The following is a 144179-nucleotide window of genomic DNA, read 5'->3' as shown; positions in this document are numbered from 1 at the left end:
TTCCCTACTGCATCATTTGAGGAAGGGGCTGGGGGTTCAGGCTTGGAGTTGGTCTTCTCCTTTGCTGTGGTATAATCCATCAAAGGTTAAATACCAGATGAGACCAGAGGAGATCAATAGTCATTAAGGACTGTAAGGGAAGGGAAGGGAGTTTGAAGAAATAGGTAAGGTCTGTGTAAAGCATTGGATTGTCACATCAAGAACAATAGCCAACAAACATCAAAGGGAATTTGAAAAGAACTTTGAAGACAGCCACAGAAGAGGCAGAACCACCTAAATTTATCAAGAAAGTCTTGGAACAGCAGTATCACTGTTGAATAAAATCACAAACAGTAGATGCAAAGTAATGAAGCAGGAAGAATGGCATCAAGGGGCTAAAGCAGGACGAAAAATGGTAACAAAAGCCAAAGGCACCAAAAGAGGGGGCAAGGTGGTACCAAGAGAGATATAAAGCACCTAAGGGTCCATGAGTGGTGCAAAAAATGTGCAAATCATTGGATTTCCATGGTAAGACGAAGAACCAGTAAATACTATAAGGGAATTTGAAAAGAGCATTAAAGATAGGCATAACAGAGGCAGAACCACCTAAAGGAGTCAAGAGAGACTGAAGCAAAGCATCAGCAGTGTAAAATCACAAACGGTAGGTGCAAAGCAATGTGGCAAGAAAAGTAGCATTGAGGATCCAAGATATACAGTGAGGGCTGAGGCAGGAAGAAGAATGACATCAAAAGCCCAAGACGCCAAAAGAAGCACAGTGGTACCAAGAGTGGAGCGAACACAGCCCAGGGGTTCATGAGTGGTGCTGCAAGTATGTAAAGCATTGGATTGCCATGGCAAGAGTCGGTAAGTACTATAAAGGAAGGGAATTTGGAGCAGAGGAAGAACCACCAAAGGTACCAGGAGTGGGTTGGAGGAGCAGCAGCAGTGAAGGTGGCAGTGATGCTGGCAATCAAAATCACAAATGGTAGGTACAGAGCAACACAGCAAAAAGAGTGGCACTACTTAGCAAGCAAAGTTAGAATTCTTCAGTTTGCTGAAAAAGCTTGGGAAACCTCATAACATTTTTTATGTCTCCCTTTAAAAACAGCCGTTATACTGCCTTCTGCCGCGTTAATTACTTAACACTGCCTTTTGTTATGTGTGTTGGCTTTATTTTTAAGTGTATATTACAGCCCATAAATTGGCGGGGAGCTGTACAATTTTTAATCATTGGTTTCCAAGCTATAACATTGAAACTGAAGCAAAGATGTTGAATTTTTAAGTTTTTTTTAACCATTTTTTTTAAAACATTTTTTACTTGATTAAGACACTAGCACTTATCATTTGAGAAGAAACCAGCACTTCAAAACCGCTCAACCCGACACGGCTTGTGTTTTGTACACTTCTTCAGGGGTAGCTTTTAAACTGTGCTGTTTCTAGTGTCATATATCCTCTCTCATCTGATGCTGAACTTCAGCTTTACTGGTAAAGCTGATATATATATTTATTTATTTATTTATTTATTTCGGATTTTTATATACCGACATTCTCAATACAAGTATCGAATCAGTGCAGAGAAGGGCAACCAAAATGATGTGGGGCATGGAACGGCTGCCCTATGAAGAAAGGACTTGAACAAGTTAATGTAAATCAGTTATTTACTCTCAGATAATAGAAGGACCAGGGGGCACACCATGAAGTTTGCAATTAGCTCATTTAAAACAAATCAAAAACAGCATAGAGATATGAAAATCCTCACAGCTTAGAGTGTGGAAAATTAAAAACCGCATGGAAACTCCCAAAGACATAAAGGTTGGAGTATCTAAAACAGCACAGAAACATCAAAATCCCCAAGGTGTAGAATATGAATAATCACAAACAGCACAAAAGCATCAAAACTCCTAAGGCATAGCATGCAATGTATGGCAAACAAGACAGAGGCATAGAGTACAGACAATTGCAAGCAGGACAGAGGCATCACAATTTCCAAGGCATCTTGTGTGGGGAATATCAAACAGCATGAAGGCATCAAACTCCCAAGGCATACAGTGAAGATTATCACAATCAGCACAGAGGCATCAAAACTCACAAGGTATAGAGAGTGGGGTATCACAAAAGATGTGAGGCATCAAAACCCCAAAGCATAGCATGTATTGTATGGCAAACAGCCTAGGCATCAAAACCCCTAAAAAGTAATGTATTAAGCATCATAAACAGCACAGATACATGAAAACTACCATGACATCACCAGAGGGTCAAAGAGACTCTCCATATTTTACCAGAAGACTCCAGAATTCCAAAGAAATTGCCTGGTCTCCAGGTTAATGTAGGAAAATTCTGGGTGCACAACTAAGATAGCCCATGTGGGCCCTGGAAGAGGATGTCACCACCAGGGCCTGTGTGGATAGGCAGAAAGAGCAGTATCAGCATGTGTCTAAAAGGAGAGGAGGATATCCATGATATTGGTGACAAATGGTAGCAGTGGAGGTCTGCAGAAGGTACAGGGAGAAGTGTTCAGGAACAGTGGAAACATCTGCCCATGTGCCAGCAGAAAGAGAAGTTCAGTCAACACGTGGTAAGTTTAGGGCTGGGAGAGAGTGAGAGAGAGCATGAGTTAGCAAGCAGAGTTAGTAAGTGTGTGTGAGTGACAGTCAGCATATGAGTGACAGTGGGAAAATGAGAGGCTCGAAAGTATTTATAAGCATGTATGATGGCAGAGTGAACATGAGAGTATGTGTTTATGAGTAAGGAGAAAATTAGTGTTATTGTGCACCTCTATATACAACCCTCCCCTCATCCCCTGCTAATCCACAACATTCTCACTGGAAATCAAAAGTTCCCAGGTATGTCAAAGGGAACCACCAATACTTGTATGGACAGCCTAAGGCATTCAAAGAGTAGCAAACGCAGCACCAATAGTGGAATGAAAAGTACCCCAAAGTACTGCAAAGCAGAAAAATGAAGAAAATATTCTCTAAGTTATTATGGGACAGCCAGGAGCAGGTCAGTCAATTACAATGGCAGATTTAGACAGCAAGACATAGAGCCAGAAAGAGATGAGGTAAGAGAAGAAACTTGGAATTAACACCCCAAAAGAAATAATACCTCCAAAAAACACAAGAGAGAAGCAGGGTGGGAGAAATGGGCTGGATCCTAGAAGGATACAACAAACAGCAAGGTGGAGAATCAGGAAAAAGGTGGAGTGGGAGGAGAAATTTGTACATTATTTTTCTTTCTTTATACTGGGTTATTTTGTCTCCAAAATAAAATATAATCAAGAAAGAAGCAGGATGAGAGAACTAGGCTAGGATCCAAGTGGCAAACAACACAGAAGCATCAAAACCCCTCAAGGTGTAGCATTAGGTGCGTGGCAATGAGACAAGTGTGTGAGCAAGATCCCCAAGGCATAGTATCTGGAGCAGTACAGCAAGACAGAGAAGCAGCAAGACTCCTAAGGTGAATAGTTAGTTGTATGGCTGAAAGATCAACACGTCAGTGTGTCAGGATTAGGGCACAAAGGGCAGAGTATCAGCAGTACCATCAAAATGTAGTGTCAGGGGCTTGGCAGCAAGGCAGAATGGCAACAGCACCCCCAAGTTGTAGCCTCAAGATCAGAGCAGAAAGGCAGAGTTGCTGCAAGACCCCCAAGATGCTTTCAGTCATCCTGCCACTCCCATAAAAATTCTGGAAAACCCAGCAAAGGCAGATTGATTTTGGAGAAGCTCAGCTTCTCCATCAACTTGGGCCTTTTTTGAATACTGTAGATAACTTTTTATATATTAGTTGTATTTTAAATAGTTTGATTTTAATGTTACCATTTATTAAGAATTGCACTAATTTTATTTAATGTTGCATGCATCTATTGTATGTTCTATTTTATTTTATTTTCTAGATTTGTAATTTTATGTTCTTTTTAACTTTATATTTATTGATTATATCAAAATAATACAAAGCAAAAACACTTTGCTAGATACATGAATGAGAATTACACTCATATCAAAACTTCAAGAAACAAAACTAAGAACTTATCTCATTATGTTTACCCACAAAAATAGGAGAAGAGAAATATAATAGAAATGTGGCAGACCCTCCTGGTCTGGCTACTAGATAGCACTATCCCTGTCAATAATACTTTTTACATAGGTGTCACCCATACCCCTTAGTCCCTCCTACCAGGAGGTTCTGGAATGGATGTCTCAGTGCTATTTAACCCAGCCATTTTATCACTCGTGGGATCCAGTCAGAGAGAGGTCAGAGAGAAGGATGCATTTTTTCTATACTCTGGTGAGGCCTCACAATGTCACCCAAAGGAGTTGCTTCTAGAAGTGACACCTCCCAGTGCACTCCCTGCCTGAGGGTCCTTCTCCTGTTTTGCAGAGAGATAGATTTTAAGCCTGATATCTCTTTGGGGTGAAGGGACTCTCTACGGGGGGGTCAAAGACCTGTGAGCTTACTCTCAACCAAAGCTGGGAAAGCAGCAGTGACAGATCCTGCTGTGAAAGACTGTCAAGGCCTGAAGAATCCTATTTTGGAAGGGACTAAGTTTCACCCTGCTTCTTTGGGGAAAGTCATCCTTGCTGACTGTATTCAGAGGACAGGGGCTGAAGACCAGTGAACCCTTTCACACCCTGACTATGGCAAGTACCTGTGACAGCATGAATACTAGTCTACGAAGATATGTCCAGTTTAGGCTTTAAAAGTATTTTTTGGACTTTGAGTTAAGTGGGGAGGTGTTGGATCCCCCCTCCTTACTGGGATATCAGAGCAGAGAGCTTGCCTGATCCCACTGCCTTTTCTCCCAAAACAAAATCCCCCAGGAAAAAGAATAATCAAGGATGAAAGGAAAAACTAAAGTAAAGGAAGACCCAGATCAGGAGATCCCATCCGGATTTCCACCCACGGGACTAGGACAGGCTGAGTGTCCAAGGAAGGAAGATAACTAAAGGTAGGAGTTTTGCAGTTCAGTGGGGACCCTCTCAATAGGATTCCTGAACAGTCACTGGGAGAGTTATGAGCAGGTAATATCACCATGGGCACTATCCAGAAGTCTGATTTAAGGGCACCTACCTAGGGAGAACAAACATTAATGTACCCTCAGTCAGAGGGTACTCATACTTCTGGAAAATGGACTTTATTAATACCAATCAGTAAGCTTTAATTTAACACCTAGACATGGTCCTGTCTGCTCTTTTCAGTATCTTGCCTCATGGAAAGCACTAACAGAGTCAGCATGGGATGGAAAGCACTAACAGAGTCAGCATGGGATGGAATGATTAGCCGGAACAACCCTGAAGATATAAATGAGTTAGGGACCCTAAGGAAGCACAAGCCTCCAAAAAAAGGGGTTACAGGAGTAAAATAAGAAACTAATACAAAACAAGAACAAGAACACAGCAACAGTATGGAGAGGCCTGTATCTACCCAAAGTAGTTTATTCCAGGCTCAAATTATGGAGTGGTGATGACATAATTAACTTAGAATCTATAAAAATTCTCAGTGGTTCCGGAAGAAAAAATATATAACGATCTGCATGAAATTTAACAATGTATTTGCAAGGATATCTCAACAAGGAGGCGGCTCCTATAGCTGGAACCTCCTGGCAGAGAGCCAGGAAGTCCTTCCTATCTTGAGAAGCTTTTGCCAAATCTGGGAAAATTCTAAACACCTGAACCAAGGATTTAACATTCATATTTTCAAAGTAATGTCTCATAACAAAACTTAAATCTTATTCAGTGATAAAAAAAAAACTAAAAAGTTAGCTCTTTCAGATATCTAAAGAGTGGAAGATTCCAAGAAAGCTCTTAAATTCACAAAGTCTGTTGGGGATTGTGAAGCTCCTTTCTGTTGTGCGTCCTGGCTGCATGGGTGCCACAACCGGGCCTGCTCACCTGGCATTACCCTCCACTAGCACTAGCTTACCCGCTGCCGCTAACCCCCAGCATCCCTGTCGCTCACTGCGGCCTCCCTCAGCGTCTCCATCGCTACAGGTCTCACAGCAGAGCTCCTCGGCCGGCTCGGCCCCACACCTAGGCATGCGTGCGGCCGACCTCACCATTCTTAAAGGGCCCAGCGTGAGAAACCTTTGGGAGGCACGCCCCGATGACGTCATCAGCCTTCCATATATAAGGCAGGGCTCAAACCCCTAATCCCTGCCTTGGCAATCGGGTCGACACGTTTGTATAGTGAGTTTGCCTTCGTGTTCCAAGTGTCTCATGTTCCACTGTCTCCTGTTCCAGCATCTCCTGTTCCAGTGTCTTCTGTTTCCGTGTCCTTCTCAGGTAGTACCTATCCGGACTGACTTCTCGGTACTGACCTCTGCCTGCCTGACCATTCTTCTGTCTGCCACCTGGAACTGAACACTGCCTGCCTGACCATTCTTCTGCCTGCCACCTGGAACTGACCCTCGCTTGCCACAACTACGAACAGAATGACTCTGGTATTGACCCTCACTTTGGCTAACCTCTCTTGGACTGATATTCTGGCATTGACCCTTGCGCTTCACTCGGACACCCTCTTCTGGCCCCCGGTGACCTTTGGGCCTACGCACTTGGATAACAACCGCAGCTTCCATGTGGCTGGACCTGCAGGTGCTGCCTGCCTCATCTGGAGGACCTCTCTGAACTGTTGCCTTCCCGAGGTCTCCGGAGCTTCCGGTTCTGGTCTAGTCCCCTCGCTCTGCATCAGCCGCGCATCCTTGCTCATGGTGGGCACACCTCTCCAATACCTCTCCAGGAGACCACCGGAGGCCCACCTAAGTCCAGGTGGTCCAGGTACCCAAGGGCTCAACCTGCGGAAACCCCGGACTGTTATTGGCGAAGCTCCAGCTAGCCTCTGTCTCTTTGTGTGCTCCGCCTCCTGATGGCAGGCACTCTCTGGGTCCAACCAGAGGGCCGTACCAATCCTGCACCAGGCCAAGGGTCCACCTCCAGCGCAACATTTCTATGTCATTTTCAAGCATTGTCCTGATGGAAAATAAACCTTATTAAACGGAGGGATATCATCTATGGAAATATGCAATATTTTTTCAAAGTCACATGAGGCAATTGCCCAATAACTCTAGAAAAATTAAGGAAATGCAGATTTAAATGTCTCATTTGATTTTCAATAAACCCAATCTGAGGCATTCACAGATTGAATAGTTTTAACTTCATTTTCCAATGCCAAAATCCTTCCAGATAATTCCTGCTGCTGTGTTCCATGATCCTGAACTAAAGTTTCCAGTCTAGTAGAAATCAAATTAATTTTAGAAGAGCTTTCTGAGTAAGAAATACCAAATTTAGCTATCAAGTCCCAAAAAGAGTCCAGAGTTACCACAGCCAGCTTAGACAGGGAGGAGAATTTCTCAACAATGTCAGGATTAATTGGGGATTGCAATGACTCCAAAGATGATGCACCAGTAGCCTCCTAAATTCCCTCACTTCCAAGCCCCAAACCCCCAATTCTGCTGAAGCTGATCCACAATCGATATTTTAAGGCTCTCACATTCTGATGGTAGGACAGTCGCACCAGTTGCTCCAACCTCTAGAGCTCCCTCCGATGTGACTCCACTGATGATCTTATTGGTCTGAAACTGCTGCTGCTCTAGGAGGGATGAAACTATGCTCAGCCAGCAGCAACTGACAATCCATGGGACTGAGTCATGCCTCCTCCCCAGACGAAACCAGCACTCCTCCACCAACTACTGCAACACAGCCCTTGATGTATCAACCATTATGTCTATGACTAGGATGGCAAAATTTAAGGGCAGCAGGCTGATTAAGGTTTGCTGCCTTCCAGTTCTGGTAAATCTCATTCCTCTTAGGAGATATAATTATAATCAAAGAAAATTACAATATGGCACAGCAGATTCTGTGGCTACGTCATGATGCCATTTTATTTATAAAATGTATAAACCACTTATCAACATTTCTAGGTGGTTTACAACATAAAATATAAACAGCATTACAAAGTAATTACAAAACAAAATTAAAAGAAAAAATATAAAACAGTAAAACATCAAAGCATAAAACAGGTCCTTATTTTTGACTCCTCCCTTTGTAACTTTATGTTCACAGTTGGTATCTGCTTCGATATTTTTGATAACGTGGTAAACAAATCTAAGGTAATAAATAATGAGGTCTCACCAATAAATGATACAATGGTCAAGCTTAAACCAGGCAGATTGCAATTTGGTTCAAGTTCCTAGGAGAAATCTGATTTACCTCACTCCATGGGAGTATTCTGGACAGCATCAGCCAGTTATAGAAACATAGAAACGACGGCAGAAGAAGACCAAACGGCCCATCCAGCCCGCCCAGCAAGCTTTCACACTTATTTTTTTTTTCTCATACTTATCTGTTACTCTTGGCCCTTATTAGTACATTTTTGGTTCTAGTTACCTTCCACCCCCGTCATTGATGTAGAGAGCAGTTAGTCCGTGAGATAACTCACCCAAGTGCAGACATCATGCCAGGACATATACTCTATAGCCAAAGGACATTGCAAATCCAAACTGAAACAATCCACAAAGCCTAAGCTTCCATCCTTGGAAAGGGCACATCATGATTCAGAAAAGTCACTGCAAATTTCCTCCAACTTTATGGAACCATCTATTATGTGTAGAAGCCCCAACACCAATTCCAAATTCAGATTGCTATGCGCAATATTGTAGTACCATATAAAGGTGAATTTTTGAAAGGTGTTCCACACATAAACATAGCATATATAAATACAAAAGCAGCATGTACACAAATATATGCTATTTTGTAAACATCTAGAGTATGCACATATTTTTTATTTCACGCATATATTTTATCAATGAAAAAAAGAGATGGCCTAAGGGTGTTTTGGGGCAGGGATCTGAAGAAAATATGGTAGTTCCTATTTTGTAAGAGATATATGCGCATATATTACTGAACTTATTTATAAGCTTTTACCCCTGCTAATTGACTTGCTCAAGTGAAATTGTATTTGTCTGTTGTCTGCAGTTTTGGATGAGAGGACTGAGTGACTTGGTGGGGGTTCAGGGTGAAGTGCTAGAGGGACTTAGGGGTACTAAGGAAGGACTGGGTGAACTGGTGGAGGTATCGGCAAACTGCTGATTCCAAGTACCCGCACAAGTATTTTCAAAACAGTATACATACATAAGCCCTGATTTTCAAAGGCTAGTTTGCGTAAAAACTGGGGTTTACTCCCGTAACCGGGCCTTGCGCACACCTCACACATTTTAAAATGGGCCCGGCCACATGCCAGGCCTCTCCAAAGGGGCGGGCCAGAGGGAGCGGGGAGGGCTGGGACAGCGCCATTAGCTGCTGTCCTGGGGAAATGCATGCCAGTAGCCGGCCAGCGTGCACCGATTACTGCTGCACGTATTTAGCAAAAACTCACACCCCCCCCCCCCCCCCCGCGCGCACCACCCACACATGCGTGAGTGGATTTTAAATTGACCCCAAAGTTTCTAAAATATCTGCCTCCATATATTAGGCATATATGATTTTTTTATGTGGCTAAATTATTTGTGCATATGTTTATTATAATAGATAGAGAAAGTATACGTTTTTTGCATTGGAACTATTTGTCCATACTGAAACTTACATGCATACTTTCAGAGGTTAAATATGGGGTATTTTATAAGCTTGCAGCTCTAGCCGCATAGTTTATAAAATACAAATGCTTTCCATAGATAGCTTTGAAAGCTGGGTTGTTGGTAAGCTGGAGGAATCTTCTGTCAACTACCACTCCAGAGGAGCCCAGTGCAGAACACCACACCCCACCAATGTCCATGCCTAAAGGTGTAGAGACGCCTCTAGTTGAATCCCGTATTTCCAGTCTCTTGGCTTCTCACTCTTACCAGCTTTTGCTATAGTAATAGATACATATACAATATGTTCACATAGCATAAGGAAATGAATGGAATAAAGCAGAGAAGTGAAATATTGTGTTGATGTAGCAAGAGCTGGTATATATACAGTACATATATATGTTTTTTAACTTTTTTAATTTTTATGTTGAATATCTTTCTCAGCAAAAACAAGGATTTTGAATTGGCAGCAGTCTTTAACTGGAAACAAATGCAAGTTAATGAGGAGAAGCGTAGCTGGAGAATAGCTGACAGAGGAGATGAACTACAGAATCTGAAGAACCTGGAGCAGGGCAGGCAGGAAAGCCAGCACCAGTCAGCTGTTACAGTAATCAAGCTTAGAGTTGCAGGAGTCATCACCAGACACTGAAAGCTAGGCAAATTTGAATTTTACATACCTATGTCACATAATCGGTAGGGATGTGCTTTTGTGTGTCCATTCATTTGGACGCCTATCGCATACCTAACAAATGAACAAATGTATGCACAACAAATTGTGTGCTCCTAATGGTCCTGCTTTAGACCAGAGGTCCCCAAACCTGTCCTGGAGGGCCACCAGCCAGTCGGGTTTTTGGGATATCCTCAATGAATATGCATGAGAGAAAATTTGCATGCACTGCCTCCATAACATGCAAATTTTCTCTCATGCATATTCATTGTGGATATCCCAAAAACCCGACTGGCTGGTGGCCCTCCAGGACAGGTTTGGGGACCCACTGCTTTAGACAGACAAGAGCATACCGTTCGTTTTGTGCACACATTCATCCATTTGTTATGTACGCACTGACACGCAAAACAAATGGATATCCAAAAACTAATGAATGCACGTCCCCTATTGGTAGCTAAGGGCCCTATTTCCCTCAGACACAATAGGTGAAAACTTTTAGAAAATAAGCCTCCAGCGAGGAACATAATGTGAAAGCATGATCAGAAAGGACTCAGCTGTGTTTGAAACCACAGGAAAGACTGCCCCATGCCATTCAAGTTCACAGAGCCATATTTCTTTCTCTCTATTCTCCTTTTGCTTCTTATGACAGGCAGGTGCAAAGGAGGCTGTGGCCTAGCTGAGGACCCCCAAAAGCCGGGCTGCCAGAAGGACTCCTGCCTTCCCTAACAAATATTAGGAGGCAGCTTCCTCCTGCTCCTATGGACCTTCCAGCTCAATGAGAATCTCCCACTACTTGGGCTACAGTGCATTGAGCTTTTGTAGGCAGCTGCCTGGGGGTTTCTCCCTTGTTTTTCATTTCCTTCTCCCAGCGGCAGTGCTGGGCCAGGGGCCTCAAACCACAGCTCTCTCCAGAACTCAGCTTATGTGGGTCCTTAAGTCTGGTCAGCAGGTGTTACCCTGAAGGAATAGCCGAGACTCCTCCCCCTCCCCCAGGAGCTATGAACTCAGCATTTCTACCCTTAGTCAGTTCGGGAAGAAGACGCTCATCCATCGAACCCAGGTCTTCTGCATGGTGATGCACAGAAAATAAAATATGCACATTAACCTATTATAGACTAATAGTATAACCTTAATCTATTTAGTATACATTTCCCACTTATATTAATGCTTTGTAGTTGGTGCTGGGCTACTGATTGATATGTTGGCCTGAACTTACAAACCACTGAACCTTCACGGGACAACCTAACACTTTCGAAAGATGTCATCCAACCCCCACCAGGAACTCACCATCAGCAGCAGCTATAAGTCAGAAACAGAAAAGGGAAAATGACAAACTCTTCCTATATATATTGTGCCTGAGATCCCATCTTTGCAATCAGCCTCAAAACAGAGTGAGCATTTAGAAAAACAGCATAAGCATTTGCTGATACAGGCTGCTTTAAAAGGAAGGGAGAAGGTGGGAGCTCAGATGTTAAAAATAAACCACAGGGAAAGGGGGGCATGGCAGAAAATGTATGGATCTGTAGGGGTGGCGGGTGTGTGTATGTAGGCATGTGAAAATGTATGGCTGTACTGTAAGACCGGAGAGAGGGGGGAGGATGCTTGAATCCTTGCTCTTTAAATGCATCCTGCTCTGCTTCTTCCCCTCCTCCTTTTGCCGTTTTCCTTGTATTTTTCTGACACAGCACAGGGCTGAGCGATAGCCTTGGAGGGGGGCTGGCAGGCTGCAAGAAGGGTCCGTGCGCCGGGCTGGGCTGGGAAGCCAGTGTCATCTGCAGCAGCGTAAAGGCGAGAAATCAAGGGAACCCTCCTCACTGCTTCAGGGGGGACGACGAGGGGGAGAGAGAGAGAGAGCGGGGGGCCAGGAAGAAGCAGAGGGAGCCACAGATTTATCCAACTGCAAGAGGAGAAGAAAAAAACGACCGGGAGGAGGAAGCAGCTTCCAGTGTTTGCCCATTTGCTGGAGCAGCTTGCATAGGGGGGACCTGGAGCTGGGAGTCTCTGGCAGAGCTGGGGAGCGAGGTCCCTGGGAGCCTTGGGATCAGGGCCACCTGCAGGTTTGGTGGCAGCCTGATGTGCCCATGGCAACTCGGTGCTTGGACTCCCAGCAGTACCCGGCGGGCACTTACTGGATTTATTAGCCGCCTCAGCTTCTTCTGAAGGCTCAGCGACTCCAGCATCCGAGGAGGGAAGCAAATCCTCCAGCACATCCGCAGACTGGAAACAGAGGAAAAGCTGGTGCTTCCCAGCAAAATGCCTGGTCCTTGGTTTTAATTTTGCAACCATGGCTGCTGAGGACTTAGCAGCACAGCGCCAGGCGTTGCATTTCCTGGGCTCACTTGGTCCCTTCTCCACCTCAGCATCCTCCTCCGCTCTGTCTTAGCAATATCTTCCCTGGATGAAAGCAAAAGCTTCCACATTTCACCCTTAAACCTTGTGGAATTTGTGTTTTGTTCTTTACTGGATCTGATTTAAAATTCAACAGGAAAAGAGAAGGATGCTGCTTTTTTAATCCCATTATTATTATTATTATGTGGCATCAACCCAGGCAGGAAAGAGGCAAAATAAAATCCTAGCCAGCCACAAGGCTGGCCTCTCGAGAGATGGAGAGAGCCCTGTGGGGTGTTCTTCCTGGGCTGTGAAAGGGTTAATGATTCCTGTTCCTCCCTGGCACCAGTCTTCTGTTGGCTTCTTCCTGCTAAGGGATGCCTGGCAATACCGCTCGGCTTGTGTTGGGAAAATACTGTTCATAAAGAGGAAAAAGATGAGCTGAAGTGACAGCCTGTGACGGGATGACACCTGTGATGCACACGTAGCCGAAATACCACCAGGGCACCTGGCACCTACAGCACTCTTAGCAAAGAGGTCTGTAGCCAAAGAGTTTCCCTCACTCTCCCAGTAAGTCATTGCATTTTTGTCTCTCTCTCTCTCTCTCTCCCTCCTCCCCCCCTTTTTATATATAAATGATAATAATTGAAATATTTGGCAGGGAAATCCCTCTGGGTCCACCCTGGCATCCATCTCTTTCTGGTCAGACAGAACAAAATGAATGGCAAAGAGCATATGGTTTAACGCAGGCAAAGATCAAGTTTTGAGCCGAGTGTTTGAATAGAATATTAGGCAGATGTGGTGAGCAGGAGAGCAGAAAGAGATCTTAGGGTTTCCCCATAAATATTTCCCTTTGATCTGTCCTTATATAATGAATATCAAAGTGCGGTGTCTTCCTAGCTGGCTATCCTGTTGCATACGATATATATAGTATATTCTCTCTCTATAGCCATGGTCTATATGTGTGTTATCTGTTCTGTTTAACACGCCTGTGTGTCGCCGCGCGCACATGGATGCATCGAAAGCATAGCTTCTTGAACATGTGAGTGAGAATGGGGTCCAGTTAATATACTCCATTGCATTCGCGGTACTACAGCCTTCGTTGTCAGAAATAACTGGAACAATGCAGAGATTCTGAGAAGGGGACAGGGCTCTACAAACAGGGAAGACGGCCATTAGACCAAGTGAGGGTGCAGGGCTGCTACAAAGAGGAAACATTAATTATACTAGGAGAGTGTGCGGGGTTTGTTTGTTTTTTTGTTTGTTTTTTTATAAAGAGGGAACTATTATAAGACTAGGTGAGCATACAGGGGGTGTACATGGGGGGGGGGGCAGTCATTCAACTAGGAAAGAACTTAGGAAATGTTATAAGGAGGGAAAAGTCATCAGAAGTCATATAAAGGAGTGGCCATTAGTTAAGATAAGAGTTTAGGAGGTGCTATAGAGAGGAACCAGTCATCGTACTGAATAGGACTGCAGGGGTTGTTGTAAAGAGGGAACAGTCACTAGAGCAGGTAATAAAGTTGATGCATTACAAAATGGGCCATTAGTCCAGATGAGCGTGAGGAGACATGATACAAAAGAAAGAGATATGAGGAGCGTGTGGTCAGTGTTGTTCAGAGGAAAGAGGCATTAGGTCGGATGAGTGTTATAAAGAGGAACTAGTCTTTGGTCTCAGTACACCTGCCCTACTCTACCTGCCTTTTAGCAGCTGCAGGTGGAGTAGGGCAGATCAGATCAGAGCATGCAATAATAAAGGTTTCGAGCCATGGGGCATTGGATAGGGGATATCACAGAGAACAGCTCTATAGCAGCCGTTGGTCCAGATCAGCATGCTTGAGTTGATGATGTGGTCTTGGTATATCGGGGGGGGGGTGTCTTGAAATCAGTTCACCTGATGATATAAAGGAAGAAAACTGCAGTGTCAGAATCAGGATGTCAAAAAAAAAATAAAGAATCTATTCTCTCTTTTATCAATGAAATCTATGATTCATCATTTATAGTCTTACATTTAAAAGCAATTCAACTAAAACAAGAAGAAAATATGTCGATTTTTCAAAGTCAGCATTCAAAAATTTACTGGGTATGGGAAGAAAATGATTTATTGTTGAATTTATCATTTTCCATCTCTGTGCAATTTTGACCAGTGCCTATGAATAAAATACCTAAACTTGCCCGTAATATAGTGCTGATCTCGCAGGGAGGCTGGGCACTCCATCTTCTCATTCCCAGAGTTTACTGTTACATTTCTGGTGCTATTGGCAGTACTGTTGCACGAAAGGAAAGACTGTAATATGCATACGTGTGTGCCATACAAATTCACAGTCAGAGCACCTTTCACCAAAACAAGATGTCAAGCCACTTAATCAGATACTTCAAAAGCATTCAATGTGTGTGACACAAGCACCTTTCTGGTGGATGGCTTGCAAATTTTTGGTACTCAGATGGCTTGGAAGATTTCAAAGGAAAATTATTATGATTAAGGCTGTTGGATGTGTACGGTATACATTTTTTATGAGCTTCCTTTATTTTTTTTATTTAATAGTTCTCCTCTAATGAATTTAATATATATGAAAGGTTTCCTTTGGATAGCACTGACAACTGAACCGCTCTTTTCATCCACAGAGCAGGTAACAACATGGGTCATGGGTTGTGCATGCTGCCCTCACATATTGCCCCATCCGAGAAAAGGGGCAGAACAGGCAGCAGCAGTGAATGTTTCCCACCCACATTGCCTTGTCAATGTGCCTCAACCTTGCACCTCTGAGAGTGAGAGGGTAATTCACTCTCTCTGTCTGTGCAATCTGGGACCTCTCTGATGAGATTGCCAGTAGTAATGTTAATTAGTGACAACTTGCAGGACTAGAACTAGGGTTGGGTGAGATGGGCAGCCACCTAGATCACAAAGCCTGTTGGGGGGTGCAGACATGTCCGAAATTCAAGCATGGGCTGGCGATGTTGGAAAAGCCAGGAAGAGTATGACTTTCCTCCAACAATGTGGGTTGGGAGAGAAAGAGGCAAGGGATATGGATGGAGAGGGAAAGGAGTGGGAGGGCAGGTGGGGATAAGGGGCACAAATAAACCCACCTGCCCTCGGTGCTAACATTTCTAGCTTGAGCTCTGCCAGTTTGTAATGGTAGTTTTATAGATGTAGACACATGTCTACTGGGGAAACTGGACTGAGAGCGCCACCAACCCATTTCACATACACTGCCAAAGAGTTTTCAGATAGCAATGACTTTTGTTACAAGCACGAGGATCCCTGAAAGCAAGGAAGGGACTATAAAACCGAACAGGAAATGTGGATTGCAAGCTAGATGGCCGGACAATCTTTATCTGCTATCCTGGTCTATGTTTGTTTCTGTTACTACCCCATGTTGGATTTGAATGGGTAACCCAGAGTTGAAAAGCTCTATAACCTTGTGTCAATTCTTTTCAACCATCCATCCAATCGTTGTTGCTCTTCTTCCCTCCCCTCATATTTATTGTTTTTCCTTCGGTAGTTTTCTGCATTCATTTTTTTATGAAAAGCTCCCTATTTTCCCATATTTTATTTGGGCTCGTAAGCCATGCACATTTGTACATGGGAACCTTCATAATAATATCAGAAATCAAAGAGCAAGGCACTATTAAATATCTCTTTCCTTCGTTTCTTTTAATGGTATTTCATTTTTCACAGCTCGCCATCACTCACTGCCCTCTGCCTTCATCTCCTTCTGTCACTGATTCTAAGGTAAATCCTTCCTTTTAGCTCTGGCTGGGATGAAGAACATGACATGCTCCTAGCCACCTAGTGAGGTTTCAAATGGCCTTTCCTTTATTCTTATATAAAAAACGATTTTCTCAGGCAGAGCTTTTTCGCTCTCTTCCTCTCTATTTCCTTTAGCTACACTCACCTGCTCTTTTTTTCTGCCTATTCCTGGATTAATAAAAAATTAATGCAGATAAAATTGAAACATCGGTTTCATTGGTAATTAACCATTTGCATAAAAATGGAAAGCCAGGAGCCATAATTAAGACTGCCTGAAAGAAAACTGTGAGCTACAGGTCAATGAAGGGCTTGGTCAAGGTCATGCAGAGGCTGACGCGGCAGAGCAAGTGTTTGATTCCAGGTCCCACAAGTCCTCAGTATTTTCTGGTGACGGCTCGGTGAGCAGGATCGTTACCTCATCCAGGTTAACCTCCAACAAGCTGATCCAGTCCTGGATTTTCCTCATTCCATGCATGGAGATATCATCTTACTTTTTATTTTAGGGCGATCAGAACTCAATGCATGCAAAACCAGGGCCGAATCAGTTTGTTTGGGGTGACCTGGGAAAGGCTACAACCCTATCCATGTATTAATAACTAGATGCAAATCCATCTCTGTGCATTTTAGACGCTACAGCTTTTAACATAGTTAGCATTTTCCCCATTGCCTCCTATCTGTTAGTTGTTGCTGTTGTTTTGGTTCCGGTATACAAATCTTTTCAAATGCTTTTTAAATTTTGGTTGCCTGCACAAAATCTGTTGAACAGTGCAGCTAATTCATACCACATAGCAGCTGTTAGGAAGAAAGAAATTGTTTCCTGTTATCCTCATGCAGCATCAGATAAAAGACTAATAGCTTTCCATGCCTTGCTGATAAACCCAAATCTTTTTTTTCAGGTTTGCTCTGCTCATGTGACCCTTCATAATACAACTAAAACAAATGCCTCTGTGAATTCTAGCACATAGTCTTCTCTGTAGATATACAGAAGGCCATATTTTAAACATGCTCTGCATTTAGCAGTGCAGTTCAATTTCAGATGTACAAGGTACAGAAAAGAGGACATATAAGGAGAAACTACTGCAGCAGTGGTTGCCAGATTTTTCCTCTCAGTCCCAGGTTGGCCTAATGTCTTGCATTTGAAGACACAGGCTACAATCCACAGCCTAAAATCCAACTTTGCATATGCCCTGCTGAAAACGGGCCCCCTATAGAAATGCATCCCCTGTTCAAAGTGTGACAGTGTGCATCGAAACCCTTCAGTGCCTGCCTAAACTGTGATAACCCAATGAGATGGCAGCTTAGGCTATGACTCATGACATCACCGACATCTACCGGGAGAGCTGAGCATGCAATCAAAAACTATGAGGGAACTGCTGTCATCCTGTGGACAGTTCATGGCAAACCCACTGCCTACAACTCCATTCAAGTCGATGGCATCGATCATAGGGTTGCCAAGGAAATCTACAAGATGCCACAAGTTGCTGCTGGTATTTTTAAGCTGCTAGCCTTGTGCAGTACAAAATGGCTTGATTGTTCCTAGTTCTTAATTTTATATGTGTAACTTGTTTGCTGGTGGTGGGTTGTCCTTTGCCTTTTATAGTCCAAATATACACTATGGGCTGTGTAATAAGGATATGATTCAGCCAAATCCTTTTTGGTTTCTGGAAGGCACAAAGTGGAAAAAAAAATCACAAAGCAATTGTTGGAAAGTCACTCATTCAGGAGATATTCAGCAAAAATAAATCTTTATGTGCTGAAAAGGCTCTTTGGAGCATGTAGAAGGAGGAGGAGCAATTACATCTGCTTCACTGACGTCCTCTACTCTGCCCACTGACCTGACCTCAAATGCCCATTCACCCAAATACATACAGTACACACTTTTTATTGATCTCCAGGATCCCTCACACCCAAAGCAACACAACAAATAGTGAAGGCTTAGACATTGCATTATATTTGGGGTGACCAGAAAACTTGTCTTTGAAAAATTACAGGGTAATTTTCAAAGGAAAATGTAAATTTACATGTAACCTACTATTGTAGCCATTTTCAAAAGCCCATTTACCCATGTTAAGTGCATTTAATGTGCATAAAACCGAATGACAATTGAATAGCATATGTTGTAGCAATTTTCAAAAGCTTTTGAAAATGGCTACAATATATGCTATTCAATTGTCAATCGTTTTTATGCACATTAAATGCACTTAACATGGGTAAATGGGCTTTTGAAAATGGCTACGATAGTAGGTTACATTTAGATGCATACTTTCTTTGAAAACTCACCTGTTAAAGTCTATGGGAAGACATGGCAGGATTGCACAATATGGTCTTTTACAGTACTTCTATCATAGGTAAACTGTGATGAGTACCTCTACGGTCAATGACACTGCTGTGGAAGTCCACAGCAAAAACCATTAGACCATCCTGGATTACTGGAGCACTGTGGAGCCTGGCACTGCAGAACATTGAGACCCTTAAAAGACTCACATGAAAATCACTTAAGCGTACAACTGACAAGACTAAGCAAGATGGAGCACACAGGCTGAGAGGGATCAAGGAGAAATTCACTTTAAACTCTACTCCAGAATTGTCTGCAGTAATGATCATAACTGCCATGAAACATAGAACATGATGGCAGAAAAAAAGACCATACAGCGCCATCTGCCCATCCACACCTCCTGTTCAGCTTCATATTCCCTTGCTCTCTCAAAGATCCTCTGGCTTGCTCCGTGTTTTCTTGAATTCTGATATGGCCCTCGTCTCCATCACCATTATGAGGTTTACCTGAGGCAATATCATGATTAAATGAAAAAAGATCTGCCCTATTCCGAGATGCTAATAATCTTTGGTAGATGAAGGGATGTCTGAAGAGCACAATCAACAATGCGTGCCCAATCCATAGCACTTGGGAGAAAGCTTACGATGATGGCCAAATGGTCAGGGTGCACTAGAAGTAACACCAAAAGAATAATAAATTCTATGCAATTAATCCAAACTTTTTGCATAACCAGTAAGTGGCTTCACCTCTCAGGCTTATTCATCAAAATAGGCTGAATTGACCCCTCTCAGATTGTCCAGTTTGGACTTTTCTAATTAATGAATCTATAATATGTGGGCAGATAAAAGCTGTGTAAATATTTTGAAATTCTTTGTTACTTTGATTTTTTATTAAAGCTTGCGTTGTTTAAAGGGGACACTGTGTACTAGCACGTCCCTTATTTACAGCTCTCCACTTATCTGTGGATGTCAGTGGTAGGCAGAACCAGTTCCTGGGGTTTTAATGAGATGAGTGCAGTTCAGGGCTGGCAGCCTGAAAAAAAAAGCAGATGGTGGTAGAGATAAAAGCCTGTCATTTTCCATTTTTACCAATTATCACCAAAATATTCTCTCAATTTCAAATTATTATTGTTCAGGTTTGACTCAATTTCTCTTATATTCAAAGAGCATCGGCGACAGGTAGCTTCTAACATTAGCTTCTGAGTAATAACTGTGAACAGATGAAGAGCACATATCGAGAAAATATTGAAGTGTTCTTGTTTGCTGATTTATGTATATGTAACCCTTGGGTGGGATAGAAACCTTAGATTGGACTTAGGGGCACACAGAAATAGAAATGGACCCTATTGCAACTAATTCTTCATGATTAGCTTCTTTTTCTGAGGCCCAGGACTCCTGTGGGGGGAAGTGTAGCTTCAAAGCCCTTTTGCATTAACCACCGTGCAGGCTATTTTTGCCAGTCTCTGTAAACAACACTGACAATTAGGGATGTGCAAAGTCTGAACCCTTTTGGTTCGGGCTTCGTTTTTGGCCCGCCGCAGGAAATATTGTATTTCCCGCGGTTCGGGCCTTTGTAATTCGGGGGGGGGTCCTGCATTTTGGGTTAGCACGCACTAACGGGAGTTAGTGCGTGCTAACCAGAAATAACATTTTTCCCAAAATTTCGGGGAAAATTCATTCTGGTTTCTGGGTCCCCGAACCAGGACAAATTAGGCAATTTCATTGAAATTGCCTAATTCGTCCTTAACAATAGCACATCCCTACTGACAATCTCCATAGTCTATAGCACCAACGATCACACCAAGAAGCAATGTGGTTTCCAACTTCTTTTACTGATAGTTGATAAACTGAATGAAGAATATTTAAATTTAGCACTTCGATTTGAAATAAGGTTGGATGAGCAATAATGAAGAAGAAAAATTAATACATTTGTGACCTCACTCTTCTAGCAAAGCCTTTGAATTTATGGAAGATCATTTCTTAACAATCTATCTCCTTCTCTTTCCAGTTACTCATTCTGAAGAAAGCTTAATCTTTCTTCCAGCTCCCATATTTATCACAAATTAGAGATGTGATTCAGCCAAACGTTTTGGTTTGGCCTTTGTTATCAGCCCGCCACGAGAAATTTCGTTTTCCTGCAGTTCGGGCCAATTTTTTTCGGCCACCCCGAATTTCGGGGTTAGTGCGCACTAACGGGAAATTGCTTAATTCATTCTGGATGAATGCACATCCCTATCACAAATCTTCTCCCCACTGTAGAATGGTTAGAATAAAGTCCCAAGAACTTATCAGAACAAGGAAAATCCCAGTTCTCATATCTTTCCTGAAGTCTTCATAAATATCTTAGATCTACTTCTGAAAGTACCAGTGGGTACTCTCTTCTCAAGTGCAGCACAGTACTTAAACGATACCTTCAGATCCTTCCCTCTGGCAATGGACAGGAATCCATTTCTCCTCAGGCTCTTCCTAGGTGAAAGATGCCTCTTTTCTCATTAGATTAAAAACTGATTCCCTGGTACCAAGGGCACTCAGTTCCAGGTGGAGCAAAAATAGATTGACTCAAAACAGGGGAAAAATAAACAAGAAATAGGAAGGGTGGTAAAATCTTCCTTGCCTCAAAAATAAGGAGACAGACACAAAAAAAAAAGACAACTCAAGATTGAAACTCTTCTGCATCAGGTCACCGAGGTCTATCCCTTTGAGGAGTGATAGAACACCTCGGAATCTTCCCTACCCCCTAATCTAACCTTACACAGGGATGCCCCAATCCTCTGTGAAAGGCTCTCACAGGGAAAAATCTCAAAAATGGATCGAGAAGAATAAACACAGGCCAAATAAGGTCAAACTAACAGGCTGGTTTCAAAAGGCAAAAGAACAAAAACCTTCTCCAATAATTTAGCAAAATGAATGGACAAAAGACAGAGAGTTCCTGCCTTCAGGAAATCTAACTAAAAGTCTGCATTCTAAAGTGGAGCCTGGTACACAGCATCTGCAGCCTCCACATGGGTGAGCCTGACCCAAACCTCTGCTTCGCTAAACCTATCTGAACCTCCCACTAATTAGTACCTTCCTTCTGGTAAGGAAACCAGTGCTTCCTTACCTATATGTATGTGTGCATGCTCTGGACATTGGCTTGAAAAGGATGAAATCTGAGAATCAGGCAAGAAGCCCACACTACACTGCGTTTCATGCAGCTTTCCCCCCCCCCCCGGATGATATTTTTTTCCCTTGGGCAAAAAGCTCCATGATTTCAAAATTATACAAGCTGACTTGCAAGCTTTTTCTACATTGTTCGTCCTATTATTAAATCTGGCCCTCGGTATTCTATTGACAGGGACATTACCATGATAAATAAATAGGATAATGGAGGGGTAGCCATGACGAAAGGGCTTTAGCTCCATCCAAAGCAGGGGGAAGCAGCTTCTAATATTTGTGTCCCTAAATCCATTTGTTCTACTAGCAAATGGGTGAATTTGTAAAGGAGCTGCGGTAGAAACTGATGTCTTCCAACTTCCAAACATCCACTTTATGGGCTCCACTTTTTAGTGAAACCAAACAAATATATATGTATTCAAGAGGCCACGTTTCACATTTATCCCAATCCTTCGCCTGCGAGCTGTCTGAAAAATGTGCACTCTCTCCTAAATTCAACTAGATGTCAACACTAAGAAAATTACAAACTAATCAAAAAATTAAAAAAAGAGAGAGAGAGAGAGAGAGAGAGAAATGCCAACATGACTGAGATAAATGCAAAACACAGTCAATAGTTTGAGCACTTGCTTTGTCCCTGTTTGAAACAAGAGCTTTTCCTGTCTCGTGCTTGCTCTAGGGGTTTGCACACTGATTTTTTTTTTGGTTCATTTTGTTTCATTTTATATTGTATGCATGGGGAAGCTGTCTGTTTCACGTGCTATTTGCAAATAACATGTGCTAAAATAGAAAATAAAATGAAATAGGTTAATAATTTTAATGATTTTTTTTGTCCATTTAGTTTTGAAATGAAATGAAACAGCCTGTTTCATTCGTGATTTTCATGCCTTCAAAACCAGTGCACATCTCTGGCTTGTATTAATGTGCCCTTCTTGATGGCACCCGAAGAAGGGACATAACAGAGAAAGGTGACAGCAAAGAACGACCGTATGGTCTATGTAGTCTGCCCATCTCCACCAACCAATTCAATTTACAATCCCTATCATTTCCCTCAGAGATCCCCTGTGTTTATCCCATGCTTTCTTGAAATCAGATAGTAGTCTTTGCCTCCACGAGGAGGCTGTTCCATGCATCTACTACCCTCTCTATAAGGAAATATTTTTTGATTACTCCTGAGTCTCTCTGTTTTCACCCTCATCCCTTGTTCTAGAGCCTCCTTTTCATTGAAAGAGAAAAATTAGGCTTTTCATGCACTCCTGTGCATGAAAACCTTGTAAATGTCTCTATTATATCTTCCATACCCCACTTTTCCTCTTGGGTATACATGATTAGATCTTTACAACAAAGACCACTGGCCATTTTAGTAGCCACTCTCTATACCAACTCCAATGAGTCTATATCCTTTTGAAAGTGTGGTCTTCAGCACTGCACACAGTATTCCAAGTGATATTTTATTTATTTATTTGAGGTTCTTTATATACCGACATTCGTTTAGTAACATCATGTCGGTGTACATTCAACAAAACTTTAGCAGCAGCGCTGGAACAGATAGAAAATAGCGGCAGTGCTTTACAATTAATATTCAACTTAGAAAGGACATTAGGAGATTATAACAAGGAAAAATTGGATCAGGGAATGCAAACAGGGAAGGGGAGGGAGAGGGAAAATAAAAGGAAGAATTAAGAAGAATATATTAACGTTAATAAATATGATAAATACATTAAATAAATTAGTTATAATAGATTACTAGGCATCAACTTTATAGAGATATTAGAGAGGAGTACTTTATGTAACTCGAAGGATAATGCATAATTACAAATTTACATAAGTTTGGTCTCAGGGAGAAGCAAGGGGGGAGTAGCTGGAAGTGAAGGTGGTTGCTTTATGTGAAGGCTTTTAAGAATAACCATGTTTTAAGTTTCTGCTTGAATTTTTTTGGGCATAGTTCCTGACGAAGGTCAGGTGGCAAACTGTTCCAGCAGGAGGGGCCAGCTAAGGCAAAGGCACGTTTTCTGGTTGTGTCGAGTCTGGTAGTTTTGTGAGGGGGTAATTGGAGTGTAGCTGCGTGTTGCGGTCTGGGGGTTCTGGAGTGTTTGCGGAACTGTATGACGTTATTGAGCCAGTTCATGTTCTCAGTGTATAGGGTCTTATGTATTAGAGATAGGACTTTGAAGGTGATTCTTTGAACAACTGGTAGCCAATGCAATTCTTTAAGTATGGGAGTGATATGATCTGACCTTCTTGTATTGGTGAGGATACGGGCCGCAGCATTTTGTAACATTTGCAGCGGTAGGATGGTGGAATTGGGGAGGCCTAACAGGAGGGCGTTACAGTAGTCGAGTTTAGCAAATAGTAGGGATTGCAGCACTGTGCGGAAATCACATTGGTATAGGAGGGGTTTAAGTTTCTTAAGGGTATGCGGTTTGAAGTATCCATCTTTTATAGTATTATTGATGTGTTTTTTAAAATTAAGATGGCTGTCAATAGTGACGCCTAGGTTTTTGACATGTTCAGTAGAGATGGCTAAAGGGAGAGGTGAGAGTGTGGAGGATTCATTGTTGTTGCCTTTGTTGGGGGAGATTATCATGAGTTCGGTTTTGTCAGGATTGATGGCTAAGCTGATGCTGGTGAGGAGTGCGCTTATATCTGATAGGGCAGTTTCCCATTTTTTGAGGGCATTGGTCAGGGAGTCAGTAATTGGGATGACAATTTGTACATCATCAGCATAGATGAAGTACAAGAGCCCAAGTTCAGAAAGGAGGTGACAGAGGGGGAGGATGTATATATTAAAAAGGGTAGAAGATAGGGCAGAACCCTGGGGTACTCCATGGTTTATGTTGTATAGTTGAGATTCTTTGTCCCCGAAGAAGACTTTGTATTGTCTATCTTGAAGGTAGGATTCAAACCAGCGCAGTGGGGTGTTAGCTATACCTATTTCACTGAGACGGGAAATGAGGATATTGTGGTTTATGGTGTCAAATGCTGCCGATATATCAAGCATGGCTATGAGGTAGGAGTGCCCTTTGTCAAGCCCAGTGAGGATGGCGTTGGTGAGTGAGATAAGAAGGGTTTCGGTGCTAAGATGCTTACGAAAGCCAAATTGAGTGGGAGCGAGAAAATTATGCTTTTCCAGGTAATCTGTGAGTTGTGTGTTTACAATTTTTTCAAGGATTTTTGCTAGGAAAGGTAGATTGGAAATGGGCCGGTAATTAGAGAGGTCAGAGGGCTCAGCTTTGGGTTTCTTTAGTATAGGTTTAATGATGGCTTGTTTCATTGGTGTAGGAACTTCTCCATGGGTAAGGGAGCAATTGATAATATTAGCAATGTGTGGAGCAATTATTTCAGGGATAGATATGAGGAGCTTTGTAGGAATAGTGTCACTAGGATGTGTGGCTGGCTTCATTTTTTTAATGGTGTTTTCAATTTCTAAGGAGCCGGTGAGATCAAAGGAATTGAAAGTGGCATGCCGTATATTGGAGATGGGTTTGGCAGGAAGATTGTTGTTAGGAAATCGGGTCATGATTTTTGCGATTTTCTCATGAAAGAATTTGGCAAGTTCTTCACTTCTCTTTTCAGCATCTTTGTCCATGTGGGGTGTAGTATTGGGTTTTGTCAATTGGGCTACATATGTAAATAGCGCATTTGCGTTAAATTGCAAATCATGAATTCTTTTGGCATAGTATTCCTTTTTTGCATTGTGAGTTTGTTCACGGTATTTGTTTAAGATTGTTTTGTAAGCATTACGTCGTGAGAGAGAGGGGTCATTACGCCAATCTCTTTCTAGTTTCCTAAGGGTGCATTTGAGAATTTTTACTTCGGGAGTGTACCAATCTCTTTCTAGTGTACGCCAATCTCTTTCTAGTTTCCTAAGGGTGCATTTGAGAATTTTTACTTCGGGAGTGTACCAAGGTTTTTTTGTTGTATTGGGGGGTTTGATTTTCTTAGTGCGTAGAGGGCAAATTTTGGTTGCAACAGTGTTAGTTAGAGAGTGCCATGTTGCGAGTGCAGTGTTAGCATCAGTTAGGTCAAGGTTGTGTAGTTCCTTGTTGAGAGCATTGGTAAGCTCATCTTTTGCACATAGCTTGCGCACCTGAATAGTTTTACCTTCTGTTGTTTTTTGAGATACATTGCGTTGGAACGTTAGGGTGGTGTGAATGAGGTGGTGGTCTGACCAAGGTATAGGGGTGCAGATGGGTGAGGTGGCATTAATGGAGTCGTTAGTGAATATCAGGTCTAGAGTATGGCCTGCTTGATGGGTAGGGCCTGACAGGATTTGAGTAAATCCCATAGCCTTTAAGGCTGCAATAAACGTTTCAGAGGCAGGTGAGAGAGGTAGGGCATCAACGTGTATGTTGAAGTCACCCAGAATAATAGCTGGTGTGTCAAACTTGATATTTTGAGCAATACATTCGATGAGGGAAGAGGGGTTTTTTTCAAGTATGCCTGGAGGTATATAAACAAGACAGATCTGAAGGTTGGGTGATTTAAACAGGCCAATTTCAAATTTCGTGTTGATTTGCACAGGATAAGAGATTAACTTTAGTTCTTTTTTGGCAGTAAGTAGAAGTCCGCCTCCCTTTTTTTTGGGTCTAGGGATGGAGAAGATGTCATATGTATTGATGGGCAGTTGGTTAAGTAGGACAGAATCGGTGTCTTTCAGCCACGATTCAGTTATGGCACATATGTCTGGTTTGTCGTCCAGTAGTAAGTCATGTAGTAGGGAGGTTTTTTTTGTGATGGATTGTGCGTTAAATAGTAGAATGGATAGGGTCGTGAGGCCTAGGAATTGAGTGAATGGTGTGAGCATGATTGGGATCAGGTGCCTGTTAAGGTGTTGCAGTTTATGGTGTGTCTGTGTGAAAGGTTGGTATTTGTGTTTGAGTATGTGGATAGGATTGCCAATCATCTTGGAATGAGATATGAATGCTTTGATAGTGTTAAATTCCTCGGACAGGATAGTGTATGGGTGCAAAGAGAAGAGAGAACTGAGGGAAGGGAAGGGGTAAGAAGAGCGAGGAGAGATTAACAGAATGCGGGGAACGCAGCAGGGCCACGCTGGTAAGAGGGTTAACAGGGCCATTGCCATGCTTAACAGGGCCATTGCCCTGTTAAGCCTCTTACCAGAGGCTTAACAGGGCAATATTACCTCCATTTTTCTGCTGACCATTCCTTTCCCTACGCCAAGCATCTTTCTGGATTTTACCAGTCACATTTATCCACCTGTTTGGCCATCTAAAGATCATCAGAAATGATGACCCCCAGATCACACTCTTTTTTCATATGTACAAGAATTTCACACCCTAAAATGTGACTCTCCCTTGCGTTTTTGCAGTCTAAATGCATAACTCTGCAAGTTTTACAATTAAATCTTATCTGTCAAATCCTAGACTATGCCTTGAGCTTTGATAGATCCCCCTTCATATTTTCCATACCATCTTGGCTGTCTACCCTGTTGCAGATTTTAGTATCATCAGCAAAGAGGAAAACTTTCCAGACAATCCTTCAGCAATGTCACCCATGAAAATGTTGAAAGAAACCGGTCCAAGGACTGATCCTGAGACACTCTGATGGTAATGACTCCTCCTTGAAGTGGACTCCATTTACTACTATCTGCCACCTCCCACTCAGCCAGGTTTTAACTCAGTCACTTTAGAGCAGTGGTTCCCAACCCTGTCCTGGGGACCCCCCCCCCCCCAGCCAATCAAGTTTTCAGGATATCCACAATGAATATGCATGAGAGAAAATTTGCATGCACTGCCTCCATAACATGCAGATTTTCTCTCATGCATATTCATTGTGGATATCCTGAAAACTTGACTGGCTGGGGGGTCCCCAGGACAGGGTTGGGAATCACTGCTTTAGAGTCTATACCATAGGCGTTCAGTCTCCTATGCAGGTCGTGTCAAAAGCCTTACTGAAATCTAAGGGGTAGATTTTAAAAGGAGTGCGCGGGCGGCCATGTGGTTCCTGGCACATGGTCGCACCAATTTTATAACAAGCGCATGCTGGCACACCCATGTTATAAAATCCATTGGCCATGCACACATACGTGCCAGATTTTAAAATATGCGAACACATGTGTGGGCGGTGCGCGCAGGGGGGGTGAATTTTAGTAAATTATGCACGGCGATGCCAATGGACCTTCCCCAGTTCCCTCCCCCCCCCACCTAACCTTCCTTCCCTTTCCCCTCTCCACTCCAACCCCTAACCCCTACCTAGCTACCTGAAAATGTTTTATTTTTCTATTTACTGCTCCTTCCGAGTAGAAGTTGTTTGTGTGCACTGGCCAGCTGCTGGCGTGCGCTTCCCTGGGACAGCGGCCTCTGTCCCAAACCGCCCCTCTCTGCCCAGACCACATTCCTTGACCCGCCCCTTTTTCAAGGCCTGGCACTTAAGAACATAAGAACAAGCCATACTGGATCAGACCAAGCTCAGCATCCTGTTTCCAACAGTGGCCAATTCAGGCTATAAATACCTGGCAAGTACCCAAAAACTAAGTCTATCCCATGCTACTGATGCCAGTAATAGCAGTGGCTATTTTCTAAGTCAACTTAATGGACTTATCCACCAAGAACTTATCCAAACCTTTTTTAAACCCATCGACACTAACTGCACTAACCACATCCCTTGGCAACAAATTCCAGAGTTTAATTGTGCGTTGAGTGAAAAAGAACTTTCTCCAATTAGTTTTAAATGTGCCACATGCTAACTTCATGGAGTGCCCCCTAGTCCTTCTATTATCCAAAAGAGTAAATAACCAATTCACATTTACCTGTTTTAGACCTCTCATGATTTTAAACTCCTCTATCATAGCCCCCCTCAGCCGTTTCTTCTCCAAGCTCAGCATGCCCTGATGTAACTGTTATGCCTGTCGGTCACAGACGGCTGCGACCGCGATTACTCACTGCTTGTTCTTCGATCCTGCCCTCCCCGGGTCTGCTTGCTGCGCAGGCCTGCCTACACCGCCAGTTTCCTCGGGCCTCCTCGCACATGGATGCCACTACTTCCTACTCTGATGTTGGGTCTTCTTAGGCTCATGCGAAACACAGGCCCCGCCTTTGAAGCCGCTTCGGCAGGAACCTCGGGGGGGCATCCTTGTTGATGATGTCATCGGACTCATGTATTTAAGCTTCACCTTCGCCCCCAGCAAGCTGACTTGGCAACAAGTTCCTTACGAGTCCTGCCTGCCTCTTGGACCCTGTCTGGCACCCGCTCCTCGGGGGTCAGTGTGCGCTCTACGGGGACTTGCTCCCCTGGCCTACCCTGCTCCTTGGGCTGGCTCTGCGCCTCTTGGGTCCTATCTAGCTACCAGCTCTACCACTCGAATCTTCCTTGGAACTACTACGGCAACTACTGAGTCTCTCGACTGGCCTTTGTTGCTCCTCGGGGTTGCGCCTGTGCTCATCAAGGCTGTCTGCATTCTCCCGCTCCTCAGGCCACACTCACCATTTTGGAGACTACCTTGAGCTCCCCTGCTCCACGGGTCTGCTTTGGGGTGTACTACCACTGCCAGCTGTGCCGCTCCTCAGGCCTGCTTCTCTACTTTTCAGCCAGCTGTCCTCCGATCTCCGGGTACCTGTCTATGTGGGCTGCTGAGTTCGGGCTCGAGCTTCCCTGCCTTGTGGGTTGGCCTGCGCTCTCCTCTCTACGCCCACTTCGCTGCAGCTCCGCCCCTTGGGGATGTCCCACTGGAGAATCTCCTGCATGGCTATTCCTGTGCCCATGGCTCCACGTTCTGCCTGGCACCTCTCTCTCTTCAGGCTCTCACTCCAAGTACTGTCCACAGTCTGGTACCCTACAGGGGTCACCTCCTGGTCTCTGGGGATCCCTCCATTACTGTTCCCAGAGCTTCGCACTATCTCCTATATCTCGCCTCCCGAAGGTACGGACCTGTGGGGCTCCTCCACACGGGCTGTATCAACTCGCACCTTGGGCCAAGGGTCCACATACACACCAAGCATAACAGTTACATTTACCCAGTCAGTACTGGATAATTGAAATCTCCCATTATTACTGCACTATCAATTTGGATAGCTTCCCTAATTTCTCATAGCATTTCACCGCCCGTGTCACGATCTTGGCCAGGCAGACGGTAGTATACTCCTATCACTATACTCTTGCCCACCACACAAGGGATTTCTACCCATAAAGATTCAATTGTGCATTTAGTCTCATGCAGGATCTTTATCCTGTTGAACTCTTTGCCATCCCGGACATAAAGCAGGACTTTCGCATGTGGCCGAGCCATTTTGAAAATGCATGTGGTGCGTGCAGGGCCCGGTCATGTGCGTAAATCCCAATTTTTATTTGCACAGCCCTTAAAAAATTTGCCCTTTAGTAGACTACATCTAGTGCTCTCCTGTGATCCAACTCTCTGGTCTACCAATCAAAGAAATTTATCAGATTTGTCTGAGAGATTTGTATTTGCGTGGCCCTTTAAAAAATCGTCCTTTAGTAGACTACATCTAGTGCTCTCCTCTGATCCAACTCTCTGGTCTACCAATCAAAGAAATTTTATCAGATTTGTCTGAGAAACCTCTCTCTGATAAAGCAATGTTGCCTCGTAACTTGCAATTCATGGGATTCCAGAAACTGTACTATCCTCTGTTTTAGCGGCGATTCCAATAATTTGCTCACCACAGCGGTCAGACTAACTGTTCTGTAGGTCCCAACCTTTTCCTTAATTTCCCTTTTTTTTGAATAGGAATCACATTTGCCCATCTCTAGTCCTCTGGAACCACTCCTGAATCTAAAGAAGCATTGAAAAGCTCAGCCAGCAGGAAAAGTGTTACTATATCTTTCAGGCTATCGTCATTGCCGACTGAGTGTGGGGAAGCAGCCATGAGAAACAATAAAGAAGGGGGCAAGATAAGGGCAGAAGGAGTCAGCCATCTCCTCAAAGGTAGAAGAGGGAAGCAGTAGAAGGGCAATTAGACAGATTCCTCTGCTATCTGAATATAAATTGTGGTTCAATTTCTTATAATCTTCTGAATAGTACTGCATACTTATAATTCAGGGGTTACAATCATATCAAAGTCGAGCAGGAGATGCAGTTGATTCATAATAGAGAGAGAGAGAGAGAAGCTAGAGTTATTGGTATCAGCTTTACAATTGAGTTTTCAATCTGTTATTACTATGAGTTGTGTACCAGTTATGAATGTAATCTACATAGATAACATGTTAAGTGTTTCTCTCCCTAAAGGAGCAACTATCTTGCTGCATTAGTAGTGCAATCTCTCTCTCTTTCTCTCTCTCTCTTTGCTGGTGCCAAGGTGCTGTCTCTCCCAGCAGCCCTTTTCAAAATGTCATTCATGCCATTCATGTATCTTTTTGAATTTAGCATGACATACAGCACAAATGGCCTTTGTAGCATCATAAGATTAAGTAACCCAAGAAGTGATGGCAGCCCCTATGGGCCATGGTAGCCATAGTACCATAGTAAATACTTCTGCAAGTATGAGAGAAAAGGTTGACATTAGATCCTTCATATAAGAGCATTCATGGGACTAGTTAAAGGCTCTTACATGCTGCATGTTCTTATAACAGGAACTTCAGTAGTGATACACTAACTGACAAATTTAACATGATGTGCGCACAGTTTTCTGTGACACAGCATATCAAACTGAGTTAACTGGAAATCATTGTTCTCATAGGAAGCAATTACTTCTGGCGTATTAAATCACGTTTATACCACGGCAGCTCTGTCCTTTTACAAAATATTTTGACACGTTTGCCATTAGCACATGTCACTGCAGCATTTTCACAGGTGAGAACCTGATGTGACTTTAAAAGGATGCTCTCTCCAGCACAGGATCATGTCCACAGAGACCGACATGCCAGGATGCTGTAAAGGTGTTCTTATGTGTCACATTTTCTTGGATGAGTTCATGGCATGGGCTTCACTCTTCATTATTTTCCTTTGGTGCACTTTCTTGTGAGTCTGCTCGTGAATGAGCCCAGCTAATAGCAGGAGAAATTAAGACCCCCAGTTTATAAACACAGCATAGGCATAAGACAGGCAATGGCAGCGCAGGCATCCCCTCACCGACCTGCCACTGCCCCCTAACCTTGCTCTGGGGAGATCATCGGTGAGGGGATCATTCAGTCTCCCGCCGTTGCATGCCTTGGTCCGTACGCTGGGCCTGCAAAACAAGCTTCCCAGTTAGCATCTCGGAAAGATGAAATCTCAAGGTTTTTCAGCAACTATTAGAATGACCTTTGTTTTGTTTTGGCAGGAAGTGACCGGCCTTTTGCACCAAGGCTGCGAAGGAAAAAATAAAGGAAGCAACACGCCTTGGGGTTAAACGTCTCCTTCCCAGAGAGAAGGAAGCAACTGAGGCCTCGTTTCTGAAGTGCAATAATCAAATGGGTTGGGAACTTCCAGTACTTCACAAGTGACTGGGCTACTGCAGTCTTGCAATCCTGAAAGAATCCAGTGGACACCAAATTTTCATTGGAGAAAAAAGCGACAACCCACCTTTTCAGTACAAACATCTGTGTTTTGTTTTGTTTTTGTTGGAGGAGAGAGTGGAAAACTATTCATTTCTGGAAAAGGCACATCATAGTCAACCACGTTATTAGGATACCTCCTCTCAATTTCAAGGTGCTGTCTTTCCCGTGCAAACATCAAGCACAGCATGGATTGAAAAAGCCTAGCGTTTATTTTCTCATTGGCTAACATTTTGTTTCTCAGATCTGAAGAGCTGGTACTTTTTTTGAAAGAAGTAACGTGTTTTCAACGCTTTTATCCATAGAGAATTTTCCTTTCCATCCCTCCCTTCCTTTCAGCGAATCAAATGTTTGCTAACTTCCTACTTCAAGTACTAAGACGTTGTTGCCCTCCCAATGCTCCTCCAGTGCTCATTTTTGAACCAGTTTTTATTTTATTGAAATATTTTTTTACTATTCCCGCAATCATTTTGAATATTCCTTTCCCACTTCTTTCAGCCATCCTAACCTCGTGAGAAGTTGGGGAGTTAGAGGGACAGCCCAGGGGAAGAGGTGGGGGGGGGGGGGGAGCGAAACGTTAAGATGAGGAGCTCTCCCCGGGCGAGAGGGGCTCTATGGCGGCACAGCAAGCCTGAGGGGGGGCGGTATGGCCAGCGCAGCTCTGCCCAGGTTTCCAGGCTTGTGAAGCATGACCACCCGGGGCTCACGGGACAGGGAGCCGACTGACATCCCCAGCAGCAGCAGCAACGAGAGAGAGCGCATCAGGAACCAGATGAAAATGGTGATCGGACAGCTGGAAGGCATTCTGCAGGAGCTGAAGAACGTAGCCAAGGAGCTTAGAGAGGTGAGAAAAACAAAACAAAAAAACACAAGAGTCTTTCTCTGCTGCCCTTCAGCACTTACACCATTCCTATAGCCTGTGCTGGTACAGTAAATTGTGACTCCCTTTTGAAAATCTTTTCCCTGTTCAATTTTATGTACCCTCTGCCTTTGCATAAATTGGTGTGACCCTCATCTCAATAAGGTGTTATTGCATATAAAATGGCTAAACTATAGTACATTCCTTAGAGAATGGGCCAAATAGTATCTAATTTCTCTCATTAAAATTCCACTGTAGTGACCTTAATTGTACTTTAGATACTTGGAACAGTTTATTTGATTTATTTCATTTTCCAAAACATCAGAACCCAGAACCTGGTTATGGTTTCATGGATTTTATTGATAAGTTCCCTCATAAAGTAACCCTTCAAGCTATGGAAGACATCTCTCGACAGCAGGTTCACTGCATTCCTTGGTAATGAGATCACTGGAGCCCTTAGTAATATATTATGTTAAAATCCCGATGCACTGCATATTTTTCTTACTAAGGGGGTCATTTATCAAAGGCTTATCGCATGCGAAAAGGGCTTTTTCGTATGCGATATCATGCAAATTAGGGGGAAGGGAGGAGTCGGACAGGGAGGGGGCGGTGTTTTCGCTGCTGGTGATAATGTAACTAACATTATCGTCGGTGGTAGCACGCCGAATAGCACCACCTTTCGCAGTGGCACTATTTGGTGCGAAAGCCGGCAGCCAGCACTCCGCCATGATGCGAAGGCTGCAGGCTTTCGCAGGGCTGCCCCCCTTTACCCCACCCCCCACCCGCCCCCCATTTTCGCAGGATTCATCATTCTGCAATGATGAATCCCGGCCTAAGTCAGTTGTCTTTCTGAACAATGTCCTAATCTGGCGTATACTTAGGGACCTTCATTTTCAGTTTTTATTTTAATTTTCCTAGAAATGTATGTGTCCTTTACAAGAAGAACAAAAATGATAGAAATTAGTGGAAGAAAATGACCTGTTATTTTTCCAGGTAAACATCATTATTGTTCTTGTTGTAATATGTGGGGATATCATTCCCTGTTTTCATTTCTCCACTAACAAAATCATGAGAGGTGGAGAAGAGGAATAAGACCTGAAAGTCATCATAAATAGTACAAACATCAGTGTTTCACAAATTCATAGAAGGTACATTTTTGAAGAACAATCCAGACATAACCCGCTTACTCTGAAGAAGATGAATTAGAATGGAGTGTGTATGATAGACGTGACTTCGGATTGATGGTTTGATGAAACTGGACAGACTTTTGAAGGTTTGGTTTAAGATTGGAGGTGCAGTGGACAGAAGTGGTTGAGGTGGTGGAAAGGACATGGAGGGTGCTATGAACTGAGTTGGAAATGTTTTGGGGATAGCATGGTATAATTAATGCACGCACCGAGCTTTTAAAATTCACATCTAAGAGGCTTAGAATCCGGCTCCTCACATCTCTCAATAATCCACCTTCGCCAACCCCTTTACTCATGTGAGAGCAGGGGATTTTGTACCACTATTACAATGGGAAGGGTTGCGCCTCCTTACCATACCTACCACACTTATCCCTAAAGGGCAAGGTCTGGTAAGACCTCTGTACTCTAAGGGCAACTCAGACCAGCTGAATCCACATATTGTTTCATATATATAGGGCAGGGATACTTTCCTAAGGCTAAAAGGGGCAACCCTTTATATCTCTTTTCTTTGAATATTGATAATTGTACCTTCCTGTACTTTCTTAAAGCCTGCTAAATATTTAAATGTTTCTATCATATTCCAATTTTTCCAAGGATGGTAACTTTTAAATAGGCGTGCGGGCATACATGTGCACGCATTCGTAGACTGCGCCCAGAGACGTGTCCGTTTTACGTCATACCCCATTGTGCACCCCTAGTGTTAGCTTTCCTTATTGCTTTACTACGTTTAGCTAGGTTTCTATCTTCAGCTGCCAATTTCTATTCTCCTAGTTGTTAAGAGTGTAATTTTCAAAGGAACTTCTATGGGTAATGTTTTACCCACAGAAATGGCCCTTTAGAAAATTATGCAACCAAATACATGTGTAAAATTACACACTGCACGTGCAAACCTTTACACGCATGGGGAGAGGCCGTCCAGAGAATAAAGCCTGGATAGGATTGGGACTTCTACGCATACTTTTGATTTTAAAAAGTATGCATATAATTCCTCTCGTAGTTGTGTACATGTGTAGTTTTGCTGGAATAATTAAATTAACTTATTCGCGTAGGTTCACTCTGAAAATTAGTATAACTTGGGTGAATAACAGCCCACAGATTTATGCAGCTTGTTATAAAATCACCCTGATATGGCTAATGGATTTTAGCACCTCAAATCGAGATTTTACTTTTATATTTTTGCAGTAAAGTACAGCCTCCAAATCTTTGACCATGCTTCCAATATTCTTCAAGTCCCTCTTCATTTTTTTACATCTCTTCCAATGTATTTGCTTCATTACAGATTTTTGTATCCTCTGAAATCAAGCAGATTTTCCAAGTCCTAGCCCAGAGCTCTGATGTATCTTACTGGCCTTTATATCTTCATCAAAATGAAGTCCATTGACCACTGCTCTCTGAATTCTGCTGCCCTACCAGTTCCTCACTCAGCTACCAGCTTTCCATCCTAGTCCCATACAGGCTAGTTAATTTACTAGTCTTCTATTTATTCAAAATTATTTTTATCCCAAAATGGGGTGCTCCCACAGCCGGACAAACAATTCTTTGTAAATTTCATGTACCGGCACTGCCCCCACCTCCTTAGGTGCATCCACAAATTGGAGGACCTCCAGCATCTTGTGTCTGGAGTTCTCCTCAGTCAGAAGCTGGAACGGCGCAGAATCCAGCATAACCCGCACAAAGCTTGCGAATGACAAGTCCTCCAGTGGGGATCTATGCCTTTCCTTTGGAGGAGAAGGCTCAGATGGCAAATCCTCAGAGTCCTGGGGAGGGAGGGTAAGTAGATGGGTAGAAAAGTTCCCTCCCAGTCCACTCCTTATTTGGAGTGGACTGGGAGGGAATTGGGAGAGACCTGATCTTGTCGCCATGTGTAATCTGAGCAAATCTCCCCCCCCCTTCCGTGTGCGCCAGCCCGGATTTTATAACATGCATGCACCGGCGCGCGCATGTTATAAAAGCGTGCATCCATGTGCGCGCGCCGGGTAGCGTCAACACATGGAGGCGCGTGCGTATTTTTTAAAAATCTACCCTAATGTGTTGAGGCCACCTGATCTCTCTATATTTCCTACAACTGTAATCTCACAGACCCTGTTTGATCTCAGACTTAGCACTTGCTTTCCCATTGCCAAGAATCAACGTCATGCCCCAAGTCATTTTGAATTCTGATAGCATTCCCATTGCCTCTGTGATTTTTGCCTGTAATAGCCTACAAGCCTGGATCTTATCAATGGTAAAACCTTTTTACTGTATTCAGAATTCCATTGAGGTAAATGCCTGCTCCTATTTTAATTACATTGTGCCTGAGCCATCAGATTTTTCACAGTATTTGTAATAAAGAATTAGAAAAACTCATTACACATTCTGATACAGATGAGTAATAAATGGTGCAAATGTAATTTAGATGGCAAACCAGCTTTTCAGCTGACTCTAAGGTAGTATCACTGTATTATTAATGGTTTTCTTGTTTTGCCTTATAGTTTAAGAATGTACTGTGAAACTGACAGCAGCACTGTAAGAAAAAATGTCTTGCCCATCAATATTGTTAGTTCATTTGAGCTGTTTCCATCAAGTTGTTTGAAAAGACTAAATATATAATACAAATGGCTTACTGTGAATAAAAGTGCTCTAATTCCATTTTGGGGTTCTTGTGACATCACAGGATTGCTGGGAATTACATATTTCATTAGTCTTATAAAGGAGTCAATACTGCTAAAGTACTTGGTTAGTTATCTTTTAACCATTTGGATCATGTGTTGAAATTTAAAATAGTGCAACCTGCTAAAAAGCTACAGGTCTGAAGCAACCTGATGGCTCAGTGGCGATGCTGAATGCTGCCATCCAGGCGATCCGGGCTTTTATTTCCCCAAGGCCAGCTTCCACTCCTTGGACTGGTCAGGTCTAGAAATGATGCGGGAAGAGGTGAGGGAGTCCCAGCCATCACTGAATAGGGACACCTACTGCATGCATGCCAGGTCCTGGAAGGAACCATGATCAATGGACCCTGGCTGGCTAGCAGTGCGATAGTTGGGAAAGAAGTGAGAAGATCACAGTGCTTGTAAAAACCTTGGGCAGTTGAGAATGAATGTTCATGGCGTAGCCAAAAGGAGCAGAAGGAAACTGCAAACTCAAGAAAACACTGCAGATTTCTGGAACTTGCAAGCAATGTGGCAGAGGCCTCATGTAAAATAATGGGGATGCCAAAAGGCATCCTGGAATCGCTTCAAAAAAAAAGTCAGCAGCTCTTTTGTGTCTTGCACTGTACTTTGCTAAAGAGTAGTACTGTAATCTATTATTGTCCTGTTCATTAGGCTTCAAATGATCACCAGTTTGCAGTAAATCTACAATGCAGTTCATTGTGCACTGGCTGCTTTGCATGAGATTGTGACAGTGCATTAACAACTCGTGATCAGTTCATTGACAGCTTACACATTTGCAGATTTATGTCCCAGCAAACCAACTGAAAATGAGTTGACCTTTTCCAATTTACTATCAGTTGCAAACACTTAAGGAACCTTAGATGCAGATGGGATAGTACTGCATTTGCAAACACTAATGACATATCTTGGGAAATCCATAGATACCAGCTATCCCTTTGTCCATGGGACCATTCTGCTATTTATCAAGACAGTCACCAATCTTTTCACTTCATCCCTTTCAAATTGTCTTCTTCTTTAGGGATATGCATGGAAAAAATTTGCAGTGCAGTTCATTCAATCAGTTCGTCTTAGTAATTCATTTTGTTTAGTTGGGGCTCAAAAACGTATTCATTTTTTTGTGTCATTCACTTATTTGTGTCCCATGAAAGTCAATGGGAGAAAGAATGCATAGTATTTGTGTTAAAAAAAAAATTGGGGTTTTCTATCCAAGTTTAGTGAAACTTGCAGCTAGGCATCAGCAGCAAAGGGAAGAGCATGTCAAGACACCAAAAGTTGATAAAAGTGGCACCAAGAGTGGTACCAAGAGTGGCATAAACAGCTCAAGGCATCAAAAGAGGAACAAAGCAGCACCAACACTGGCATGAAAACCCTAAGACATGCCATGAAGGTGAGGGGACAAAAACCCAAGGCACTGTGAGAGAGGCAAAGCATCATGAACAGTGGAACTCTGGAGGAGGTATATACATGAGATATATTTGCATGGACGGCCTCCATTGTATGCAAATCTCTCTCATGTATGTTCTTTGTGGATATCTTGAAAACTTGGCCTGTTTGTGGCTCTCGATGACCAGAGTTGGCCATCCCTGATTTATGGCATCAATGAAGGAAGGGGTTGATGTTGGGAGTGGCTTTCCTGCTGCTACTGCTTTGAGTGGTAGAAAGGGTCCCCTAGCTAGTTCTGGCAGCCTCTCCTGAAACCAATGCTAATGGGTTTTCTTTTTTTAAATAATGCTGCATGCCACTATTTGTAAAATAGCTCAGTATCTTTCCTTTACTGATAGCCTTACAACAATGAATGCATTCTCCAAAACCCTGGTCCTCCCTAAAACCAAAGTGCCTCCAAACATCTGATGTCTTGCAGGATCTTCTCTCCCTCTCTGGATCCTTGGGTGCTGCTGAGATGAGGGTAAACCAGGAGGGAAAAGACCAGGGGCATCTTTCCAAGTTGGCACTCTTTGCCCTAGAAGTATCACTTTCTGCTTCCTGTGGCTGCTCAGTAGAAGATAGCATGATAATAACTAGACTCCCCAAACTCTCCTGAACTAACAGAAGTTCAGTGTCCACTAGGGATGTGCAATCGTTTTTCCTGAATTAGGCAATGTCAATGAAATTTCCTAATTCGGAATGGTTCAGGAGAACCGAAAAACGATTTAATTTTTTCTGAAATTTCGGAAAAAATTCATTTTTTAGTTAGCATGCACTAACCCTAAAATCAAGGCTCCCCCCAAAAAAACCCTGAACAGCAGGAAAAACAAAATTCCCATGGGGGTGGGGCCCAAAATGAAGCCCGACACAAAATGTTTACCCGAACCACATCTCTAGTATCCACAGAGTCTGGGAATCCCTGACATGATTCATCTGAAGCAATATTTTCTCCAAGTATTTGCTGCAGACACTGCTCAGGAAGAATTGAGGGAACTGCTGCACTGCCTTTGGGTGCACCATACCTAGTGCCCTTGCCCCTTCTCTGCTGATGCCACCCTCCACTGATTCTGTCTTCTTGTGGATCAGAGATGAGAAAGGGAACAGGCAGCAGATGCTCTTCCAGCTTGAGTTTCTTCTTACCTGATTCTACTTGTAGTTTTCCCCTGCTAAAAAAAATCTCTCTTTGTTTGGGTGGAGAACTCCTGGTCTCCTCACTACTGTCATCAATAGTGCTAATTGTGCTTAGCCTAGGCCCCTTTGGAGGAAAAGCCTTGCCTCTTCCTCTGCCATTGTTGATGCTACTATGCCACTTCTACTTTATACGGGTAGATTTTGTAAGGTGCGAATGCGTGTCCATATGCGCACGCTTCCTGGCGCACGCAGATGGACGTGTTAATTTTATAACATGCAGGCGCTAGCACCTGCATATTATAAAATCAGTGGGCCATGCACTCCCTTTCCCACCCCCCCTCCCCCGGATCACCCCTTTAATCGGGCCCGGCACTTTGGCTCATAACAGGGGTTACGCGCGTGGCCAGGCCCCTTTGAAGATGCACATGTAACCCCCATTTTTTGCGCGTGGGGGGGAGGGTTTAAAATCAGACCTATAGTATACTATAGTACTGTGTATACCAGTACTAGTGTGGAGGCACACTGACAGACTGCAGAACAGAATCACCCAGTCCATTTTGTTCCAAAATACGGCACACACTCTATGCATGCTACTATGACTAGACATCCAATAGAAAATGGCACAGGTTGTGGAATAAGAGTCATATGCACACTGTAGTCAGTGTATACTACTCGTTTTTCCACACACAGAAAGACAGAAATAACAAAGTAAAGAAAGGCTGGTGTTTTACCTTGAACGTGGTCCAAGATGCTGCAGCTGTTAAAATAAAAACAAATATTTTGTAAACTTTTTCTTTGGCTCAAAAAAGAGCTTCAGAAGCACAATCTCTCTGACAGCATAAAGTCACATTTTGCTTTCAGGTTCAGGTTAAAAAAATGAGGAACTCATTGTCAAGCCATGCAGGTGCCAGGTAGGATAGGCTGGTTAAAAAAAAAAAAGCTTGACCTTGAATGATTCTGCTCCTACCTTGTCCCTTCCTGACTCCATTACCTCTAGCTTCAGTGTCTTGCCTTGAGTAGAAAAAAAACCCACCACTTTTGTTTGCACCATAGACTTGAAAGGGATCCAAAAACAAATGAAAATGAAAATTGTCTTTGTTTTCAGGGGCACTGTCCATTCATTTTGTTTTATATGAAGAAAACAAATGACCACTTTTGTTTCGGATTACCCATATGTTTTAAACAAATGCACATCCCTGTTCTCCCTTGTGTTTTACAGAAGGGTTATTAGGCAGGTCCTCCTGCCCTGTCCTCCCTCCTGCTCCTCCCATACTACCATATGCAGAATTGCTTTAACTCGGCCTGTGACGCGTACTGTAGAAATCTGTTGAGATAAAATATAGACAAACTGCTAAGAAACTGAAGGTTCTCAGTGGCAATCTATGGGCAATCAGTGGGTATCCATGCCCATTGCATCACAAGGAGCTGCCTTTGTTTCCACAAATATCTGCAGTTTGTTTTTAGCAGACCTCAGTGTATAGATTGTCATGCTGACAGATCTAATCACATCGATCCTCCATATTCATATATTTGACTAACAGGTGACCTTAATCCTTTTAAAGAATGTGATCAATCAATACAAGCTGAGCTGGGAGATTTTAGTAATGAACTTGTGACCAAAAACTTCAGGAGCAAGGAACAGTGATGATGCTGACTGGTGGGAGGAAAGCAAGGGAAAGGCCCATAAGCACCGTCCTTTAACTCCCCTTTCTATGGTTTTACATATACTGTATATTTACCTTATACACGGGAATATGTTGAATCAAAATGGATCAATCGTAGTGAGCTTCTGTTTTCCAAGAAAAGCATTTACTAGGTATAAAAGTGGTTTCACTTGCTGTGTTTCTGTTTTTGTTAGAGCTCAGATTCTTATCTTTCTCTGGCAGTGCTTGGCTCCTCAAGTCTCCCTGAAGGCATTTGAACCCACCTTACCCCTTCTGACTCTCCGTTATGTCTCTTCCAGCATTTCTTTCCAATTCAAGTGCCTTCCCTCCTCCATAGAGATGTGAAGGCCTGGTTAAAATATATATTTTTTCCTTCCCCCCCCCCCTCCCCCAAGGTTAGAAGTGTAAAAATTAGAGATTTTCCAAATTTTTCCAGTATTTTTTCTGGCCTTCACATGTCTCTACCCCTCCCCTGTTTCTTGGACCAATCAACAGTTTCAAGCTACTCAGGGAACCCACATGGAAGAGTGCTTACCAACAGGAACAGTATCTCTGATGTTGTAGTGCATGATCATCTGGGATCCAGTGATCACCGTATTAAGGCACAAGAAATGAAGGTTCATTTAAAGGTGAGGGACTTACGCTTGTTAACTGGATGGAAAAATCTCTAGGGAAGTAGAAGAGCAGTGGGCAAAACCAAAACCAGATATTATAAAGACAACAAACCTTTTTGTTAGGAAAGAAAATAAAGGAGAGAGGAAAAAGAGGCAACTATGATTTCGAAGATTAGCATTTATAAACTACAAGAGATCACAGAAAGAGGAAGACAGGCAGCAATATCTGGAAAAATTAAGAGAAACCGGGAAAGTAGTCAGGAATGCAAACATTCTAATTCATGGAAAAACTGCAAATACAGTAAAATGGGAGGCCAAGACCTTTTTTTTTTAAAGATAAGTTAGTGATAGAAGGAATTGTAAAAGTGGCATTGTGAAACTCAGAGATGAAGGGGAGGAATATGTAGAGGCTGATGATGAAAAAACAAAATTGTTTAACAAATATTTCTATTCAGTGTTCACTGTGAAAGTGCCTGAAGCAGGACCACATGAAACGAACAGATATAAGATTGGAAGTGAAGAAACCCTCAATTGATTTTCGGAAGAGTGTGTTTGTGAAGAGCTAACTAAACTTAAAGTAGCTAAGGCAATGGGGCCAGTAAGGATACATTTGAGGGTTCTAAGGGATATCCCGGCAGCTCCGCTGGCCAACCTTTTTCAATGCTTCTGTAGAGCTGGAAGTAGTTCCTGAGGATGGGAGATGGGAAATGTGGTCCCTATTCAAAAAAGTGAAAGTAGGGAGGAGCCTGGGAACTACAGACTGGTAAGTCCGACCTCTGTGGTGAGAAAATTAATGGAATCATTGCTAAAACAGAGGCTAATGCAGTTTTTAAAATCCAATGGATTGCAAGATACATACAAGGCAGCATGGTTTTACCAGAGGTAAATCTCGTCAGACAAATCTGGTTAATTTCTTAGAATGGGTGACCGGAGTGTCAAATCAAGGGAGAGAGCTACATATTGGGGCTGATTTTAATTCCTACACATGTGCACCTTGCGCACGCCGAGCCCAAGGGGAGCCCCGATGGGAGAGGAATAGTCAGTAGAAAAAGGGAGGTGATATTGCCCCTGAATAGGTCCCTGGTGAGATCTCACTTAGAATACTGTGTGTACAATTCTGGAGACTGCACCTTTAAAAGGTTATAAACAGAATGTAGTCAGTCCAGATGGTGATTATGTAGTCAGTCCAGATGGTGATTACTTAAATGGTCAGGTCCGTGGTCTTCATTCTAAAGCACATGGGGATAGACTTAAAGATCTAAACATGTACACCTTGGAGGAAAGGTGAGATAGGGGAGATATGATAGAGACATTCAAATATCTCAAAAGTTTCCATGCACAGGCTGTGATCCTCTTTCAATGGAAAAGAGGCTCTAGAATAAGGGGTCATGGAATGAAATTGAAAGGGGGTAGATTCAGGAGTAATCTTAGGAAATATATATTTACGGAAAGAATAGTGGATGCGTGGAACAGCCTCCCAGAGTTGGTGGTGGAGACAAAAGCAGTATCTGAATTCAAGAAAGTAAGGGATAAATGTAGGTGAGCTCTAAGGGAGTGATGGGAATTATAATTGGGAGGACGAGCAGACTAGATGGGCCATACAGTCTTTTTTCTGCTGACATCTCTCTATGTTTCTATGTTACTACTGTCAAACCATATCCATTAAAGGTTTAAACTGATTAAATCAGGCCCATTGTTCCATTTTCCAGATTATATTATAAAATACATTGGAAATTACCAGAAATTTGGCTGGATTTTTATGGAATGCACTATTACATGATAACTCTCAGTTCCTAATCACTCACTCTGAAGAACGAAGTGTTTGATGATATTGATCAGTAATGGAGGGGCTGCTCAAACTGGTTCCGACTCAGGGACGCATTGTCATTATAGGAGGAAGTTATTGTAGCAAAGATGCAAGAGCAGAGAGGTTAACGTGGGAAATAAAAAAGCTAGATCAGCCCATCAGCTTTGCCTAGCCCAGCGGATAATGCACCAAGCACAGCAGATTTTACAGCTGTGCCTTGTATACAGCATCCCCCCTAGAGAGGGAGAGATCTTCAAAGTGTCTCTTATACCTGCAAAAGTCACTTTGTAATAAAGGAGACCTCTAAAGTGACAACTTGTACTTGTTCTAGGACACAAATGCATAATGCCAGTCCTTAAGGGTTGTAAACAAGGTGGCCAAGATATGCGAATTATTCTGGTTCTTAAGATTATAGATATAGATCTCATGAATGTTAATTGTATATACATATATATTGTATATACATTGCAGACCCTGAATCGTGTATCTGTAACCTGTAATCCATTGCACCTCTATTTGCTTAGGGGCAGATTTTAAAACCTGCGCGCGGGCGCAGATTTGTTCGCGCAACCCGGCGCAAACAAATCTACGCCGGATTTTATAACATGCGCGTGCTGCCGCACGCATGTTATAAAATCCAGGGTCGGCGCGCGCAGGCTGCCTCCGTTCCCTCCGAGGCCGCTCCGAAATCGAAGCGGCCTCGGAAGGAACTTTTCTACCGCTCTCCCCCCACCTTCCCCTCCCTTCCCCTATCTAACCCACCCCCCAGCCCTAACTAGATCCCCCCCACACACACTTTTATTTCAGAAGTTACGCCTGCCTAAGGCCTAAGACAGGCGTAACTTGCGCGCGCTGGTGCGTCATCCCCCGGCACAGGCCACTGTGCCGGAGGACTCGGGACCGCCCCCGGACTGCCACCACGTCCCTGGACCCACCCCCAGACCGCCCCCGGACTGCCGTCACGTCCCCTTCCCGCCCCTTTTTTGAAGCCCTGGGACATGCGCGCTGCCGAGCCTATGCAAGATAGGCTCGGCGTGCGCAGGGGCAGCTTTTCGGGGGTTACGAGCGTAACCCTTTGAAAATCTGCCCCTTAGTGTTCATTGTAGATATCCAGAAAAATAGAGCCATTGTAGCCCTGGGAGAATTGACTTCTAAATCCCTGTTCAAGGACTTGCAAGTCACATCAACTAGTCAACAAAATTCATTAAAATTACTTTTTTTTTTTTTTTTTTACATATTTGTGTTCTGCATAGTAAAACTGGCTTCTTAAGCTCAGACTGTATCCTCATTCTTCATGGCATCATCAGGTTATGACCAAGAGTTTGCCTGATGATGTCAAGAGAATGCTAAGCATCCATTTCAGCTGAGCAGTAACTAGCAAAATTGTTTTTTTCTGTAACAAGCTAAGCAGGTATGAACTGGATACTATAGAGCAGGCACAGATACTAGCATACAAAGCCTTATTTCATAAAGGACAAGAAGTAACAGTTAAAGCGTTTGCAAAAATGCATTCTTATTCCAACTCTGTTCAAGGGGATGCATGTATTTTCAGAATGTCTTTCCCCTCATTTCTTGTTGTTGAATAGTTTTACATCAACCAGTCACTTCCTCCTTTGCAGCAGCAATTTTATAAAAGCAACTCAGTCTGAAGAGGAGTAACAAACTATACCTCTCTGTAAAGCAGGGAGAAAATTACTCATAGACCGCATTCTGCTCTCAGCCTCCTAAATCTTCCAAATTATATATCTTTTTTCTTTCTCTGTGTTCTGGAGGAGAATAGTAAAAGCATGACCAACCCACTCTCTCACACACACACTCTCTCTCTCTCTCGCCCTCCTTGAAAATGTTGGCATCCTTGGCATAGTGAGCCTTATTTTCCTGTCTGGCTTTCCTTGTGCTTTCACAAGTCTGACACTTCAGCAGTGAACTATAATTTACAGCTGCTGGACTGCAACATCACAAGAGGAAAGAAGCAAGCAAAGAAGAGAACATGTTAATTGACAAGAAGGCCAATGTACTAAGCTTTAATTATCTTGCGTTAGCAGCCCAAGTTACTGCCAAACAAATGAGAAAGATTTCTCATGTCCAAGTTAACATGTTGTCATTGACCTTAATACAAAAAGCCTTAATTGCACCTCTCCAAGGCTTCAGTTTTTCTGGTATTAATGGGTAAGCGTTAATGTTTGCAAGTCTAACGCATGTAATTTATCTATGCGTTCATAGGAAATGAGCTGATTTGCATAATTATTCAGCTCATTACCTATTTTGCACTGATGTTTGCAATAGCTAAATAATGCATGTTATAGTACATTGGCCTCAATGTTTCCTGTCCCACAAACATCACACATTTGCACAGAGAGCCTTACAAGCTGTATCTATACATAATTTTTTCTTTGAAGCCTATCTCACAGTTTGCTTTTTATCTATATGATCAGCTTTGGGAAAGGAGCAAGGAATATTCTTGGATCCTTTAAATAATTCCACTTTAACTAATTGAAATACAAGTGTAGACCATGCCTGCCATCCCTCCACGTTGAATAATTTCACCCACCAGGCAGCTGCCTCAGAAGACCCTCTGCAGCCAGTGGATCCTGGCTTGGCCACAGGGGGGTCTTCCCAAGAATCTGTCTAGGCCATGCTGCCAGCGAAGGGCACTCTCTTGGAATTGCTCATTAAAAAAAAATATTTTTGCTTGGCTCATTTTTTTCCCCACTATATATTTTAGAACTTCTTAAACAAAAAAAAAAATCATCAGATATCTGAACTAGCAGCCATTTTGCCCCCTCTTCAGGAAGGATTTTTAAAATAAGAAATGGTATGCTGATTAAATATTACCTGAATGCAGATGGCTCATATACAACTTGAATGAGTCATGGCTGTAGGAATTCTAGACTAAGTACTCGTATGGGTCTCTGAGATGCACTTAGAGTTTAGAGTGCACTTAAATAACAAAAGTGCAGGTTGAGTCTTTGCGTGAAGATTGTCAATATCTGAAAATGTCATTGAATGAAAAGAACCAACTTGCTCTAATCTCATTGTGCAGTAACTGCATGAGTAAACAGTGATTTTATTTCCAGCTGGAAACGAAGCCAAGATTACCTGAAAATCTTAACAGACACATAGACATCCTGAAGGTTTCATTTTCTGTGCCTTACTTTGCCACTTACAGCTCTCTGTCATGGCAGTCAATTAGAAGGGCTGCCAAAAGGAGAAGCTCTATACCACGTGTGTAGGACCCATAGCGCTCCCTGATAGAAATACAAATGTTCGTGCATCATTGCAGCATGCACATCTTTTGCAAATAATGCATGAGGCATGCATGCTGCAAATACCTTTGCAGAAGAGATATATCGTTCACCTATTTACTCTGTGAAGTGGATACAGCACACAATTCCTGCTAATACTGGCCAGGGAGGGATTCTACAAAAATCAACAGCAGCCATCTTGCTTTTTACAGAGCCTGGGTTCAAAATGAGTGTCACTGCTTGTTGGTCAGGGTAATATTTAAAATGAAAAAGAATTTGGGTCTGCGCTGTGGGGCAAGAGATAAAGATTCAGATTTCCTCTCTGTTGGGGCTAATAGCACTGGAGATTATTTCAGAGATGACGCACTGGAGCCCCAGTGTCAGGGAAGGTGAAGTCTAGAAAGAGAGTGCTAAGGGGTTTAGTCTCAGAGAGAAACATTTCTTTCAGCCTGGATGCTGGAAGGGGGGAAGATAAGAAGGGGAAAACTGGAGAATAAAAAAGAAAGATAATTTTTGCAGAAAAATGAAAGTAAAGTAATGGGATTTTCATACAGGTGGAGCCAGTTCCAGCTGGGAAGGAAATCCAAAAAGGCACAGGAAGAATCTGCCAGGAAATTAGTAAGCAAACTTACACAGCCTGGTTAACTCTGAAGCTAACTTGTGTTTGGAAATGACTTACCAGCAGTGACCAGGGTAATGTTATTTGCTGTTTTAGCCGTACATGAGCCAGTAGCATTCTAATAGCTTAGACAATGACTGATGACATTCTAAAGTAGCTGGAGACCTGCTACAGCGTTTGGTATTCCCCTGCCATTTGTACTGAAATGTAGCCCCTACCCCAACTATTTTTTTGGTGACAGGAGCTCATGTGGGAGACCATGAGCCATTGCAGCTCCCATGCTCCTGGATCCTTCCCACATGCGGGGGGGACAAGGCTTGTAATGCCCTTATGGATTTTCCTGGAGGTGCTCTACGACACTCCAGTAGGAAACACACACCCCACCACTGTAAGCGCTGTTCAAAATAAAATCCTTTACTGATAAAATCTGATTGCAGATGAATAATCACAGTAGGTACACTTGTGTTTAGTGCACAATCAATACAGAAAAATGAAGTTCCAAAAAATTCACAGTCTCAGTCAATAGTAACATCCTGGTAGTAGGTTCTTTTGGCAAGGAAGCCACTCCCTGGGCACTTCCACGAGTAGTGCCTAAAACTCCAATGCAGCTTTTTGGAATCTAGGATGGCTTCTTCCCAAGTCTGGCAATCAGTTAGGAAATTCCACTCCATGCACAGCTTGAAAAAATCTCCCCGAAAAGCTAAGAAGTAGACAAATACCTCTCTCTTCTTTGAGACCACGTCTGGTTCTTCAGTAAGACTCAGTCCTCCTCTTGGACCACAAAACAGCAAAAGGCTCCCAAGTCCTGAAGGTCTGGGCACCTGAACCTTGAACCTCAGCCAGGCAGGGGTTAGAACAGAAGACAGGCAACCTTCTCCCTCGGAGAGAGCACCCCAAGAAGAACCTCCCCTCTAGAAAGAGAGGTCTGAAGAACCCTGACCCACAAGGGCACAGGGGTTTTGTTAAACTACTGACACCTACTCTCTCTGAATTTCTCACTCAGGGTCTCTTGAGATTCTGAGGCCTACAACTAAGGGACAGTTCTGTGACCCCCCTTCTAGAAAGGAGAACAAACCCCATAATGCAATGCAAATGATGAGGTCATGCAGGTCAAACCTTGCTGATCTTAGGGACTTAGAAGCACTGCTCACATTGCCTTGCAACAGGTATAATGGCATGCAGAATCACATAACTTGTTTTTTGTTTTGGGGGGGTGGGGGGTAGATTTAGTTCATGCCTTTTCACTGGTAGCTCAAGGCAAATTAAATAGGTATTTTTCCCCGTTCCAAGAGGGCTTCAATCTAAAAGCCTCATTTACTAAGCTTTCCTCCTCCCTCCCTCCCATAAACAGGGAATGGGAGCAAACTCATAGTCAATCTGGCCTTGAGTTTGTACCTGATGCAACTTGACTACAATCAGGAGGAGCATCAATGGGATTTGAACCCTGGCTTCCCTGCCTGCTGCTACTAACCACTAGACTATGCCTCCGCTATTGTACTGCCTGACCCAGATATGGTCAGCTCTTTAGCTCAGCGCCAGAGGCTGATGAGAAGCTTGACTCAGCACTTCAGTGACACATCAAGACAACCTTAGGGAGGTCGATGCATAATTCAGCAAGTGTGTTATTGAATATATGCCTTCATATTTCTTCATCTCTCATTTATAAGCAAACAGATTTGTATTAACAGGACATGTTAGTAGAAGTAGTAAAATTGACCTTGCCCTATCTGCAATCAGTTACTGATCTTGGGGGTACTTTGTTCAGCAGGTCCTATTTGCTTATTTGATGGCCATCACATTCTCAGTCTGGGAATGACTTGTATGAACAGATGTCTGTAGGTGATGTTTTGTGTTTGCTGTTTAAAGCAAGCTTGCGTTCGGGGGCCCTGAGAGAGAACTGAAGGGAGTGAAGGAAAGCCGTCCTGGTAAGGATCGCAGAGACTGCCAAAAACACCTGCAGGTTTTCTCTCCGTGAGCGGGGAGAGAACGGAGCTGGGCTTAATTGGAGCCAGCTGATCCTGTGCTCCTGACGTCATCATCCAGGGACCGGGCCTACAAAACCCGAGGAGCGTCGGAGATCAGAGGGGGCCCTGAGAGAGAACTGAAGGGAGTGAAGGAGAGCCGTCCTGGTAAGGATCGCAGAGACTGCCAAAAACACCTGCAGGTTTTCTCTCCGTGAGCGGGGAGAGAACGGAGCTGGGCTTAATTGGAGCCAGCTGATCCTGTGCTCCTGACGTCATCATCCAGGGACCGGGCCTACAAAACCCGAGGAGCGTCGGAGATCAGAGGGGGCCCTGAGAGAGAACTGAAGGGAGTGAAGGAGAGCCGTCCTGGTAAGGATCGCAGAGACTGCCAAAAACACCTGCAGGTTTTCTCTCCGTGAGCGGGGAGAGAACGGAGCTGGGCTTAATTGGAGCCAGCTGATCCTGTGCTCCTGACGTCATCATCCAGGGACCGGGCCTACAAAACCCGAGGAATGTCGGCGCGCGGTGCCGGTCGGCGCGCGGCTTAGACCGGCTTTGACCGCGAGGACCGCGGCCGGCTGGATAACCCTTGGAACTTTGCACCCAGTGGTACTAACTTATGGGTCGAAAAAGGAAGGCGCGTTTTGCAACATCATCACCAACAGCTGTGAGAATTGGTCCCATGGACGCACATATTAATCGGCAGAGAACGCCATATATGGACTCTACACGAGGCAATTTTGAAGCCTCTTTAAGTCCAGGCAATCAACCAACCCCTCCTCAACCCCCAGGAATCACAGGAAAAGATCAGCAAGCCGAGAAGACTTCAGGAAATGTGAGTGCACAAGAAATGCAATCTCCATTGACTGTAGTCGACTCGATTGCCTGCCCTGTATCACAATCTACGGAGGCAGATGAAGGTAATATAGTAATTACCTTAGACCGGGCACAGATTGATTCTGTGGATCCGGCTAATGTGACTATGGGGGATTTGTGGAGGGTTTTGACAAAGTTGGACTCTAACCTAGTCCAAGTTAATAATTCATTATCTTCATTAGTAAATGTTAACAGGTTGTCTATTGTGGAACAAGGAAAAAGATTAAATCAAGTAGAGTCAACTTTGAAAATGGTAGAAGGGAAAATACAGAATGTTCAAGAGAGAGAATGTTTGAATATCACTGATTGCAATTCCTTACATGCTGAAATAGAAAATGTGGAGAACCTAATGAGAATTAAAAACCTAAGGTTTGTTAATTTCCCATTCACTAGATTATTATCACCTATAGAAATGTTTTTGAAATATTTAAAAGAAAATCTAGCGTTCGAAGATAAGGATATACCGGTGATATCAAAAATGTATTATTTCCCAGTGCGTCCTAGTGATAATAATGGTCAGTTAGAGGATAAAAGTATAGGAGTATCTACTTTTTTAGAAGAGTCTACTGATATTATAAATAAAAGGGCAACATTATTTGTTTCTTTTTCATTGGAGAAAGATAAAGATATAGTATTGGGGAAATTCTTTAAGAATAAGGATTTGTCATTCTGTGGCCAAAAAATTTTTGTTTTTCCGGATGTGTCTAGACCTACGCAATTGCGTAGAAGACATTTCCTTATGTTAAAGAGTAAAACCCTGGAAATTGGTGCTACTTTTTATTTGAAATTTCCATCGAAATGTTTTGTCAATTACCAGGGTAAGAAATTTTCCTTTAATGAGCCATCCCACTTGGAGAATTTTTTAAGGGATAAAACTAGTCTAGGAATGAGTGCCAATCAGTCAGAAATATCGGTTGTTCAAACATAAATAGAAATCACTCCCTTATAGTTTGATTAATGTAAAATTTATGGTTAGTCAGGACCCCCCACATTATAGTTCACATGAGAGATATATTGAGATGTTTGTCTTAGTTGGTTTTGTTTGAGATTTATGAATGTCTCATAATGTGATTACCTTTATTATATGAAAATACAATGTTGTATTATGTTTTAATTTGAAAAATTTGAATAAAGAGATAATAATAAAGCAAGCTTGCGTTCAGTATGATTTTATTTCTTGAAAATATAACGCTGCATTTTAAGAAATTTTTGTTGATTTTTATTTAAAACCTGTTAGTTTTTTTGGTTTTTTTACTTTTGGTCTGATATCTGACTGTAACTATTCATGATGTTATTGTGTGCCCTGCATTATGGATAAAATATAACATCTGAAACAAATTGACCTGGTTCTGAAAATGTTACATCCCAGTACATATGTGCTGCTGGGTAAAAGGTATAGGAGGGTGTCATAACTTACCCCCAGCTGCTTGGACTGCCATAGCAGAGCTGAGCAAGAATCTGAGTTTTCTCTGTGCTCTCATCATTAGCCGGGCCAGGACTAGCTTTTCTGACACTCTAGTCAAATCACATTTTTGCTCCCATCTCCCAGGTTTCTATACTGACCTCACACCTCTACTTGCCCACCTGCCCAGTAACTCGTTCTTTGCTGGTAGATCTGAACCCAGCAGTTAGTGGAAGGGGGACCACAGCACTCAATCTCTGAGCACAGGAACTGCAAACCAGAGTATGTGTTCACACGCTCTCCAAGTCTCCATGATGGCTCCTTCCATTCCTCCTGCAGTTTTCCGGTGGGCCAGTGTTTTTTAAAGCTCCCAGGCTGAGATTAACATCGGGCGAGGTAGGATTCTATCACGATAGATGGGGGTCAAGTGGGCCAGTGGTCTCAGGGTTTCTGTCAGTATCCTCACAGCCCCCACAGAATACGAGGCAGGGTAATCCTGGGTTTATCCCACAGCCTGATTTCCTACTGATTACCCTAAGAAAAACAGGTGCAGGATCAGCGCGCATGTTATAAAATCCAGGGTCGGCGCGCGGAAGGGGGTGCACAATTGTGCAACTTGTGCGCGCCGAGCCGCACAGCCTGCCTCCATTCCCTCCGCCCCCCACCCCGCGCCTTCCCCTACCTAACCCGCCCCCCAGCCCTACCTAGAACCCCCCCTTACCTTTGTTGAAGAAGTTACACCTGCCTCCCGGTTAGTGCAGTTAGTGTAGCTGGGTTTAAAAAAGGATTGGGCAAGTTCTTGGAGGAGAAGTCCATTACCTGCTATTAATTAAGTTGACTTAGATAATAACCACCGCTATTACTAGCAATGGTGACATGGAATAGACTTAGTTTTTGGGTACTTGCCAGGTTCTTATGGCCTGGATTGGCCACTGTTGGAGACAGGATGCTGAGCTTGATGGACCCTTGGTCTGACCCAGTATGGCATGTTCTTATGTTCTTAAGATACGGCAGTCAATATAGTGTGTAGGAAATTCAGCACTCAGAGCAGCATGTGGTACATATATTCAAATGGTTTTGTCCAATTAAGTTCAGGATTTAGCTGGGTCAGACCTGGAAACTGAATATTTCACCCCACTGACTGGATAAGTTTTATCTGAGTTAATCAAAATTTAGCCGGATAAAAAAGAGACAGTGTGCGGCATTCCGTGGAGAGGATTAAACATAGCCAAGTAGCACTACATGTCAGTGCTATCTGACTAATTATAGCTGGGTAGGTCTGGTTGTGGCTGAGTTTAGATCTAAAGTTATCCCACTACATTTACCAGAATAACTGTAAACCTAACCAGTTCTATTCATAATCAATATAGAATTAATTGAAAAAAAAAATAAAAAAAGATACAGAGTTCTCAAGGTAACTGGCTCAACCAAACTCCCCTATAGCACTGCAAAAAATGTTGCAGTGCAGCACCTGATTCCCCCCCCCCTGAAAATTTAAAACAAGTCACAAGCCGTAGCCCGAGGCCCCCTCCTTAACAGTTATTAAAATAAAAGGGCTGGCAGTGGACCCCCCTCCTGACTACCACCCTATCCAGAATCCTTCTCCCCTCCAACCCCAAGGCCGAGCTACCAGTGCTGCTGTCCTAGCAATGCTGGATGTGCTGGGAGCACGGGAAAACTCTATTGCCTCCCAGCTAGGCCTTGGCAGTTTGAGGGAAGGTAGGGTTTCCAGGGGAGTCAGGAGGGTGGCAGCAGGCGTGAGAGCCACTTTTTCAAAATGATTGATGGTGCTGAACTCAATGCACGTTATCATTTCCTAATCACGGTGACGGAGTTTTTTTTTTTCAATATTGGAGATGCTCAAGCACCCACTGCACCCACAGAACTGGCTCCTATGGTGGTAGGGATTCCGAGTGGGTTGGGAGGGTATGAGATGGCTTGGAGCCAGCACTTTTATTGTAATATCTTATCTGGGGGGAGGACCTCTAGCCTCATTGGCTTGCGACCTATTTTATATACTTGGAGGTTGAAGGGCACGGGGAATTGGGCGCTGTGTCCCAACATTTTTTTAAGTATTTTGAGAGATGGAGAATCAAGCTGTTGCCTGTGAGCAATGTTCCCTCCAAGGAATGATTAGGTTGTGAGCAACAATGCTTTTAAACCAACAATTTTTGAGCCCCAGTATTAGCGTTGTATTTCTATATGTAGTACAAAGAAAATTCTATGTAAAACCTGTAAGTGATGCTCTGAAATATATGAGCAATCACTCATGCACTCAGCTTAGAGGGAACTATGCTGAGGTGATTTTTTTTTTTTTATTTTAACTTAACCAACTATATGTTGAATATAACAGGTTAGGTTTACTGTTATCTAGGTAAACTTATCCAGATATCTTTAATAGAATATATCCAGTAGGAGACGTATCCCACAAAATATTTGCTTAAAGTTCTCCAGATAACTTTGACACTGGCCGGCCTACCATATATGGGCCTTGTGACGCTCGGTGCAGTAAGTGTTAAGTTTATTAAAATTTGATACTCCGCAATTCATAATTTATCAAAGATAAAAACACATCAGCAGCATATAAAACCAGTCAGACAAATGAAACCAAACAGTGCATGGAAGGACGTTTGCTGCTCCGGGCAAGGCAAGCGTGTGCAGGACATTACATGGGTTGCACGCAGGATTTAAAGATCCTCAGGGCAACAGGGAGGACGCGCTCTGCTCAGGGCAAGGCGCAGAGGGTGCAACACGTACGTGGTGCACGCAGAACCCATCACAGACGCGCCGTTCAGCATGAGAAGGAGCTCGTTACATGGCAGCGGATGCGGTGCTCGGATTTCCCCCCCCCCCCCTCGGCAGCGTTGGCGGAACTGGGGGTTTTATGGTGCCCTGCACAGAGCGAGGAGAGGGGTTTTTTTTGTCTCTTTTCACACAAGCTGCACAAACTTATCTTTCCCTATAATAACCTCATCAGGGACATCTCATTCCATAGCTTTAGTCCATCGATTCTGCTTTTATTTGTGAAATGAGTTTCTTGTCAGAAGCCCCCAGCCCCCCCTCCATCCCCCGCGCTCCTTAATGGAGCAGAAATAAGAAAAGCCCTGAGACCTCTAAATCACAGACAAGCCCTGAGGCCGCCAGGCAACATAAAATGAAAAGAGCTCTGGGACACTGAAGAAGTAACCTTGGCTTATACATAGCACAATGTTCCTCTGATATATTTTATTTTTGGTGCCCTTGGCTGTCAATTAACTTCTAGTCAGCAGGGATATTTTGAGCTCCTCCTTCACATATATATATATACAAGCCGTAAAGCCCGTTAAAACGGGCTACATCCCTCTGTCTCTCACCTCCCCCTCATTCTCTCTCCCCTCACTCTTCACCACCCCCCTCCCCCACCCACTCCTCTCCACCCTCCCTCTCCTCACTCAGTCCCCCCTCTCCCTCACTCCCTCCTCTCCCTCACTCCCTCCCACTCAGTCCCCCCTCTCCCTCCCACTCACTCAGTCCCCCTCTCCCTCCCTCCCACTCAGTCCCTCCCTTCACCCACCTCCATTTCCTCCCGGCGCCGTAAGCGCGACTTCCCGCAACCCTCACCCGGCTCCATTGACTCCTCCCGCTCCTGCCGGCAGATCTCGGGGGGGGTGTCACTCCCGCCGCGCGGCAGTGACCCCCGCGAGATCTGCCGGCAGATCTGGGGAGGAGAAGTAGCGGCACCGCGCGCGCGCGGTGCCGCTACTTCTCCTCCCGCTCCTGCCGGCAGATCTCGGGGGGGGGGGGGCGCGGGAGTGACACCCCCCCCCCGAGATCTGCCGGCAGATCTGGGGAGGAGAAGTAGCGGCACCGCGCGCGCGCGGCGCCGCTGCTTCTCCTCCCGCTCCTGCCGGCAGATCTCGGGGGGCGCGGGAGTGACACCCTCCCCCCCCCCCCCGAGATCTGCCGGCAGATCTGGGGAGGAGAAGCAGCGGCACCGCGCGCGCGCGGTGCCGCTGCTTCTCCTCCCGCTCCTGCGACCCCACCGCCATTTTTTTTTTCCTGATCGACGTCCTTGCCCGCACATGCGCAGTAGAGCTGCGCTCTACTGCGCATTTGCGGGCCGTCGGTCACAGGCCATTTATAAGGTAGATAGAGAGAAAAGAGATAGATATATAGATATATGATTTTATTTTCTTTTCATAAAAGTTTGTAATGAATTTAGAGTGTCTGAAAATTGTTGGATTGACCGCAGGAGATTTCAGACGTTCGGTAGGGATGCACTGCCATGTTGAAGCAACAGGGAAACCACAAGGAGAAGAATTGCTTTCTTTTGTCTTGTTTCCAATCTGAAACAATACGAAAAAAAACCCCAAAACAAAAAAAAAAAACAAAAAACAGTGGCATTTTGGGTTTTTGTTTTGTTGTTTAAGCACGTGCTAAAACCATTTAGTGCACAGTAAATAAAACAAAACACAAAATTATATCACATAATGGTTATAATGCCAAAATGGCACTGACCTTGGCACCATTTTGAAGTATGGCACCGGCAGGGCGAGGCAGGAGCACCCGGGGATCACTCCTACCCACTTTCAATCGGTTAAGCAATGGGGGGGGGGGGGTGGCGGGGGAAGTGTTCAGTGTGGGATGAGATGAGAGGCAACCCCCAGCAGGAGAGGAGGCTTTTGTAAACGTCAGTGGGGTAGGCATTCTTTTGTCCTTTTTTTACTTGCATCAAAATGAAATAAAACCAAATTTCATTTTGTTGTAGAAATGAGATATTGTGGATATTCTGAAACTTTCCTAGGTCCCATTTCAGGTCAGAGTTTTAATGTTGAACCGTACAGTTCAGTATACACTAGACCCTACATCTTCCCTTACCATGAGGTCAGCGACTCTGTCTCCATTTGTGAGCACCAGATCCAGCTCTTCCTCTAGATGCCTGGGGAATGCCCTTTCTTAGGACTTCTCCATTTCTATCCTACAAGCAGGACCTCTCCCTTTGCACATCACCCACCCTCTTATGTCTGAATCCATTTTCTTCCACTGTGCTGCTGGTTGGCATAATAACCCCATGTACACAGAAGTTTTCTTAGTTTTTTCCAGGGCAACCTATAAAATTCAGCTCTTTATTTTATGTTCCTAAAATAAAGAGCGACTACTCCCCCATCCTCTTTTGTCTCTTCTGAAGAGAGTAGAGCCTGGGGTGATCACATTCCAATCCCAGTGGCCCATTACGCCATGACTCAATGATCGCAACCATATCCAGGTCTGCCTGCTGCCATGATGGCTTCTGGGTCTGTGTTTTTGTTAACAAGACTTTGAGCATTTGCATATATTTCCAAGATGATGCACCTTCTCCCTCTATCTTATTGCCCTTGCGTTCCCTTCTTATTTCCCCATTAACTATGTTGGCGGCACTTTCTCCTCCACTTTCACTCGCTGTCTCCTGTATGTTGCTGTCTGATTATCTGTTTTTGTTTGCGGTTTGTGCCTCCCTCCTTTGTTTAGTTTAAGTGCTAGTCTAAAGGTCTGATTTACTAAGTTTTTTTTCTCATAGGTACAGAATAGGGAAAAAGTCTTAGTAAATCAGGCCCAAAGGAGGACTTGAAAAGATGACCAAGGACCATAGTGTTCTTCTTGGATAAATGTAAACTATCCCATTTGTAAAGATCCTTACACTTTCAGCTACATCTCCAATCACCAATCTACCAAATCTTCATCCTTAAAGGTGAATCTTAAAAGCCCGGCACATGTCCAAACCAGGAGATACGTGCACAAGTTGGGCCCATGCACACCAAGTGGATTTTAAAAGCCGCCCGTGTAAGCGTGTATCTCCCACTATGTGCACAAATGAAAAGTTCAGAAAAAAGGGGTAGGGCATGGGCATGATCTGGGCAGGTCATGTACATTCCTGGATTTCACCTTGAAATTTGAGCATAAATACTTATGCGCACATGTGCATGCCGGGGTCCCCAACCGCATAACTTTACTTCTGCAATGGATAGCGTGTAAGTTATAAAACGAAAAAAAAAATGAAACACATCAACAGGGTTTTAAGGGTCAGGGCTAACAGGAGAGAAGAAAGGCTACTAAACTAGAGGGGTTATGGAAGCGGCATATGCGTGCAAGGGCACACACTCACTGAAATTTGCGTGCACATGTGCATGCGTTCAGACTATTTTATAGCATGCGTGCATATACACGTATATGTTATAAGATGGCCACGTCCCTAGGTGCGGGCCGATAAACATGTGCACGCGTTCAGACTATTTTATAGCATGCATGCATATACACGTATATGTTATAAGATGGCCACGTCCCTAGGTGCGGGCCGATAAACATGTGCACGCGTTCAGACTATTTTATAGCATGTGTGCATATACATGCATATGTCATAAAATGGCCGCGGGCCGATGAATGCGTGCACATGTGCACCTGCACACCTGTTTAAAAATTTCCCTTCTTACTGTTTTCTTTTCTGGCAAAACACATTTTGCTTGATAAGTAGGATACCATACGATAATGCGGTAAAAATATCATGCAATAGCTTTTCAACTCATTACTTTAGTGCAGAGCACAATATTGGATGATTTTTATCGCATTCTAATTACGGTAAATTGCCCATGGGAACCTGTCAAAATGATTGTGCTTTAGTATATTGCCCTCTAAATATCATGGATATAAATTAACTCATTCCACACCAAGACTCAAAAGTGCTCAGCTTTCATGCCTTCAAAAAAAACATCCTAAATAAATAAGAACTCAGCTAGATAAGTTTCACCGTACTGTAAACAATAATCTATTATTGTCAACCTAACTCCAAATTATCCTAAGCAGTTAGCCCTGTCCTGGATCTCTTAACCTCCATCCCAGAGCAGGCTGGTGCTCACCATGTTGCAGGATGCCTTAGGGCAGGAGTTGGAAAAGGAGAACTGGATCGTGGCAATTTCAGGATGACACAGAGTTTGTGTAGGTAAAACTGATACCCTGTTTTCTCCTAACAAAAGTACATGATTGGCTATTTATAGTGCCCAGAGATAGAGGTGTCAGCAGTAAGCAATCAATGCTGTTCGGCTTGTATTAGAAGTGTTTTATGTTAGTGATAAGTCACTCCATGGGGGTTTGTACTGTTGTTAATTTTACAGTTTATTTCCATTCTCGGTGATGCTTGGTACTGGTTGCAAAGCTCTCTTCACCCATATTTTCTCTGTAAGCTCCGTCCAGCTATGGACTCCCCTCTGTGCATAACAAAGACAAGGAGGGGCAACAAGCCAGCTGCTGCACTAGTTTCCATGGAAATTGCAAGCTTTCTTTTTAAGATCAAAGGGGATTTCAGGGTCTTAGTCTAATCACACATTTGCAAAATAAAATATATTGAGCTAACTGATAAAAGTGAACATAAAGCATGAGGGAATTACATAAATTTGTATCTGTGCCACATCACCTGTTTGTTGAACACATCGGCAAACTCAACTTGTTGTGATAGAAGACCTAGAAGTTCAGAGGTAACTGTCTGGACAACGGGAACCAAAGGCAATACTTTGGTGAGACATTGTTCATGACAGGTAGCGCCCAACTAGTCAAGCTATAATGTGGCTAATCAATTTGGAGCTGATAAAGCATAAACTCAACAGGCCCATGATAATGGTGCTCATTGCTTTAGGCAAGACATACAGGCTGATATGTTCTTAATGCAGGATTATAGTCTGCATTGTAAGGGGTACAGTGGCTCGAGTAATGCATCCAGGCAATGGTTCTCCAGATACAGAGGAGATGGAGTGTCCAGTGACGCTGGGAAAATGGTAGTGCTGCACTAAAGTCTTATGGATGAAGTTGCCCCCCTGCAACGGTGTCCCAGAAGGCCAGAGAGTCCACGAGGATGCGCCCAAGAGAGAGGCATACAAGTTCTAGCAACTGTCGAGAGGTGCAGGGATGACCTAGGGTGGCTTCTCCCACTAGGCCTAGGTCCTTGAGTTTCCTGGCTTATTGGGACAGCAGCCAGTGAAGTGTCCTGATGTAACACAGTGAAAACACAGATTAAGACTGTGATGTCATTGCTTTTCTTCTGCAGATAAGTAAAAGATAGTTGACCTGCTAGTTCCTGTCCTGGTTCAAGAGATGTGTAGGCATTCTCTGGACATGGACATGGAAAACTTGGTGCAAGGCAGACTGGGCAGCAAGCAAAACCCTTTTCTCTGGTTGTTTCCTGGAATCTCAAGACTAGCCGTATTGCTAGACTAATTAGGCCCTACAAGGCCTAATTCATTGACAGAGATGTGGTTAAGGCAGCCAGTGTAGCTTGGTTTAAAAGCAGTTTGGATAAGTTCCTGGAGGAGAAGCCCACAAACTACTATTATTAATCAATTGGGAATAGTCACTGCTTGTTACCATCATTAGTAGAATGGGATCAGTTTAATGTCTGGGTACTTGCCAGGTACTTGTGACTTGGATTGGCCACTGTTGGAAACAGCATAGTGGGCTTGATGGACCCTTGGTCTGATCCAGTATGGCATATCTCATGTTCTTATAACTCACTTCGTGGCTTTGACTTGAATCAAAACCAATTTTGTCCTCTACCTGAGGTCCCAAAGCTGACCTGAGTTATACAGATTCAAATCTTCTGTTGCGTGACAATAACACCATTTTCTTCAGCACAGAACTGAGGGACATTGACAAACATTGTGTTGGAAATGGCAGTCTGTGGGCTGCTCCAAAGACCGCCACTCTTACCCCTGGGCCCAGGCCAAGTTGCAGCAGGAAGCCATCAATGGTTCTGGGCCAAGCCTGACCACTGCTCTTCTTTGCGATGAAACATCAACGACGACTCCCTTGTGGTGCATCCTCCCTAGGCTCGCACATGTGTGTCTGCCCCACATTTAAAGGGACTGCAGTGGGAAAATCCCCATGGCCCTATTGACGTTGTCAGCACATAAGCCCTACAAAAGGGCAGCGTGCTAGTCCTTTCTTGCCTCGGCAACAAGTCTGTCTGCTTTGTTAGCAGTATGAATTTCCAGCATCCTGATTTCCAGCTCGTCTGTTCTTCTGTTCTTCTGTTCCAGCTTGTCTTTATTCTTCAGTTTAAGTTGCTGTCTTCAGTTCCTGGTCTTCTTTGTCTTCAGTATTAGTGGTCTTCATTGTCTCCTGTCTTCTGTCTCGGGTCAGTTCTTCAGTTCCTCTGGTTTTCTCTGTTTCCATGCTTGCCTGCCTGTGCTATTCCTCACCTCCCTGCCTGCCTACCTGTCCCACCTTCTCTCTGACTTCTTCTTGCTCTTGGACTTCTCTTGAACTCTGCCTGCCACTGACCACTGCCTGCTACTCAACCACTCTTGAGCTCTGCCCACCACTGACCACTGCCTGTTACTTGATCATTCTAGAACTCTCCCTGCCTTGGACCCTGGCCTCCTACTGGATCTTCAGCAGAGGTTCCCACCTAAGACCTGCTGGTCCTGGCATCCAAAGTCTAAATCTAAGGGGAAGGTGAGCTGAGGCAGAGACCCAAATAGAGGCAAACCTCTATTTGGGCCTCTGCCTCACCCGAAGGTGGGGACCTGCAAGGCTCCACTCTGCTGGTTGGGCCAACTCCACCTTGGTCCAAGGGTCCACACCCATAAAACTATGTGGGGAATTGGAACAAAATTGCCTTAGCAGTGGGAGCGGCAGGTCTGCACTGAGGTGTATTGCCAAAGTTGTTTGTGTATGTGGTAGGTAGGGATGTGCATTCATTTTGAACGAATGCTCAATCCGCAACGTATAGGTCCCTATTCGTTGCATTCGTGGGTCCGCAAAACGTATTGCGATCCCCCATGAATGCAACATATCATACGTTTTCCATTCTTTTGGTTCGCACCGCGGTGTTTGAGAAATAGAAGGCCATGTGATAAAGTAGCGGCAGATTGGCCTATCGGGGGATCGGGCTTCCCCCAGTGGGCTGGACTAGCGGATCATGTGGCCTCTTCTGCTCTGGGCCATTGAGGGTGCAGGGCCAAAGAAATGAAGAGACCAGGCCAGCAGGGCCAAAGAAAAGAAGATGGCCGCTGCCAGTCGCCGCCAGAGAAATGAAGACCGGCACAGTCAGCCGCCAATGGAGAGCAGGCCGGCGGGGATGAAGAAAATAAGATCGGCGCAGCCGAGACTAGGCCAAAGAAATGAAGATGGCCACTGCCAGCCGCCGCCGGAGATGGGCTGTTCAGCTGGGGGCCTTTGTGTGTATATGTATTTGAGATCGGAAGGGTGCTTCTGTGTATGTGTATGTGAGAAAAGAATGGTGCTTCTGTGTGTGTGTGTATGTGAGAAAGGAATGGTGATTCTGTGTTAGTGTGTATATGAGAAAGGAATGGTGCTTCTGTGTGTGAGACAGGGAAGGTGCTTCTGTATGTGTGTGGTGTATATGTGAGTCAGGGAGGGTGCTTGTGTGTGTCAATGTGTGTGTGCGAGAGAGAGATGGAGCATGTTTTTGGCTGGCTTGTGGCTGTGAGAGAAGGCATGTGTGTGATTGAGCCTGTTTGTAAGTGAAATAAAGAGAGCCTGTGTCTGATTGAAAGCCTGTGTGTAAGTAAGAGAGAACAAGAGCATTGTGTGATTGAGAGAGACTGGCCAGAGAGGTGACGTGTGTATGTGTGAGAAAAACTTATCAGGGAGATGATTGGTGTGTGTGTGTGTGTATGTGTGAGAGAGAGAGAGAGACTGGTTGGGGAGATGATTGGTGTGCGAGAGACAGAAACTGGTCCTGAGGGTGTGTCTGGTGTGTGTGTATGAGAGAGACAGAAGAGACTGGTTGTGGGCCCTGTTCATCAGCTGTTTTGAAATTTTATTTGTATGATTTTATAATTATGATTAATGATTTATATATCTTGATTTTATTGATTTGTTTCACGAGCAATGGTGAAATTTTTGTTTTTCCATTGTTATACTATATAGAGTCTTACGTGATGCATTTTACAGTTCAGTTTGTCTGCACATTTCTATTTATACTTTATGTGGCTTTATTCTGTATTTGGTGAGGGTTTGTGTTCTGCATGCAAAGACTGAGATGAAGCATTCTTTTATCATGTGGTTTCTCTGTAGGGATCTGTAGTAGCTTGGCCTGTTCTGTTTTCCTGATAGGAGGTGTATTGATATTTTAGATTCTGGTGTAATATTTGTGGTATTCTTTTTCATAGGTAGGGTTGTTATTCATTGAGTGTTGAAACAAATCAAATGAATCGGGATTTTTCCCAGAAAAATGAATGCAACTAATTTGGGTCCTGGCGAAATGAATAAGAATCAAAATACATTTTTTTCCTTCTGCACATCCCTAGTGGTAGGGCTATTTCTGGAATAACAGGGAATGCTGCAAGATAGGATTGAGGTGTAATAGCATAGGTTACTGAAAAAGAAAAATAATAGTAGTATTTTAGATGAAGACTGAGATACATTAACTGAGTCACATATTTGGACCTCAGTACTGGTACAGAATAGGATGCTGAACCAAACTAGGAAAATATGATCTACATCCTCGGTTCTTAACCTAGTTCTCCAGGGTATGAAATCAGTTGAGTTTTCAGGATATCCCCAATAAATGTACATGAGATACATTTGCTTACCATGGAAACAGAGCATACAAATTTATTTATTTATTTAGAGATTTTTTATATACCGCGGCACGTTCAGAACATTCTTGAGGGACAGTAGCAGGAAAACGATCAATGATGCAAGTGGATCTTCAGTAGGGTCAATAGGGAAGTATTTAGCTATTCGAAAGGAGAAATATCGGTTAAGGGTATGCTAGTTTGAAAAGCCAGGTTTTAAGGTTTTGTTTGAATTTCCTATGGCAGGGCTCCTGGCGCAGATTGGTTGGTTGGTTGGCATTTTGTTCCATAAAGTGGTTCCTGCTATAGTAAATGAGCGTTCTCTAGTGGAAACAAATATGTCTCATGCAGGTTTACTGGGGATATCCTGAAAACCTGAATGCCAGATCTGGAGTAGGCAACTCCAGTGCTCTAGAGGCCTCAAGCCAGTCAGGTTTTCCGGATATCCACAATAAAATGCATGAGATGCATCTACATGCAGTAAAGGCAATGTATGCAAATGCACATAGCTGGGAAGTCTCCGTTCACCCAGAGACTCAGGGAATTTGTATCAATTGCTGGGTCTCTGGGGAAACATTAAAAATCTCCAAGCCTTTCTGCTCACAGCACTAGACACTTCCCGTCAATAAGCCTGTGAGCAGCAGAGAAGAGGGGTAAACTCAGAGCACACAGACTGCAGATAAAATGTGGAGAGAAACTGGAGAGGGGCTGCAACAGACACAACTCAATCTGCAGTTGTAATTACTAGGGATGTGCAATTTCAACGAAATTGCCTAATTCGTCCTGGTTTGGCCACCCCAAAAAAACGAAGGGAATTTTCCGAAAATTTTAGAAAAATTCATTTTTTGGGGCGGCCGAAAAAAAAAGGTTCGAACTGCGAGAAAACGACATTTTCCGTGGTGGGCCGATAACAAAGGCTGAACCAATAGGTTCGGCCGAATCACATCCCTAGTGATTACTGCACTTGGGACTCAGCTGAGCATAAAGTGAGGGCACACAAATCAGGTGAGAGCAAAGAGTGGTGGGGTCAGAGAGGGAAGAAGGAAGAATGCTGGGGTCATCCCTGGAGAGGGAAAAACTGGTGGTGGTGGTGGCAGAGAGAGTGTGAATTACCAAGGAGAGGGTGGAACAGAGAAAGACCATTCCCCTTCCTGCTAATCAACAGCAATTTCAGAGTGACCTCATACTCAAAAGTTCCCAGGTATGCAAATGCTTCTCATGAATATTCAGTGTGGTTACCCTGAAAAGCTGACTGACATGGCACTTGAGGACTGGAGTTGTCTAGCCCTGATCCTTAAAGACTGTCCTGAGCCCACAGATTTAGATCATAGTACTGATAAGGGGGTGTGTAACTGGCTGAAAAAAATGCACTTAAAAAGTAATTCAGTGTCACTCAAGTGTGTGTGGTCTATAAGTGTCTGTTCCAAGATTTATACTAGATGATGGCACAGAGAATACAGTTTTAAAATTCATGTGCAATACCAGACTGGGGAAAGTTGCAAGAATCTTGTTGATACATTTAAGAACTGGTTAGAAATAGATAGGATGACATTCAACAATGAAAAAAAAGCAAAGAGCTACATCTGGGAAGGAAAAATCAAACACATAAAATGAAAATTGTGACTGACTGACTGAGCAATAGACCTACAGAAAAGGATGTGCTGGTCTTAGGGAATTGCAGCTTGAATGTGCATCGGGAAAGAAGCAGTATCATTATAAAACAAGTCTAGAACTGCATGGCAACTAAAGAGAAAATTGTATCACTCCACAACCTGCATGTGTGTTATTTATAGTTGCTGTATATGTTTGTCTGTACATGTCTTTCATCCAGAATGGGGGTGGGGGAGGTTTGTGTAGAGGGGGAAGTAAATGGGTGGGTAAAGGATAGGGAATGGTGGATGGGAATGAAGGAGTGTACAGATATGGGATCTACAGCTTACAGTTGTTCCATGGCGGAGACTGTATGGGTTGGGAGGAGAAGAGGAAAGGAAGAGTTGTGTGGGGAGGAGGGGTATGGGGTATGGGTTGAATGTGTGTGTGTGTGGGTTATGGATGGATTAGGGATTACAACCCCCTCACCCACCCACACCACCTCCATCCCTGATCCATACAACATACCCCTTACCCACTAATCTACAGAACCTGACAACTTCACCCCCAACTCCAAACCCACAGGCAGCTCCCCCCCACCACCACCACCACACTTCTCCTCCTCTACCACAGTTCCCTCCTTGCCTCTTCTTCAGCTGCCAAGGCCTGGGGAACCCCCACCAGCCTAGTTGCAACAGCTGCCTTGTCACTCCTCCTCCTCATTTTCAGTTGGGCAGGACTAAGAGAACCCTGTCAGCCCTGCTACTTCTGCTGCTAGTGGCTCTTCCTCTTCTTCACCTGGTTGAAACTGCTGGGTGTAGGAAACCTCTTGTAGGGCCAGGGGTGGGTCCTAGCTCCGTGGCGCGCCCTGATTGAACGTACTACATAAGGAAGTTCCTGCAGTGCCTGCACTTCCTTGCCTTGGCAATCGGGTCGGCACTATATGTGTACTAGTTTGCCTCCACGTTCACAGTCTTGCTCCAGTCTTGTGCAAGCCTTGTTCCAGCGTCCTCCTGTTTCAGGGTCTGTCTGTCCCGTCTCCCCAGGTAGTACCTTTGGACTGATTCTCTGGTACTGACCTCTGCCTGCTCCATTGACCATTCTGCTCGCTGCCTGTATCTTGACCTTTGCCTGCCATGTGACCTTGTCTGACCTCTGGAACCTGACCCCTGCTTCGTTGGCTACTCTCGGACTGATTCCTGGTATCTGATCCCTGCTTTGGTTGACTCTCCTCAGACTGATCCTCGGAACCTGACCCCGGCTGCCATTGACCACATCTCTTGATGCTGGCTTTGTCCCTTGCCTTGTCATTGCCTACACTGTACTGGCATTCCCTGATCCTCCAGGCCTACAGCCTAGTGACTGACCGTGCTCCCTTGCTGCTCGTGGGCACACCTCTCTACTACCTCTCCGGAAGACCCTGCAAGGCCCACCTAAGTCCAAGCGGCCTGGGTCCCTATGGGCTCTACCCGGGGGGACTGCGGGCTTCCAGTGGTGAAGCTCATCCTAGCCTCTGTGTCCTCCTGGGCTCCACCCCCTGGGGGCAGGTGCTTCCTGGTCCCTACCAGGGAGCCATTCTACACTGCTCCAGGACAAGGGTCCACCTCCAAGCGCAACACATGTAGATGTGTATGTTGATGTTTATTTTATGGATAGGTTTTTGTTTGTTATGTTTTATTATTCTGTGCTTGCTATGTACTATGATATTGTGCATTACCTAGAGCTTTTTTTGTTGTAGTGGAGTATAAGTTTAACAAATAAATAAATTACTTTAGGGTATTGATACTTTAAATATAAACCAAGTCATTAATATTAAGCTAGCTTAAAAAATATACCTGTACTGCATATTGGTGCAATAATTATATACCCACTAAGAAATCAGATATGTTTGATATTAATTACAAAACTGATTTTACAAACAGAGCAGAAACAACTTGTCCTTAGTGGAATACAGGATTTGGTGTGAGAGGTAACAGTGTTGCAGCCACTTGGAGATAGTGATCACAACATTATCAGATTTGACTTAAATACTGGAGGAAATGCAAAAACAAAATCTACTGCAACAGCATTTAACTTTCAAAAAGGTGACTATGCTAAAATGAGGAAAATGGTTAGGAAAAACTGAAAAGAGCAACTGCAAAGGTTAAAAGTTTAGCTCAGGCATGGACGTTGTTTAAAAATACCATCGTGGAAGCCCAGACCAGATGATTCCATGCATTAGAAAAGGTGGAAGGAAGGCTAAATGACTATCAGCATGGTTAAAAGATGAGGTGAGAGAGGTTATAATACCTAAAGGAACATCTTTCAATAAATGGAAAAGGGATCCGAGTGAAGAAAGAAGGATATAGCATAAGCATTGGCAAGTTAGATGCAAAGCATTGATAAGGAAGGCAAAGGGAAAATTTGAAAAGAAGAAGCTTGCAGTGGAAGCAAAAACTCATAATAAAAACTTTTTCAGGTACATGGTGAGGTAAAAAGCCTGCAAGGGAGTCATTTGGACCATTAGATGATTAAGGAGTAAAAGGGGCACTTAGGGATGACAAAGCCATAGCAAAGAGACTAAACAAATTCTTTGCTTTGAATTCACTGAGGAAAATGTAAGAGATATACCCATACAACAGAGGTGGAACAGATAAAGATTATACATACAAGTCCGATAATCAAAAAGAGGAATGTGTAAAAGCAAGTTCAGCTTGTTCTATTTATTCAAACCAGAGTCTTTTCTCATTCACATTACCGCTGTTTTTATTCCAACGTTTTGTCAAAAGAAAGGTATGTCCAAATTTTACAGTCCCTGGACTCGTACCTATTTCGCCAAGGAACTGCGTCGGGAGGAACCAACACGAAAGCTTATACCCTTTGTCAACTCCCAAACAACTAGTTTCTAACTCATTCATTCACTTAAGGGCCCATGGCAAGTGCACTCAGCTTATTTATAAGTTACCTATACCGAAACATGCCAAAGGTCTTACTAAAATCCAAGTACACTACATCTTACACACTCCTCTGATCCAACTTTCTTGTCACCCATTCACAAAAATTAATCAGGCATCTGACAAGACCTACCTTAGGTAAAACCATGCTGCCTTGGACCTTGTAATTCATTGTATTTTAGAAACAGTACTATCCTCTCTTTTTCCAGCAATTCCATTAATATACTCATCACAGACAAACTGGCCTAAAGTTCCCAGCCTCCTCTTTACTTCCACTTTTGTGAAGAGAAACCACATCTGCCTGTCTCCAGAAACATCAAAAAGGTCAACCAGCAGATCTGCTAGAACTTCTCTAAGTTCCCAAATAACCCTCAGATTTATTTGTCAAGTTTTCTATACTGTCTTTCAGATATGCATTCACAATGGTTTGCATTATTTTAGAAAAGACATCCATTAATAAAAGCATCCATAGAAATAAGAACTCGTAATCATAAAATAAAATTAATAAAAAGATATAAAAGGTGTGTGTTGTCTGGTCTCATCTATTTACTTTTACTTTAGCTAGCTTCTCATGAATATAGTCTTCTGAAAATTGAGTTTTACTTTACTTCCAATCCTATTTGCGTCCACTTTTTATTGTTCTACCCTGGGGTTCTTCCTCTGTGAACACCAAACTTAAATATTTCTTAAGCAATTCCACTTTTGCATCAGCAGCCTCTACGTATTTCTCATAATGCCACTTTTGTACTTCCTCCTATGACTAACATATCTTTAAATAAAAGTATTTTTGCCCCTGTTTTACCATATTAGCTATGTTTTCTTCCATTTGCCTCTTTGCTCTCTTGACTACTTTCCCAGCTCTCTTAGCATTTCCAGATAGTGTCACTTGTCTTCCTCTTCCTGTGATCTCTCGGTTTTTTCCTTACCTTTTCAGCTAATTTTCTTTAGAAAATTCAGAATGACCCTGCTTCTAAAAGACATTGCAACCGGAATGTCCCAACCAGCATCTGGTGACTTGAAATCACCTAGCAATAGCACTTCCCATTTCCTAGCAGTTTTGTAAATACTCTCCATTAAATCTCTATTCGTTTCTTCTATCTGTGAAGGAGGTCTGTATATCATACTAATAAAAATAGATGTTCCATTCCATCTTTCCTGATTAACCCGTGAAACCTATGCCACCCATTCTCCCTTGCTTTCTACCAGTCCTTCCTGAATAGATTGTTGCTCAGTTTAAAGTGTATCCCATTTGTGGTTTTCCATGACAGTCACTACATCCAAGTCAGCCTCTTCAATGACTGCCTCTAGATCTGGGGCTTTATATACTTACCTTGAGGCTTCCTTCACCCAACCCCTGATAATCCTAATTTTAAGCCCTCCTCAGAAAGTTTGCCAGTCTCTTCTGGAAGGCACCGTGTCCCTCGGGGCTCTTCCGCTGATACACTGGCCTGTGCTGACCCCATTTTACTCAAACCCAACACACTAACTCTGCATGGGAAATTTAGGAACAGCATAAGTCACGTTGGCACAGTGCTAGGATGTTTCTTGCATTGCCACATTGGCTATGACAGGAGTGTAGAAGGGGCTTAGTATGTTGACAATTGCCTGCTTATGAACTGAACAAAGACTATCAATTACTGTACTTTCACTTAGTAATGTGTAGCAGGAGAATTTATAATGGCTACAGGTACAGAGAGAATGTGGAGCTGACAGAGTAAAAAGTTAGGTGAAAGACTGAGGGGAATACTAGAGTATCAGGTCATTTGCTGCCTTTGTATATCCCAATCACAAAACACTGCAGCTCCTGAATCTTAAAAAAGAAATATGACTGGAAAGTTGGAACAGAGACTAATGTTTATTCAACTCTTCTGTCAAGCCAGGTAGGCTCCCCTATTGTTTTATAGCTAATTGAATGATAATGAAGCTATGCAGGGCATTATATTCAGAGAATATGTTGTGAGTTTCACATTTGGGCCTGCAGTGCTATAACCTCAGAGCACAGCACCAAGCCTGTTAATGCTATTATGGCCACAGCAGCAATCATCCTTGTAATGAAAGGGATACAGATAGATAGGCGGTAAAGAATTCGGAACCACTTTCTAGCACTTGGGTCCAATTAGAAGCTGTGAAGAACATTTTTTTTTCTAATCTGATTTCATGTCTGCATGTGATCCGGGTTCAGTCACAGCTTTTCAAGGAGATAAACAACAGATTTTAAAATACAAGTAATAACAATAATGCATGGCAAGAACTGGATCTATATGTTGGGATCCTGAAACTGCAAAGCCCTCTCTATGTGTCTTGCCTAACAAAAGGCTTGTGTGATAGGCTAGTGCATGCAGTGCTTGCAGGGGCTGAGGTCCAGGCTATAATTCCACTCAACCTCCATTAGACAAAGACCTTGGAACCTGACACACAGTCATATGGTCACATATACACATTTTGCACTAAAAAAAAGATGAAGATGCAGAATTAGGGACCATCAAAGTAATATGAGTGCTAGGAGTTTTGGTTCCAGTCCTCTTAAGTATCATCCAGTTATTAGGGGATTAGATAGATCCAGAAGGCTGCTCTTTTGGTTGAGTTGTGCAAAAAAAACCTCTCTAGGCAGTTCTATCTGCTGATTTGTGCAGATGCACAGAGCACCCGTTGGCAATGCAGGGGGCTTCTGTCCATTCAGGACTTCACTACGTACTGTTATTGAGCCCAGCTATATTAATGCATCCTATTCTCGCTGATCAAAAGCTAGTTGTGTGGAACTGCTCAGCTACAGGGCCCATTATCCTAAAAACCCTTAAGAAGACACTCTGGTGAGAAAGTTCACTTCTGAGACCTGCTGAGCCCTGTCAGAGAACAGGGAATAAAAGACAGCTGGGAGGGAAGAAAGAAATTACTGAAAGCTGATGAAGAAAACATTTATACAACAGAACCCATATGACAAATTAATTTTTTCCCTCTGAAGGTTTCTTAAGCGTATAAAACAAGAAGTAGATAGCATCATGTGGTCTATTAGTTAGGGCTGTAGGTACACAGAAGGAGATGCATTTCAAAAATCCATTTATTTTAACAATGGAAATGTGTAGGTGTCCTTGTTGTGGAGCTAGGGCAGATCTCCAAATTCAAGAGGTGTAATATCATTTTGAAAGGCAGCAATGTTCAGTAATCTCACAAGAGCATTTCTCTCCCAGTTTTCAGGGCACCAGTATCAGGAGCTGGATTTTCCACCCCACTAATGGTTTATATATATGTTTCTAAAAGAGTGGACTTGAAAGACGTATTTGTAGCCTGGTTGGATAAAGCTGCTATGAAAATCCAAATTATTATTGTTATTCTCATTTTCAAAATGGTTATAAAATGGGAGATTATGTGGGTGTAGCTAGATGAACAGATGGCCAGGACAGGCTGCTACAGTGATTTGGGTCCAATGGATTGCAAGATCTCAGGCAGCATGGTTTTTACCAGAGGTAGATCTTATCAAATGGATCTGATCTAGTTCTTTGGGTGATCAAAGAGCTGGATCAAAGGGGAGCGCTACATGGAAGATTTCAGTAAGAATTTTGACATGGTTCTGCATAGGTGACAAATAAATTGAGCAATCTTAGTATGGGCCCTAGAGTTATCAACTAGGTTAGAAACTAGTTGAGTGGGAGGCAGCAATGAGTAGGGGCATTACTGGCAGTGTGCCTTAGGGATTGGTCCTTAGACTAGTTCTTTTCAACATTTTCTTGAGCAACATTATTTATTTATTTATGAACATTTGATATTCTGCCTTTTCCAATAGTTGGTCTTGAGGCAGATTACAAGAAATGTAAATCAGAGGTATTAAAACAGCTTACAATCGAATCAGAATATGTAATTAACTTAGCATTGGAATCCATCATAAGAAAACCCATTTGTGAATAGTTTCAAGACCCAGTTATGTCCCTGTGCTGTATAACACAGTCCCTCATCAGGTGTTCAGGAACTTGGGCCAAAGATCTGGTTCTTAGGGGAAGGCCTGGCTGAAAAGCCAGGCCTTTGCTTTTTTTTCCTGAATTTAAGTAGCATGACTGCAGATGCAGGGTTAGTGGCACTTTGTTTCAAATCTTTGGTGCGTAACAGCTGGAAGCACAGAATCTTATTTCAAACAATCTGACAGTGGTCAGCAGAAGATAGGAAAGAAGAGCCATTTCAGTGGACCAGAGTTCCCTTGAGGGCATGTAAGGTGCAAGCAGTTGAGAAAGGTATTTAGGGGCCTGTTTATTCAAGCCTTTCAAGATAAAACAGAGTTAAGTTTTATCCTGCTTTCTACTCAGAGCCAATAAAGCTGATGTAGAATAGACTTGATATGATCAGTTCCTTTTGCAACTACCAAAATTCTCACAAAATGTTTTGTAGGAGCTGGAGGTGCTTCGATGCCATTGTATAGGAAATTGTAGTAATCGATTTGGCTGGTGATTAACGCATGGATTACAGTAGCAAGATTGTGTTTAAAAGGAAATTATATAGTTGGCAGACCTGTCATGAAAGATAACCTTACTACTTTCAAGATGTGGGGTTCCATTGTGAGGTTTGGGTTGACTTTGACACCAGTTTGTATATACTCCTTAGAATGTAAGGTGGTACCATCTAATGAAGGAAGCAATTGTAGGGTGTGACCTTGGCCGCTAAGCCAGAGGAGTTTTGATTTAAATGGATTAAATCTGCATTTGTGTTTGTTAAGCCATTGGGCTATTGCTGTAAGGTAGTTATTAAGACTGGAAATGGAAGAGGTTTGGTCAGATCCCGTTTTGATGCAGTTTTGGATGTCATCCGCAAATAGGTAGCACTCAAAATTGAAGAACTGGATGAGGTCACAGATAGGATGCATGTAGATGTTAAAAAGTATCAGTGAGAAGCCTGAGCCCTGAAGCCCTCCATAGGTGAACTCTCTAGAGCAGGATGGTTTGTTGGCCCATGTAGCCAATTGCATTCTATTGGCAAGGAATTATTCAAACCACTTTAGGGCAGTGCCATTAATGTTCTTTAGGCTTAATTTGACCAAACAGAGATAATATGGATATCCAGGAAACCAAGACCCTTAGGCATTTTGAATTGTCCATTCTGGGAGTCAGTGTTTAGAGATGTGCATCGGGTGCCCGATAGCTTTTGCTTTCGGGTTCTTGTGGCCGCAGGAAAATCTTGTTTTTCCGCGGATCGGCATTTTTTTTTCATCAAAAATCATTTTTCGGCTTAGTGCGCGCTAACTCCTGTTGGCGCGCACTAACAAAAATAACAAAAAATAACAAAAAGTAACAAAATGCGATCATTTTATCAGTTTCCCAATCCATGATGATTTTGGAAATATACTGTATGAATTTCCTAATCGTCAAAAAATGATAGAAACATAGAAACATAGAAATGATGGCAGAAGAAGACCAAACAGCCCATCCAGTCTGCCCAGCAAGCTTTGCACCTTTTTTTTTTCTCATACTTATCAGTTACTCTTGGCTCTTAGTAACCTTTTGATTCTATTTCCCTTCCACCCCCACCATTAATGTAGAGAGCAGTGTTGGAACTGCCTCTAAGTGAAATATCTAGCTTAATTAGTTAGGGGTAGTAACCGCCGCAATAAGCAAGCTATACCCATGCTTATTTGTTTACCCAACCTAAATAATTCAGACCTGTTGGTTGTTGTCTGTATATAGATCCAGTTTTCTTCATTCCCACTGCCGTTGAAGCAGAGAGTTATGCTGAATATGCATTGAAAGTGTCGTATCAGACTTTCTCCCCTGCCGTTGAAGCAGAGAGCTATGCTGGATATGTGTGAAGTATCAGTCTTTCTCCCCTGCCGTAGAAGCAGAGAGTTATGCTGGATATGCATTGAAAGTGAAGTATCAGGCTTATTTGGTTTGGGGTAGTAACCGCCGTAACAAGCAAGCTACTCCCCGCTTTTTTGTGAATGCAAATCTTTTTCCACGTTTCCTCTTGCTGTTGAAGCTTAGAGCAATGTTGGAGTCGCATTAACCGTGTGTATGTTTATTGAATAAGGGGCGGATTTTCAGAGCCCTGCTCGCGTAAATCCGCCCAAAACCGGGCGGATTTACGCGAGCAGGGCCCTGCGCGCCGGGAAGCCTATTTTACATAGGCCTCCCGGCGCGCGCAGAGCCCCGGGACTCGCGTAAGTCCCGGGGTTCTCCGAGGGGGGCGTGTCGGGGGCCGGGCCCGGTCGTCGCGGCGTTTCGGGGGCGTGTCGGCAGCATTTTGGGGGCGGGTACGGGGGCGTGGCTAAGGCCCGGGGCGGTCCGGGGGCGTGGCCGCGCCCTCCGTACCCGCCCCCAGGTCGCGGCCCGGCGCGCAGGAGGCCCGCTGGCGCGCGGGGATTTACGCCTCCCAGAGGGAGGCGTAAATCCCCCGACAAAGGTAAGGGGGGGGTTTAGACAGGGCCAGGCGGGTGGGTTAGGTAGGGGAAGGGAGGGGAAGGTGAGGGGAGGGCAAAGGAAAGTTCCCTCCGAGGCCGCTCCGATTTCGGAGCGGCCTTGGAGGGAACGGGGGTAGGCTGTGCGGCTCGGCGCGCGCCGGCTATACAAAATCCATAGCCTTGCGCACGCCGATCCAGGATTTTAGCAGATACGCGCGGCTCCGCGCGTATCTACTAAAATCCTGGATCGGCGCGCGAATAGCCTACAAAAGTAGGCTATTCGCGCGCCTTTTAAAATCCGCCCCTAAGGGTATTATCTCCAGGTGGTAGGTGTCATTCCCACAAGCCACCCACTCTTCATTCACGTCCTCTAGACTTTATGATTGCACATCCCTATCAGTGTTAAATTTTCTACCCAAGTTCATAATTTAGGTTTCTTGTTTGATGAACAACTGAATTATATCCCACAAATTAGATCAGTTCTGGCCCAATGATACTTCAAGTTAAAACAGTTATGTCACTTGAGACCTTTTATAAAGCAAGATGATTTTAGAACTATCATCAAGCCTTTGAGTTAACTACAATAGACTACTGTAATTCCCTATTTATAGGATTACCAAAAACATAGATTAGAGTATTGCAATATCTCCAAAATTCGGCCACTAAGCTAATTACCAACACTAAAAGTTTGAACATATAACCCCAATTCTGCAGAGATTGCAGTAGCTGCCAGTTTTTCAGAAGTTAAAATTTAAAGTTATTATGTTAATAATGAAATCCTTTGAAGATAGTGCTCCAGTTTATTTATCCAATCTATTTAGAAAACACGTTCCGACCTGGTGCTTATGTTCACCTTCCCAATCGCATCTCACATTAATTCGCGTGAAAGAGACTCACTTAGAAGAAGTCCGAAGTTGTGCTATTTCCATAATTGGTCCAAAGTTATGGAATACACTTCCGGATGAAATCAGTTCCATGAATGATAAAAAAGTCTCTTGAAAAAAACTGAAAGCTGATCTGTTTAGGGAAACATCATGGAATGATGAGATAATTTTAATGTTTCATTTTATTGTTCACTATGGGTTAAAGATGAATATATTGGTTGTATGAAGAATAGTTTTTGAGAGAATGGAATACTGGTATAATGCTGTTATGATTTTTTGTTTTTAGTTTTGATCATATAGTCCACTTAGCATGTGCCATTGTAAATAAATAAATAAACAAATAGGTGCTGGATCAGGAGATGGTGGCCAAGGGAACAAGTAAGACAACAGAGTCACCACCTTGATCTACAAGGAGGTGGATACTGTGATGGCCATGGCAAACAGGACAGATTATATTTCATGGTCTTTCTTGAACCCAGATTGGTAGTGGTGTAGGATATTGGACTCCTCCAGAAAATCTAAGAATTGAAGGTAAACTACTTTTTTCACCACTTTAGATAAGAAGGGGTGACTGTAGATTGGGCGATAGCTGTGGATTATTTAGAATCAGTGCCAGGGGTTTTTTAAGATAGGTTTGATAACAGCATTTTTTAGTGAACTCAGTAGTGAGCCTTGGATTAGAATGGCATTTATATTATTGATTAGCCAGAGACTAGGTCTGGTTTCAGATTACAGATGAATCTTCAGGGAATTGGATCAAATGAGCACACAGACTGGCTGATTCACAGGAGGACTTTTCCACTTCTAGTGGAGTGACAGCCCTGGAGTCGGACAATGGGATCAAGTCTGGAGGGAGCTGAATAGAAGTTGCCTTTCTTGCATTCATGGGGTGGTTGATGCCAAGGGTGAGTGAGGTGGAGAAGGTGGAGGGATGAAAAGAGGAATGAAATGTTTGTATTTTTTTCAATTTCAAATTTGGCAAAGCCTTCAGCTATGTGACTCTCTGTGTTACTAGGGCTTTGGATTGCCAGTTTGAAAAGTTTCTGTACCAGATCAAAAAGTTTATTTGGGTGGCTTATGGCCAGTGTTTTGGAAAGTGTGTATGTATGAGAGAGAGAGAATAAGGTTTCTACTCCCCTTTCCCACACTAATCTATGACAGGGTGACTGGAATAACTTTCCAGGTATGGAGAGAGGGGGATTTTTAAAAAATACTATTTGTTTTCAATATTGGAGTTATTTGATGTGTTTGTTGTTTTAAAATATTTTATAGCTGTTTCAGAAATTTTTAAAAATTGTTATATGAGTTTTTAATTTTTTGATATTCTTTTTGTTAGCTGTTTTGAAATATTTATTCTTTCTATGAGTAAGGTTTTACTATTGTTATGTTTTATATTTCTTGATTTTATAGTTTGATGTTTTATGTGGAATGATGATGTTTCTGGTTTCCATTGTTGCACTGCATACAGAGTCTGGCTTGTTGTGGTTTCAAATTGAGTTTGTATGCATGTTTCTATTTGTGTTTAGTAAAAGTTGTCTGTGTTCTACATGTGTGACCAAGACATATGTTCTGCTAGTCTGTAGTTTCTGCATAGGGTTCTATGGCAGCTTGGGTTATTCTATTTTCCTGATAGAAGGTGTACTAGTGTTGTAGGGACTAGTGTAATATTTGCATTGTTGCCTTTTCATAGGTGGGTTTGTTACTAATTGAATGCTGGCAGTTAATGCTATTTTGGCATGGAAGGTTTACTATGTTATAATTGTAATTCCTTTTTTTTTTTTCAGAGCATTCATTGCCAATTTGTTTTCAGCATCAAATTAAAGACAGAACAATTTTTAAAACTCTACAGTACTGTAACCTCAAGGCTAAATGTAAGTGGCTGTGTGCTGTGTTGCTGTGCTGTGTCTGGGTCTCTCAGCCAACTGTGAATGCATCTTAAGAAGAGATTAGTGAAGGATGTGGATTATTGATGCACTCATAACATTTCCATACCCATTGCTCAATTAATGGAATGCATGCATTTATGCAGATTATGAACCATCATTCTTATGGTGTTTCAAATAGATTCTTAAGTGCATCACTCATCATTGATAGCTGTATTGGTTCTGTTGATCTATTGGTAGATTGTCAATTGCCACTGTCGTGGGATGCTAGAATAGAAGAAACAGGACAAAAGCGAGAGAAGACAGGTTCAGTAGCAGTGGTGGCACATTTATGCAAATGAGGAGAGGGTCATGTGTCTCTCCTCACTCTCTGGTCCTCAAGTATCCAGTCCAGGTCTATGAAAGAGTTGGCAACCCTGGGTAGGGGTATGGGGGGATGGAGAAAGAAAGGACCTATTGACCCATGCCCTGGATCTTTCAAGTACCTAGCAATGCCCCTGAGTATTAATATCTGTATTAGTATCAAGGAAAGAGGGTCTGCAGATGGCAAATGCTCTCAGCCTTTGCATCTTAATTGGGCTGGGTCCTGGAATGGATTGAGAAAAATGTGGTTGGCACTCTAACGAGAGGCATCTCTTCCATAGAAGCTGAAGAGACAGCTAAGGATTGCCAGGGAACTTCACAATACAGTATCAGACCCCTGATCTTCTCTTCTCCAGTTGCTGATCGATTGTTTTCTATCCCTTTTGCTTTCACAGAGTGTGGCTTTTATCAACTCATTAGGGCTTCACTGGAAAGATATCTTATTACAATGATACTCATCCCATAGAATATCTAGTGAGCATAAAAACAAATTTTACAGCAAAGAGTTATAATGCGATAGCTAAAGGCAGTCAGGTAGGATCTGTTAAAATCATGTTACTTATGAAATCGAGAAAACCAACCAAAGAATAACGACAGATTTCAGCTCAGAAAAGTTATTTTATGTACAGAACCTTTCTGGACACATCAGAACAGCAGAAAACTCTTTCACTAAACAAACAAGTCAATTAACTTAACACTGGCCACTGACAACAATGTACTCTCTGCCTAGCTTCAAACAAACTAGGTAGAGAGTGCATCAAGCCAGGTAGAGAGTGCATTGTACAAATCAACTCCTCTTGTATCTTTCATTGATTGAAACAGAAAATCTTCAGTGATGTCAACTTTGCTGTTCATACCTCTGGCTGTGTATGTAAAACCAGTCCCCCAAACCTACCCCATGCCCCCAAACCCCACACTGAGTTAAAAGAGCCCCCTTTTTCAATGGCATAAATATAGAGTGACATATTGATTTCTCTATAGAGGTTCTCTCTCTCTAGCTTGGAAATTAGCCTAACCATGCACTTTATTTTATTGCGGGTGCTATTTCTGCTATAAATGTTGCATTTTGATAAATCTAGGGGTAAGTTAGCTGGATAACCCCAATTTTTAGCATTATCCAGCTAAGCCTGAGGAGCAGTCTTACATTTAGCCAGATAAATTTTAAGATAGCCACTGAATATCCCGGCTAAATTAGACAGATAACTTTATCCAGCTACCTTTCCTAGCCACCTCTTGGAATCTATAGGCAGGTACTGAGCTGTATCAAGGGGGTCACTGATCCTTGCTGTTCACCCTTCTGGGATCCCTTTACTCCTTCTTTGGGGTTTAAGGTTTCCTGACTCCCATGGATTATTGTTAGTACCTGATTTTCCCATGCTTGAACCTTTTTCCTGTACTACTTCCTCCTTTCCTCTGGATTCCTCTGAACCCTTTTGATTCCTGGATCAGAGCACCAAATAAGACGCTCTTTCCCTTCTTCTGTGCACGCTGCTGGTCACTCATTTCTCCCTGATCCTTTGAAGATCTTTTTTCAGACACAGAATGCACATCAGATTCTTCTTTCCCCTTGAGAAATACAAACCCAGGGTGAGAGGTTTACTCCCTTAGAGCAAGGATACTCTCCACCCCAATGCTGGAACTAATAGGACAACATTCAGCACAACCACAGGGAACTGCATGTATGGCCCACTAATACTCATTACAATGACTCGGGAGAAATACACGGTGAGGACGTCAGTTCTGGTAGAAAATAATGGATTAACGCTATGAAGCTATTGAAAATATGAAGGTCATGAAAAACTACAAATTTGACAATAACGAGTTGTGAGTGGACGCTTTGATGTAAAGGATTGAAGTTTGTAGGACCACGGCTTTGTCGTTTGAGGACAAGAATTGAAGAAATATTACGGAGAACAGATTACTACTTTGGGTTAGTCCCTGAGGAAGTCCCTAGGAGTGGGTTAAACTAAGATCTTTGTTGGACCAGACACAAGATATGAAACTCATTGTAATTAGAATATGGACCACACACAAGATATGAAACTCGTTGTGATTAGAATATAATTCGAGTGATAAAGATAGAAAATAAAGGAATAAATAAATGAAAGATGTTATAAGTTTTTTTGAGTATATAAAAATTTTTTTGAGTCACAATGTTTACATGTATTTGATATGTGTTATATGTGGTTTTAAAACTGGTATGAATGATGGATGTATGAGTATGTATTGGTTAGTTAGATTTTAATTGTCTAGATAGAGGTTTATATATTGGATGTGAATAAACACATATATTATATTTGCACAAATAATATGTTCTCTGAGCAAGTTGTGAGTTAACGGATAGAGAATAATTTGTTGATTAAAATCCCTTTGTGTATAATACCTTGTAAGTTTGGCCTTAGCCAAACAAATGGTGAAATTTGAAAATCCCGCCATGCTGATCAGCCCTGAGATACCTGGATAATGTGTTATCTAGGTAAACAGTTTTCCTTCTGGCTGGAGGTAGGGTGGGACATTCTGGGGTGGAGCTGGTAATCTTGCCATGCTAGCTGGATAAATGAGGGTTTTCAGCTAAAAGCCAGATAACAATAGGACTAATGAATATCAGGCCTAAAATTAGCCAGATGAACTTAATCAACTACGATTGCCAAGTATATTCAGCGGCTCAGGCAAGCTGCTGAATATCCCGACAAAGTTACCTGAATACGTTTATCCAGCTAACTTTTCTGGCCGGACAGTGGCTGAAAATAGATTCCATAATGTCTAAACCATGCAGAACGACTCTATCCCCGGCCAATTATTTCACAGCAAAAAGTAGGGGGGGGGGGTGGTATTTTCAGCTTCTCATGCAGTGATGTTTCCCTCAAATAAAATTATCCATGTTAAAAAATCAAGTTGTCTTATTCTTCAGCTAAGTGAACCCATAGTATATCCGAGATGGGCAATAAATCTCAGATGCAAACAGCTTATGAACTAGTTTACGTACAACAGGCTAGGGTCATCCATTTTGTATTACCAGATGCAGAGCAGTAGGAAAGGTCTGCAAGTCTACCATTTCCTACACCGGGGTGAGACTCATTGACATTAGCACAGTGCTGCTGCAGCAGGGAGCTCTCTTTATGCAAACTAACTTACACTTAAATTGGATCTAAAATGTATTGAAGGCCATCTTTTTTTTATCTCAAAATGAGGAGAATACTCAGCTGTCACTGCCTTTAGAGGAAGGGATTCTTTACTCAAAAAAGTAGCACAATTACAGAACATTTTATCAACAGAGGCAGCCATGGCTACAACACCAAATATAAAAGAAAAATGGTCACACTTTTACTTGGTTAGGGCTAGTAGGCTAGACCCAAGGGCAAGGAACTTAACTAATTGCCATAACTGCAGTCTTTTTCAGTACTGCAGAATTGACTATAGTGCACAGTAAATTATTTGTCTTCCCCTGAATTACCAGTCAACCGACCAATGGGCTTATTTCAACCTAACCAGCTTTTAACATCACCAGTCAACCATGTTATGCCTTTAGTTGACCAACCAGTATTCAGGGCCATAATATAACTCCAGTTATCACACGGATAATATTCTTAACACAGATATGTATACTGTTGTACTTTGGAATTATGGGTGAAGCAGGGATTATAGAATGATATGGCCATGTGCACTACTCCTAACCAACCACTGCATGCTTCTAATTTTCCAGGCCAGTTTATTATAAATTAATGTATCTCACAACCCTTATTACCTCCTGCTGTCATTAAGCGTTCTAGGCTTGGTGTGCATGCCTGAATGACGGGTGTGAGTACAGGAGTGTGAATACATCTGTACAGTGTAGCTTCAAATAGAATATGCTTGTGACAGAGACAGAGAGGGGACATATATGTGGCTAGTATATTGAGATGTTTATGCAGGAGGCAGGGTCTAGCAAAACTGCTTTTCATCAGACAAGTGTTGCAGCTAGCATGCTACTCCAAAAACAGCTCTAAAAGAAACTTTTCTGTAACTCTTTTCCGAGACATATTTTTTTTCCCCAATTTCATTCCAATGGAATCAGATAGAGTAAAAAGAAATAGCATGCCACAGATCAACTCTCAAGCTTCTTCATGGGAGGAAAATAACATTTAAAAAGCACATTATTCCTTCCATAGAAAATAATGGGAATTATATGGCTGACAGAAAGGCTGGTTAGACTTACTATTGCTCTGAGCTAGAGCAAATATATTTGGGCTAGAAGCCACAAGGAAAGAACAAAATGCAGTGTGTATCTAAATGGGTGAAAAGTCCCTTGGGAAGGGACCTTGTGCACAGATAGATAACGAAGAGTGTGGGTAGGCTCTGTGTCCTGCTCATCCCTAACATATTCAGTCAGGTCCTTTAAAATGGCTTTTGTAATATTCAAAAACATACTGAACAGCAGTCAAAATATCCCCTTTTACAACAGTAGATATTTGAAAACGGCAGCATTTGGTTGCTATTTATCTCTTGGAGACCATGACTTCCGGGGGATAAATTAAGAGGTCATGATAAGGGACTTATTGGTGTAGACGCAAAAGTAACATTAAAAAATAATTCTTCCTGAAAGGGGTTGTGAGTGCTAGGGGTGTGCAGGAGTGAAAAACATGTTTAGTTTTTCATTTTGTTTAAGGGAGATTTTTCTCCTACAAATTTCATTTTGTTTAATGTTTGTTTCATTCAATTAAAAAAAAATGAATCAAATATTAAAAAAAAAACCCCAACCTGAAAAAAAGGAAACAGGGATTCCAAAGGTCTGCCATCATCACTACCCATTACTCCCACCTGGAAAATTACCAGAGCCAGGATCCCCACACCGGCTCCCATTTGCCCAGTCTGGTGGGGCTCTTCTTGTGAGGCCTATGCCCAGACCAAAGCCTCACATAGGCTGAGATCTCAGTAGGTCACCACGACCACAGCCTAGGCTCTACATAAGGTAGATGCTTAGAGGCCTTAAACCGACCATGGGGCCAAAGCCCAGGACAAAGCCCGATGTCGGGGCCCCGATCTGGACACCAGGTCTCAATGCCTGGGCCTCGGCCTAAGCCAGAGCCTGAGCCCAGCCCTGACACTGGGGCCTGGGTCCAGAGGCCGGGTCCTGATGCCAGAGCCCAGTCTGGACGCCAGGTCCCGATGCCTGGGCCTCGGCATAAGCAAGAACTTGGGTCCCAATGTTGGGGCCTTGGCCAAGCTCAGCTGCCAAGGCTGTAGCACTGGCTGCATAGGTCCTCTTCTTGTCTTCTTTCTTCTGCAAATGATGGGCCTAGCATTGGAGTTCTGACCTAGACGAAGGCCCAGATGTCTATACCCGGCCTCTGGACCAGGATCTAGCATCGCGCCTGAGCTCAGATTCTACCCAATGCCTAGGCCCAGGCTTTAGGCCTTGGCCTGGGCTGAGGCCCAGATCTCAGAATCTGACCTATCTGCAGCAACAGATTCCTGATGTATCAGGCAAGTGGGAGTTCGGAAATTTTCTGACCCCAGCAATATTTTTCGTGGGGGGCCTGGGCTTTGTTCAGATCTTGGCTGATACCCAGGTATTGGCTCGGGCCTATGCCAAGACCCCAATGTTGCACATGGGTCTAGGCTGCAACCCATGCTTTGGCCTCGGCCTAGGAGCTGGCATCACGCTCGGATATAGGCCTCAGCCTCTGCCCTAGGCGAGACTCCAGTCTTGGTCCTTTGCCTAGGCTAGATTGGAAGTTTTAACTAAATTAAATGAATAAGATTTGTTTAATTTGGGGGCTCCTCAATTTTTTTCGGAGCTCCCTGAATCAAACAAATTGGCCCTTATTTGTCGCATTTTGCAAATTCCATTAAAACAAAAATACAAACTAAAAGGTTAATTTTAAAAGATGCAAGCAAGCATCCATGTGCTTGCAGCTTCTGGCGTCCGCACATGGATGAACCAATTTTCTAAAATGCGCACGTTGACACACGCTGTTAGAAAATTCTCTACCCGATCACACATGCGTGCCCGATTTTATATCGTTGAGTGCGTAAGGGGGTGATTTTGTAACATGCGTGCAGCGATGTGATAGGGCCTTTTAAAATTAACCTTTTAGGTTGTACATTTGTTTTAACGGAATTTGCAAAATGCGACAAATAAGGGCCAATTTGTTTGATTCAGGGAGCTCCGAAAAAAATTGAGGAGCCCCCAAATTAAACAAATCTTATTCATTTAATTTAGTTAAAACTTCCAGACCAGCCTAGGCCTAGGAGCAAACTGGGAGGGACCTTCTTAAACCCCTTACCTACCTTGCGTGCCTTTCCCCCTATCCTCCCCGACCCCTCTAACTATTTTTTCTTTTTTAATTTCAATACTTACCTGCTCTCTGGAGCAGTAGTGGGTTGTGCGGGCCGGCCAGCTGCCAGTGAGAGCTTCACTGGAACAGTGCCTAAGGGTGCAGCCCTGGCCTGCCCAAGCCCTGCCCATTTTTTAGAAGACGGCTCTTCAGCGCATACCAAGAGATACGCCGATCTCTCGTGTTTTTTACACGTGTCGGCCTTTGAAAATTGGGCCTTTAGTGAATGTATGGGACTGCCTCCTAGGGAGTAGGAAGACACAACAATGGTAATAAAATTCCAGAAGGCCTGGGAAAGATACAGATGATATCTCATTGCAAACAAGTGGAAACAAAACCGTAGATCAACTGAAGCCTAACATGTTGCAAAAGGAAGCAAACTGGATAGATTAGATGGGCCTGACAAGTCTCATCTGCTATCATATTCTATTCTCTATGATCCCACAGTGAAGAAGGATAAAAGGGGTTTGGGCATTTAAGCTCGCTCTTTACTGCCAGTGATGGGGGCAATTTTTCAACTGCCTGCATCAGACAAAGTCGTCAGGTACTTTTTAATTGGAAACTTTACACCAATTTTCAAAACAAATGTGTGCCTGTACTTTTACTTTGCATCTTACCATGACCTCTAAATACCCACAGACCCAAAAATCCTTTTCCTGCTTCATGGAAAAATAATGCGCCTAGATTTGAAAATGTGATCCATGCACACAGTTTTCGGCCCTGATTTCAAACACATCCCTGGGAATGCCCCCTCTAATCATGGCTGAAAGTAAACACATTGCGGTCACTAACTCCCTGGGAATTTCCCTCCCCATTGGTTATTAACTGCCTTAAAGTGTCTTTCCCGTCTGTGGCTGGTGCTCTTGCACAAACAGCATGGACGGCAGCAAGCCGCTTGACTCCACGAGTGATGATTTGTCATTTGTAGGGCTCTTTCTATTCATAGACAAAAGGGATTACAGCTTTGCCGCTACATCCACAACCTTCTGTTCTCCTTTTGCCTGCATGTAGTACGGAGGTTTAAAGTGGGTCACATCAGCACAGAGAGCACACAGGGCTGAACGTGAAGCGGAAGGAGAAAAAAGTAGATGCCAGCTTTTGCTTTTCGGAATCTAGCTACGGGGGGGGAGGGGGGAACGTCCTTTTTTTTCCACCAGCAGCATCAAGCCAAGCAGCAACAGAGCCCCCGTGCCTTTAAAAGAAAATTACACACTACAGCGGGACTCGTGCACTGCAAAAAGCAAAGAGACATGCGTGAAGGCTCTGATTTACAAAAGGCTTTGGCCCTGAGTAAAACAATGGGACAAAACCTTTTATACATTAAGAGCCCAATTACTCCCATTCCGTGGCCCTCGAAATGTCAGACATGAGATTGCACCTTCAGTGGGTCCCATTAATGGTAAAAGTCACTCAGTAAAAATGAAATCTTCTGGTTAGTTGTGTGCACTCACTCATTGATTTCTGGAGTTTTTAATCAGAACACAGCCTTTTTCTTCCATTTGCAGTATCTGTGATGTGGCACTGGAATACAAAGCATACAAGTGGGCAGATTTATCGAATGTTTACTCCCATGCAAAAGTTTCTCCAGGTTTGTCAATGAAAATCTCTTGACATTTCCTATGGGGAAAATATGAAATCAAAACAAGAACAAAATGTTTGATACATCTGCACCAATGTGTTCTTTCTGTTGGGGATGCCACAGACTGTAGGTTGCTCATTGCATGAGGATGCATGGCTCTATTTTTCAGGACAGGCGATTTCAGTCCTGGATTTCTGCTATCGTGCAGAAAGGGTCTCAGGGCTGTCTTTCCAGTCTATTGGGCAGGCCTTTGATAGGAGCCTTGCAGGTTTAACAGGGTCTTGTGAAACTCTAAGCCGAGCTGGCCAGGATGCCCATTAGCATGACTTTTGTCAGGTGGCTTCTGGTCACCAGGAATGGGCTGAGCCGGTTCTGGCTGTATCCCATTGCATTTGTGCCCATCAAGTTCTAATTTTCCTAAGACTACAAGTCCATAGATGCAATAAGCCAAAACCAGGATGACCTGAACCTGTCTCGGATAATATTATGGGGTCATCCGGTAACCCACCCAGATTAGGCTGTGACAGGGCCAGAATCTAGGCTGGGGAAACTATAATCACAGTTAAAAATTATTCTCATCCTTAATTTATTGCCTTATTTTAGGGGGGGTTTTTCACAGTACCTTTTCATTTCCACATGCTGTGCATGACTAAATGAATAGATACTGTATACAAAGAGCAGAAAAAATGAGAAAGGAGGTAACAAAAGCAACAGAAGGCCTGAGGCAGAATGGAAATTGGATGAGCTGAGAAAAACCGCATTTAAAGAGCAGCAGAGGAGAGATGAATTTTTTAACCTCTTCTGACGGCACTGAAAATGATGGACAGGTGGAAAAGGAAATGGATCCTTATTCTAACAGTGGGTGGTGAGGATGGAAAGGCAGTAATATTGGATTGGAAGTGAGTCCACCAAAGCTGAGCCAGCCAAATACAACTTGGAACCTAGCATGGCTCTGCCTTATATATATGAATGCCAAGAAGACCATTTGGCATCTCATTCTGGCATTTGCTGTAGCCACATAGGGTTACCCTCCATATTTCATTGATTTATTTTCCTCTCTGTCTGTTTGATTTGGTTTAGCATTGCTTGGTTGATTCATTAATGACAGGCAGATCATGAATGGATCTAGTCCAGATCTGGTTCACACTGAGTATTTCTCAGTGTTAACAGCTGGATGGGATAAACATGAATCACTAACAATCTGCGTGTCAAACAAACATTCCTGTGCTGTGGGATATGAAATAAGGGTGCTTTCTAAAGTCATAAAATCCATCTCTAGGCTACCCATATCTGGTCTCGCTAGTTGGGTTTTCTTCTCAGGCAAGCTTTGCAAGAAATACGTGTGTGCTCTGAGATAATGAAAGCAAAATTGTCTATCGTGGAGCCTCAGTATATGCAAATTTATATCACACTATTAATTGTGGATACCCCAAAAACAAGACTGGCTGTGGGATCCCCCAAGGCAGGTTTGGGAAGCATTGTATTAAGAGGTCCATATTAAGTGCTACTTAGCCTGATGAATACGGATTTATCAGGCAAAGTGGCGCCATTTCATATTCAGCCACGTTCATTAGCTACCACTTAGCCAGATAACTATTTATCGGATTAAATAGTCAGCTGAGCAAGGGGTGGAACGGGGCATTCTGGGGTGGAACTATTTATTCATCTAACTTAGCCGACATTCAGCTTTATCCAGCTAAGCCAGACCTACTATTGAGAAGGTCTAAAGTTAGCTGGATAAACCTATCTTGCTAACCATTAGATAGGCAGGCATATTCAGTGGTGAGGCTGTGCCACCGAATATCCCGACCAAGTTAGCCAGATAAGTTTATCCGGCTAACTTGCTCAGTCAGATAGCAGCTGAATATGGACTTCTAAAGGTTTTCGCCCATTGTCTATCTATGTACCTGTCTCTGTAGATGTTTGTGGTGGGTATGCGTATTTGGAAAACTTGAAGAGGGATCCCTGGTCCACTGTAGTTTAGGGAACACAGGAGCTCTAACAGAATCTTTCCATGGAAACTAGGGGTGCGTTTTCATTTCAAATGAAGTAGGAAATTCAATATTTCACTTCCTTTCATTTCATAAACTAAAAGAAAGGAAAAACGAACACAATTTCATTAATTTATTTTGTTCACAAATACACACACTTCCTCTTCCACCTCTGACCGACTGAACATGCCAAACTACTAGTAAAATAAAAAAGGCTGTTTTTCTTTCTTGGCCCCCTCTATTTCCTGTTGTGTAGGAGGAATATTGAAAATTATTTCGTATATTTCTGTATGTAATTTGTTTTTGAATGCTTCTCCCTTATGGTACAAATTATTTTTGTGTTTTATTGTGAAATTCATTAAAAAAAAAATTAAAAAAAAAAAGGCCCCCTAGACTTGACAAAACAACTCCCCATATCTCCCCCAAAGCCTCCCAAACCCCCTCCATTCCTTATCCTATTGAAGGGATCCAACTGGGATACTATTGATCCCACGTGCCATTCTCCAAAATGGTGTTGACCTCAGGTCAGCCAGCACCATTTTGAAGTATGGCTCCCCTAGGGCAGGAGCGATTAAGGATCACTCCTGCCCCCTTTAGACTCCTCGGATGGGTTAGGTTAAGGTTAATGGGAAAGTGTTTTGTCAAGCCCAGGGGAGGGGGGTATTTTTTACTATCTTGTTGCATTTAGTCAGTGCTATTCAAAAATAAAACACACTAAAAAAATAAAAAATTAAATATAACTAATAAAAAATTAAACAAAACTAAAAATAAAGTCCTTCCAAAACAAACCTGTATGCCCTAATGGAAACTAATTTCTTCTGTGGGAATCATAGGCTAATACTTAGGATTTATAATTAGGATTGGTAAAAGATGTTCAAATTAAAGGTCCCTTCCCTACAAACCAAAATTTGGGATGGGAAGATACAATCTGAAAAAAAAAACAACTTTTAGTTCTTTTTCAAATTTAAAACAACGCTCTCCTTAAATTGGCCCTTTCTTTTAGGGAGGAGTTGGAGGAACAGTAAGATAGAGCTTAGAGGAGATCTTCTCAGACCTGACCTGGTGACCTCATAGCCAGTCAAGTTTTCAGGGTATATTCAATATGCCTGAGCTAAATTTGCATGCATTGGAAACCCAGAGTATGCCTATTTATCTCATGCATATTTATTGTAGATATCCTGAAAACCTTGACTGACTGAGGGGTCCCAGGACAAGTCTGGGAAGCCCTGGCTTAAGTTCAGGGGACAGTGGCACTGGTACGTTTCCTTCTCATCTTTCTTCATACTGAGGCTATGCATTCATTTGAAATTAATAAGTAAAATGGGATACACAAGTTCATTTTTGGTTCATTTCATTGTTTCTGAAACAAATGAATGGTGCCTCCAAAATGTCCTAAAATTTTTAATTTCCTTTGTTTTTGGATCCATTATAGTCTATGGGGCATGGTAAATTGCACTTTATTTTCTCTGCATGCCAGACAGAGCAGAGCTGGGATGACTCTGTCTGGCATCCAGAGAAAGCAAAGTGCAGTTTAACTCTGACTGCTAGTCAGGGTCAGCAGCTCTCTGACTTTCTGAACGTGGAAAAAGAAATCAATATACAGTATGTGCATGTGTGTGTGTGCGCTCGCGTGTGCGTGTGACTTTTTTTTTTAATTTGACAAAAACCATAAATTACATATAATATGTCCAAAGCCATCTGATGTAAACGAGCAGATGAGTAATGCTCACGGCCCACAGAGTCTCTGCAATTCGCAGCACACCGAGTCGCTCTCCACTTGGCCGCAAGCGGGATAGGCTCCACTTGCAGCCCACCAAGTCTCTACTCCTCTCGGCCATGAATGGGATGGGCTCTGCTTGTGGTCCCACATGGTTTCTCTTTGCTGCCCCCTAATGGCTGGCACCCTAGGTGACTGCCTAGTTTGCCTTTTGGGATGCACCGGCCCTGATTGACATATCAGACATACAAGGCAGAGGTCTGCTCAGACCTGGCCAGGGTGGCCCAGCATTTCCTTTACTACCCAATAACCAGCATGATTAGTGAATGGGTGCTCTCAATGGCAGGAGACATTGTGAATTTAGATACTTCAAGGCTGTTACCAAACTTGGTAGAAAAGTTGGTCTTCCTTAAAATAAATCTCTCTTTGCTGTATTTCCATGTGGCCTCGCTGTGTTGATGCCAGTTGGCACTCTTGTTGCTGCTGCCTGGTCTGCTTCTCCCACCCTGTCTCTTTTCTGGTTCAGTACTTTACTGTGTTGTTGTTCCACTATTGCTGCCCGGCCTGTTCCTGTTCCTGCTGCCCTGCCCACTCCTCGTGCCCTGCTTCTCTCCTGGTTCAATGCCTTGCTGTTTGGTTCTGCCACTGTTACTACCTGGCCTGCTTTTGCCTCTCTCATAGTGCCTCAGGGCTCTACTGCCACTCTTGATACTGCTTTGCCTCTCGTGGTGCCCTGGGATATTATTTATACCTCTGCTTGGACTACTTGGCCCTATCATGTTGCCTTAGGATGTTCATGCCAATGTTGATGGTGCCCTTTGCCCCTCTTTTGGATCCTCGGGGCATTCTTGTCACTGTTGGTGCCCTTAGCTCCTCTTTTGGTACTTTCATTTCTTCAGGATACTTTTGTTGTGTGCCCTTTGCCCCTCTTTCAGTTTTCTTGTCACTTTTGGTGCTGCTTTGCCCCTCTCATGGTGCCTTGGGGTGTTTATGCCTCTGTTTCTTTGCTTTGTCCTGTCTTGTGCCTCAAGATTTTTGTGCCAATATTGTTGGTGCCTATGCCCTTCTTTGGGGTATTCTTGTCACTACCAGTGCTGCTTTGCCCCTCTCACAGTGCCTTGGTGTATTCATGCCTCTGTTTTTTGGGTTCTGTTGTCCCTGTCATGGTGCCACTTTTTCCCATTTTTGGGTTATCGGCATGCGTGTCCCTCTGCTTCTGATGCCTGCCTGCAAGTTCCTCATGAGAGGCTTCTAGGAAAAGTAAAAAGTCATGGGATAGGTGGCGATGTCCTTTCGTGGATTGCAAACTGGCTAAAAGACAGGAAACAGAGAGTAGGATTAAATGGGCAATTTTCTCAGTGGAAGGGAGTGGACAGTGGAGTACCTCAGGGATCTGTATTGGGACCCTTACTGTTCAATATATTTATAAATGATCTGGAAAGAAATACGACGAGTGAGATAATCAAATTTGCAGATGACACAAAATTGTGCAGAGTAGTTAAATCACAAGCAGATTGTGATAAATTGCAGGAAGACCTTGTGAGACTGGAAAATTGGGCATCCAAATGGCAGATGAAATTTAATGTGGATAAGTGCAAGGTGATGCATATAGGGAAAAATAACCCATGCTATAATTACACGATGTTGGGTTCCATATTAGGTGCTACAACCCAAGAAAGAGATCTAGGTGTCATAGTGGATAACACATTGAAATCGTCGGTTCAGTGTGCTGCGGCAGTCAAAAAAGCAAACAGAATGTTGGGAATTATTAGAAAAGGAATGATGAATAAAACGGAAAATGTCATAATGCCTCTGTATCGCTCCATGGTGAGACCGCACCTTGAATACTGTGTACAATTCTGGTCGCCGCATCTCAAAAAAGATATAATTGCGATGGAGAAGGTACAGAGAAGGGCTACCAAAATGATAAGGGGAATGGAACAACTCCCCTATGAGGAAAGACTAAAGAGGTTAGGACTTTTCAGCTTGGAGAAGAGACGACTGAGGGGGGATATGATAGAGGTGTTTAAAATCATGAGAGGTCTAGAACGGGTAGATGTGAATCGGTTATTTACTCTTTCGGATAGTAGAAGGACTAGGGGACACTCCATGAAGTTAGCATGGGGCACATTTAAAACTAATCGGAGAAAGTTCTTTTTTACTCAACGCACAATTAAACTCTGGAATTTGTTGCCAGAGAATGTGGTTCGTGCAGTTAGTATAGCTGTGTTTAAAAAAGGATTGGATAAGTTCTTGGAGGAGAAGTCCATTACCTGCTATTAAGTTCACTTAGAGAATAGCCACTGCCATTAGCAATGGTTACATGGAATAGACTTAGTTTTTGGGTACTTGCCAGGTTCTTATGGCCTGGATTGGCCACTGTTGGAAACAGGATGCTGGGCTTGATGGACCCTTGGTCTGACCCAGTATGGCATTTTCTTATGTTCTTATGTTCTTAAGTTTCATTAAAACTGGAGACAAAATCCCCAATGTTAGAGCCCAAAATAGGCTGCATTACTTCCCCTATTGACTTTAAGGGAAAAACAAAGGAACAAATGCATTAAATAAACAAATGAAATTTTGGGTCCTGAATTGAATGAAGCAAATGAAATTACTTTTTTTTTCCTGCACTCATCCCTACTTCCCATTCATGTCAACTTCTCAACCCTTCTAAAAGAGAGAGTTGGTGAGAAAAATGAAGGAGATGCCATAATCTCTCATAGAAATGCAGAGGAGGAAACATTTTATCAGCAGGAAGGAGATGGTGGAACAACTGCTGAACAACAGTGAGCGTCTTCTCCAGAAAATCAGATAACACAGTCACTGTCTTCTCCGCTGACCGAGTGCAGCCAAAGGAGAAGGCCACCACATACCAAGCAGAAAGGAGATGAGGATGACCAGTAACTAGCAGAGCCAGCCAGAGGAAAGGGAGGTAGGAAATGGCAGAATCATGATAAAAGAAATAGGGTTAACATTGTGCTTTGTTCACCTAAACTGATGACGGTGGCTAAACAACTTCCAGACTCCACTCAGCATCTCTAGCTCAGCCCAGCAAGTATTTGGACTCTGCTTCCTATGCATTCCTGAGTCTTTTGCTTCCTCATGTTAGTTTTTCAAATTTCAAATGTAAATCTCAGTGAAAGGGAAACAAAAAAAAAAATTTTTAATCCTAAAACTAGAAAATACAGTAGATCTGTTAGACTGATCAGATACCTTGCAGTTTATCCAGCTTATGATACAGAGATGCCTATATTGCTGGCCCGATGTAGAATTCAATTAAAAGATGAATGGAAAGCAGGTATTACAACTGTCCTTCCTATGAAATGTGTAATGTACAAAGCAGGGTTTCCCAAACCTATCCTAGAAACCCCACAGCAGTCCGATTTTTCAGGATATGCATGAAATTAATTTGCATACTCTGTGTCTCCGGTGCTCCATGTTAGCAGATGGGAACCCACATCCTTCTCCACTCCACCCCACCCCATAGCAGTCACCATGGCCTCTTCAGATCACTCACTAAGGCCTCCCCCCCCCAATCTGGCTTCACTTCCCCTTCCCTCCAAAGACACTTTCCTGATCAAGTGCACTTCTCTTGAAGAAGATCCTTCCCCCATGACAAAGCCCTACCCCTTTGACCCGCTCCCCAAACCTCCAACACTAGCATTGTCATCCCAATCTCTTTCCCCCCCCCCCCCCCCACACACACACTCCCACTCAGTCTTTGCCAGGAGAAGGGAGGCCATCATCCTCCTGACAACAACACTGCACAAATCTAGATGATGCCACCTGGATCAAGTCACATGGAGGGAAGACTGGCAGGGGAGTGAAGCGGGGTAGGAGCCCAAAATGGCAATTGCCCTAGCTTACAGGGGGGAAGGGGCCTGAGGACACCATGTTCCTCTCATGTTAAATGTTAGCATGTTGTCCCTGCCAATGTTAGAATCAGAGTTAAAAGACTGACTGAAAGACAAAACGGGAGAGCTGGTGTGGGTTATGTGTGGAAATGTACATGCTCGTGTGCATGCATCATCTTCCTAGCTACAGCATTAGCCCCAGAAAGTGGTAATTACATGGACAGCATGCAGGAAATGGATAACTGGGCCCTGCTTTGTGCAGCACACGCATTGCACACAGCACCTCCTCCTCCTCCTCTTCCCCTTCCTGAGCCTCCTCCTTTTGAAGTCCTTCCAGCCTCTCACCTATCCCTAGGCTGAGTGAGTTGGGGAGAGATTGTGGCTTACTCCGAGTATTGCGAGCAGCAGTCGCAGCAATGAAGAAGCTCTGGCAGACACTTGCAGCAACTGAAGTAAATAACAGCCAGCTGCCCACGTCGTGCATTATCCTGGACTTAGGCATAGAAGGAACTGGTTCATCGTGACGAGTTCATGTGTGTCCCTGCCCCCTCGCTCCTTTTGTTTTAAAATTTCGAGGAGAGACAGGTGGGGCTCTCAGTACTTCCCTAGTTTATCTTGTGGCCGTATGAGTTCTTTCCATGTGCTGCCTGTTAATGTAAGTGTCCCTTGGGCTTGAAAATGTTGGAAGCGCTGATCCAGCATACGCATTCACCAAGCTATCCCCGAACCTCAAAACTATAGCACCGAATGCAGAACGTAAGGAACACAACAGCCGAGGAGAAGAGTGTAAACTAGTTCCTGCCTTTGGCGAGTTCATAATCGCCTGACTGAGCCTAGAATTATTATGCACTGCAATTAGTTTTACAGCTGTTTTTTAATTAAAGAAATAAACTAGCAGCATGGGATCCAGTGTACACTAATGGGACGGTGCATCCATTGTGCTATCGCTTCCTTTTTTATGGTTTCCAATGTTGGAAAAAAATTATTTAAAAAGGGGTCCAGGTCTGTCTGTAGGCAAAATAACTCTCCAAAGAAGAGACAGAAAGTCACCAAATTTCATTCAATGGCAGAAAATAGGAATATATCAAACAAGCTTGAAAATCAAAAACATTAGATAACAATTTTCAGAAAACAAATCCTCCCCTCCGAAAAATTGTTTTCCTATGGAAAGTAACTAGCAGCTTGGTCCAGAGCAACAGAGGAGAAAATTGAAGCAGCTAGCAAAGTATACAGTGCTCTTCTCACAACATAGCACCCCTCTCAACCCCCCCCCCCCCCCCCCCACAATACATTCCCATACATACACACACACACAGAGTTCCTTTCTGCACATTCACAAACACATATTCCTCCCCCCCAAAATGCACCCTTACTACATACATATCCACAACCTCACACACAGACCCCCATTCTCCCACACAAGCATGCACGTGCACCCACTCACACAGCAACCCTCTTTGACCACACACACATATCTCCACACACCCCCAACATATACCCTCACATCCACACCATGCCCTCATGCACACACTCTCTCTCACATACACAAATATACACACACAGCCCCCTATATACTCTTCACACAAAAACCTCTACATACACACAACTCCCATATTACAATTATTTTTGTCATATTGTGTTTGCTACTGTCCTTTACACACAATCCCTCCCCATACATCTTTCAATTCCCCTACATACACAAAACCTTTTCCCACACCCACCCACACTCCCCACTTGCCCCTAACACCCACTCCCACGCAATATACATCTACCCTTCACACACATCCATATTACAATCATTTTATCGTAATTTTAAAATTGTGTTTGTTTAAACAATTTTAGACACAACCCTAATGTAGAATCATTAGTAATAAATGAGCCATTAGCCATAGAAGTCACATGACATAACTGATATCTAAGATTTTCTCCTTCTTGACACAGGCTTCTAGCTGCATCAAAATATTTCATTTGAGGAAAGACCTCTAGAATCTGACTGGGAAATTACCTTGAAAAAAAACAAGGTGGGAAAAGCCTGCAGAGGATTGACTTTGGAAATGTTTTCCAAGTGTAGGCAGATTGCTGGGGGGGGGGGGGGGGAGATATTATTCCTGATTGGTTTAGGGTTCTTTGGTAGTAGTATCTCCAAATGGGTTTGCTTTGCAGACACCATGTGAAGAATGAACTTCACTCATAAATCCGAATATGCTGGACACAATCTCAGTCTTTCCAACTTACTGCTAGAGGTTGCCTCAGTACTTGCATTGTGCCAAAGAGAGCTTCCTTCTTAAGATGTAGTAGGCAACATATCAAGGTGTGCTTGGGACCCATGGCACCCAATGCAATTGGAACTATTTCTCTATCTTTCTTCCAATTTGCTTATTCTCTGATTGCATCGTTTTTTACTTGAGGATCCTCTCTCTCTTCTTTGGGGGTAATGTCTATAAATGGGTCGATTTTGCACATATCTTGACAGGAATGAACTTTACTTGTAAGCCAGAGTATATTGAGGCTGAGCTCAGTCTCTCAAATTTACTGCTAATGTTCTTTTTAATAGTTGCATTGTGTCAAAGAAAGTTTCCTTCTGCGGTTCATAGGGAATATGTCTAAATGCGCCTGACAGCTCTTTTTAATTAGGCAGGTGGCATCCAATACAATTGGTTCAATTTCAGTATCTTTCTGCCACATTTTCCTGGTCTCTGATTGCAGCATTTTATACGTGAGGATCTTTGCTCTCTCCATGTGATCGACAGAATAGTCACTTGGTACTGACACGTCTATCAGCAATGTTGTCCTTGAATTTTTCCCTTTTACCTTAATACCTGGTCTTCTTCCATCAAGATTTTTATCTGTTGGAACGGGAATGTCCCAGGTGATCACAACTTCTTATTCTATATAATTCTCTCAGAAATGTGATCCCAGTGCTTTTGTAATACAGAGATATTATATTGTTATATTATATATCAGGCGGTATAGTGGACCATGGGTAGACCTGTGAAGGATGACCAATCCTCTCTGTGGCAATTTAGAAGCCCTTGATCAGCTTATGGAATAACTTCCAACCATACTTGTGTGATTCCCAAATGAGCTGACCTTATTTACATGGAAAGATTATGTACTGGCTTCATGTTACAGGAAACAGTCAGTGAATACAGTTTAGGAAACAGAGCATTATTACCATTAACTAGTGGCATCCAGTTTCAGGAGGACACTCCTTAGCATAGACTATGCCAGTCTGCCATTCTTCCCACAGGAACATTAGAGCATTTCCAACATTTGGCTGAGTCCCTGTCTCTAGTAGCAGACAATTCCTTTTAGTAGTCAAAATTCCTGTGTGTGCTAGCATCCCTTCACAGAACCCCAAAGTGCATACCTCAAATAGGGCTTATACTGGTAAAGTCCTCCCCTGATGTTAATACATTCTGAAAGTCCAAGATTCCCTGTCAGGGAGGGGGGTGGCAGAGGGGGAGGGAAGATTTTCGTTTAGGTCCTGAGCATTGCTCACATTTAATTCAGAACTAAATACTCTTGCAAACAGCAATAATAATCAACTGGAAACAATGAATGGTTTCCAACTTTATTTTTACTGATTGATGATGGAAAAAATGTGATAAAAAATGTTCAGTTACAAGTTCTTGGTATTTACAATCCATTTTACAGCTTCAGATCTTCTAATAAATCTGTGACGTTAAGCTTCCAGTTAATTTATGATGTTACTGAAGTCAATTGATTTCTTATTCCTAATCCTTGCCAATTAATGAGCTAGTTTTGGAGCTTCCTCCCAGAATTTGGTAAAAAGGATGATTACTTCTAATTTAGATGTACTACAATCAAGTTCCATATCTCATAGCTTCAGTCCAGTTATTCAGTACAAAATTCTTACTCCTTCTCCTTTCTTCTCCTGTTGGTGTAAACATGGGTAAGACCTGATGGGTACCACGGATCTTCTTCACCACCTCCCTAGGAGTGAACCCACATTCATTTCCCCACCGGGACTTCCATTAATTCTCTTTGGATAAGAGGCCCCTCTCCCCTTAGACAGAACACTCCCTGAGCTAGCTGTAAAACTAAACCTGGAAAGAATAGAGAAGAGTGCAACAACTTCCTTTTCTAAAACAAAAAGGGTTCAAAAAAGGCAAAGACAAGCAAAGGCAACCTTTCTACTTTTCCATACCCAGACCTCATTCTTAGAAGCCCAAGGTCCTTTCCTAAATAAGAAGACAGGAGCCAGCACTGCCCCTAACATGGATAACTAAGAAGTCCACATCCTAAAATGATGCCACTGGGTTTTTAAACTCTGAGACACTGCCATTTCCAGGCACCCACATAGGGGTGCTAAACCCCGCAATAATACCACTCCTATTTTCCCTATAACAATGGGACATTCCTCTTAGTAGTGTACTGGACTCTCCTTCTGCTGAGAAGATGAATCCGGGATGCTATGCAGATCCCAGGGCCTAGTCTTCTCTTTTCAAGGAGATTACACAGTCACTGGGAGGCCAGGGTTCATCTGACAGGGAGAAGGTTTTACACCTTCAAGGCCCCTGGTGCAGGAATGGGACAACACACACTCAGTCCAATGCTCACATGTACTGGTTAGTGAGTACCAACAGTGGCTGATCTGCTTTGAAGGATGATGAACAATCTTGGTGCTCAGCTGAAACAACTTTAACTTTAATAAGATGATCCAAAACAGTATTGCAAATATCATGAATAGCAAAATAAAATCATAACAAGGAAAGCAATGGTTTCTTTTTCTATGGTGCATCTTGTCTTCTAGCCTTCCTCCAACTGACCTAGTCTCCACATTCTCTATTCTCTCTTCCCCATAGAGAGTGGGATGATCGTCTTCTTTAACAATCATAAAACTGGGCTTACCCACAAAAATCACTTGTTAGTTAAAAAAAATATATATTTTCACAATCCCAAATCCTCAGGTCTTCTCCTTTGTTGTTAGCTGGGCACAAGGGGGAAGAACCCCCAAGAATTCGGGGTTTGCCCTTCTATCAGGAACTGGTCCACACCGGATAATGATAACTTCTCAAAAAATTTAATTTTTTTCAATGGAGGAGGATTGGGGGGGGGGGGGGGGGTGGAGGGTTCTGCAGGCTCAGCCCAGCATGGCCAAGCATTTAATCCTCAGATGGGAGGGAAAAGAGGGGCCCAGCAGACCCACCATCTATTTTTTTTTAAGTCTCATTTCACCACTTAACCAGCTATAATATTTTGAATATAGCTGGTTATGTCTAAAGTTATCCATTTCCAGGTTTTTCATACTGCCCCTAACAGAGCTAACCAGTTAGCAATAAAGCACAGTTAGCAATAAAGCACAGGCAATGCAATTTCATGTTACAAAAAGTATCACCACAGCAATCAAAGAACAAAACAAAAACATATCCATCTGAAAACGTTTCCGGATAACTTTAGACCTGCTCTCGAGCACATCTAGGGGTAGATTTTCAAAGGTTATGCATGTAACCTCCGAAAACCTACCCCAAACACCCCCCCCCCCCCCCCCCCCCCCGTGCACTGAGCCTATCTTGCATAAGCTGCTGGTGCGCGGAAAGCCCCGGGACGCATGTAAGGCACAGGGCTTTCCGGGGGGGGGGGGGGGGCATGTCACGGCCAGCGCAAGTTACGCCTGCCTCTGGCAGGCATAACTTTGCAACAAAGGTAGGGGGGTGAGTGGAAGGAAAGTTCCCTCCGAGGCCGCTCCGATTTCGTAGCAGCCTCTGAGGGAACGGAGGCAGGCTGCGCGGCTCGGCGCACGCAGGCTGCCCAAAATCTGTAGCCTGCGTGCACAGACCCCAGCTTTTAACAGATACGCGTGGCTACGCGTGTACCTATTGAAATCCGGCATACTTTTGTAAAATCTGCCCCCTAGATTTAGACAAAATAATTATCCAGCTAGCTCCTAATATCTGAGTTAGCCGGTTAAATTATTCACCTAACTCTGCTCCTTCTTGGAAAGCCTCCAACACACTCCCTTCTTATTTGGCTAATTCTTAGCCAGATAAAGACTTATCTGATAAGAAAGGGGAATATTCAAAACTAGACATTTAGATAGATAACTCACAAAGTTATCCATCTAAAAGGTTTTCACTATTGACCCCATTATGCCCTTGTACTTTTCTCCTGTAGACTATACAAGAAGGATCAGTATTAAGTTTCAAGAAAAAAAAAAAATCAAGTACAAAAAGGCTGAAAACTAATTTACTTACACAATTCAGAAAAGCACATCTTTTGCCCAAGGATTTAATTTCCTGCAACTTCTAGAAAGGAACAAAATTATAAACATCAAAGCTTGTGGAAAAAAAAAAAAGTCATGAGAGAAGGAGTAGCCTGCAGGTTAGAGCAATGGGATTTTGAACCACATGTAGCCCTCATCCAGGTCAGCTCTTGGGCACGGGTAGATGGCAGTGCTTCCTAACGCTCTCCTGGAGGCACACCTGTATCCAGTTGGGCTTTCAGGATATTCTTAATGAATATACAGGAGATAGATTTGCATACACTGGAGACCCAGTGTATGCAAATCTATCTCATGCGTTTTCATTGTGGGGATCCAGAATACCCTACTGGATAGGGGAGCCTCTAGGAGAGGATTGGGAAACGCTGGAACATGGGGAGGGTCATGGACTATGCAAGGCCCTCTGACCTTCCCTGAATCCTGCACTGGGGGAAAAACACCCTCTTTTCAAGGCTTTTAGGGTTTTCCCTCACTCTGCTGGTCTTCTGCTCTGCCCGTCACTTCACAAGAATCAATTGTTTTGGTTATTACCTTCTTGTTCTCCTATCCTTCCTACTGCCTTTCTGTTCTTCCCCCCGCCCAGTTACATTCCCCTGTTGCAATGTATTTTCCAATCTTTTCAGTTACTATGTGAACCGGTATGATGTCCCCACAAATACCGGTATATAAAAGTTTCTAAATAAATAAATAAGAATCACCAGGAAGGATACTCAGAATCGTTGCTCAGAAAAATTAAGTTTTTAGCGGTGAAATGAGCAGGTAACAAAAGTCCAAAATTACAAAACACAAAATTAATCTCAGTCTGTGGTCCACATAAAATTCAGCACAATTCAAACGTCAGCTTACAGGGATAGAGACTCTCTTTCCCTTGGAATCCCCCTGTCTGTTAAGAAGGCAGATTATTTCTCTCTTTCCTCAGTTCCCACATCTTAGATGAGCTTTAGTAGAAAACATCTCCTGATATAGAACTGATTTTTTCCCCCCAAGGGCAGGGCAGCTTCTTTCCCTTCAATAATTCCCCACTGCAAACCACATTTTTCAGGGTACAATTTCCTGAACTCTCCTGAGGGTCAACGGAGGTACTCTTCCTCTGATCCTACTCTTCTCTGTCCAGTAAAATCTCTTTGACCCCCCAGCGCCTTTTCCTGGTCCAGACTGTCACTCTTCTCCAGCACAATCTCCTTTCCCAGGCCTTCCCTGTGGAGGGACACAGGCCCAATGGTACCACTCTGCGAAGAGTCCTGACGTCTCTCACATCACCCCCCCCCCCCCCCCCCCCACTCCTGGTCCTACCCCCCATGGAAGGACAGGCCTACCCAGTGTCCTTCACTAGGAGAGACACTTGCTACCTTAGCCCTGTTCTAAAGCTAACACCACCCATTTTGACTCTCTGACTGCCTCATATGAGTGCAGCCTTTTTATTCAGAATCACAACCCCTCCCAATAAGAAATGATATAGATATACCTCCCTATACACTGACATCACTTTTAAGGGAGGTGACAGATGTTGCTTCCTCTCCCTCCAATGTTTCATCAGAGCCAATCTCCAGTCACTGAGAGTCTGGAAACCCCTTCCTCCTTAGCCGTTTTCTCCAGCTCCACCTCTCATGAGGCCACGTCTATCCAGCTGATTGTCTCTTGACTTTAATGTCTATGAATGGGATCAGACCTGACTTCATCTACCTGTGGAAGGGGTAGGTGACGTATCTTATTATTTATTTATTTATTTATTTATTTATTTAAAGTCTCTTCTATACCGATAGCCGTTGACACATCGCATCGGTTTACATCAGAACAAATAACTTTTGGGCAGGGCCTTTACAGGTAACATTCGAGGACATAATAACTAAAACTAATTACACTATGAATAAAATAATGAGTATCATGAGCAAAAATAGTAAACAGTAACTATAGATAAAGCTGATTGGCAAAAACAGGTAATTTAAAATAAGAAAATAAAAAGAACAACTATAATAGAATAAATATAATAACATAACTACAATGTACATTATTATTTTTTTTTTTTAGCATTCTTACACAATTGACGGGAGGGTAACAGATCCACTATTCGAATCTTATTGGGTACGGGGCCCTATTGCCTGACCCGTATTCTCCCTCCATCCCCCCCCCCCCCCCAGCAGAGCCACCAACTGCCGCGCCTGATACCACCCCCGCATACAATCTTATTTGCAGCAGTTTGACCGTAGCAGAGGTGGAAGCGATGACAGGGGAGGGACTGGGGGCTTCGAGGTTTGTTCCTAACTGTTCCCTCCTGAGTTATTTTAGTATTATCCGCCGGAGCAGGAACACTGCTTGTCTCTCTGGTTGGCAATGTAGCCACCTCCAAGGTAGAAGGAAGGGTTCCTGGTAGTCAGAGTGGCTGCCTCGGGGTTGGTTGGGGGCTGAGGCAGAAGTGGTGTTTGCAGTGGCTGGTGAAATAGTGCCAGTCACTAAGGGATCCCTGAAAAGAGGAGTTCTCTGTCCCAGCAGGTGACGGTGCCCAGCAACTGCAGAGTTGTCATTATTACCTGCTGCCGGGTTAGATGCCACATTTTGAGGGGGTAGGAGTTACTGGGTGGGGGCAGTTGCGGCTGGTGTTATTGCTGCAGCGTTCTGGGTACTAGCCAGAAAGTCACGGATATTGTGCTTTGGTATTGACTTCCAGCTAGCACCTTTTTCCCCCCCCCCACAGGTTTCTTGGGACCTTCTTGAGGCTGCTTCTTCCCTTTTGACCAAGCTGTTCTTTTTATTGAGGTTTTGGCAGTGGGGACTGGGATTGAAGCAGCCTCTACTGAAAATAAAAGGGAAGTGAAGGATTGCTTAAAAAGTGACTTTTAAAAAAAATAATTGAATGTGTAAAAATAAGCGAAATAACTATGAATTCTTAAATGAACCTGTGCTCCAAAAATTTTAAAAAGGGGGTGAACAGGGGAGTGAGATCTACAAAAAAAAAAAACCCATAAAATTTATATTAGAAAAGAGGCTCCTTGGTTGCTCCAGGAGGGCCTGCAGCAGGTGTCTGATTAGAGCTCAGCTGGGCTTTAGAGCTTGTGGCCTTGCTGAGCTGCTCACAGGTAAGAGCTTGTTGCTCTTTTAAATCATAAAACTAAAATAAAATTTAAAAAAAGGCAATTATAGGGGAAGGGTTGAAATTAAATAACTAAATCAAACAAAACAGTTGAAATAAAACTCTTCCTTCAGCTCCAATGGGAAGCTGAAGAAAAGAGAACAAGAGAATTTAAAACTGTAAAGCAAATAGGAAAGGAAATGACCAAAGATGACCAAAGACAGATGACCAAAGACAGAGCTTTTTCGATAGCTGGCCCATCTATCTGGAATAGCATCCCTTCAAGTCTCAGAGTGGAGCCTTGCCTGTTAACTTTTAGAAAAAGACTTAAAACCTGGCTCTTTCACCAAGCCTTCGCCGACCCACCAGACAATCACTAGTTGTCCTTCACGCTTACCCGTTATGGTGATTATACTCACGAATGGACTCTGACTCTCCCAGGTTAAAGCACCATTAAGCTTTAACCCGTACGCCCTATGGTATCACTTCATATTTATTTCCTGCCTTATCTTCTTTCCAGCTTGTTGCAAGCTTCCAAGTTCTCTTCCCTGTTGATTGTAACTTTGACTCATTCCTACCTACTGTTTATCTTTCGTTTACTTGAATAGTTACCCCAGTTTTATTCTTGTTAATTGTAAACCGATCCGATATGGTTATTTACTATGAAGGTCGGTATATAAAACTGTTAAATAAATAAATAAATAAATAAATAAATAAATAAGTCTTGAAATTAACCCTGCCTAAAACAAAACTTATCCTAAAACTAAAGCCCTGAAAAACTGTCCCTGCCTAAATAAAACTTCAACCTGAAACTAAGAAAAGTGTGTGTAATGAGAAAAAAAAAAAGTGTGTGTAAGTGAATGGGGGAAGGGAAGAGAGGCTGCTGTAGGTATACTGAGGAGCTGCTTTTCCCTCAAGCAAACAAATCAAATAAAAGTCTAACTTTTAATAGATCAAAATTATAAGGCTAAGGAAATGAAAATATAGCTTTTGAAGTCTCTGCCTAAGGAGCACGATGTGAACACAGCCTCTCCCTAGAGGAGCCAGGTGACATCTCTGGCCCCCACTCTCACAGTCTGCTGCTACCACTGCTGAGCAGGGGACTGGGCCCAGCAGCTTCCCTGTGATTCAGGAGAAATAAGGGGGTGGCGGCAGGGGAAGGGAAAGCAAAGAGGTGTAAAACAATTATAGGAGGGGGAAACTATGACCCCCCTGGGTCCTTAATTTCAGCAGACTAGGATATTAACCAGTTTTCAGTATCTCGCTCCACCTCCCCCAATCTGAGTGTTTTGGAATATCTGCATAGCCATAATTAATGTTCCCATTTCCCTTCTAAAACAGTTTCCTATTCTCTCCTTATCCTTCTGTTTTTCCCCCATCTTTTTCTGATTTTTAATATTTTTTTTCTTTTAGCTCTCTCCCTTTGTCTTCCTTCGAATATTTTAATATTTGTTTCTATCCCGCTCTTTCCTTCTGAGCATTTTTGCAGTCTGTCAACTCTAACTTAGGAAGAAAAAAAAAAAAACCAACCCCAATTTGCATGTAAATCGTATGCTTGTTGCCTTAGTGCCATGTAATAACGCTAGCACAAAAAAGGAAATGTCTAGGAATATCTATCATAAGCTGGATTAAAATGAGTTGTGCTGTCAGCCCCCGCAAAGATTTTAGACTAAAATGCTTGGAGTCGAGTAGAATTTCAACCTGGAAAATTTATTTGATGTTTATAAGTATTTCTGTCAACTGGTTAAACTTCTTGAGTTAAAAGTAAAGTTTTGCTTTATAGTTTCTTAAAGCATTTTTGTGTAGCTAAGAAACACATCCATATTGTTTATATATAAAAACATGGCTGACAAGAGACTATAATTATTGTTGTCTGGGGCTCATATTTTCACAGGGGGAGGGCAAGGACAGTTCCATGGGTAGAAGCCTCCTTTTACCCCCATGAGCCTGCTTTTTGATTATTGTCCATCCTCTCTGCTGGTACATATCCACCTACGTCAGCCTCAGGTTTACCCATGTTGGTTTGGATGCATGCGCAAGGCGAGATTTGGTTGGTGCAGGTAATTTTGAATAATCAAAACTGTCCTTGTAAGTTTACCTTGAGAAAGAGCCTGCACAAAAAGCAGGAACAACTTTGTGCAGGTACTTTTTTGCTGGGCAATAATCAAAGCCAAACTACCCATGCAGTTTTGCTGAAATGCGGGTAACTTTGATTATCTTCTCCTAAAAAGGACAATGGATTGGATTCAGCCTCAGCGGGTTGGATCTGCAGAAGCCAATTAGTAACTAAATATTGGGGTTTTCCCGGATATCTTCTGTTGTAAAACGGGATTTATGGCCACTATTCAGTACATTTTGAAAACATGCCAAAAGTTATTTGCAAGGACCCAGAAAAAAGATATTCAGAGGTTTCAGGAGATGGAACCAGAGTATACTTTCCACTATCAAACTCCACTTCTTCTCCAATCCTACCGTCAAAGAGTTATTCACCCAGCTAGATCTAAAGGTTTTATTCACCACCACAAGGTCCCCAGTCTCACAGCAAAAATACATCCAGGCACCTTCCCTTTTACCTGCATGGATCTCATTATTTCCTAGAGGAGGAAAAAATGTAGTTTTTCTTTCTTCTTCCCAGGGAGAGTCATGGAATGTAATTGGAAAATTATATAAGGAAAGAGTTGAAAAGAAACCCCTTTTTTGGTGCCTTTTAAAAAGACAGAGCAATGATCACCACAGCAAAACACATCAATTGTCTGTTAAAAAACAGCTTTGCCATACCCAACCTACTATATAGACATAACCCACTACCCACACATGTCCCCCTCACCAAGACCCATCCATTGATTCTTCATCCTCACAGTCACTCTTACAAGGATACACTATCCGAACCTTCACTGTTCACATGCACTCACACTCTTGCACTCACACCCAGCATTCCTGCATTCACCCCTAAGCCTAGGAAAAGGCCAACAGGACACCAAATATAAACATCAAAAGAAGAGTTTTTTTTATACGTAAAAACAAAAATTGTATTTAACATTTTTCCTCTCCTTCCGGATAAGTGGGAAGGAGAATACCAGGTTTCTGGTACCTCTGGGTGGGGTGAGATTGATGGTCTCCCTCTTCCTGCTGCTTCCAGAGCATGTAAGCAGGATTCGTCATGTGAATGTGCTGTAAGATCTATTAGATCACTATATTTCTTTTGGAAAAATTACTATGACCTTCATATCATATTGCCATGGATGCTGACTGCACTCAATTTCAGAGTGGCTAATGTCTTTCAGAGGGCACGTCTTGTGCAGTGTAATCATAGGTCACAGGTATACAATACTGAATGGAAATGAAAATTTATTTTTTGCTTCTTTTTCAAGATGCAATTAAAAACTATTATTTATAATGAGAGAGACTCGGTCTCTTAAAACATGACACTTATCTCAAAGGAGCATTGGTTTAATCACTTCAAAATCAGCCCAGCCCTACACTGCTCCAGTGTTTTGTGATCTTGAAGGAACAATAGTCTAATTGCTTCAAAGTCAGCCCAGCCTGACACTGCTCCAGTGTTTTGTGAGTTAAAGGTAGCTCAGCGAGCTTCTGTCAGCATCTCCCAAATGCCGAGACCCCCAGCTATCTTTGAATCGTAAAACACTGGAGCAGTGTCGAGTTGGGCTGGTAATGAAGCAGTGGAGCTGGAAAACGGTTCCAGACGTAGCCAGTGCCTGTAGCCTAACTGGTCCTTGTAGAAAAGAGTTGTAAGATTGTGAGGCCATAATAGCAATGTACGCACGTTGTATGGAAAGGAGAGGGCAGCTGTGCGTGAAGAATGATCACTACGGATTTGGTCGATAGGAAAAAGGGACATATTAGAAGCCTTGCATGCCAGTAGTTGCACTGGCTAAGGCCCTGGTGGTTTCCTTTTGCCCATGTTATTATTTATTTTAGAAACTCAGAAACTGGTATGGAATGGAGGAGTAGCCTACAAACCAGCAAAACCCGTGCTCAGATTCTACTGCTGCTCCTTCTGACCTAGACCAGGTCACTTTATTTGTTGCCTCAGGTAAAAGCTTAGATTGTGAGCCCTCAGGGAATGGGGAAGTACTTGAATATAATCTGCTTTGAAGTGCCAAAAAGCAGCATATAAAATAAACAAACATGATGGCAGAAAGAGACCATATGGCCTCTCTAGTCTGCCCATCCATCCATTTAATTTAGCTTTATAATTCCCATCCCTCCCTTAGAAATCTCCTGTATTTATCCCATGCGTTCTTGAAGTCCACCTTTCAGCCACTTCAAAGTGGATTTCATTTTTTTCTCACTGCTAACGCAAACGAGAGCGTGAAGACTGGGCAGGTGCTTTCAGCTTCTTGCCCTTGGATCATGCTAACATTAGCGTTTGATCATGCTCAGTGTGGTCTCTCCATTTTTTCTATAGAGAGTAGATGTCGCACAACAATTTTGAATGTTGAAAAAAGAAATAACGAGGTTCATGTCTAGGGAAGTAAGACAGCTAAAGCATTCTTCATCTTGGAGCAGAGCAGCCCAAAATATTTCATTAAATTCCCATTATTGTCAAGTGTGCTCCTATATGATTTCTCATGCAGTCTCTGCTCCCGATTGATTAGTGTTTATTTATATTTACAAACCTGCCTAATGAACTATATATGCTTTTCCATCGAGCAATATGGTGAAAAATCTCAGAACACCTCATCTGGACAACTCTGTTTTTTTATTGAATCATCACCAGTAGTATTGAATCACCAGTAGTACAGAACCTCAAAAACAATCACAAAAGAAGAGCATCATCTAATCTAATAAAAAGGTGTCACCTGCAACTTGCCTGTCAGCCTTTACTTCTAAGTATTTAGGTAGACTAATATAGTGCCAGATCAAGAAGTGGAAAAGACCTTACACAGAAAGAAAAGCGTGTGGTACAGTCTTAACAGATCTTCCCAGGAGTCAATAAACAAAGGAAAACGGAGTTACTTTGCAAGGGAAAAGCCATTTATTAGAGTCTGAGAACGTTTATCATTGAACTGGGAATTGTGACCCCGACACAGTCCCATGTTTTGCCCAAAGGCTGCTTTGGGAGGGACAACAGGCAAAATTGCCCTAAATTCCCTAGCAGGAAACTACAGCTCTTATCTGAGTTTCCTGCCTGGGAATTTAGGCATAAAATTCAAGATAGTTGTGATAGCATTCAAATTGTTGAATTAAATTATTATACTCCGAATTGAACATTAAGATCGCAAGACATGAAATTATTAGAGGCGCCTCCATTGTGGGACTACAGGCTTCAATCTACACAGGCTCGCACTTTTCATACGCAGCCCCTTTGTTATGGGATTTACTACCTGGACAAATCACACTTATTCAGGATATGAAATTTTTCAGGAAGAAAGTGAAGGCACACTATTTTAATGATGCTTTTAAGACTTGATGTATGAGTTTGTTTATGTATATTTTTGCTACGTTTACTGTTTTTATCTCATGATAATATTAGGAATGCAATTATGTAATCTGCATCGATGATAATGTGGAGATAGCAGGATATAAGAATTGCCAAATAAATTAATAGTGTATAATTACAAGCCAGGAGTGGGCAGCAAGTGGATATCACTTGAGGGAAATCCATCGCATTATTATTTCTCTCTAGCACCCTTCTAGGAGGTGCTCCTTTCATAATCTGCATTTTTACAAACGTATATGGAAAATGCCGATAGCTTTACCCACTAGTGTAAAGAATGTTTACAATTATAAATGGCCCCAGTCATTATTTATAGAGCCTCTCTCCTTTAACTCATAGTGATGGCATATTTCAATCAAGGCTACATTGCTGTCTGTTCCTTTGCATACTGTTACTAGTGGTTGTTCACTTACCGGCTAATTTTAAAATAAACGTGCATGCCCTCAAACGTGCGTATCGGCGTGCAAGCAGAGATATGCTGCAATTTTATATTGTGCGTTCAAGTACGTGCGTTTCATTTAAGATCCCCCTCCTGCGCGTACGTGCGCACATAATCTTAAGAGGCGGCTCGAGGAAATGTCCCGCGCGTATTTCCGCTAGGGCTTTAGTGGCTTTTGTGCACATATGCAGGTGGATTTTGAAACCTGCTCGCGTGAGGGAAAAAAAAACAGTTTTTCAAATTAATCCACCAGTTCTTCCAGTTGATATTAGGTCTTCAAGACCCCTCTGGTTCTTCATCCTGTAAGCCCCTCACTTGAACCCAAATCTTCATGCTGTGCTGAAAGCCCTAAAACTAGAGATCTCCAGACTGGCTTCTCATCAGAACCAGCAGTAAAGTTACGCAGATAACACGCAGACGCACGCCATAGTCAGCTTTTTTAAAATTTGGAGCTACATGTGTAAGTCTTGGCCCTGCCCCAGAACGCCCAAGCCCTGCCCCTTTTCTGCTCCCTTGTTTTTGATGCGCACATGGGTATGTTCGCTCGTACTTCGTGGCTTCTTAAAATTCGCCTTGCTTGTACATCACGTGGTGGGGTATTTAAACACTTGCCGTGCTTCTCTCTTTGCCTCAGCAACTAGACCTCCTGCAGCCTTGCAGTGTGTGTTGTTATATCTGGAAGCCTTGTTCCAGCCTGCTCTGCTCAGCCTGACTTGTCACTGCTTGCACTGGAGAAAGTACAGAGCAGGGCGACCAAAGTGATAAAGGGGATGGAACGGCTCCCCTATGAGGAAAGGCTGAAGAGGTTAGGACTGTTCAGCTTGGAGAAGAGACGGCTGAGGGGGGATATGATAGAGGTCTACAAAATCATCAAAGGACTTGGATGGGTAAATGAGAATTGGTTATTTACTCTTTTGGATAATACAAGTATTAGGGGGCACGCCATGAAGTTAGCAAGTAGCTCATTTAAAACAAATCAGAGAAAATTATTTTTCACTCAATGCATAATTAAGCTCTGGAATTCATTGTCAGAGGATTAGCTTATGGAAGTTAGTGTAACTGGGTTTAAAAGGTTTGGATAAGTTCCTAGAGCAGAAATCCATAAACTGCTATGAATCAATAAGGATTAATAGCTTGGGATCTATTCATTAATGTTTGGGTACTTGCCAGGTATTTGTGACTTGGTTAGCCACTACTAGACACAGGTTACTGGGCATGATGGACCCTTGGTCTGACCCAGAATGGCATATTTTATGTTCTTATGTACTTCCTGCCTTGCCCTATCCCCAACCTACTTTTACCTGCCTGGTATAGAACTCTTCCACAGACCCGGGCTATTCTTTTGCCTGGTACTGACGTCTGCCTCATACCTTGCCAATGCCTGCCCTAACACTTGGCCTGATTTTGGTAACTTCCTGATCTCTGCCTGCCCTGACCTCAGCCTGTCTGCAGGGCCTTAGTGTCCTGAGTGCCCACGGAGAAACTTGCCTAAGTTCTGCCGGTCCCTGGAACCCAAGGGCTCAACCTGTGAGGGCCTGGTATAGGTGAAGTCCTAGCTCAGTCCCAGTGTAGGACGTGTCTGCCAGCAGTTGGCATGGGTCTAGTAGGTACGTTTACTAGGTTGTCAACCACACAACAGCACAAGAGCTCACTACCATTACAGAACGTGAAAGGATGAATATTTCATTTTAAAAATACATGCAAACTGGCAAATCTGTATTAATTTTGACTTTTTTTTTTAAATTACTCCTCCTTAGCATTATCCAGAAAGGGGTAGGGTTGGCCAGAGGTGTGTTATGTTTTGCAATAGTCACCTATTCCTTGGCAAATATTTATGAATAAACTCATATTTATGTTGTTTGCCAAGCTACTTATTATAATGAAACTGATCTAACCCTCAACTCAGGGAATATTCCGTGAGTCACAGGGCCAGACACACTTGATACTTGGGCTAAGTCCCAGTCACAAAAAAAAACAAACCCATCTATTCTCTTCATGTCCCATTTATTTGATTCTTTGTTGCCAGGGACGTTATCCTCCAATGTATTCAGCGGGGCCGATGCAATAAGACGCATGCTGAAAATGGGCACTCGTATTGAGAGCCAATTTTCCTAATGAACACGCAGCCACCTCCCCTGGGCGCTCGATGCTGTATTTAAATGAGGGCCTGTGTATAAAAAGGGTGTGCTAGGAGAGAATTGTGCATCCATAGTGCTCTTATGCATCGGGCACCCAGAAATTGCAATGGGTGCTCAATATAAGCATCCATTGTTATCCCGCTCCTTCAGGCCAATTTCTTTGTTATTTTGCTGAGGTTGCTGAAGACGCCCACAGCTAAGCACCCCTTGCTATGGGCATCTAAATTGTGTGACCCTAAAAATTGGTTTTTTTTAATCAAGCCAATATACATTTACGGTGTGATTTTAAAAAGGGCGACGCGCTTAAATTTCGGGTGTTACGTGCGTGGATGGGCCTTGCGCGCATTTTACAATGGGCCCATCCATGCGCTTAACCCCTTGTTATGTGCTGAAGTGTGGGCCTACTGAAAGGGGCAGCCCAGGGGCCTGGTCTGGGCAAGTCGGGACAGCGCCATTAGCCGCAGCAGCGGATTGTGAGAATCTGCAAAGGGACCTTGTGAGACTGGTAGACTAGGCAACTTTTCCATTTAATGTGGACAAGTGGAAAGTGATGATCATAGGGAAAAATAATGCCAGCTACAGGTACACACTGCTGGGTTCTGTATTGGGTGTCACTACACGTGAAAAGGATCTTGGAGTCCTTGTGGGCAATATGTTGAAATCTTCTACTCAGTGTAGGGTGGCAGTCAAAAAAGCAAATGAAATGTTAGGAATGATCCATAAAGGAATGGAAAATAAAACAGATGATATCATATTGCCTCTTTATCGAGCCATGGTGCAACCACGCCTTGAGTATTATGTGCAGCTCTGGTCACCCCATCTCAAAAAAAGACATAGCGGACCTAGGCAGGTGCAGAGTAGGGGGACAAAAATGATAAAGGGGGTTGAATGGCTCTCCTATGATGAGTAGAGATGTGTATCGTGCCGGTAATTGTATCAGGATTCGTTTTCATAAAACTGCGGGAAATTTTGGATCTCCTGCGATTCGGTATTTTTTTTTCGTGGCAAATCATTTTCGGTGCGCGCTAAACTGAAAAACGATTTTTCCTGAAAATTCGTGGAAAATGCAATCGTTTGTTGGTTTTTACCGATCCATGACAAATTAGGAAATATCATACGAATTTCCTAATTCATCAAAAATGAATGCACATCCCTAATGATGAGAGGATATGGAAAAGAGACGGCTGAGAGGGAACATAATAGATTATAAAATAATACGTGGAGTGGAATGGATAAATAAACTACTAAAACAAGAGGACACTCCATGAAGCTAGCAACCAGCAGATTTGAAACAAATAGTAGAAAGTACTTTTTCATTCAGCGCACAATTAAGCTGTGAAATCTGTGGCCAGAGGACATTGTCAAGGCAATTAGAATAATGGGGTTTAAAAGAAGTTTGAACAGGTTCCTAGAAGAAAAGTCCATAATACATTGTTAGCCAGGTAGACTAAAGAAAGCTATTGCTATCACTGGGAATGAGTAACAGGAAATAGATCTACATTATGGGATCTACCAGGTACTTGCGATGTGAATTGGCTACTGTGGGAGAGAGGGTGCTGGGCTTGATTGACCTTGGTCTGCAAGAATTTAAATCAGATGTAGGGGATGGCAGATAAAAGCTGACTAAATTGGGCTGTGGTCCCCAACAAACAAAGTTAGTGGCAAATTGGTCAGACTAGATGGGCTCTACAGTTCTTATCAGCCACCATGTTCTATGTGTAGGCTCTTACTTCGGTGTTAGGGCCGAATTGGTCACAGGGCTAAGTCTCAGTTTCTGTGGCACCAGTCCTTTCAACCCCAGGACATGGAGTCTCTCTAAATGGGGTGGAGGCTTAACCTCCGGGGCCCAAGGAGTAGAGGGGAATGGGGAACCCACTTTCAGCCTCATCATTCTCTCATAGTTAGTACTCACTGTCTGTTAGCTCACAGGGATGGTACCTTCCTTCAGGATAAAGAGACAGGCAGGAACCTCCTGGTTCCATGCCTCACCATGTGCTTTACCTATTGTGTAGATAAAACAGAGGACTTCAGTGTTCAGCACTATTAATCTGCCACCTCTCACTAGCAATAAATTTACTAGAACATGCACATAAACAGCTTTTGAGTTATGCTGGAGTTTATTCATAAATTTTGCTGGAGCTGTAATGTTTTGCTGAAAACACAAAATATGTGGGACAAAGAATTCAAGGAGATTTGGAGAGTCCTATGCATGCAACGGAATAGAGGTGTTCTCAAGGGCATGCTGTGAAACAGGAGCAGGCCGCGCTTACATGTTCACTTATTAAGCATGTAATTTAAGCAGTAGAAAGCAGCAGGGTTCCCAGCGGGTGAGATAGGTGCCCTTGTCAGGTATATACTGTACAGACAGAGTATAGTTGAAGGTTTAAGAGCTGTTGCAGAAGGAATGTTATTAAGTAGGAAAGTGTGAGGTGAAGAGAATCTGCATGCTAGGAGGTGCAGGCTGCACCCATCAAGGTTAGAAATAAAAAAAAAAAACGCATAACTGGAAAGCCTTTTTTTTTTTTTTCCCCTGCTTCAGCTGGGGCAATGCATAGCAAGGATATCCCGGGGACCAACAGCAGACACACAGGGGCCGCAAGCTGAGGAAGAGCTCATTCTTTAATTCGTGCTTTTCCAAGAGGCGAGTTAGAAAAGAGAGAAGTAGAAGGCAGATTAGTAAGGCAATCAAGGATCACGGTTAGTGAAAAAGCTTGCCCTTTCTCACTTTCAATTTCTTTGGCTTAATGGTGGTTTTGCCACCTCTTAGCCAAATAAGCCTTAAAAAGTGTTACTTGTCCGGCTAAGTAAGATATCCAGACGTCTTCAAACACTAGTTATCCAACTATGTATCATTTTCTTTTACTTTTACTTATCGAGCTATCTTACTTAGCCAGATAAGCCTTAAATATTGCTACTTAGCTGGATAAGCAGGATTTTTTGAGACTTATCTGTCTAAGTAGTGATTTTTCTGCCACTTAGCCAGATAAGTCAAAACTTACCTGGCTCTGTTGAAATTACATGTAGGATGTATGTTGTAGGATAATTTACATGTATTTTACATCATGCACATGCTTTTGCGCGCACGATATAAAATGCACGCACTTGAGCATATGCACCCCTATACAAACATAGAAGGGCCTGCGTGCACATTTTTTTTAAAGTTATAGGATGAGGGGGTTGGTGGGGGGGGGGGTGTTCCAGGGCAGAGGGGGGGGGGGGGGGAGGGCGGAGGGTCAGCTGAGTCTGTGTGGAAGAGGTTAATATGAAAATGAGTTTGTCTATGTAGGTTGCATTCATGTGTCCATGCACCCCGGGAATTATGTTTTTTTTCTGCTTAATAAAAACCGTTGAACCATAAAGTTATTCTCTCCATTAGCAACTGCATTTAGTTTTCATGATGTTCCAATTCATACTTTTCAACTCCCAAACAAAACATTCAACGCCATTTACCTGAATAACTCACACGTTATCTGGCTAAATGCCAACTTTCTGAATATTGGGGGAACTTCTCTAGTTGGATTTTAGCCGGTCATTAAGTCATCATCTGGCTACAATCTAGCTGGATAGCAAAAAGATATTCTGGGTGCATTACAGGGCAGGCCCAAGCTATCTGGTTTTCTTAGCCTGTTTTCGGTTGCATCTGGCTAACTCTAGGCCTGCCTCAGAGCAGAATATAGCCGCTTAAGTGGCACTGTTCTGCTGGCCATGCTGGGCTGAGCACCCATCCCCAACCACTCTGAAGTGCGTAAAAAAATGTGCTGGGGTCCACAGATAAGAACTGCCTGCCCCTGCCCCCTCCCCATCTCCATAAAACGGCTCTCAATGCAATGTTTAAAGTGGCTGGGATCACTCTAAGGAATTGTGATCCGGGCAGACGGGCTCCGTTTCTCCAGGTGTGTTGGGGGGGAGGGGCGGGTAGGTTTGGGGTGCAGGGGAAGAAGGGAAGAGTATCATTTTCTATGGAACTGGGGAGGGAGCCAACCTGTGTACCCCCAATACATTTTTTATGTGATTTTGGAGGGGTTTGGGGGCTGATCGGGCTAGCAGGTCCATTTGTGAAATATTGTGGCGGGGGGGGGGGGGGGGGGGGGGGGGGGGGGAAGGGGCGGAATTGGGCCACAGGCCCACACTGCATTATTATTGGTGCAGGGTCTTCCTCGATGCAGAATTCACATACGTTGGCACATTTTTTTACCCTGCAGTTTTTGAATTTTCTAGGCTCTGAATTCAGGAACCAGGCCTCACCTGGCAGTCTTCCTCGGCAGCCCTGTTGTCTCTTCCTGGCACTGCATGCTTTTGCACGCAGCTCACTTTTTGGCACATTCCATGTTCTCCAAATGATATGCTTAAGTGGAGTCATAAAACACTAATTCCCCATTAATCCGTAAAAAGGCTCACCAAAGCGAGACCGCTGTGGAGGAGAGAAAAGAGGAAGAAGGTGAGGCAGTAAATCTAGGGAGTTACATGAATTCCCACCTCTACCGATGAAAAGCACATTAAAATCCCATTACATTGATAATATAGGTCAACGAAAGAAAGTTGATCAGAAAGCCGGATCCCACAGACTGTTTCTAAAAGAGTCTCTCGCCTTTTCATTCACATTAAGAGTCTGCGCTGTTATTGTAAGTAGGAAAATTACATAATAATTGGGGGGGGAGGGGGGGTTAACAGACGTTTGGATTAATGCAAAACTGTTGGATATTTTTCGAATTCTTTTGTAGTCATAATAGCACCATTGGCGGGGGATAAAAAAAAAACAAATTATGAGAAAAATAAACAAAAACGAATGTAGCAGTATTGCACGTTGGAATCACTGCAGTAACCCTTGAAAGGGAGGAGGAAAGAACCGGTACTGAATGTCCAGTCCAACCACCGCATGCTTGCATTGATGAGCGCATAGGTTAAGTCCTTGCAAATGGAGACGTCAAGTGCACGAGTTGCCCGTGTGCGATACATTTTCAGAACTGAAACATGCGTACTTTGTTTTCAACCGGGCTTCTGAAGCTAAAACATTCACGTTGCAAAAGTGCATTTTTAGGCAGCTGAAAAGTCGCATTATGTGGATTCAGTCAATCCACTTAGGTAACTTCTGTTTTTACTGACATAGATCCCGACTAACAAGTACATTTTAAAAGGAGCGTGCCTGCACCCATAAATGTGCGTATTGGGCATGCAAGTGTACAAGCAAGTACACGAGTATATAAAAAATCACTAAATAAATAAATAAATAAAATACCATTTAAAAGAGAGAGAGAGAACGCCTCTTTTAAAGGGCCAATCTGACACTCTCTCCATATATCCCACTGTCAGATGGGCACTTTCAACTCGGGGGGCAGTGTTACAAGAGTCTACAGACCCTTGCGCCCTAGGCAGACCAATGTAACACTGCCCCCCCCCCAAAAAAAACCCCCACCCTGAGTTGAAAGTGCCCTTCTTGCAGTGAGAGATATATAGTGTCAATTTCTCTCTCTCTCTCTCCCTCCCTTCCAGATCCCTCCAGACTTGTGCCTCATCAGGACCAAGAGTAAAGTTACATAGGTAAAATGCGCACATTGCCATGGTCAGCCTTGCAAAATTTGGGGGTTATGCGTGCACATCTTGACCTCACCCCGGAAGATAAAAAAGAGGCAATTCTGGGGCATTTTAGGAGGAGTCAATTTATGCAGCTAACTTAGCCGATTTTTAATCGTAATTGACTAGGGCCCTGATTCCCTCTGGCACTTCTCCCATTCTGTGTCTATGGGAAAAATGCTTAGTGAATCAGGCCCTAAGTATGTGGCCAGATAACTTCCAACTTAACTGATATCTTCAAAAGATATCCAATTAAGTAGCACTGCAAATAGAAAAAAAAATATGTAGACGTATAGGACCTAGGACCCATTTCTCTCTCTTCCCCCATCAAAAATTGTATAGGACCTTGTTGGGCTGTGCACCCCTAACCCCCTAACCCTCTCTTAAATTACCAAAAAAAAAAAATGTTCCGGGGTCCGCAGGTGCCTCCTCCCCCTGGTTCTTGAAATATTATATACTGCTGCTGCCACCGCACCTCTCCTGCAGTGTTAAGGGGCTGCCCCAGGCCCCCCACTTCCAGCGCAGGAAGGGTTAACCCTCATAGGAGCCGTAATTCCCTATGTGGGATTGAATTACACACAGTTTACTCTCCCGGTGCAGGAGGGAACAGAACTGGTACTAATAATGGGTTGTAGCGCCCCCGTGTGGCAGTCTGAGATGATGAACTCTCAGCCTATGTAAGCCCCTGCCACCATCTTAGGGTGTGGAATTTTCGGTTGCACGTTCCCTCGCTGTGCCCTCTTTGTTTGTTTATTTTCCTAGTGAAAGACCTTGGGGGGGGGGGGGGGTGTCTCTGGGGTTAAGACCTGGGTATTGAAAGGAGACCAGGATTACCCTTCCTGCGCTGAAAGCGTAAATTATGTGTACTTTATGCTTCCCAGCACAGCTTGCTGAGAGAGGCTACGCTTTTAGCGCCAGGAGCAGGAAAGTTAGGATCCCTCTCCCGGCCAGGACTTTTATGGTTCAGGAGAGGGGGGAGGGTGGGTCTGGGGGATGAAGGAGTGCATGGGGTGGGGGGTGGGGCAGCTGTATATAATATTTAAAGAACTGGGAAAGGGGGACCTTGTATCATTTTCTTTTTAATGTAAGATGGACTGGAGGCCCAACACAGCCATAGACAGATTCTTGTGGGGGAAGAAAGAAACAATTCCTAGATCCTGTACTTCTATATATTTTTTTCTATTTACAGCTCTGCTTAACCAGATATCTTTTGAAGATATCTGGTTAATAGGAAGTTATCTATCCACACAAAGCCAGATAACTAATACATCTAACTGGCTATATTCAGACACAGTATTATACACAAAGGGAGTGAATCAAAAACTATTCTCTGTCTATTAAATTACAACACACTCAGAGACAATAACGTTTTTGAACATTTGTTTAAAGCCATTACATATAGATATAAAAAAGTGTTAGAAGTGACTGTTTACATGTATTTATTATATGTTGTTTTAAATGTATGAATGAGGAATGTGTGGGTACTGTATGGGTTGGTTAGATTTTTAAATGTCTAGATAGATGTTTGTATACATTGCTTGAATTAAAAAACCATTGTATTTATAACAGTGATATTGTCTCTGAGTGTGTTGCATATTCAAACATAGCCAGTTAGGTTATTTAGTTATCCAGCTACGTGTAGCGGAATAACTTTAAGCTAGTATATTGAGCAGGACATTAATCCCGCTGAATACAGGAGAAACGTTTAGCAAGATAGCTTGTCTATTAGCCCGGCTTACTGCATACTGGCCTCACTGTGTACTGTGAAGCTGAGCCTCCAGTGACAAATGTCGTTTTATAAAAACAAAACCATCAGGCTGTTTAGACAAGACTGTGCTGTGGCTTGCAGGTCCAGCCCTGGATTTCTCAGTAGGTGCCCATATTATGTCTGTGCTTAGGGCGGCAAACATTTAGGAGCAGCGGGGTGGCTGAGATTTGCTGCCTTCCGACCCCGGCTGAATCTCACTCGGCAGAGAAACAGCCCCTGGTTACCCTGTAACAGCTCCTTACCGAAGGTGGGGGGAGGATGAATGGGCCAAAAGTGCCTAGGAACCGCAAAATCCTAAATCCATCCCTGGACATATCTACATAATTTACTGTTTAAATCTATTGTACCCTTTCAGTCACTGCACAGTAAGCATGCATGAGAACACTGGTTTATTGCTTGATGAGTTGACTTCACTGGACAACTTTCTATTGTTTGATTTGATTTCAGTTCATTTATTCGTTTATAGCCTACTTACACAGTGGTACTAAGCAGGGAACATCAAACATACATTAAAAAAAACAATAAGCAATAAAACTGTTCTCAGTATAGAAACAAGACAAACAATAATACTCTAATACATAAACTAAACTAAATAATCATTCACAAGTTTCTATCTTTTTTGCAATGGTAGACCGTTTTAAATCACACCCTAGTTGTAGATCTGTGTCTTTTCTGTGTGAACAGGATGGCATGGCATTTCTCTAGCATTTCGCTAATTTGCTTGCCAGCTGGTTAATTGTAGTGTCAGTGCGTTGTTCTTGAGTGCAAAGTCCTATTTCAGTGCTAATGAAGTGATATTTCACTATCTATGTTAGCATTACTATGTCTGTGCACTCCACATTAATGCAGAGTGATGAATTTCTCTGTAGGGTAAACTCCAGTTCAGTCTGAGAAATAAGAGGCGGGAAGAAGCAGATTGAAAGGTAGAAAGTGGCGACGAAATGGTGGCAAGGACCAGGAAGTGCTATGGGGAAAGGGAGAGGGGGGAAAGAGGTGGAAAGGAATGATTGTTTTACACAGGGTATTGCTTCTTTTACTCACCTGTTTCTTTTCCACAGGTGGTTGGTCAGATCGATAAACTGACCTCAGACTTTGATTTTGAACTGGAGCCAGATGACTGGACGACGGCCACCGTGAGCAGTACGTCCAGCAGCGAGAAAGGAGGTGGCTTTTTTGATCTTGGCCATTTGGATTTTATGACCTCCGACATCCTCTCCGACAGCTGGGAGTTCTGTTCTTTCCTGGAGGCCTCCACTCCATCAGACTCGGTCGATGGGTCAGAACAGCAAGGCCGGCAGCCTGACTACAGGCTGATGAATGGCGGGCTCATCCCCAACGGACCTGGCGTGGAGACCCCCGACTCATCTAGCGAGGAAACCCTTAGCTCCGCGCCCAATCACAAACCTCATCAGAGGACATCAGGTACCAGAGAGCGGGTACGTTTCAGCGACAAAGTGCTCTACCATGCCTTGTGCTGCGACGATGATGAGGATGAAGACCAGGGGCATGAAGGTAACAGTGGGGCAGGGGAGGAGATTCAACAGGTCGCCCACGAGAAACTCGGCATTGCAGCACTCAAACTACCCATGGCCCCTTCCAAACTGCGGCCGCTGCCCGCCTCCAAGCCAGCCCTGACCGCAGGAGGGGCGAACTATGTTAATCCCGTACAACAGCGAAAGCTCATGAGGAACAGCAGTACACAGACAGTGTCTGACAAAAGTACGCAAACTGTGCTACCCTATATCTCTGCCAAACAGAAAGTCAAAGACAAAAACTGAGGACCAACCAAACTAAAATTTTAAAAAATTCTACAGAGACAATATATTTAATAGCCAAGTGGGCGTAAGACGCATATATTTAAACAAATCAATAATTTAAAAAGAATGGTAAAAATGTTTAACTACCTATCATCACTTTGAGGCTCAGGGAATTTTATCTGTTTTATTGAATGGAAGATTTAAACAAAAATAAAGTTCTGAAAGAAAATGAAAAACGTGGATCTAGAAGACAACATCAGGGTATTTTCTAGAGGTCAGATCATGAAGTGTAAGATTTGTAGAGTTTTTCTTTTCCTGTTTAAGAATTGAATAATGAGTTATTTTGTATTATTGCAATCAGTCACTTTATAAAGGGTGGAAAAAGAGGAGAGGAGGCAGAAGGATTATAAATCAACATAAAAATTGAGAACACATTCGATAGGGATCCCAACCTGAATCCAGAACCTTGTGAGCTTCTAGCTAAAGCCCTGATTTTCTTACTCCCATCCCAATGTTTGCTAAATTAGGAAAACCAGGATTAGACTACAATCTTATGATATGGAGCAACACTCTAGAGGAAAAAGTAAAACACTGTTTAATTTAGGGGACATATTTGCATGGTTTTAACTACACCTTTTTTCCTGGTGTTAAGCTGTGTGATATGAGAAATGTGATATGTGAAATGGCCATAACACAATTCACGATAAATGTTTGGAATTGCATTTTGGCCATTTCTGGGCTTGGAAAGGGGAAGGAGGGAGGGGGCGAGAGAGAGGGAGAGGGAGAGTCTCTGGGGAGGCCCTCACTGTGTGCACCTATTTATACCTCTATAGGTTTAGGTCAAGGTGAAGTATTAGTGGTGGTTTAGGATTTAGGGGCCAGCTTTGCATGTAGAATGAGACGTATGAACACCACAGTACACCTCAGTGAAGATTTGACATCATTTGGAGTGAGGAAAGTCTCCAAAAGATGAAATTTTGTACTATGCTCTCTCACCCTAGCTTGATGGTACACCGTTAAAGAGTCCATCAAGCTAGTGTGAGAGAACATAGTAGAAATTTCATCATTTTGAGATTTTCCTCACTCCAAATGACGTCAAATCTTCACCAAGGTGTACTGTGCTGTTCGTACGTCTCATTCTACATGCGAAACTGGCCCTTAAACCACCACTAACACCTCACCTCAACCTAGCAGGGGGCCCTCCTATTGAGTTAGAAATACTTAACTACTATGAGGGCCTTGTAGTCAGTCTCTCTCTCTCTCTCTCTCTCATGTGAAAAATAGGGATTCATGCATTATTAACTTTTTTTTTTATTAATGATGGGGGTGTGTCTGAAGGAAGTGAATCTATGTCTTCATGATGTCTGCAATTTTATGTTTGCAGATCTGTGTACCTCTCAGTTACATAGACACTCAAGTCTTATTGAAGTTTGGATTATAAAGTTAGCTCCAATCTATTTATTTTTATTTCCATTTTTATGCAGCTTTTCATAAAATATGCCTCAATTCAGTTTGCAACAGTAAAAATAGATTATATAATCAGGTACAGGTTGAGTCAGTCTTGATATTAAGCTCCCAATTTCATTTCACACATAGATGGATATCCCTGTTTTCTTTAAAAGAATTAGTTACTCTGTTGGTCCTTACATGCAATGAGACAAACCAGGATAGACTCATCCTATCCCGGACCAGTCTAGTGATTGCAAGGGCCTGACATGACACAGTTTTTGAAAGAAGACTTTTGGCCATTCCTGGGTTTTTGAACTTCCATCTCAGTGTATTGTGGTAGTTGTAGTCTTCCTTTTGATATTTGTATTGGGAACTACAGAACCCCAGTACATCAAGAGGGGATGTCAAAAAGTCAAGGCTGAACAAATACTTCCCTCAATAACTTGGATAATAGCATATCTTTGTAACTGTATACATAATCCAATCCATGCAAGTCTATTTCTCACCTTTCTTTGAAAGACTGGGAAAATGAAAGTCTTTTATCTTTGTTATCTTTGGCCAGGTCACCTTATCTACTTGTGCTTCTGTTATACAATAATGACAATTCTCTTTTCTCCCCCTCCCCATTTCAGAGATGGTTGTGCAATATCCAAGCACTGAAATCATTTGCTGTGACTCCCACCTCATGTATTCCGTGATTTTGAAGTGCTATGATTATAATGTGCTTTGGGATCAGGTTTGGACCTGGCTGGTTCAATCCAGTCTTTTTCTCATCAGCCAGCATATTATAGAGGGTTTTTTTTTTTCCCTTTAGTCCTCTTAAGAAAATCAGGGCTATGCATAAGAATTATTCCAGGATGTTGTTGTATATATAATTTTAAGAACACACGGGCCCTTTCTTCAAATATCATTAGATAGCTCTCATGCTGGCTCAATAAAAGGTATCACAATCTACAAGGAACCCATTTTTCTTTAAAACCAAAATGGCTGCTAGAAATCTGCCATAAAGTCACAAAGAGTTGCCAGTTTACAAATGTAAATCAGTCTCTTTTGTCCTCAAATTTTACTAATTTACTTCTCCCTACTACACATTCCCAAACTCCAATTCATTCCAGTGGCAACTGTTCCCGAGTGCTAGCATGTATAGTCCCAGAATGTGTTAGGTGACAAAGTTACAAATCAGGACAGAACCAGCCTGGTCCTAATGATTCTGAAGTTCCTGGTCATTCTGTGTCTCACGAATTAGTTTTTATATCCCTCAGTCCAAGACCTGAACACCTACAATTTCACAAAAAAACACCCTAGAAAGCTGTGCTGGTTTATTTAGTATAACTATTTTTTTTTAAATTACATCCAGTTTGAACAAAGTGCTTAATGCTGAACAAGTGATCTGAAATCAAAAAAATCATTTATTTTGAATGGTTTCTACTGGGCTCATTCGCCTTCCATTTCTGTGGATGCTGGAGCCCAAACAAAATGAGTTGGTTTCTGCTGGCCAGGTGTTCCCCATGGTAAAAGCAGACATAGTCGGCCCTGAATCTCCTCTGGGCATGGTTCCTCCAGAGTACAAGTCGTTCATACTGGCGGGACAATGTGGGGGTGAGCTTGGACTGTTTCTATGCATGCAGATGCTCTGCAGAAGATAAATAATAGACTTCATTTCCCAGTGCTCTCAGTCTGGCACATTTCACATTCGCCAACATTATAAATGCAGTGTTATTCCATTAGAAAAGCAAGAAAGAAACTGGCCATCTGTTCTATAGGACAGTGATAAAACTGCCATCCTTACAGTAAGGGAATCCGAGGAAAATATTCTAGCTCAACACATTTACCATGAGGTGGGAGGATTCAGATATATCATAAGGTAGATGAGTTGAATACATCATAGTTCAGGAACTCATATCAAAAAACAGGTACACGATTTAGTATTATTTTCTGTCACTGCTAGGGTAAGGCCCCAGACTGAGCTGAAATGGAAAGCAAACAGCACGGGGGCAGACACCATCAGTCACAGTGTGAAAGCACTAGTAGCAGGCAGCATAAAGAATAACGTGCATATTCCTGACTGCTGACTGTTCCTGGCATGTACATAAAAGGGCACATCAGCCCAGCTGTTTTCTCCTCAGCCCCAGCTAAAACCTACCACATCTTCATACACGATGCTACTGTGTATGCCATACAATGAAAACGCATTCTGCCATTTGGGTCGCTTTTTATGAAATCTCAACACCCTGCATTGTGTGTCAGGTCACTGTGCCTGAAGCATCACCATACAGGGCTACAGGGGCGAGGAATTTTCTGCCTAGCATATCGTTCCACTTTTCCTGACGGACTGCAGTGGTCAACACGTGAGCATAGAGCTACATTACAGCTTCTATGTGATTTTTTCCTGTGTGGTAGAGAGGGGGACCTTCAGTTTCCATTGCCACCAGTCCATACAAGCAAACCCGTTCTGGAAAATTATAAATCAGACTTACATATTTACATGTTCACTTTTGAGATGCCTATCCAGTCAGAGACTCCAGGCAGCTTACAAAAATCATAAAATAGTTCAAAAGCAAAATTAAAAAAAAAATGTTAACATGCATTGTTCAAAACAGCAGATAGTGAGCAAATCAGAGTAATAACTCTTCTCACAATATCATAAAAATAAGAAAGCAGGAAGGTCCATAAGAGAAATTCATATCATTTCAGTAGTTATAAATCCATGACCGTCAGTAAAAAATTATGTAACACAGGTACGATAACCTTTGTAATTTTCCTAACAATTTTTAAATGCTTCAGTAAAAATCCATCTTATACAGCCTTTTCAGAAAGCTAACTAGTAATTAATACTTTGTAGATATTTCGGTTCAGTGTTCCATAAAAAGACTTGAAGCACAACATGCTCTCTTTCTTGTTTCTATATGTTACCCCTGAAACATAAATTCTCTGTTTGGAACATATAGTGAGTCAATGCCTCAGAAAAACAGGTCCCCTCCATAAAGAGAGCTTTAAAAATTAACATAAATACCTTAAAATTTATTCTAAAACCTATGGGGAGCCACTGAATGCTGTCAAGGACAGAATATGACCCTTGAAGTTTAAGGCCATCAAAATCTGAGCTGCCTCATTCTGAAAGCATCGTCGTCTCTTCGGTTGTTTCTTATGAAGTCCTACATGTAATGCATTACAGTCGGCTAATTACCATTCTGTGTGTGTCATAGTGTGTGAGTTGTGTCCCTAGATAAATATGGGCGAAGATTCCTAATGTGCCAATGTTGGAAGAAAGCAGATAGCACTATTTACATGGGGCTGAATGGAGAGATCAGAGTCCAGAATGACCCCCAAAACCTTCACCACTGAACATGATCTCACTGATGGGGTACGAAAATTCATGGCGGTTCTTTTCCCCCAGAGCCCATCTCTTTTAAGGGGATTTAGTGCATGCGTGTTTGTCAACATCCAATTATCTATTAACTCTAAACATGCAGGAAATTACCTTAACATCTCCTCCCAATATTTTCCCAGCACTACGTACATTACATTTGGATGGCATCACCGGCATAATGAGTCCTCATGGTGGTAAAGACTGTGTGTGTGAGTGTGTGTGTGTGTGTGTGTGTGTGAGTGTGTACGACGTACTCTTGGTCTTTGCCAAATATTTTCAAAGCGAACTTACATGCGTAAGTTCGCTTTGAAAATTCTCAGGACATTGGCCACATACGTGCACCCATTCATGCATGAACACTTAAAATGGCACTGTGGAGGGTGTAAATTATGCACGCATGCACATATGCACGCCATTTAAAATAAAAAATTGTGCACAATAGTGCTGACTCTGCCCGACTCTGCCTCCTGGGTTGCTTCGCCTTGGTGCACACAAAATATTTGCAAAACTGGGTTATGCGCACACTTTTACACGTATGGAGCCCAGGTTAGTTTTAGAATAGCCACTTGCGTGTATATCCCCAAAAAAGGCAATTAAAAACTCTTCATTCCTTATCAATTGTTCTAAAGCAGTTTTTCCTAAACCTGTATGGTGGACTGCACAGCCAGTCGGATTTTCAGGCTATCCACAATGAATATGCATGAGATACATTTGCATATACGGAGTCTCCATGATACACAAATGTATCTCCTGCATATTCATTGTGGATATCTTGAGAACCTGACTGGCTGTGGGGTTCCCAGAACAGATTTGGAAAGCCCTGCCCTAAAGGCATCAAACAATAATGGGGATAAAACAGACTCCTGTGGAACCCCACATTTAAGAGCCTGGGGTTCAGACTTTTCAGAACCACATTTAATCTCTGGGTTCTAGCTTTTAAAAAGAACCCAAACTAGTTCCACATTATGCCATCGACACTAAAGGCGTTGCTAGCTGGTGCCCCTTAGATCTCTCTTACCTTACATCACGAATGCACTATATTCTGGGTTCAGGATGTGCAAAACGTTACCTTGGGTTTTAGCAAGTAACTTGGTTCAACTCATGGATGCTTCCTGAGAAAAACTGTTGCCCTTGTATTTAATGTCAAGCTTTATGCATGAACAGCCCAAATCTGGCATGGGTTTTCATTGAAAACTGAAAGGCGGTGAGTTCCCATAAATTCTTACTATAAAATAATGCAGAGGCTTTGATAAAATGCATCTACGTGTAACCCCCTTTTCAGGGAGCACCCTAAATACAGTTGTCCAAGAGCCACACCCTCCCTCTCTCACACTCTTTCTTATTTCTCTCAGGCCTCTGGCCCCGGGTACTGGGGTTCTTTCTGGCAGGGAGGAGGATTCAGCCTCCAAGGCACACAGGGGTGTGACACAGCTCACAGTCTGACGGTCTTTTTCCTCTCAGATGTACTCACACTTGGGGTATCCTTGCTTTGGGGCACCTTATAATTCTCAAAGAAGACACAGGACGTTTGTGGGGTATTCAAACAAAAAAAAAATGTACTGTAACCAAAAAATACCTTCAGTCCAATTAGCAACCAAAAAAAAAAAATCTCCAATTAATCTTCACAAACAAAATTCCAAAAGTACTTCTTGTCTCTGACCTGCATAGCAGTGTAAGTGTCCTTCCAGATGGCTGGCACTAGGAAACAAACCCAACTCTCCTGAGTGATAGAGCCTGGGCTCTTAGTAGGGATGTGAATCGTTTTTCAACGATTAAAATTATCGTCCGATAATGTTTATATCGTCTTAAATCGTTATAGAACACGATACAATAGAAATTCTAACGATTTATCGTTAAAAATCGTTAAATCGTGTTAGTGCGCACTAACTGGAGTTAGTGCGCACTAACTCCCCGTTAGTGCGCACTAACTCGATTTAGTGCGCACTAACTGAAAATGATACAAATAAACACTTTCCAGGTCACTGAAGGTCAGTTAGGAATGAATATGTGTTCCTATTGGCTGGCTGCCCTCTTATCTATTGATATTACCAAGGTTACCACTGAGGTGATGGTTGGGGGGATGGGAAATGGAACTGGAAACTAACGAACACCAACAGAAAATGAAACAAAGTGTTCACACTTCCCAGGTCAGTAAAGGTCACTTAGGAATGAATATGTATGTATGTATTCCTATTGGCTGGCTGTGCTCTTATCTATTGATGTTACCAATATGGTTGGGGGGATGTGAAATGGAAACAGTTGGAAGCTTGACAAAAAAAGTAATGTAATGATCAGCACTCACGTGACTAGAACTTGTTTGTTTATTATTTTTGTTAGCAGGCACCTGAAATGCTAGTGCATGTTGAATTTGCCAATCACTGTGCATTTTAGAAAGGTGGTCCTGGCTGGAACTGTACACAGTTCAAATATATGTAATTGATTGTTGGTAAGTGTATTTTTTAAGTAGCCACACTGGCACCAGTATGTTTACTTTTCCTCCTACTTAACTCACTAGCTCAGCTTTGTAAGAAGGGCTTCTCTGCTTGTGTGTTGTTTTTGTTTGGTGTGAGGAGAGCAGAAACATCAGATCTTTATTCAATCTACTACAGTCATCTCTTACAGTGCCCTATCCCTATTAATACCAGGAGTGTTGTGATCTTCCTGCACACAGTGCCCTAACCCTGATACCAGTCTGAGACAGCTCCCTCCCTGCATTACTAGTGAGAGGCTGGCTTCACAGACAGGGGGGAGCTGCCTGACCCTCACTCCTGACTTCCCCCATGTCCCTACTAGTGAATGGTGTGTGGGTGAGGGAGGGGGGGAGGATGGTGAAGTCTGAGACAGCTCCCTCCCTGCATTACTAGTGAGAGGCTGGCTTCGCAGACAGGGGGGAGCTGCCTGACCCTCACTCCTGACTTCCCCCATGTCCCAGCTAGTGAATGGTGTGTGGGTGAGGGGGGGGGGGAGGATGGTGAAGTCTGAGACAGCTCCCTCCCTGCATTACTAGTGAGAGGCTGGCTTCACAGACAGGGGGGAGCTGCCTGTCCCTCACTCCTGACGTCCCCCATGTCCCAGCTAGTGAATGGTGTGTGGGTGAGGGGGGGGGGTGGATGGTGAAGTCTGAGACAGCTCCCTCCCTGCATTACTAGTGAGAGGCTGGCTTCACAGACAGGGGGGAGCTGCCTGACCCTCACTCCTGACTTCCCCCATGTCCCAGCTAGTGAATGGTGTGTGGGTGAGGGGGGGGGAGGATGGTGAAGTCTGAGACAGCTCCCTCCCTGCATTACTAGTGAGAGGCTGGCTTCGCAGACAGGGGGGAGCTGCCTGACCCTCACTCCTGACTTCCCCCATGTCCCAGCTAGTGAATGGTGTGTGGGTGAGGGGGGGGGGGAGGATGGTGAAGTCTGAGACAGCTCCCTCCCTGCATTACTAGTGAGAGGCTGGCTTCACAGACAGGGGGGAGCTGCCTGTCCCTCACTCCTGACTTCCCCCATGTCCCAGCTAGTGAATGGTGTGTGGGTAAGGGGGGGGGGAGGATGGTGAAGTCTGAGACAGCTCCCTCCCTGCATTACTAGTGAGAGGCTGGCTTCGCAGACAGGGGGGAGCTGCCTGACCCTCACTCCTGACTTCCCCCATGTCCCAGCTAGTGAATGGTGTGTGGGTGAGGGGGGGGGAGGATGGTGAAGTCTGAGACAGCTCCCTCCCTGCATTACTAGTGAGAGGCTGGCTTCACAGACAGGGGGGAGCTGCCTGACCCTCACTCCTGACTTCCCCCATGTCCCAGCTAGTGAATGGTGTGTGGGTAAGGGGGGGGGGGGGAGGATGGTGAAGTCTGAGACAGCTCCCTCCCTGCATTACTAGTGAGAGGCTGGCTTCACAGACAGGGGGGAGCTGCCTGACCCTCCTCCGGGGTATTGTGATCTTCCTGCACACAGTGCCCTATCCCTGATACCAGGGGTGTTGTGATCTTCCTGCATGCAGTGCCCTATCCCTATTAATACCAGGAGTGTTGTGATCTTCCTGCATGCAGTGCCCTATCCCTATTAATACCAGGAGTGTTGTGATCTTCCTGCATGCAGTGCCCTATCCCTGATATCGGGATGTGTGCAAGAAGATCACAACACCCCCGGTATCAGGAATAGGGCACTGTGTGCAGGAAGATCACAACACCCCCAGTATCAGGAATAGGGCACTGTGTGCAGGAAGATCACAACACCCCTGGTATTAGGGATAGGGCACTGTGTGCAGGAAGATCACAACACTCCTGGTATTAATAGGGATAGGGCACTGTGTGCAGGAAGATCACAATACCCCTGGTATCAGGGTTAGGGCACAAGTTCTAGTCACATTGACTGATCACATTACTTGTTTTGTCAAGCTACCAACTGTTTCCATTTCCCATCCCCCATATACTGTCAGTAGGAAACTTGGTAACATGAATAAATAAGAGGGCAGCCAATAGGAATACATATTCATTCCTAAACTGACCTTAACTGACCTGAAAAGTGTCAAATTGTATCATTTTCAGTTAGTGCGCACTAACTCCCAGTTAGTGCGCACTAACTCCCGTTAGTGCGCACTAACTCGAGTTAGTGCGCACTAATCGGAAAAAAACGATTTTTAACGATTTTTTAACTAAAAAATCGTGCCTAAGACGATTTTCTTGCCCTGCCACACGATTTCTATCGTTAAGACGATATGGAAAACGATTCACATCCCTAGCTCTTAGTGGGGACTGGGATCTCTCATCTCTTTCTCAGATGGTTTTCTTGGACCTCTGGTTAGAAAGTCCCCCCAAAATGGGAAAAAAAAACCCCAAAATCTCTCCTTCTCATGGGCAGGAACTGGTGGCAAACATTCCTCCCAACAAAAGTGGAACGAAGCTCTTCTCAAAATCTGCAACTCACGTCTCCACTGAAGAACCCTGCTGTCCCTCCTTTGTGTGGCTGGCAGGGAATCACCGTTTTTTTTATCCCGACCTCCTCAAGGCGGGGGGCAAACCCTCCCGTGGCAGGACCAGGCTCCACGCAAACATCTAAAACTCTCTTCAGAAAAACCAAACAATCCTTCTCTTCCACTCCCAGAGACACTCCCCAGCCAGACCCGAGGGGCCGCTGATCAGAAATATGCCTCTTCCCCGGGCCTAAAAATGAGGAGAACTCCAAAACTTTCCTGCTGCTCCAAACCTAAATGCCGCCCTGCTCCTCGTGCTCTGCCTGCGTTTATTCAGGCTTGCTGACCAATCCAGGCAGCCTCACAGGAGGGGCCTGCAGGGATGGGCTGCAAACCTCGACCTAATCCTAATTTAGGGCTTAAGGTAGGGACAAAATAGCTAGGGGGGACCTAGAGGGTCCCTACATATGAGTTTGGACCAAACCATGAAGGTGAAAAGTCATGTCTTTTACAAATAATTCAAAAGGGGGATAGTTGCAGCTTTTATGTTTTTCAAATTAGATTCATTCATTTTACTCGTTAAAAGCCTTTTTATTTTAACAGTTTACTGCATAGAGAAATTGGAACATGAATCTAAGGCTGTGTTCTTACTGTTTCTTTTGTCTTCAGACAATAGAAGTCATTGTAACAGCAGAGCTAGTAAGTTAGATTCCTCATATCAAACTGACTACTTTTTGGGCCTATTGCTTTTTTTTTTTTTTTTGCTGCTATATCTACATCTCTATTTTTTTTTTCTTATAATAGATTTTTTTTCTTCAATGTTCATTTTTTGTATTTGTGCAATAGTTGCTTGCACAGTGCTCTCCAGAGGAACAGCACAGTGACACAGATTTGTAGAGGTGCCAAGTTTGAGGAGCTTTGAAAAATATCAAACCCTGGCATCTTTTCGGGAACAGAACACAAAAATCAGAAGGTATAAAGGTGGCTCTTAATTCTGTGCTTTTCAACTGCCAATTGAATTATCTAGAGCAAGGATCCCCAAACTTGGGCCTCAGGGGCCTCAACAATCCAGCCGGCTTTTCAGGATTCCACAATGAATATCAATATGCACAAGATCTGCTTGTACGCAGATAGATCTCATGCATATTCACGGCGGCAATACCGCAGACACGACTGGGTTGCGGCCCTTGAGGGGGGTGGCTTTGGGGACCTCTGATCTACACATTTGCTTGCCTAGTACTGCTGTTTTGGGACTGTTCACTTGTCACAGCTATCATGAAGATCTAACGTTTGGGAATTTCTAGTGATTTTTGCTGATTTGCCATGATTATTTTGCATAATATCTTGCCCCTGTTTCTCTCCCCCTAACCCGTGAACCAATATTTCCACTGCTGGGATTCCGGTACCCTCTGTTGAGCTGAAGATTAGGTTTTATTTCCATGTGACTTTTTTCATTGTTTTGTTTTGCTAAATATATTTATTATTCTTTTCAAATGCTTCCCTATTCAAAGGATTTCAAAATATGCTTTGAATACAAATGCTGTAAAATAAAGACTATTTTATCATCGACAAACACACAGGTGACATTTTAGGATTTGCTTTTCAGGACTTGCGCTGCTGTTACCAGATGAACAATCCATGGATGTTCCCAGTAATCGACGGTGACAAAATTGCTTTTCTCAGCATTGCCTAGTGATGCCGCCTGCCATATTATAACACTTCTAGAAAAAAAATACAATCCAACCTTTATACTCTGCTTTTACTGTTCAGTAAACACTTGTTAAAAAAAAAAAAAAAAAAGGTCTTTTTTAAATCAGTAAAACTGAATGGGCATGAGCTTGGAGTCACAAGGCTGGTGCACACACGAGCAAGTCATCGGTCTCATTTTTAATGCAGTACCTTTTTATCCCCAGAGGGCGACTCTAATGATTTCAGTACTGAGTGCCATCTCCGTTGACCTGCTCGGTTCTAAAAATGTCATCAAGACAGATCGTGCTATGCAAAGGCAAGGGCACAGGTCTAACAGCTCCGTGCAAGCCTTGGATGTGGAGATTAGGAAGCTGCAGCGGTTTTGTCAAATGATTCCAGGTGAACATGAGCTTTCAGCCTGGTCCTAACGTCTGTTCAACCACAATAACAAAGGACCCCCAAACATTGAGATGGGAGCCAGAAAACCACCAGACTCGGGCTTAAATCTCCTGTTGGCAGAGAGTTAGGTGGATAAGCATTGGAATGGAAGCTCATGCTCTGGTTTCCTGGGAATAATTTCTTTTCCATTTGATTTCCCTTGCAGGAACCCTCACAGTGCTCCTCTTTCTCCATCTCCCTTCCTCCAGCGCCTCCCCCATTATTTTCGCTTCCATTCCAAAATAATGATTTCTTCTTCTCCACATTGACAGGGCCCAGACTGCAGTGGCATCCTGTGGTCAAGAAAAGTAGGATACAGCTTTATACCGAGGCACTATAGAGGATCTGCTGCTGTTAGCCGAGCAGGACTGGTGTCAGGCCAGTATGGTGGTCAAACCTTCCCTCTGGGTCACTGGGGCTGCTGCTTAAGGATCATTCTCAGCCCGAGAAGAATAAGCCTGAACTAGGAATTCAAAGGGGTCTCCGGCTTGGTAGTCCTTTTTTATTTTATAATATAGTGCTTCCTAGGAAGCACTTTGTCCACTTTGAAAATGAGCGGGTAGGCGGGAACCCTTGTGTAGCACACATGCACTTTTAGGACTACATGGGAGCAGATGTAAATGTTCATGCATACGTTTATGCGCATATTTCCCCCACCATAACTCTGTCCTCAGGGACACCTTTTCGAGTCCGCATAAAAGTATGCATGAAATTGCCTTCGCCCATGCTTTCACCTGTACAACCCCAGGACAATTTTCAAAAGTCCTATATACACGCACATAAAATGGTGTTAAACGCATGTACATGCTTTTGAAAATGCATCCATAATGCGCTATTGTGCATACAATCTTAGTTTCCTGAACAGCTTAAAGCAGGATTGTACGCCCTAGAATAAATTTTAATGAAATAATATTAAAAGGGAATCATTCCAGACCACTATAAATAAGCTGATTCAAAGTAGGCACTTAATAAAATTCAAATAAAGAAAAGTCAAACCAAAAAGCTGTATATGTTGCAATATAACCAGCGACCGATTTTGGATTGAGGGAGTAACCAAACTGTTTACAGAATCAAGACACAGGGCGCACAGTAGAGCTGTAAAGTAAAGCTAGGCCTAGGATTTCTTGCGGCTGAGCAGTTCCTGCCTATCCTTTAATCCTACCATTGTACGGTGCTAAGGCAGTTCTAGGGCAGTGTAACTTGCTCATGTGCAAAACAAATGATGCCATAATAGGATAGCAACCAGCAGCCATACAGCACACAGGGAAAAAAGTCATAATTCAATATTTGTAGCATTTTTTAACATTTACATTGTCTTCTTTCTTTACTTAAAAAATTTGCACATTTAAAAAAAAAATTATTTGATTGCGTAGGGGGGCAGATTTTTTTTATTGGTATTTTCCTTGGCAAATGTTTGCTAGATTGATTGAGGATCTTTTGAATATAGGGGGCCACTTACTAAGCATTTTTCCCATAGACACAGAATAGGAGAAACCCTTTAGTAAATGGACCATACAGCCTCTCTAGATTACTTCTGAGTTTACCCGCCTTCACCCTCATTCCATGACCCCTCATTCCAGAGTCTCCATTCTGTTGAAAGAATCCAACCTCTTGTACATTGATACCTTGGAGGTTTTGAAATGTCACCTTATCTCCCCTATCTTGCCTTTCCTCAAAGATATATATGCTTAGATCTATAAGTCAGTCCCCAAACACTTTAGAATGAAGACCACTGATCATTTTATTAGCCACTCTCTGGACCATCTCTATCCGGTTTATATCCCTTTTGAAGGTGTTATCTCCAGAATTCTACATAATATTCCAGATGAGGTCTCTCCAGGGACTTACATAGGGGCAATATCACCTCTTTTTTTCCTGCTGACCATTCTACTCCCTATTCCCCCAATCATCTTTCTGGATTATGTCATTACCTTACCATTCTGCTTTCCTTGATAATCATCAGATACATTCACCCCCAGGATCCTTCTTTTGTTTTGGGCCTATAATTTCACCCTCTAGACTGTAAAACTTCCTTGGACTGTTGCAACCCAAAGTCATTACCCTGCATTTTTTAGCATTAAATCTTAGTTGCCAGATTTTAGACCATTCCTCAGATTTCGCCAGACAGTTCCTCATGTTTTCCACACATTCCTGGGTGTCTACTCAGTTGCAGATTTTGAGTATCATCTGCAAAAATACAAACCTTTCCATAATATCACTTATAAAAGTGTTGAAAAGAAATCGGTCCAAGGACCAATAAAATATTTCATAACAGCAGACACATCAAATAACACCCAATAATTAAAATTCATAAGGATAAAAATCCCTGCTGCCCATTCCTGTAAACTTTTGATTTCCAGTCACCTGAGATGTCTTGGATTAGTGGAATGGGGTGGGTCACACAAACTTTATCTTCTTTCTGTCATATACATACATTCTCTAGCATGTACATGGCATGTACATGTTCACTGTCACACACATTCTCACTCACACTGTTTCTCTCAGTACACATTCACATGTTCTCATACATACTCCCTTCTCTCATGTATATGCTTACACACACATCCACTTTCTCTCACATCCACTTCCTCTCTCTTTCACACACACACACACGACACATTATTTCATACTTCCTCTCTCACACAAACATGCTTCTTATATACACGCCCTCTGTCTCTAACACACATGCTCTCATACACATCCTCTCTCTCTCTCACACACAAACACATGCTCTCTCTCACTCACACACACACACATACTAACAGATACTCTCACTTTGGGCCTCCCCTTTCTTCTGTGGCCACCACGAGATGGGGGTCTATGCTGTCATGGAATGAACTTCATGGCAGCCTGTCAAACATTTTGTTCAGCTGCTACGGGATGGGATCCATGGTGGCCCTGCTGGGCCTCTTCTTTTCTGTGAAGTCCATGAGTTGCTAAAAGATATTCAGGGCACCGAAGAGGAGATTTGGGGCATAGGCTGTGTGTTCCCAGAGCTAATGATGTCCCGTCTGGAAATACTCCCAACTTTAAAGAAACATTTAAAAAGTCAGCCAGCAGAGGAGCCATAACTTATCTATATTCCATTTATTTATTTGGATTTTAAGCTTGCGCCTTATCATTGGTAACTCAAGGTGAGTTACATTCATGCACTGTAGGTATTTCCCTGTATCCTGATGGTTTACAATCTAAGGTGCTTATTTACTAAGCTGCAGTATTTTCTCCAGAGGGGGATACTCAGTACTTCAGCTTAGAAAACCCCATGGTATTTTCCCCATCAGTAAAAATACCACCAACTTAGCTGCCTCCTTTAGGTTCTGTGTGAAGGCAACCTTGCAGCCTAGGGCTGACATCTAGTTAAAGGGTCTGAGTGACCTGACAAAGTACTTCTGACCTAACCCCCTGCAGTCTCTTGAGGTGGCCCAGTGCTAATAAGCATTTTGGGGGAAGCCCCTCTTCTCCATCCCAAGCCCCATTCCTCATCAGCAATTTTCCCTTGGGCTTCTGAGTCCTCCCCCCAACTGGTTCTGATCCCCTGGCCAACAACCCCCTCCCTCTCCCTCCCTCTCCCCCAAACCCTTCATTTGCCATATCATAACATCCCTGGTGGGCGAGTGGAGATTGGAATGCCCCCAAGGTTCTGGGCCCAGTGCTGTCACTGACAAAATGGCACCAGTCAGACTCTGTTTCTTTTATGCCCCAAACACATGCAAAGGCAGGGTTTGGGAAGGAGAAAAGGGCCTGCCCCGAAACGCTTCTCAATCTATTTATTTATATTTTATTTCTATTTCAGCACTGGGACTGCCTTAAGAGGCAGTGGGGTAAAGGTGTACAGCCTCAAAACTTTATTTCATTTTTTTTTTTGTTGTTTTTGGAGATTTTTCCTTCAAGTACCATTTCATTTAATGCTTATTTTGTCATGGTTCCTTTTCTAAAATGAAATAAACATTAAAAAAAAAAAATGAAATGTCTCCATGACAGCCATCTTGACCAAGACAGCCTCTTCCATGACCATGACTGCTTCTAGATCTGAGAGTTTGTTTTCCATACTGTGGGTATTATTGTACATGCCTTTTTTCCCCATTTGTATACAATTGTGTTTAATGTATTACTTACGTAAGGGCTTTTTTCAACTCTCCCCAATGATACTAGTTTAAAGTTCTTAGTAAGTTTGCCAGTCTATTCTGGAAGACACGTCACTTCTTCTTTGATAGGTGGACACCATCTCTCCTCAACAGTCCTTGGAACACCATCTCATGGTTCAGGAAGCCAAAACACTCAAGACTGCTGGATTGCACCTTCCTATATACATGTAGCTTTGAGCAAAAGGAATGCCTGTCCTGAAACTGTAGGCAGACATCTGAAAGAAAATTCTTTTTTTTCTCGTCTACCCCATGGTAACATACACACAGACACAAAGCAGAATAAGGTAAAACAACTTGGTTTACCTTTGATCAAACCTCAAGACAAATAATTGTGTAGCTAGGTAAAACTACCTACTTGGGTAAAGGATGGGTCCTTAGCTTAGCCTGAAGACAACGCCTTACAGCTGCTAGGAGCATTCATTTTGTGCTGCAACTGGAAACTAGTGAAATCAGCAATCTCAGCTATTGGTGGCATCAAAAAGATGCTTCCAGTAACAGCCACTGGGATGTTCCTACTCGCAGGTGAGGCAATCCATTCATGGTCCACTTGGGTCTAGAATTTACTACTTAGCTGGCTAATATGCTGCCTTAAATTGTGAGTATCAGAATTCTCCATTAACATTCCCATATCAGTGCATTCTCAGGTATGCAATCCTTTTTTTTCATAGTAGAACATTTTAGAAATATACTGCTTAGGCATGATCATTAAAGTCAACAGAAAGTTCTGACTAATTTCTTTTCTGGTGCTCAGAGATAGAAATTTTCCACATCCCTAAATGTAATAAGTAAAAATTAAAAAGTGGGTTGGTGGCATAAGCTGGATTCCTATATGGGTTGCTGGCTGGCTCCATCCTTTTTGCAGACAATTGATCATGTCCTGGCGCTTCGTCGCGGCATGTTTGGAGTTGTAATTCCGATTATCCTAAGGAAAGCAGCACTATATCTCCATGCATGCAATGGAGTAAAACCAGGAGAGCAGCAGACTTGTCACTAAAAAGTGGATTTGGCTGTCTTGCAACCCTGAACCAGCCACCACCCAGCTCCAGTCTTTCTGGAAAAGAGCAGACAGCAGACACTGGAAAGCATTTGAGCCAGTCTCCTCTGCTAAAAAAAGAAAAAAATCCAGAGCTAGTGGCAAGGATTAAGAAAAACAAACTCTCATCTTGCAAACGTTCTCCAGGACTTTTCCTGCTGCCTCATTTTCAGTTTTAAACCATCCCCCTTTGGACCCAAGGGCTTTCTACTTTACTCATGGACTAGCCCAGTCCCCATCAATCCCCTGCCTCTGCTAGGTGAGGTTACAGAAAATGTTCCACTTCTACCAATATAGTTGTGGAAGGAACGGTCTTCCTCTTCATGACTGTATACCGTAAAAAAAAAAATATATATATAGCTAAGAGAAAATAATTAGCAATACACACCTAGGTTTGGGTTATGAATCATCTGCTTTATTCAATTGCCTAATGTAAACCAAAAGGAAAAATCCCTCGGAAAAACAGATAAAGAAACTCTCATGACAAGGACAAGAGCAAGCTTTCAAAGTCACAAAAGAAGTCTGCGTAAATGCAGGAGAAGGGTGACTATCGGCTGCATTATAAAAGGTGCACTTTTTAAATCTTTGATATTAAAACACCAAGGTGATGAATTACCATGTAATGAACTCACACTGCATCCAAATACATGACAGGAAGTATTTGTTAATGTAGGTTTACTGGTTAAATGGTTTATGATTTTAATTTGAAAATGTTTTAAAGAAATCTACACATTAAAACTGTTCAAAATAATAATTAAAGTTATTATTTATAGAGTGTGGCCTGAAACAATTATTCAGTTTTGTTATTGGCTCCAAAGAGGTTATCATGCACATTTTTATAATCCATGTGTTTTTAAAATCAACTACAGCTTCGTAAAAATGAGACACAGTGAGGTGAAGCGATTAACTGTCGGTCACGGAGCACACTGCTGGCAGAGTTAGAACCGACAAGAAGGTCCAGTTCTACCAGTACCAAGTTCCTTTCTCCCACTGCTTTCTCCTCTTCAGCCCATTAATTCTAACTTGCAAACACCGCGCTGTCCCATTTATGCGCATATATGGCCATGCAGAGATCTACTATAGTATTTTATAACCTGCACCGATTATAAAAATACACGTATGTCTACCCCTTAACATATGTGTGTATGTTTTCTTATACACAAATATCAGCGGCACATTGAAAGCATGTATTTTTCCTACCTATTTTAGAATCATACGTGGAAAAGTTGTGATTTGCTTGCGTACAACTCTGATTACAATTGGCAGTCAGTATATTTTAAAACATGCGTGTGTGTAATTTAAATCACCAGTCTGTCGAAACGCCCATCCAGTCCTTCTGAAGGTAATCAAGACCCTCCTAGTTCTTCACGCTGAACTACCCCAGTTCACCCAGACCTCCCAACCACCCAATAGCAAAGAATAGACGAGTCTGATAGCAGTCATGCAAGATAATTAGCAGATGTAAGATTACACGAATAAATTGACCAATGTAAGTATGTAGGACTCTTAGAAAATAGCAGCTTGCGTGTGTACCTCTCGGCTCCGCCCCGGAATGCCCCAGACCACCCTTATTTTTCACATGTAAATGTGCAGTTGAGACTGAAAATATGTGTGTTCTTTTCATGTTTATAAAATAGTATGTGAGTGGGTGCAAGCTACTTATATGCTTATATGCTAATTTTGCACACATATATGTTCTGAAAATTCACTCCTAAGGGTAGTTAAGCACTGGAAAAGGTATCTAGGAGGATAATTATCTGCCATAGTAGCCTTTAGAAAGCAGATTAAACAACGCAGGGGGATAGACTAGATGATCTCTTAAGGTTTCTTCCAGTTCCATCATTCTCTGATTCTATTATGCATTTTTCTATGATTCTTTTACATCGTCTCCCCATCTAGGTGTTTTTGCACTAGCTTTATTTTTATTTTATTGATTTATATTCTGCTTTTTCAGGTATTTCAAAGTGGCTTCTGTTCAGGTACTGTAAGTATTTTCCTATCCCCAGAGGGCTTAAAATCTAAGATGGTAACTTTAAAAAAGGCACGTGGGCGCACATGTGCGTGCGTTTGCTGGCTCGCACCAAGGGATGCGGCCATTTTATAACATATGAGCATATATGCATGCATGGTATAAAATTGGCTGAATGCGTGCAGATGTGCGCGCTATTTTAAGTAGGCGTGCACCTAATGCGCGCAAATGCTGCTTCTATCACATAAGTGGGGGGATTTTAGTACAGCCGCATGCCCCACTTCGTTCCCAGTTTACCCAGGTTACATTTTAATTCTTTTTGCTTTCTGACTCATACCATCCATGGCAGAAGTAAAGTTATGCAACAGGGGACCCCAGCGTGCGCTTGTGCGTGTACATATTTACATGCTGGTTTCATTGAGAAATCCGGCAATGCCTGTGCCCTGCCCAGACCACGCCCACACCCCGCCCCTTTTTGAGAAAAATGTTTTGTGCACGTAGCGGGAGATCCGTGCATGCACGGATGCCTTTTATAATCCGCGCAGCGTGAGCCGGCCCAACTTGTGCGCGTATCTCCCAGTTCTGGCACACGCGCAGGGCTTTTAAAATTCACCTTGAGGCAATGGAGAAGGAAGTGACTTGCCCGAGGTCACAAGGAGCAGCAGTGGGAGTTGAACCCTGAGGACCAAGGGGTTCATAATTTGGAATGGTTAAAAAGTTTGCATGTTTGAACTCTGAAACCTAGCAGTCTGGAAACTCGGAGTTTTATGTGTTCTAGAATCAAGATCCCCATATTCTAAGATTTAAAATCTTGCGCACCTTATTAATTCTAGAATCATGAATCTTTTAAACACAGTAACCACATCACTGCAGGTCACAACTATCCGTTGAGTCTCTCCTGGCTCTCATTCCACTTTTATTTCAAAGTACGTTGGGAGTTTCTCAGTTTGAAAAACTTGATATAAGGAGTTGAAAAATATGAATAAGCATTTAGTTGGGTAAGTATTCGTTTGGCTAAGTGGTGGGCGGAAAATGGGCATTTTGGGGAGGAGCTACTTTTCCTGTTAACAGAGCTGGATAAATAGCGATATTCAAACCTATCTGGCTATGTTAACCAGATAAGTCAGACCTGCTATTTCTACAGTTAGCCAGATAAGACTTATTTCACTCGCTAGCAACTTATTCGGGGATATTCAGCAGTATGTAAATCAGCTGAAGTTTTATCTGGCTAACTTACTTAGACGTTTTCTTCTGAATATCTACCTCCATATTTTTAGAACCTCCTTAGCTTCTGCCATTCAGATGGGTTCCAGAATCTGGATCTTCTACAAGCTTCCTTGAATTCTACAATTAAAGTGATTTAGAGTCCCCAGGGTTGCAGAATCTGATTCAAACACACAAAGAAGTTATAAAATGTGCATTTTCATCTACAGTAGCAGTCTCTTTTTAAAGCATGCATCTGTTAGAATTTAATTATAATACTTCCTCTATATAACACACAGCTATAAGAAATCATGATTATTATAGGTCCAAGTCTTATCTATCAAAATACATCTTGTACATAATGTTTTTTAGCAGTCAAATTCTGCCATAACAAATCCCTTTTCATGAAAAATGCCTTGGCTTCCAGCCCACTGTAAGAACCACAGTATACAGTAACATGTTTCCTCTACAGCATTCAGGTAAGTATGGGTCAATTAGATGTGACCTGTTCTTTATTGGAATCAGACCAGCCCCAGTTCAAATTGTAATCCTGGCCATCAGCAAGCTGCTTCAAAATATATAAACGTATTCACAAAGGTGCAAACAAAAAAACAAACCCTTGTATGCCATGAGGAGCAGTGGGAGACCTGCAAGTGATCTGGAGAAATTTCGACTTCGCAAATCAAGCAGCAAAATTATAAAACTGCCTTCCTGGGAAGCTTTTTTTTTTTTAATCCTTCATTTTCAGCATTGTTCTTTTTTTGGAGTGGGGATGAAGGCAGAAGATGAAACACCAGGTGCTGCAGAATATCCACCTGTTTTGCTTTTGCCACAGAAAAGCCCATGCATCAGCAAATTGCAATAGAAACCTGGTTTCTCATTCAAATGCATGCTTTAAATCCTAATGAATGCATCAATTAAAGCAATTTTTACAAAGTGTTTTTTTATTTAAGGCCTGATATGCTGCTATTCTGTGCCTACGGGGATAAAAGCTTAGTAAATCAGGCCGACATGATATACAAAAAAGTATTTTTTAAACAAAATAGAATATTTAACATAGCTTCTTCATTTTATTTTACTAAACATTTAAATGTAAGCATTTCATGAGTGGAATAATACAATCACATCAGAAAGGTGGGCAGGATTGTCAAGGGGGACCTCCCAATCTACCGCTGGGGTCCACACACTCCAGGGGAACCACTCAATCTGCCACTGGAATCCCTTTCCTCAAGGGATTCATGTTTGAGATATGGTACTTCCAGGTTATTCCTTCAGTCAGATATTGATGTCTAACCATATTAAACATTAGCCCAGTGTGTTCAAGTGCAGGGCCACTCCTCTAGACCACCCACTTTGTAACCATGTACATTTAACCACTTAGCTGTAGACACTTATTCTGTGATTTATTAAGATATCTAAATGGACCTTAAGCATGTCTGCACTGCAGCTTTACAGGCTGCATGTGGAAAAATGAGCATATACAAGCATAAATAGCAAGAACTCACATGCATGTTAATTTATAAACATCATACAGACATACATAAACAATGGTTCACATGCAAATATTTGCATATAAAAAAAGGGGTGGTCTACAGAGGTTTCAGGGCGAGGCCAGCATAGAGGCACATGATTTACTATTTTAAGAGAGACTTATCCAGCAATCTTACTTAGCAGATGAATAGACTTTTTAAAATCCTTATCTGGCTAAGTTAAAGCTATATTTCCATGTATATATAACATATGCACAAATGTTGAAGGGTAGATTTATATGTATTTTATATCCCACACGTATATGATAAGCGCAGGTTATAAAATAGTAGGGTAGATCTGCTTGTGGCCATAGACACATGGAATGTATATGGGCTCACACACAGTTCTTTAAAAGTTATCCTCTTGTTAGAAGTCTTAAGTGTTGTGTAAGACTTTCATAATTCTGTACTGTGTTACTTCTTAGCAACTGTGGCACGATATTAAAATTACACACTAACAACCAGTGAAAAGTAGATTTGCACATCCTGCTTCAATTTTTGTGAATCCAACTTATTTAAAACACACTAGATTGAAAGGAAAAACCTGGGAGAATAAAACTGTGTGCATTAAACCAAAATCTGCATACATCAGAATTAATGTATGCGTCTCAATTAAGAGGTGAAGATCAATTACAAAATTAATTCCAAAGAGATTAGAAAATATGCTGAGCACACCAGCTTCTCCAAGAATGGTTAAGCAAGCAGGTAATAAGAGGGTCAAACTATGGTGTGAAGAAAGAGAAGCAAACACAACTCCTGCTCAGAGCAAAAGGTAAAGACCAAAGGATTTTTCTCCACGGCCTTTCCCATTTTAATGCAAACCTTCCTCTCAGGAAGGAGTTTCCCCCTGAGTTAATAACAGTGGAGAAGGATGTGTCCTAAGCAGGGTGCAATTGCTGTAAGGAGAGGATCTTCAAAGGCAGCCTAGATTCGAGTCGCCTTTCCCCAACTCGTTCCTGCTGTTCTCAGTAGTGGGAAATGGCAGCACTACGCTACCTGAAAGCAAAGGTTACGTTGGGGATTGTCATGGACTACCAAGAGTCCTGAAAGTGAATTTGTCACTACAGAGCACTTAGCCAAATCCTCCTTGTTTCTTTTTTTTTTTGCAATACTTTCAGTCTCTGTCAGCTGTTGAGGGCTCTCCTTTTTCCTTGTTTAGCAGTATAAATGCTGTATCTTAAGACATTGCCATGAAGATGATGAGAAAATGAAATACACAAGGGCGGTAACTTTCAAACCGTGGTGCAGGTGCACGTGACGTGTGTGCACATGTGTCAGCCTGCACCCTGGGCCGTGGCTATTTTTTAACTTGCGCAACTATATGCGTGCATGTTATTAAAAAGCCTAGCCGTGAGCACATGTGTGCCAAATTTTAAGTGGGCGCAAATGCCACTTCTACCGCATAAATTGAGGGATTTTAAAAGGAGTGCGTGCCAAGTCTATTCCCAGTTTTATCAGTTCATCCCCAGTTTGCCCAGTTAAGAGATAGGTCTTACAAACCTCCCTGGTTTAATAGCCTTCACCGCCCCCAGGGGTCCCCGATCCTTAAAACACCAGAGATCTGCCAATTTTTTCTTTATTTTTTAATTTAAACGTTATGCATAGCAGAAGTAAGGTTATGTGGACCAAGGCCCGCACCAGATTGTGTAAGTATTGATTTATTTAATTTATTTATTTAGGCATTTTATATACTGTTATTCCAAAAGAAGAGCACAGCGGTTTACAAAAGCAACATTCATGATCTAGGTCAACATTCATAATCTAGGTCTGCACATCAACAAATGCATGTTCTAGGTCAACACTGCATCAGATGCATGTTAATTAGGGGTTAGGATAGTAGTTTCTTATACATATGTTCCACTTCAATGACATTCACGTATTAACCAGTAGGTTCTCATACTACATGCATATCTCAGGTTCACGCCGAAAAACTACCATGCCCTGTCCCTTTTTGGAAACTTCCGAGATGTGCGCGCTGCGGGAGATGCTTTCATATCTCTCGTCCCTCTGTTCTTTCCAATCTAGCATCCCCAGGACAATGGCAACGAACAATCTACCAGTGGATTAACAGGGCCATCAATGCTGAGGGATGTACTCATGAATCAGTTTGAAACACTAAAAGAATAATGGAGCATGATCTGCATAGATGCATCCATTCCATTGATTGTGTGCGTGCATGTGTTTTATGGGTGCATTGCTAATTTTTCCCATTGTTATGGAAATATTGAGTGCATCACCCTTTACTGATCTCTTTTTAAGGTGCTGTCACAGCTGGCTAAGGGACCCAGACAAGCACAGAAAAGCACACAGTCATTTACATACAGCTTTTGGGTTACATTATAGTAGATATTTAAAAATTGTGCTGTTTTCAGTTTGATGCTGACAATGAATCCTCTGAAAAAAGTGAATTACAGGTACAATAAAGTAAACCTCCCAGCATTCAAACAGTATCCTCCCTACCTATGATAAAGCAACACTACAAATATTACACCAGGCTCTATAACACTAAACCACCTTCTATTATAAAACAGAACAAGCTGAGCTGCTATAGATCCCTACACATTTAGAACAGAGACATAACCTCAATAAATGCATTCTGATCAATATTCAAAATGCATTCAGTGCTATTTAATTGGATAAGTACAACTTATGCGGCGAGGTAGCAGCCGCTGAAGATGCCACCACTTAGCTGCATAAGTCACTTGTTCGACTAAATTTGTTGATAAGTAGTGGGCAGACTGGGGCAGAGCGAGTTAGCCGTGCAAGTTATGTGGCTTAACTACCTGTAACGTTCGGCTGGCCGCGGGATGGGTCCCATGACCAGCCCAACCCACCCCGACGCCACAAGGTGCCATTCTCGCCCTTCCCTGACGCTGCCCCTTAGATGCACGTGCCAGTGATAAAAGTCCCACGGAGGGAAAGTGCTCTCTTGGCGCTTCTGGAAGACGTCATGTGGCAGGGTATTTAAACCTCCGCTGCACTCTGACTTCACTGCCTCAGCAACAGAACCTCCTGCGTTGCAGTGCACATTGCTACTTGTCCCCGTGACATTTGCCTTGTTGGGCCTCCTTGTTATCTTGCTTTGCTCTGCCTTTTTGTTACCTAAGCCCTGTCCGCCTCGCCTGTGTCTTAGTCCCCTCTGACTTGCCTTCTCTTGTCCATTCGTCTTCCCCTGATTCCTGGTTCTGACCTCTGCTATGGATACTGACAATTCATCTGAACTGCTGCCTGCCTTGACCCCTGCTTGGACCCAGATAGTGAATCCTCGCTGCCTGCCCCAACCTTGGCTTGGACCCGGATACTGATTGTTCGCTGCCTTCCACGACTATGGCTTGGTCCTGGATACCATTTTTCGCTCCCAGCCCTGACCGCTCCCTAT

At 43.0% G+C, this 144179-nt stretch overlaps 1 protein-coding gene across 2 annotated transcripts; it reads left to right on the top strand.

The window, feature by feature from the left end:
• Positions 1–32772: 32772 nt before the first annotated feature.
• Positions 32773–119305, top strand: INSYN1 (inhibitory synaptic factor 1). Of its 2 annotated transcripts, none has more exons than XM_029575743.1 (2): positions 32773–33001; positions 118384–119305. In XM_029575743.1, exons 1-2 carry the CDS (start codon positions 32846–32848, stop codon positions 119101–119103), a joined length of 876 nt encoding a protein of 291 aa, XP_029431603.1. In that variant the 5' UTR covers positions 32773–32845; the 3' UTR covers positions 119104–119305. The 2 variants fall into 2 exon arrangements, 1 of the variants encoding a protein (XP_029431603.1); XR_003852481.1 differs by lacking the exon at positions 32773–33001 and adding an exon at positions 101890–101955 and having other exon boundaries at positions 118384–118511.
• Positions 119306–144179: the final 24874 nt, after the last annotated feature.

The sequence above is a fragment of the Rhinatrema bivittatum genome, chromosome 13 (genome assembly GCF_901001135.1).
Source record: "Rhinatrema bivittatum chromosome 13, aRhiBiv1.1, whole genome shotgun sequence".
NCBI classification, from domain to species: domain Eukaryota; kingdom Metazoa; phylum Chordata; class Amphibia; order Gymnophiona; family Rhinatrematidae; genus Rhinatrema; species Rhinatrema bivittatum.
This window is presented reverse-complemented; position numbering and strand designations above follow the sequence as displayed.

Excerpts from the sequence above, each read along its gene's own strand:
- INSYN1 (XM_029575743.1), top strand. The coding sequence starts at position 32,846 with ATGACCACCCGGGGCTCACGGGACAGGGAGCCGACTGACATCCCCAGC. Across the intron at positions 33,002-118,383 it reads TAGCCAAGGAGCTTAGAGAG|GTGGTTGGTCAGATCGATAA; the intron begins GTGAGAAAAACA and ends TCTTTTCCACAG.